Consider the following 144,179-nt stretch of genomic DNA (forward strand, 5'->3'; position numbering starts at 1 on the left):
TACTTAACAGGCATTACAAGATTCTCAAAAGGCTATTTCAGCTCTTAATGCTGAACAAGCACAAATTAGAAAGGTGGTTTTACAAAACAGATTGGCTCTAGATATTCTGACAGCTGCACAAGGAGGAACTTGTGCCATTATTCATACCCAATGCTGTATATACCTGATATGAGCACGAATGTTACTCATTTTACTAACCACATGAACAAGATGATTAGGGCCTTGGACACTCCTGAAGCCTCAATTGCCTCACTTTGGGAAACGTTAACTAGTTCCCCATGGTGGACAACTATCTTAATTACAATAATTCTGGTTGTTTTGTTCTTGCTGTTTGCTCCCTGCATCTGTAATTGTATAACTGGATTTGTTTCTAGCCGCATGAAAGCTTTTAAGTTACAAATGGTTGCTCAAACTCCTGCTACTGCTGTAGCTTCCTCCAGCTACTATTTGGGGCCCCTGGATCAGATATCCTCAATATGAGGATTAGGAGAATATGTTGCCTCACCAATTTAGGGACAACGCCCCTTGTTCAGCTCGGAAGTAGTTATAGAATGAGAACGATGCCCCTTTTCCCTAGGCAACATAATTCTCCTAAAAGAAAAGGGGAGAATGAGAGGGTAACAGGCAGGAAGGCCAGGGGTCTCCAAATGGAGGAAATAGCCTGCAAGTGTCAGACATTTTTATCTCTCTTAAGCGGCAGGAGGAAACAAACTAGCAATATTTTTTCCTTCTCTATACAAATTCAAAGGGAGGTTTCTCTTAAAATACTGTGTTGCCATAATGACACCTGGTTTTGCCTGAAGTTAGCTACTCTTGAGCCTAGAGATAACCAATGCCTTTTTCTTATGGAAATGTTTGTCTTAAGCTATGCTAATGTACTATGCCTTTACCCCAAACTCTGTCTCCAAGTCAGTTCTGCCTCTTGGCCCAGAACCTACTTGACAAACCAGTATGTTATACTCAGATATTGTTCCCCTAATCTATGTAAATGAAACTATTTGTATGGTGGTCTGCCCTTCTTCAAGATTCAAGTTAATCATTTTATGGCCCAGGATAAACCATTTGGTGCCAAGATTATCCCAAAATGCATCTTATGGGTGAGGGGCCTGGTGCCATTCTGAATTTTAAGACATTCCTTTCTTTCATTAACAGACTGCTAGTGACTATATAACATCCAGCTGAAGACTAGCAGGGGGGTACTCTTTCTGCCCCCTTCTGATGCCTATGTCAGAAGCTTTCTCTATCTCCTTTATACTTTAATAAAACTTTATTACACAAAAGCTCTGAGCGATCAAGCCTCGTCTCTGGCCCCAGATTGAATTCTTCTCCTCTGGGGGCCAAGAATCCCAGTGTATTCTCGTAATTCAAAAACAACCTTTCAAGATCTACTGTTAGGCTGCAGCTATGTAGAAGGGAGTCTGTTGCAGAGGACATGGGTAATAAGCTGGTGGGGTTAAGGGGAGAGCAGGGAGAGAATGAGAGCCGAGGGTCTAGGAGAAGGGCAAATAGGACCTGTACCCTGGAAGGGGGAAGGGAGAGGAAAGCCCGATGTGATAGTAAGTCTCGGAAGGTGTGTGGAGAACAGATGGTTAAAGGGGCATGTCTAAAGAGTTTATTTGCTTCAGGTATGAGGGCTGCGACAGCAGCCATGGCCTGTATACAGGGAGGCCACTCCTTGGTCACTATGTCAAGGTGTTTTGATTGATAGGCTTTGGGAGCCCAGGTGTCTCCGGTCCGCTGACACAGAAGTCCCAGGGCCTGTTCTTGGTTGGAATGTGCAAAGAGAAAGAATGGTCTGGTGTGATCTGGCAGGTGGAGAGTTGGCACTCGGAGGGGGCTCTGGGTGAGCTGATGAAGAGGATTGGCCAGTGAGGAGGGGTTAAAGAGGGGCTCATCCAGACATCCTTTAGTTGCCTTATAGAGCGGCTTTGCAATGAGGGAGAAGTTAGGGATCCAGATATGGAAAAAGTTTAGGAGGCCGAGGATTGACAGGAGCTCCCTTTTCATTTTTGGAACTGGACAGTTAATTAAGGCCTGGATTCTATCTGGGGGAATAGTTCTTTGTTGATGGGATATGGCGAGCCCCAGGTAGGTGATGTTTGTCTGGGCTATTTGGGCCTTAGATTGGGATACCCAGGGCCCCAAGGAGTTTGGCAGTATGTTGGAGGCAGAGTTTTTGGGTTGGGCTACAAAGGAGGAGGTCATCTACATATTGAAGGAGATGACTCGGGGCTAGGTTGAGTGTCTGTTGGTCCTTTTGTAAAGCCTGTCCAAAAAAGTGGGGACTGTCTCTGAACCCCTGGGGGAGAACTGTCCATGTTAGTTGTTGGGAAACGTGAGTGTCAGGGTCTTGCCAAGTGAAGACAAAAAGGGGTTGGGAGTGGGGGTGGAGGGGGATGGTGAAAAAGACATCTTTGAGATCTAATACCGTGAAGTGGGTGCAGTCGGGGGTATGGTAGACAGAAGGGTGTAAGGGTTAGGGACTACTGGGAATGTCGATGTGATGGCCTCATTGACTTTTCACAGATCCTGGACCAGTCTCCAAGAGTTTGGTCCCTCCCTTACTGCCAGAATAGGGGTGTTGTGTGGTGAATGGGTAGGAATTAGGCTAGAGGCTTGAAGAAGACCGTCTATGATAGGCTTACGTCCCTTGTGGGCCTCTGGGGTGAGAGAGTACTGTTGTTGGGTGATTATAGTCGAGGGGTCTTTTAGGGTAATGTGGGCTGGGGGTTGATGTTTGGCTATGGATGGGTGATCAGTGTCCCAGAGTTGGGGGTCTAAGGCGGGTAGATCTAAGGGAAGGTCAGGGGTGAGGGATAGGGACCATCTAGGTGTCATCTGCATGCAGAATATATAGACTGTATCAAGGTGGGGTATGGTAATAAAGACCCCTAATTTGGATAACAAATCTCTCCCTAGGAGTGCCATTGGGTACTGAGGCATTATGAGGAATGAGTGTATAAGGGTCGATTTTCCAAATTGACAGAGTAATGGAGGGCTGATTTTTTGCCTTAGGGGAACTCCAGAGACCCCCTTGATTGTGAGTTCTGAGTCTTGAGTTGGGCCAGAGTAGGAAGTTAAGAGAGAGAAAGTGGCTCCAGTGTCTACTATAAAAGAGGTCTTTTCCCTGGCCACTACCCCGTCTACCCTAAGTTCCAAGCTCGTGTTCAGGACACGGGCTTGGGGGGCTGGAACCCAGCCCCTGTCATTGCAACAACTCTCGTAGGGTTGGGCTGGGGTTCTGGGGAGAAGTGGGGATCTCCCCAGGGGCACCAGGGTGTCCCTGTGGACATTCTACTCTCCAGGTCTGGGAGGTGGGACCTCCCCAGGGGTGCCAGGGCATCCCTGGGGACAGTCCATCTTCCAGTGTCCCCATTGGCCACAGGTTGGGCATGCTTTTGCCCAATGCCCTGACTGGTTGCATCGGAAGCAGGGTCGGGGGGGAGGGGGTCTTAAGCCCCGTTCTGGGATGACTTGGGCCAAACTGATCTCATCCCTTAATTGCTGCCACCAAAAAGGCATATTTAGCTTTTCTCTCACGTTCTTTTTCTCTCTTAGCCTCCTCCTCCCTATTATTGAACACCTTGAAGGCTACTTCTAGAAGGTCTCTTTGGAGGGTCTCAGGGCCCTTTTCTAGTTGCCGAAGCTTGTGTCTCATGTCAGGGGCAGACTGGTTGATGAATTGAGCGTGAAGGTAGAGTAAGCCAGCGGGGTGGTGATATCTAGGTTGGTATACCTCTGGACTGCTCCTGTGGGGCGTGCCAAGAATAAGGCTGGATTTTCATCTGCCCCTTGGGTGATTTCTCTGACTCTATCATAATTGACATGGATATGAGTATTTTTCTACATTCCTTCTAGAATGCAGGCAATCATATGATTGAGTCTCCTGATACCTGGGTCACTGGGCTGGTAAGTCCAGTGGGGATCTAATTGAGGCATCACCTCATCAGCCACTGGGCTATCCCAGTCTTGGTTATGGAAATGATCACCGTGGGCTTTTGCCACTTGCCAGATATGGTCTTTTTTGTCAGGGGTGAGAGTGGCATTTAGGATATAATAGACATCACTCCACGTGAGGTTATAGGCCTGGGAGAGTCTCAGGAATTCTCTTCTGTATCTGGTAGGATTTTCAGAAAATGATCCTAACTTTTCCTCTATCTGGCTCATATCTGACAATGAAAATGGAACATGGACTCGGGTGGGGCCCTCTGGTCCTGCCACCTCTCTCAGGGGAAATATGTGTTGGGTACGTGACCATGTGGCAGGGGGGGAAAGGGGGAGGGGGAGTCGGGGAGATGGGGTAGCGGGGTCAAGGGGGAGTCAGGAGAGGTTTCCTGGCCAGTAGGTGAGTTGGATGAAGGGGAAGGAGAGGGTTGGTGGGGTAGCGGGTAGGGAGGGGGCTCGTCCGCCGGGTCGAACTCCGGGGGTGCAGAAGGTCACAGTCTGTGGTTAGTTGAGGAAGAAGAGCCCTTTTGCTTGGGAGGCAAGGTGCATAGAAGGATCTTGTGGGTGGAGCAAGCCTTGCATAGGGAGGGCCTGCTCCAAAGGGCCCAAAAGGCTTGGCATAGGGCACCTCCGACCACTTGCCATTTCATTTAAAGAAGTCTGTGAGATTTTGAAGAATGTTAAAATCAAATGTGCCAGCTTCAGGCCAGCGGTCTTGATTGTCTAATTGGTATTGAGGCCAAATCTGTGTACAGAGTTGTTTTAAACGGTTAGCTTTGAGTTCAGTGAGTGCAAGTGGTTTGAGATTTTTGAGAACACAGGTCAGAGGGGAATCTTTTGGGACAGATTGGCCAGACCCCATAATTGAAAGGCAAGCAGAGGCTCCTATTGAGAGCTTGAGTCATCACCCGTAGTTGCAATAGGAGTTATGAGAAGAGAGCTCTGTGTTGAGGTGGAGCGTCCCCCACCATCGCCTACAGAGTGGCCCTGGGCCAGGGGTCCCTGGGACCCAGAGAGGACTGAGTTCTAGGGTGCCTCTAGAACACCGTCCGGATCTTACCTTAGTCTAGGGGCCGGCTTGAGTGGAGTGTTGCATGTAGAACAGTCGAATGGCAAGAGTTCCCTATTCCGGAGGTCGTCAGAGAGAGAGAGAGAGGGAAAGAGGGTAGAGCCGAGGCCTACCCTGGAGAAGGGAACAGCTACCCACTATAGTATTTTGGCCTGGAGAATTCCATGGACAGAGGAGCCTGGCAGGCTTCAGTCCATGGGGTTGCAAAGAGTCTGACACAACTGAGTGACTTTCACTGTTACTTTTCAGTTCTCTGCTAAAAGTTCAGAGTTGTCTTTTATTTATCCTATCATAGAAAACAAAATTGTTTTTTGGTCTACATCTGATAATTCCGATTTCTTAAGTTATTTCCTGACCCCCTTTTCCTTTTTGTTGTTTCAGATAATTCTTATTCCTTTTTAGTTTCCTGTGCATTCCATTATCTTTATCTGGGCCTTGAATACTACATTTGAAAAGTTAAGAATATTTTTTGGGCCATAGAGTATATACTTAGGAAATTTACATTTGCTTTTGACAGACACTTTGGGAGTATTGCAATCCAGGATGCAGTTTATAACCCAGGTTTACAGTTTGAGAAAAGCAGTTTGACCCAAAGTTGTTATCTGCTTTGGGTTATTCTCACTTAAGGTTGTATCTCTTTGGAATTCCAGCTTCTTATGAGAGGGGCTTAGGCCCTCAGTTTTATTTCTGTATCAGTCACCCTGATAATCAATAAAAACAAAGGTTCTAATTTTTCAAGATCAGCAAGGACCCTTCAGAGGAAATGTGGCTTTAGAATTTGCTTTCCATGCTGAATTTTCATTCCCATTTCACTTAAAGGAAAATTGTGGTAAAATATACATAATGTAAAATATATAACATAAAATTTACCATTTTAACTGTTTTTAAGTGTATAGTTCAGTGGCATTAAGTATAATATATTACCATTGTACAAACATCAGCACTATCCGTCTCCTGAACTTTTTCATCATCTTATACTGAACCCATTACACAATATTCTCTTTATCTCACTCACCTCAGTCCCTGGTAACTGCTGTTCTACTTTGTATGAGTTTGATTATTCTAAGCACCTCATGTTAGTAGAATCATGCAGTAGTTGTATTTTTGTGTCTGGCTTGTTTCACTTAGCATAATGTCATTAAGGTTCATGTTATAACATGTACCAGAATCTCACTCCTTTTTAAAGCTGAATAATATTCCTCTTTCTGTGTGTATGTTTGTGTGTACTCATACCACATTTTGATTATCAACTCATCTACTGATTGGAAACTTTACTTGTTTCTACTTTTTGGCTGTTGTTTATAATGTTGCTATGAACATGGGTGTACAAGTATCTGTTTGAATCCTTGCTCTCATTTCCTTTGGGTATATACCCATGGGTGGAATTGCTGGATCATATAGTAATTCTATTTTTAATTTTTTGAGGAATCAATGCACTATTTTCCACAACAGCTGCGCCATTTTACATTTTCATTAGCAGCACACAAGGGTTCCAGTTTCTCCACATGCTCATCAATACTTGTTGTTTCCTGTTTTTTTTTTTTTTTTTTAAATAACTTTTAATGGGTGTGAAGTGGTATCTTATTGTGATTTTAATTTGCATTTCCCCAGTGATTAGTGATGTTGAGCATCTTCTCTTATGCTTATTGGCTAGTTGTGTGTCTTCTTTGGACAAGTGTCTATTCAAGTCCTTAGCCCGTTACATTTTTTTTGTTTGTTTATTTTTGGCTGTGTGGGGTCTTTTTTGCTGCATGGGCTTTGTCTACTTGTGGTGAGCAGGGATTCTCTCTAGTTGCAGTCCATGGGCTTCTTATTGCAGTGGCTTTTTTTATTGCAGAGCATGGTCTCTAGGGTGCATGGGCTTCAGTAGCAACAGACTCAATTGCTCCATGGCATGTGAAATCTTCCTGGACCAGGGATTGGGCTCATGTCCCCTGCATTGACAGGCAGACTCCCAACCACTGGACCACCAGGGAAGTCCCTTAACCCATTTTTTAATTTGCCCTATTTTAATTTAGTATTAGGAGTTGCTTCCAGATATGAATTCTTTATCAGGTATGTAATTTTCAAATATTTTTTCAGTTGCCTTTTTATTCTATTGATAGTATTCTTTTATCCACAAAAGTTTAAAATTTTGATTTAGTCCAGTTTATCTATTTTTTTTCCTTTTGTTGCCTATGTTTTTAGTGTCATATCTAAGAAATCATTGTCAAATTCAGTATCATGGAACTTTCTCTCTATGTTGTCTATGAAGAGTTTTATACTTTTAGCTCTTACATTTAGGTCTTTGATCCATTTTGAGTTAGTTTTTGTAAGGTATCTTTATCTTTTTTTCTTCAAATGTAAATATTTAGTATTTCCAGCACTATTTTTTGAAATCCCCTCTTACTTTTCTGACTTGATGATTTTTTTACTGTCTTATTATTTTTCAGTGCTTTCAAAAAAATGTTTTTAAGTACTTTTACAGGTCATTAAGTTATTTGTAACAGGAAGATTGATGTGCAAAACCTAGTTCACCATTGTACTTAAAATAGGAAAATTCATTAAGATTTTAAATCAGTTTGAATGAGAGTACAGGTGATAACCTAAATCCTGTAAAACATGTGGAGGGGTGTAGATAAAGCTCCTATCCTTAGCTTTCAATACTATTTGGTTGCAGTTTTTCAGTTTTCATGGGAAAAAGGTACAGCTTATCACCATATGTGTTTTTTAAATAACCAAATAATTCTTTAGTCTAAATCTTATTTTCCTAGGTTATAAGTCTTACTTAGGATTGAATTACTAATGAAAGAAACAAAGACACAGATGTATAGAACAGCCTTTTGGACTCTGTGGGACAGCAGGGCGGGGGGGGGATGATTTGGGAGAATGGCATTAAAACATGTATAATATCATAGAAGAGAAAAAAAAGAAACAGACATAATTTACTACCAAGAATTTGATAATCATGAAAGTATTCTCATCGCTTTTTAGTAGTTTTAAGTTTTCCCCACAATAGTGAATGAATAAGGATTAGATCCAAAATTTTAATCTGTCATTTAAATAATGATGTTTAATTAGGTAGATGGAGGAGCAACCTCTCTGTTTTAAAAAATTCAGCAACAAAGTAAATATTAGTCATACTGTCTTCAAATGATACACTGCTAATGTTTTTTTTTTGTTTTGTTTTTTATTGAAGGATAATTGCTTTACAGAATTTTGTTGTTTTCTGTCAAACCTCAACATGAATTAGCCACAGGTATACATATATCCCCTCCCTTTGAACCTCCCTCCCATCTCCCTCCCCATCCCACCCCTCTAGGTTGATACAGAGCCCCTGTTTGAGTTTCCTGAGCCATACAGCAAATTCTCCTTGGCTATCTATTTTACACATGGTGATGTAAGCTTCCATGTTACTCTTTCCATACTTATCACCCTCTCTTCCCCTCTCCCCATGTCCATAAGTCTATTCTCTGTGTCTGTTTCTCCACTGCTGCCCTGTAAATAAGTTCTTCAGTACCATTCTTCTAGATTCTGTATATATGTGTTAGAATATGATATTTATCTTTCTCTTTCTGACTCACTTCACTCTGTATAATAGGTTCTAGGTTCATCCACCTCATCAGAACTGACTCAAATGCATTGCTTTTTATGGCTGAGTAATATTCCATTCTGTATATGTACCACAACTTCTTTATCCACTCATCTGCGATGGACATCTAGGTTGCTTCCATGTTCTAGCTATTGTAAATAGTGCTGCAGTGAACAATGGGATACATGTGTCTTTTTCAATTTTGGTTTCCTCAGGGTATAATATGCCTAGGAGTGGGATTGCTGGGTCCTATGGTGGTTTTATTCCTAGTTTTTTAAGGACTCTGAATACTGTCTTTCATAGTGGCTGTATCAATTTACCTTCCTACCAACAGTGCAAGAGTGTTCCCTTTGCTGCTAATGTTTTATTTCTTTTAGAAATTTCTTCTTTGTACATGAATAGGCAAGTATAGGATTCTCAGAAGTGAGAGCTAGAATCAGTCAGTATTCGTAGGTAGTAATTTTCAGAGATCTGTTGAGTGGTGCATTAATGATTTTATTCAGATGTTTATAGCATTTGACTTTGTTCAAACTCATCATAGGATTCCTTGATAACATTTTTTTTCCTGTGAATCCTCTTGAACTGTGTACCAGTAGCACTTTTCACCCCCAAAGTGTACCCCTTCTGTGTGACATTGCATGTGTGTGTGCTTAGTTGCTCAGTCGTGTCTGACTCTTTGTGACTCCTTGGACTGTAGCCCGCCAGGCTCCTCTGTCCATGGGGATTCTCCAGGGAAGAATACAGAAGTGGGTTGTCATACCTTCCTCCATGGGATCTTCCCAACCCAGGAATCCAACTGAGGTCTTCTGCATTGCAGGCGGATTCTTTACCAGCTGGACTACCAGGGAATCCCATTATCCTCTTTAATTCACAATAGTAGTTGGTTGTCATGTATTTAGCAGGGAATTTGTTACATCTAAGAATTGAATTAAAATTTGTAATTACTTTCACAATACAAATTAGGGTGGATTTACACATAATCTTATTGTTTCTTGCTTCCTTGAGAGGAGAGAAAGAGATGGTGTTAAAATATAGTGAATGTACTTATTTATTCTATAGCCTGGTAGGGTATTTGCACTTGTAAATGTCATATATTATGTGTGTTGGAGAAGAAAAAAACATGAAGGGCTATTTTAATATAGAGGGTATCTGTGAAAAAATATCTGTGTAATATTTGTTGGGAAAAAAATTGACTAATGACCTTTAACTTTTAAAATTGCTTTCAACCAAGACATTTTATCAGTTTGTCAACAGTTTTAACGTACCTGATACTTGTGCCATGGTTCAGCTATGGAGAGAGCACAGTGTGGGCTGAAGAGCAGAGCGTTAGAGTGGTCACGGGAAGTCTGCCCTTATAAGTCTTGAAGATAAGCCCTGATACTGGGTTGTGTATATTTACTCCCTCAATGACTAATTCAATAAAGCCTATTCATTAAGGAAAACTTGTCCTTGACTCAGGTCCATGTGTCACAAATCACACTTTCCAATTTTAGGATTACGTCAGGCTGAAATCATGGACAAAGCATGTTGCTATGTTCATTCTTTCTTTTATAACACAAGGAGCGGCTTATTATCAAATTGCCCACAGCAATTTGATCATCAGCAATTTTTATATATTTAGGGTGATTACTCCAACATTTCCTTAAAGCTATCGAGCTTTATAAAGCCCTTTCACTTTTTGGAACAAGAAAGAAAGAATTTTGGTTATATATTAAATGCTTACCACTTGCCACACATTGTATTATATTGAATCCAAGACAAGTAACACAGTTTCTCCTTGCAGGTTAACAGTTTTCTAGGAAAGTACAACACACAAAGCAGAAGAAAGGTTCACTCAGCTGAATTTTAAGAATAGTTTTGGTTTTTATCAAAGATCATCTTAATCACTGAAGATTTATAATCTATAAAACAGAAGTGTCAGAACTATTATTGGATGGAGGAAGAGGAAGACATTTAAACATTCTATTTAAGAAGCCATTATTGATCCTTTTTTTTTTATTTTAAAAACTCTGATGGCTACTGGGATTACAAAGACCTGATTATGCCCCCAAGATATGTAAAATGTAGGAGGATAAGAGTTAACTCAAAGCTGTCTTGCCCTTTATAGAGTGCACATTGCTTTTATGGTGTAAGTTCCATTATTCTTCATAACAGTATTGTTTGGGTTTACAACTGGGGTAATAAAGGCCCACAAAGACCAAATGAAGAATGGAGTGGGTATTTAGCCCTGATTCTGTGTTTCTGCAATGTCTTTTTGAGATACTGCTGCTGCTGCTGCTAAGTCGCTTCAGTCGTGTCTGACTCTGTTTGACCCACAGACAGCAGCCCACCAGGCTCGCCCGTCCCTGGGATTCTCCATCTTCAGGCAAGAACACTGGAGTGGGTTGCCATTTCCTTCTCCAATGCATGAAAGTGAAAAGTTTTGAGATACTGAGTGAGGATTAAATAAGCTTTGTAGAGTAGCACGTGGAACTGTGTGGGACCTTTAGACTATATCTTGTGTTGGTGTTTCGTCACATTGCTAGAATAAAATGGCAAAGCAAAACCATTTAGTATTTGGATAATACTGAATACATGAGATTTTTAAATTTATTTTTGTGACAGATTAATTGCATAATGTGTGTCAGACATTCTATTCATTGACTGTTCTATTTGGTTCTGCTGTCACTCTTAGTAATTTAAGCATCCTTAATGCAGAAGATCTGTAAATGCTATTAAGCATAAAGATCCAGAAAGACGTTATTTATTTACTCTGCCTCTCATTTTCTAGACGGAGTCATTGTGAGCATTTTGATTTATTTCAAGTTATTCTTTATCCATAAAAATAAGTCCTGTTTTATTGAGACCATGCGGCATATAATGATTGAATTCTATTATACTTTTATTTAAATACTTTACCCTCACAATAAAAATAATTAATATTTCTTGGGCATTTACTATATTTTTGGCATAGAGCTAATATATAATTATTTTATACTAAAATTTTTTGTATTTTAAAAATATGTATCACTCAAAACATGGCAAAGAATCTACATATATAAGTTATGGATTTTTGTGAGCTGATCACCCAGAGTAAGAACAATGTGAGAACCAATACTATTGAAGGAATGACAAAATATACCACTTTGGCATAAGGATTATTTTGAGCTAAATGCACTTAAAAAAATGGCAGGTGCAAGAAGAATGCTCTGACCACAGCCCCCTCCCCCTGCCCCGCTCCACCCCATTCTTCCTGAAAGCAGAAGATAAAACTCTTTTCAAGTGAAAATGCCTTCCATACCATACTAAGAGGAAACACAAATGATGAAAACTATAGAGACTAAGTTCTCCCATATTCTGCAGAGTGAAACGGAATCTGTCCACTCAGAGTGACCGCCTCTGCTGTAGTCCTGTGCTTCTTTGCCAGGTGCTTCTCATATCCTTGAGCCTTTGCTAACTTCCCCGGTGGCACAGACAGTAAAGTGTCTGCCTACAATAGAAGAGACCTGGGTTCAATCCCTGGGTCAAGAAGATCCTCTGGAGAAAGACATGGTGACCCACTCCAGTACTCTTGCCTGGAAAATCCCATGGACAGACGAGCGTGGTAGGCTACAGTCCATGGGGTCATAAAGAGTTGGACATGACTGAGCAACGTAACTTCACTTTAGTGACTGAACAACAACAGCAATAGTTTCTTTCCAATAGTATGTTAGTTTCTATTGTACAGCAAAGTAAGTCAGCTATTGATAGATAGCAGCTGTGTTAAGGGTACAGTCCTGTGTGTTTGGGGGAAGTCAGTGCAAGGCATTATGTCCTCTTTTGGACAGAATGGGCTAGGGCATGGAGAAGATGATTTTAAGATGACCAAGCAAGGAGAGTTGGCATAGATCACGTGTGACCTTCAGACCATATTGGAAGAACATGGGAATGTGCTTGGGGAAAGCCTACAATTAAGAGGTGAAGAGGACCCATTGGAAGAGGAGAAAAGGGACAGGGATGTCTCTATTTTATCCACAGATTTAAAAGAATTTCTGCAGCAGGAAAGCCACAAAGGTCTCAGAAACCTCGGTTACACATAATTTCTACCAACATAATGGATGAATCCAAGGAGAATGTAGACTTTGACTGACAGAGGCGTTGAGAATGTGGCTCAAATCTTCCGGGGTTGGGGGGAAAGGGGAGGGGAGATGTCTGGAGGGTGGACCAAGTCTACACCAAAATCATCTTGAACTTTTACCAAAAAAAACTGAAATTCACCCCTGTTCTTAGAAGGAATAGTGGTGCTTTTCAAGGAAAAAAAATTTTTCCAATTTGCACAAGTATGAGAGAACAGAAGCATTTTATTAAAATAACAGTAAGCAAACAATTCATCTGCATGGGGCAGCTGTTAGTTTCACAGGAAAAGGAGAGAACTGGTTATTCAGCAAACTGTTTGTTGGTCAAAGACTTCCTACAGATACATCTGAACACACCAAGCATTATTCCCTTATCTGTTGAATATGTTTTGTGCCATTTGGCATTTCAGGTAGTTAAGTTCTGAAAGATCTATTTGCCAGAGAACCTTTGTTAGTAATGGTCAGCTGATAAGGAACAATTTGAGGCCTTCAGTAAAATTATAAGTGAACAAATTTCCATTCATCTAGAAAGATTTCTATCAGTATCTCCTTCTGTAAGTTTAACTAATGGAAAGAATTGATCTTTCTAATAAACTATAAGGGTAAGATGATCAATGCCGTCTAAAGACAAAATAAGTGAGAAAAAGCTGTAAGGGAAGATCACCCACCAATCTAGAAAGAATCTAGCGGAGAAATCTTTCCCAGGGATAAAGAGAGAAAGCTTGGGGTCATCTTCTTTGGTCTCCTGCATTCCCTGTCTTGGTGTCTCTGAGGAAGAATTCACAAATAAGGAGCATCAATACTTTCTGCTTTGGAGTTTCACAAGTTGAGAATTTATCCCTTTCCTGTTAAATCAATCAAACATATACCAATTATCAATACTGAACTTACTCTCCTTAGCCCTGAGAGTCTCAGAGAAAAAGGAGACTGCTCTGAGTTACGTGGGGCAGGACCACCCCAAAATATGCAGGAAATATAGAAAGATTTTCATGAAGTTTAATCCCTAAACAGAGGGAAGACAAAGGAAGCAACCTGTAACAAGGCATAGATGATTTCAAATATCTTATTCTGACGCAAAACATCATCTCTGGCTGTTTGCTGCCTTGAAACCCAGTGAGCCTCCATTTCTGCCAATTGCCTTTCCATTTCCACCTTCCGCTTTTGCTGTTCTAGTTCATCCTTCAGCTTCCTGATTTCCTCTTCAAGCTCCTGTTTTATCTGAGCTTTCACTCTCTCGAGCTCTGCTCTGTAATATTCTTGTAACACTTGGATTTGTTTCTGAATCTCCTCCTCGGTCTTCTGATACAGGCTATTCGTGTAGTATCGACCATTGCACTTGTCCACCACATCCTGGACCAGGGCCAGCAGCTGCTCCCTCTGGTTTTCCTGCTCAGCTCCTGTGGCCTTGTTGTTGAAAACACAGTAGCGATCTCTGAACTTGCGAATCAGCTCTTGGATGGCTGTAGGAGCTTGCTTTAAGTAATCATGGAAATCCATGCCTTCTAAGTCATCTTTCCGGGTGAATAAGAGAATCATGTGTTCCCTAGCTCTCTCTCCAAACATTGTCAGGATCTTCTCTGTGGCTTTCTGGTCTTCCAGCGTGTAACGGCCCACTGGGATGACCAGGAGCAGAGCGTGAGGCCCCGGGGAAGTCAGCACCATGCAGCGGGTAATCTCCTTGAGAGTCTCAGAGTCTGGGACCTCCGTGTCAAAGAGGCCAGGTGTGTCCACGATGACAACTTCTCTCCCCTTCCAGGTGCTGCTTCCTTTCTCACAGTGCTTGGTGATGGATACAGCCGAAAAGCTAGACAGAAACACTTCCTCTCTGAGGATGCTGTTTCCTGTTGCGCTTTTTCCTGCCCCAGTCTTACCCACTAAGACAAGTCTCAGCTGGGAATCTCTGGGGTTTGCAAGCCCTGGAACATCAGGAAACAGAAGACCCAGTGTTAGAATGAACTTCAAATGTCTCCGCTGCAAGGCTCCCGCCCACTGAATAAATATTCAACCCTGAATGTTCATTGGAAGGACTGATGCTGTAGCCGAAGCTCCAATACTTTGGCCACCTGATGCAAAGAGCAGACTCACTGGAGAAGATTCTGATGCTGGGAAAGTTTGAAGGCAAAAGGAGAAGCGGGTGGCAGAGGATAAAATGGCTAGACAGCATCACCAAATCAATGGACATGAATTTGAGCAAACTCCAGGAGAGAGTAGAAGACAGAGGAACCTGGCAAGCTGCAATCCATGGGCATGACTTAGCAAGTGAACAACAGTAACAACAGGTATTTTTCAGGATCCCTTTCAGCTTCTTACTCTGACCTTGTGGAAGCAAAAGCTCATAGAGGAGGAAACAATGTGATTAAGAAGAGGACTCTGAGTTGCTACCAGTAGCTGTTCTTCATAAGATAGGGGATAACACAAAATTGACTATGCATATTCGACTTCCTAGGAAAGTTGAAAGTTAATATCAGAGCAGTAGAGCACAGCAATTGAAACCTGAATTTAAACACCGAATCATCTACCAGCTCTTTCTGTGTTTGTATTTAGCAAGTCTCTGCATGTCTCTGCAATGTGTCTATAAAGTCAAAGTCCCCTGGATTTGTCAGGCATAGACCCAGGACCAGAGGGAAGGCAATTGACAGTCACATGTGAAAGCCTGTTTTTCCGAGAAGGCAGACCTTGCCAGGCGGCCCTTGAACTTAAGGGTCTGATTCCTGCATGAGGAATCCTATGTTATATTTACCCATTTCTGCTTTGAGACAATGCCTACATTATCCCACATACAACATCATAGACACTGTTACCAACTCCAGGTTATTTTCAGAGGCATCACCATTCACCCAGGCCCTCAGACTAGAAACCTAGGAGTCACCCTTGACTCCCCTCTTTCCCCTACCTTCCAGACCCAACCCATCAGCATGTTCTCTTGGCTCCAAATCTGTTCACCTGTCTCTGCTTTGAAGATCATCATTCCAGTCCAGATTCCATCACCACCCCTGCCTCAGCAGTCTCCTAACAGGTGTCTCCACTTCTACATTGTCCCTTTCAGTCTATTCTGTGAGGTGGGCTAATCTTTAAAAAATATCAATCATGCTTGGGGCTGGTGCACTGGGACGACCCAGAGGGATGGTATGGGGAGGGAGGAGGGAGGAGGGTTCAGGATGGGGAACACATGTATACCTGTGGCAGATTCATTTCGATATTTGGCAAAACTAATACAATATTGTAAAGTTTAAAAATAAAATAAAATTAAAAAAAATATATCAATCAAACAGAACCAGGAACTTGAGGAAACCCCTCCTGTGATGTCCACAAAATCTGTAGTTAATCTCCATCTCCCACACACTTTCTGATGAAGTGTTTGCTGCTGCTCCCTGAATCCCTAAGACAGAGTTTTACCCATTTCAGAACCAGAATCCTGGGATAAAAGAAGTAACCCAATGCTGCAAACACTGGATATGGGATGGCTAAGATTTATCTTAAAAAAAATGTACATAAGAATTCAGAGTATTCTTAATAGTTAGCCTCACAATAGAAGCTCCAACCTAAGGAGATCCCAGGGCATTGGTTGGCCTTAGAGAGAGGGTATAGGAAATTCATGGCCTGGCAGTGAAAAGGCACCAAGGACAGTGCCAACACCACAACCATTGCCCAATGCTGATATGTGGCCAATGGATGGCAAACTCTGAAGATGGCAGCCATAGCCACGAAGGAGTCCATCTCTGCACTCGTGCCTTTTGGGAAGGTGGATTCTCAGCTCCTCTCATCAGGATGCTGAGTCTGTTTCTCCAACCCTTCAGTCTGACTGGGCCATGTGACTTGCTTTGGATCATAGGATCATGAAAACATGGTTAAGCAGAGAATCCAAAAGCACTGACACACTGTGCTTTGCCTTCTCTTTCTGATTTTTGGAACCCTACACCTGCCCTGGACTAGCCTACTTGGTGAGGGCACAAGGCCCTGTTATCCCTGTCTGCCTGGCCGACCCAGAGCTTGCTGACCACCAGACATGTCTGTGAGGCTATCCAAGATATTGTGTTGCATCCTGAACCACCAGCTGAGCACCCACACATGAGTCAATCTGGCTGAGATTAGCCAGGTTGGTCCAGACCCAAGCACAGCCCAGTTCAGTTCAGTTCAGTCGCTCAGTCGTGTTCGATTCTTTGCAACCCCATGAATCGCAGCACGCCAGGCCTCCCTGTCCATCACCAAGTCTTGGAGTTCACTCACACTCACGTCCATCGAGTCGGTGATGCCATCCAGCCATCTCATCCTCTGTCGGCCCCTTCTCCTCCTGCCCCCAATCCCTCCCAGCATCAGAGTCTTTTCCAATGAGTCAACTCTTCGCAGGAGGTGGAAGTGACCCTCAAAATTAAGAGCCAACTAAATGGTTGCTGTTTTAGGTTCCTAAATTACAGGGTGATTTGCTGAACCAGCAAAAGCTCAAATGATAGAATCTATTCCTAGGATAAAGGGGTAGAGGGAGGGTTATATGAGAAATGGAGTGATCAGTCTGTTGAGTGTGTTTCTTAGAGTGAGGCCACTGGGAGCAGGGAAATTAGGGGCCTGAATGAGGCATTGATCACCCCCACGCTCCTCCTTCCCAGTCCTCTCGGGCTGAAGAGAGGGGCAGAGAAACCACCTGGAGGGCCACAGCCCCTGATCCACGTGCCCACATGGCAGGAAGTAGCAAGTAGGAAACCTCATCAAGCCCGGGAGCAGGCAGGACATTGGAACTCTCCTCCTGCTCGCTGTTAAGCTACATCACAAGGAGGATGGATAGAGGGTGGAGAGAATGAGAAAGCAGAGCAAATGAGGGGAAAATGAGAAATGTGGTTGAAGATGTTTCACTCTTGTACAGGTTGGCTGGATGACAGGGCAAGAGAGTCCCAGCCCTCCCCACCAAGCCTGGCTGCCCTCCCCAAGCAGCCTCTCACCATGGCTGGTCCTGCGTTCGCTGAGGTACTGGGCTGCCATTGTGGTTTGGATTCCTGGGAATAGAGAGACAGAACTATGTTATGTCAGGGAAATGCAGAACAAACCAGAAACATTGACCTCCTGTAAACAACACTTTCTTCATAAACTTGCTGCTCGATCTCTCCTCTATTTCTCAATACTTCTTAATTCTGCTTTCAGTCTCATTTTCAGACTGTCAAGTTTCTTTACACAGATGTTAGTGCTTCAAGTGCTTCCTTGGCACTGGTTCTGGGTGCCCCTCCCGCCTCTATTCAATTATTGCTCTGAATGCCATTTATATGTAGTCTGCAGCCTGGACCCTTCCCAGTGTTACAAACTTTTCTATCCCAGTCAAATTCTCCATTTGGCAATTTTGTGGGCATCTCCAACCGATTTGGATAAAATGAAACCCTGACTTCCATCCCTAGCCTAACTCAAATTTCAGTAAGTGGCATCACAAAATGGCTCATGAAGAACCTCGGGGTCATCTCTGAAACACTTCTTTCCTCACTTGCTCACAGTCCATCACCAAATCCTATAGATTTTAGTTCCCCAAATGAAAAAGTATCCATTTCTCCCCATCTCCATGTGAATCCAATCCTATCATTTGATTGCAATGTAGTAGGCTCCCAAATGATACTGTATCTTCAATCCCTCCTCTACTCAATAGTCAGAGGCCTTTTTAAAATTTATAATCAAAGGATAATTGCTTTACAGCATTGTGTTGGTTTCTACCAAACATCAACATGAATCAGTCATAGGTTTACCATGTTCGCTCCCACTTGAACATCCCTCCCACCTCCCTCCACATCCTGCCCCTCTAGGTTGTTACTGAGCCCCGGTTTGAGGTCCCTGAGTCATACAGCAAATTCCAATTGGCTATCTATTTTACATATGGTAATGTATATTTCCATGTTACTCTCTATATACATAGTCAGATGTCTTTTTGATATTTGGTTTTTTCTCATTTAGATTTTCTAATGGATTGCTTTTGTTTTTTATTTTTCAAATAGTTGAAAGCCCTTGGAATGATCCCAAAGGCCTTGCACGATCAATTTCTCTCTCTCTCTCTCAAAAAGCTTTAATCATACTGGCCTCCTCAGTGTCCCCTATATCCCCTAAGCTCCCCCCAGCTCCTAGATCTTTGAGGAGCACCTCCCCCTCCCTGGAGTACTCCCACCCCCACCCAATGGCCAACTGGTTTCTGCTCAGCCCTGAGGCCTCAGTGTTTTGTTATTTCTCCATAGGGGGCCTCTCCACCCACATCATCAACCAACAAGACAGGTTTGGTCTGAAGTTTGTTCTAACTACACCCTAGAGTTTCTATAGAATACATACCACAATAGGAAGTGGTTTGATTTTTTTAACTGTCTCCTTGTAGACTGCTAGCTTTGTGATGGTGAACTGTCTGTGTCTTGCATACCCCATTATTCCCAAGGAAAAAAGCACAGTATTGGACAAAGCATGGATCTCAAAAACTATTTGTTTAATGAATTACTTGATTAAAAAATACCCCACTGTTTCTTGCCTCCTCTGTGATTGAGCTTTATATCTCGCTTGCATCTGGCTGTGAAAAAACTTATCTTTTACTTATTAAAACCACATTGCTCTTGAAACATTGCATTACATTTTAGATGCTTTCTTTTATCACTACCTACTAAGGTTGGGCAATGGAGAAAGCCATTTGAAGAATTCTTAGCAGAGCAGATTTTAACTAGAACAGGCTGAAAACGCTATTTGCTAAAGATAGAGTCATCTGGTAGGAATGCATCAAATACAAAGTTGAAGCACTTTCTTTTGAAAGTCGATTAGGAATAAGAGTAGGAAATAGCTTCTTATAAACTGGGAACTGATATCACTGAATTTTAAAGAATAAGCTTTGTTCATAAAGTTCATGTTGGTTGTGGGCGTTAGGAGGAGTAAGATACCAGAAATAGGAACATACAAGGTTTGGGTTATTTCTTAAAGTCTGCTGTCCAGTCTGTGGACTCTGCCTCAGCATTCTTTAATGCTGTTCTGTTTATCCTAGTTCAGATATTAAACCAGAGGACTGACCTTGTCTACACACTGACACTGGATGGCTGAATTCTCCTCCTACTGTTTAAGGAACAAGCATCAGTGGGTCCCCTGCTTCTCCTGAATGGTAGATAGTAACATGGGTTGGCATCTCCCTCCTCCTGTCTTCTAAAAGCTTCTTTTCCCCAACTCGGGGTGAGGCCCAGGAAGAGACTGTCCCTGAGGAGGCAGGTCCAAAGGGGCAGCTCTGAGCAGAGAGTTAACTGGGTAACAGACTCACTGGTCCTGCTCTGCGTGCTGGTTTTGCAACAGGGGAAGTGCTGAGCTGTGCCTCTTACATCTCCTCGAGCTCTTCTCAACACCAGCTTCCCACAGAATGAATTCTGTCTGCTTGGTCAATGCTAACCCTGAAAACTTCAAGTTTTCTTATAAATTCTATGAATGGTGAGAGGAATCATTTGTTTGTACAAGTATCCTCTGAGCCATCACCATGGAAAGAGGCATCAATTTGTAGGGCTCAGCCTTCAAAACAGATTGCAGCCTAAAATCATCAAAAACAGCAAACAGAAACCCAATGAGAAATATATTCTGAGAGCAAGTTTGCAAGGAGATTTAAGATACAGATCCAGGGGAGGAGTCCCCGTCCATCAAATCACACATTTCCCTCCCTCCCTCTCACCCCCACAAACACACCTCTTTCCTTACCTAGAAAATCTGGGGTCTGCTCCCTTCTCTTACTTTGAAGACAAGGCTGAACCAGGAGGTGATGCAAAGCTATTAAAAGGAGGAGACAGGAAGTGAGGGAGGAGCCACCCAAACTCACCCAAAAGACCTGCTGCCCCTGTGATCATCCAGGAGAGTTAGAACTCTTTGCAAAGATGAAACTGTTTTGTGTGGTTCCATATGGTTGCCCTGAGCCACATGGGTTATTAAGCTCATGAAATATAAGAAGTGTAATTGAAGAACTGATTTTTAAATTTTATTCCAAATTGTCTAATTGAAAGTTACAGTTGAATGGCCACACCTGCCTAGTCACTACCATACTAGGCCTTGCAGAGATTACAAAAGGGAGGGAAACAAGATGGGTCACGCTGTGAAAGTCGAGAAAAAACTACTGGGTCAAAACCAGAGTGCTGACGCTCAGAGTGTGGCCAAGATGGCAGGGTAGGAAGACCCTGAGCGTAACTCCTCCTATGGGCATGCCAGAATTATAAGCATCTAGAAAATAACTATGATCTAAGAACTAGTAGAAAAGATTTTCCACATCTAAAGGTAAAAAAAAGGAACCACAACAAGACAGATAGGAGGGAGTAAGGTCAAGATCTGCATCCCTAGGTAGGTGACTCACAAATGGGAAGATAATCACAACAACAGAGGTTTTCCCCAAGGAGCAAGGGATTGGGCCCCACTTCAGGCTCCCTGGAGGGGGGGTGTCCTGCACTAGAAAGATGAGCCCCCAAAATATCTGACTTTGTTGTGTCATTGCTAAGTTGTGTCTGGCTCTTTGTGACCCCATGGATGGTAGCCCGCCAGGCTCCTCTGTCCATGGGATTCTCCAGGCAAGAATCTTGGAGTGCGTAACCATTCCCTTCTCCAGGGGATCTTCCTGACCCAGGGATTGAATACACGTGTTCTGCATTGCAGGCAGATTCTTTATGACTGAGCCACCTGAGAAGCCCCAAAACATGTGACTTTGAAGGCTACAGGACTTATGCATGGGAGAGCGAGAAGGCATGGAAGCAGAGACCCCACTCTCAAAGGGCATGGACAAAATCTCTCATGCTCTGAGACCCAGTGCAGAAGCAGTGATATGACAGAAGCTTGAGGGAGACCCACTTGCTGATCTTGGAGAGCTGCCCAGAGAGGCAGGAGGCAATTGTATATATATATATATTTTTTTCAGGGATTGGAAGAATCAATATTGTGGAAATGTCTGTAATGATACTGTTCTACACTATCCAATGTAATCTACAGACTCAATGCAATTTCTATCAAATAACCAGTGGCACTTCTCACAGAATTAAAACACAAAATTTTACTATTTGTATGGGAACACAAATGACCCTGGATAGCTAAAACAATCTTGCCAATAAAATGAACATGGAAGAAGAGGACAAATTCTTAGAAATGTACAATCTCCCAACAGTGAACCAGGAAAAAATCAAATATATGAATAGACCAATAACCAGTTCTATAGTCTCCCTATTGGGAAATCTAACCGGGTCTCCCACTTGACAGGTGGGGATACTGGTAAAGAATCCACCCACAATGCAGGAGACCAGGGTTGAGAAGATCCCCTGGAGAAGGAAATGGCTACCCACTACAGTATTCTGGCCTGGAGAATTCCTTGGACTGTATAGTCCATGGGTTCACAAGGACTCGGACACAACTGAGTGACTTTCACTTTCACAATAACTAATCATGAAACTGAATGTGTTATTCAGACCAAGAAACAAAGTCCAGGACCAGATGGCTTCACAAGTGAATTCTATCAAACATTTATGAAAATGTTAGCAGCTATCCTCCTCAAATGATTTTTAAAAATTGCCGAGGAAGAAATACTTCCGAACTCATTGTATGAGGCCAGCATCACTCTGATATCAAAATCAGAAAAGATAACACACAAAAAGAAAAGTATAGGCCAATATCACTGATGAACATATATGCAAATGTCCTCAACAAAATATCAACAAACCATGCTGGGCTTTCACTCTAGAGTCACCTTCTGCACCTCCTAGATGGTGCTTGCATGCCACTCCCCTGCCCTGCCTGGCTGGGCCCTCCTCTTCCAGGGACCAGGCAATGGGTGGGCAAGGGGTCGATGGGTTAAAGGGACGCTGGCCTGGAGGTGGGCTGCCTCTGCCCACACCACCTTATCCCCTCAGTCCTGCCATGGTGGAAGATGCTCCTTGAAGGCAGGTTGTGTGTGGGTGGCCCAGAATCAAGCAGTTTGGAAAAGTCTCTTGACCCAGAAATCACAGAGAGCTATTCCAAAGTAGAAGGAATGCACTCAAACTAGCTTGGCCTGAAGGTAGAAAGTGAGAAGAGAGTCCTGCACCAGTTGCATTGAGAGATGAAGAGCTCCTATGTGAATTCGCCGATCTGATTTCTTGCTCAGCGAGGCTGGAACATCTATCTCCAGAAATGTCTTTGAAAAATAAAAAGCAAGATAACCTTTCATCTGAGGACTCCGTTAAAGGAAATAACCAATACAGGTCTCATGTAGGATCCCCCCTGGAGCATGAAGAGGAATCACGTAACAACTTTCAGCAATTTGAGACCAATGATCATTGCAGACCTTATCCTAGGGTCCGCTTGGAGCCTTAAGAGAAACCAGATACTAACTTCAGGCAATTTGCCACAAAAACCTACAATTTCCAGTGCAATCCAACCAAACCCCAAAATATCATTTTTGGTTTCCTTCCTGTTTTGCAGTGGCTCCCAAAATGTAATCTGGAGGAAAACATTTTAGGAGATGTGATGTCTGGCTTGATTGGGGGCATCTTGTTGGTGCCCCAGCCCACTGCTTATTCTCTCTTGGCTGGCCAGGAAAATACCGATGGTCTACACACATCTTTTTTTGTCGTCTCACTTTACTTCCCATTGGGTCCTCCATCACATCTCTGTGGGCATCTTTGGAGTGTTGTGCCTTATGACCAGTCAGCTGTAGTTGACTGAGAATTGTACAGAGCTGGCAGTGACACTGCCCATGTTGCTCCTTCTTTGGGAATGGTTTCAGGTGGGAACACACTATTAAGCCAGACATCAGGCAAGATATGTAACACAAGTAGCTATGACATTATAGTTGACAGTATGGTCACCTTTAAGGTTGGAGTTTTTCAGGCAGCAATGCGCTCTATCAAGTGGGCTTTGTTTCAGTCTCTCTCTCAGATGCCTTGCTGAGTGGATTTGTCACCTGTGCCTCCTTCACAGCTGTTACATCTCAGGCCAAGTATCTCCCTGGACTCAGACTCCATTGGAGTAATGGTGGGGATTATTCATTAGTGAAAGTGAAAGTGTTAGAAGCTCAGTCATATCTGACTCTTTGTGACCCCATGGACTGTAGCCCACCAGGCTCCTCTGTCCATGGGACTTCTCCAGACAACAATACCGGAGTGGGTTCCCATGCCCTCCTCCAGGGGATCTTCCTGACTCAGAGATACACTCTGCATCTCTTAAGTCTCCTGCATTGGCAGGTGCATTCTTTATCACTAGTGCCACCTTGAAAGCCAAATCCCTGGAGAGCCCTAAGTAAATTTAAGAATCTGCCCAAGATGTGGTGCTTTCCTGGAAGCTCAGCTGGTAAAGGATCCGCCTGTGATGCAGGAGACTCCTGTTCAGTCCCTGGGTTGGGAAGATCCCCTGGAGAAGGGGACGGCTACCCACTCTAGTATCTAGAGAATTCCATGGATGATGTGGAGGATTAACTGAATGGATACAGTTATCTCATTTGGTACTGTGCTGTCCTCTGAACTAAGTACTGAAATAGGCCTGCTTATTGGAGTTGGTTTTTCTTGTTTTCGCTCATCCTCTACACTCAGAAGTCAAAGACTTCATTGCTTGGCCCAACAAAAAAGCCTGAAATCTTTGAATCCATGTCTGCCTACACGACCTGTCAGGCTAAGTCAACCATCAAGGTTGTCCACTAGAAATCCACTCTCTATTACATGAACAGAGAATATTTTAAATCTTTTTTATAAACCACCACCCCCCAATCCAGTCTTAGTAACCAGTTAAGTTCAGTCACTCAGTTGTGTCCGACTCTTCGTGACCCCATGGACTGCAGCCCGCCAGGCCTCCCTGTCCATCACCAAATCCCAGAGCTTGCTGAAACTCGTGTCCATTGAACCTGTGATGCCATCCAATCATTTTGTAGGCAGCTCAGAAGAAGGTAGCAAAGAAAAAGATCAAAAGGGAAATAGCCGCTCTCAGTGGAATCCAGGATGAAGTTTCAGTGCGACTTTCCCATTCCTTAGAGTTCCACACCATCGTGACTGACTGCAGTGCAATACAGCTTTTAGATCCAGCAGGGATCCACATGATGAAAGAAGTTCTCAGGGTTTATGAAACCATTCGCATCCAGGTTCTGCTGGCTAAGTGCAATCCCTCTGTGAGGGACTCCCTGGCCCAGGGAGAGTACTGGAGAAAAGAAGAGGAAAATCTCTTTTACAGTGTATGTGAAGAATGACTTTTGCAGAAGACTCTCAAAACTCGAAAGATGTTTCCACTGGTCTGAGCTTTTTCAGTGATTGAGAAAGTAGATGGAAGGAAGGAATACTGTGTAGCCAGTTGTTTAAAAGTTCAAGTGTGCAGCATGTTGTACCGTGGACCTGGAAATTGTCCCCTCCTGGAGATTTTGGCCTTTTGGCTGGACAGAACTCTTCCTTTGAAGCTGATGGCCGTCGTCAATACATAAATGCAGCAGAGCTTTTAGTTAGGCAGAATCAAAAAGAAGAAACTACCGAGGTTTTCAGCTTTCTTGCACATATGGAATTATATGAGTATCTGTTGAATTGAACTGTAATTCAGTTCAGTGGCTCAGTCATGTCCGACTCTTTGTGACCCCATGAATTGCAGCACACCCGGCCTCCCTGTCCATCACCAACTCCCACAGTTCACTCAAACTCATGTCCATCGAGTCGGTGATGCCATCCAGCCATCTCATTCTCTGTCGTCCCCTTCTCCTCCTGCTCCCAATCCCTCCCAGCACCAGAGTCTTTTCCAATGAGTCAACTCTTCACATGAGGTGGCCAAAGTACTGGAGTTTCAGCTTTAGCATCATTCTTTCCAAAGAACACCCAGGACTGATCTCCTTTAGAATGGACTGGTTGGATCTCCTTGCAGTCCAAGGGACTCTCAAGAGTCTTCTCCAACTGTAGAGTAGCCCCCAGATTTAATGACCATCTTGTTTTAGGAGATAAGCATCTGGACTCTTCCTTTCTTAGGAGGTGAAGGGGTAAAGATGGCATTTACATGAGAAGTCCTGGAGCCTGTTTGGCAGGGTTCCCTAGAGAGGGAGTAGAACGGATGTAGGGAAAGAGTACTGTGTCTGGTCCTGCAAGAGCAGGTCGAGAGGCTTCCCGAGTGCAGGTTAGTAATTAGACAAGCTTGTGTTCACTTTGGGCTTCCCTAGTCCTTGTCTTCCCTGACCACCCCGCCCTGCCACCCCCAGATGGCACTCAGGTCTCTGACAATTCATCTCAGGCAAAGTCTTACCAAGAGTCTAATGGCTAAGCAGGTTTGCAAAATCCTACCAGCCAGCCGAACTTTATACAGAATACTCTTGACGATACACTTGATGCTTTTAGTCAGCCTTTTTGTTAGGGTAAGTAGGTAAGAAAAGAACTCCTCAAAATCAGCCAACCCAATGAGAATCCTCCCTGTCTCTTCTGTGATCCCTACCTGTCCCTGTTTCTGAGGACTTCTTCCCATTAAGCGCTGTGTGCTTCCCATGGAATCTGTCCTAAACTGCTGTATCTGATGAGCAGTGAGTAACGAGTTGGCCAGGCAAAAGGTAAAATGCTGGCTGGGTAATTTTGTGTAGCCTTTACTTTTTTTTATTTGGCTGCACTCGGTCTTTGCTGCTGCACCTGGGCTTTTCTCTAGTTGCAGAGAGTAGAGCTAATCTCCAGTTGCAGGGAGTGTGGGTTTGTCTTGCTGGGAAGCATGGGCTCTAGGGCACGTGGGCTTCATTAGTTGTGGCACAGGAGCTCTAGAGCACAAGTTCAGTACTTGTGGCACACAGGCTTAGTTGCTCTGCAGTATGTGAGATCCTCCCAGACTAGGGATGGAACCTGTGTCTCTTGTATTGGCAGGAGGATTCTTTACCACTGAGCCACCAGGGAAGCCCATATGTAGCCTTTTAAATGAGCCTGAAGCAAATTGTTCAGGATAGATTGCAAAAAGGCATGATTGACAGCTTCCCTTAAGAATTTATTTATTTAGCAGTGAGTTGTTTTTTCCTTCCCATGATATTTTAGCAAGGGTCAACTGGGAATTGACAGTCTTTTGCATATTGAGAAGCTGCTGGTCGTCTTTATTTACTCAGCAAGAAAAATTTATTGTAACCAATGGAAAAGAATGAACATAAGTGTAGTCTGCTTCATAAAGAACATCAATAATTAATCTGCAGATGTTTTTAGTGAAAACAGAGTGAAAGCTTACTGCCATGCACCCTATTGATATACAAAGAATACTGATGACAGTGACAGCTTTCAACTCTATGAAACAAGGTGAAAGTGAAAGTCACTCAATCATGTCCAACCTTTTGCGACCCCATGGACTGTAGCCTGCCAGGCTCCTCTGTCCATGGAATTCTCCAGGCAAGAATACTGGAGTGGGTTGCCATGCCCTTCTCTAGGATGTCTTCCCAACCCAGGGATTGAACTCAGGCCTCCTGCATTGCAGGCTCTTTGAATCCTCTAAAACTATTATGTAAGAGGATTTAGAAGCATCACATTCATACAACCCAGATTCTGTGGGTGAATTATTTATGATAGCTGATCACAGGTTGTGGCATAGCAAGATTTCCTTTTCAAAAGCAAGTATGCCCAACATTGAAAGCTTAAAGTTCTGTATCTGGGCTTTTATGGGTGAAGAAAATAAACAGATTTTCCGAAGCTAGGACTAGGAGACTAGTTTATGTGAAAATAAATAGCACACTATTTTAAACAAATGAGATAAAAATAGCAAAAATGCAACATCAATTTTAACCCACTCCTACATTCTAAAATGACTACTGGTTTTTCCAGTAGTCATGTATGGATGTGAGAGTTGGACCATAAAAATGGCTGAGTGCCAAAGAACTGATGTTTTTTAACTGTGGTGTTAGAGAAGACTCTTGAGAGTTCCTTGGACTGCAAGGAGATCAAACAAGTCAATCCTAAAGGAAATCAATTCTAAATAGTTATGAGAGGGATTGATACTGAGGCTGAAGTTCCAATACTTTGGCCACCTGATGCAAAGAGCTAACTCATTGAGAAAGACCCTGATGCTGGGAAAGATTGAAAGCAAGAGGAGAAGGGGAAGAGGATGAGATGGTTGGATGGCATCACCAACTCGTTGGACATGAGTTTGAGCAAGCTCCAGGAGTTGGTGATGGACAGGGAAGCCTGGCATGCTGCAGTCCATAGGGTTGGAAAGGGTCAGACACCACTTAGTGACTGAACAACAACAACATTCTAAAATGTTAAAGTATTCATGAAAAGCAAAACTTATGAGTAGAGCACCTATTAGAGGGGGAGACTTAAAAAAATTTTTTTTTATATTTTGTATTGGAGTATAGCTGATTAAGGAGTGGGACACTTTTAAAATATCTTTTTTGTTGGCTCCATAAATTGCAAGTGTTGCTTCTCTTTGGGGAGAGCTCTGCCCATCATGAAAAATGCCTTTCTGTTATTAAAGCAAAGCAGTTTCTCATGAGCTAGATTTCTGTTTTGAGGTGATTGACATCATGATTCCATGTCATAGTGTCCTGAGTGTTGACATCCTTTTAGAACTTAAGTCTAGAAATTCAGAAATGTTAGCTGCTCTTTGTATTTGTCTTTTGTTCACTGTTTGTAGCCAATATTTGCTCTTTCTCTTCAGTCTTATGAATAGTAAAATTAAAAAAATTAGCAAACCAAATCAAATAATACATTAAAAGGGTCATATACCGGGATCAGGTGGATTCATCCTACGGATATGAGGATTTTTCGATTTCTGCAAACCAGTGTGATATGCCATGTTAACAAATTGAAGAATAAAAAAAAATTCAATTATCTCAATAGATGTAGAAAAACTTTTTGATAAAATTCAGCATCCATTTATAATAAAAAATCTCCAGGAAGTGGACATAAAGGGAACATCAGTTCAGTTCAGTTCAGTTCAGTCACTCAGTTGTGTCCAACTCTTTGCAACCCTATGAACCGCAGCACACCAGCTCTCCCTGCCCAGCACCAACTCCTGGAGTCCACCCAAAACTGTGTCCATTGAGTCGGTGATGCCATCCAACCATCTCATCCTCTGTCATCCCCTTCTCCTCCCACCTTCAATCTTTCCCAGCATCGGGGTCTTTTCAAATGAGTCAGCTCTTTGCATCAGGTGGCCAACGTATTGGAGTTTCAGCTTCAACATCAGTCCTTCCAATGAATATTCAGGACTTATTTCCTTTAGGATGGACTAGTTGGATCTCCTTGCAGTCCAAGGGACTCTCAAGAGTCTTCTCCAACACCACAGTGCAAAAGCATCAATTCTTTGGGGCTCAGCGTTCTTTATAGTCCAACTCTCACATCCATACATGACCACTGAAAAAACCATAGCCTTGACTAGATGGACCTTTGTTGACAAAGTAATGTCTACCTCAACACAATAAAGGCCATATATGACAAACCCATGGCTTTCCTGGTGGCTCAGTGGGAAAGAAGCCACCTGCCAGTGCAAGAGATGTGGGTCCAATCTCTGGGTGGGGAAGATCCCTTGGAGAAGGGAATAGCTACCCACTCCAGGTGTTCTTGCCTGGGAAGTCCCACAGACAGAAGAGCCTGGCAGCTACAGTCCACCGGGTCCCAGAAGAGTTGGATATGACTTAGTGACTAAATAACAATGACAAACCCATAGCAAACATCATAGTCAACAGTCAAAAGCTGAAAGCACTCAGTCTAGGATCAGGAGCAAGTTGATAATGCCCACTCTTGCCACTTTGGCTGAACATAGTTTTGGAAGTCCTAGCCACAGTAATCAGAAAAGAAAAAGAAATAAAAGGAATCTACATCAGAAAGGGAGAAGTAAACCTGTCACTGTTTGCAAATGACATGATACTATATATAGGAAATCCTAAAGAAAACTACTAGAGCTCATCAGGGAGGTCAGTGAAGTGCAGGATACAAAATTAATACAGAGAAATCTGTTGCATTTCTATACACTAACAAAGAACTATCAAAAAGAGAAATTAAGGAAACAATCCCATTTATCTTTTCATAAAAAAGAAATAAATACCTAGGGGTAAGACTTCACTTTGACTTTTCACTTTCATGCATTGGAGAAGGAAATGGCAACCCACTCCAGTGTTCTTGCCTGGAGAATCCCAGGGACAGGGAAGCCTAGTGGGCTGCCGTCTATGGGGTCGCACAGAGTCGGACACGACTGAAAAGACTTAGCAGCAGCAGCAAGTCTACCTAAAGGAGATGAAAGACCTGGACTCCGAAAACTATACCACATTGATGAAAGAAATTGAAGACAACACAAAGAGATAGAAAGACATATCATGTTCTTGAATTGGAAGAATTAACATTGATAAAATGACCATACTACCCAAGGTGATTTACAGATTCAATGCAATCCCTATCAAATTACCAATGGCATTTTTAAAGAACTAGAAGAAATAATTTAAAAATTTTGTATGGAAACACAAAAGATTTTGAGAAGTCAAAACAATTTTGAGAAAGAACAAAGTGGGAGGAATTATGCTGTCTGTAATCAAAACAATATCAACAGTAATCAAGACAGTATGGTATGGGAGCAAAAACAGACACATAGATTAATGAAATGACCCAAATCAGCCAAAATATTGCACAAGGCCTCAAATTCCTTGGAGGTTTCACATTCCTTATCACCCTAGTCCTCCACTAAGGCTGAGAGAGCCAAGCAAGTCCTAAATGAAACTCTGACCAAATTAACAATTGAACTTCATCATGATTGGACTAAACTCCTCCCTTTAGCCCTCTTAAAGGTCCGGGCCTTACCAAAAAACCCTCTAAATATCAGTCCATTCGAGGCCACTTATCAGAGGCCGATAGTACCTTTAGGACCCTCCCCTCCCAGGACGGTCCCAAACTGCCATCCCACCTTCCTTTTCCCTTACTTGCCCAGATATGAGATGCCCTTTGGCAACATATGGATTACCTTGACCACTCTCCAATTTTCCATACCCATCCCTCCAAATAGGAGACAAAGTCTTTATGACAGTTCAGTCCCGCTCAGATCTAACCCCTAAATGGCAAGAACCCTACACGGTAATTCTGCTGACCCCTACCGCTGCAAAATTAAAAGAAATCACCCCTTGGGAGCACATCACTCAGCTAAAAAAGGTTATGCAGCCCAATGATGAGAATGCTTACAGACTAATACTTATCAAGTTTCTCACACAGACTCTACAACTCTAAAGTTCTCATGGCTTCCACCGACAGATGAGCCTGTCGGTTTCACGGTTACAATTATTTCTGGAACAACTCCCGGCAGGTATCTGGGTCTCGAGTCTTCAAGGATCCACATTTGAACACGTTGATGATTACATCTTCACCCTGTGGCTGCAGGGAACCATTTGTAATTTTATCCTTTTGAAATCCAATTTTTCTCCATAGTCAGTCCAGCTCAGTTAAACATTTTTACTCTCCTAGTTCACTTTCATCAAGAGGCTCTTTAGTTCTTCTTCATTTTCTGCCATAAGGGTGGTGTCATCTGCATATCTGAGGATATTGATATTTCTCCTGGCAATCTTGATTCCAGCTTGTGCTTCTTCCAGCCCAGCATTTCTCATGATGTACTCTGCATAGAAGTTAAATAAGCTGGGTGACAATATAAAGCCTTGACATACTCCTTTTCCTATTTAGAACCAGCCTGTTGTTCCATGTCCAGTTCTAACTGCTGCTTCCTGACCTGCATGCAGGTTTCTCAAGAGGCAGGTCAGGTGGTCTGGTATTCCCATCTCTTTCAGAATTTTCTACAGTTGATTGTGATCCACACAGTCAAAGGCTTTGGCATAGTCAATAAAGCAGAAATAGATGTTTTTCTGGAACTCTCTTGCTTTTTCCATGATCCAGTGGATGTTAGCAATTTGATTTCTGCTTCCTCTGCCTTTTGTAAAACCACCTTGAACATCTGGAAGTTCAAGTATTGCTGAAGCCTGGCTTGGAGAATTTTGAGCAATACTTTGCTAGGGTGTGAGATGAGTGCAATTGTGCATACTAGTCTATCTTATATTCACTTACCCAAATGTTGGTTAGCATCTTCTTATCTTTTTTCTTTCCTCTGACCCAAGAATTCTTTCAAAACCCTAATCGCAATTATCTACTCCGGACCCTTAATTTAAACCATACTCTCAATGCTTCTAACTCACGATTGGCTAAAGACTGCTGGATATATCTATGCATAATTCCTCTGGGAGATTCAGCCCTCCCCATATCCATCCTCGACTGGACCACTAGTAACATATCCTTACATGACTCATATTGTGGGGAGCCTTTATTCATCTCATATCTTAAACATCTTCACACGAGTGATCAAATCTGGAATTCGGACAAATTCTTAGAATATTTACTCACTGACCTTCCCTCCTACAACAGAAAACCTCCAATATGAGGCCCTATCACCTAGAAAGTAAGACTATTACAACCAGCTCCTTTTTGCATATTTAGAAATTCCCAAAACAGTTCATATGACCAATCCTTGGGCATAATCCCTAAACCCATGTGTAACCATACCTTCACTTTACTCTTTGCCACTGGAAAAGCTATATATAATATTTCTGGTCCTACAGGACAATCTTTATGTGTTATAGGACGATTTCCCTCAGCATAGTCCTCCACTTCTCCCATCGTTGGGACCACTTTAGCAGGGTCCCTGACCATTCTTCAACGAATGATCCAACCCCCTTCCCCTTGACTCCTCTTCGCCATCTACTTCAGCTGTTGTATTGAGACACCTGGCCTGTTGTTCTTGTGTGCGGCATCTACATACCTCTGTTTACCTACTAATTGGACTGGAACCTGCACCCTGATATACTCCAGTCTTAACATTTTTATAGGCCCCAGTGATCAACCCCTACCTATTCCTTTCATTCCCAAGCAAATGAAATGAGCCATTCATTTCATTTCCCTCTTAGTCAGTCAGTCAGTTCAGTCACTCAGTCGTGTCTGACCCTTTGCGACCCCATGAATCGCAGCATGCCAGGCCTCCCTGTCTATCACCAACTCCCGGAGTTCACTTAGACTCACGTCCATCGAGTCAGTGATGCCATCCAGCCATCTCATCCTCTGTCACCCCCTTCTCCTCCTGCCTCCAATCCCTCCCAGCATCAGAGTCTTCTCCAATGAGTCAACTCTTCGCATGAGGTGGCCAAAGTACTGGAGTTTCAGCTTTAGCATCATTCCTTCCAAAGAAATCCCAGGGCTGATCTCCTTCAGAATGGACTGGTTGGATCTCCTTGCAGTCCAAGGGACTCTCAAGAGTCTTCTCCAACACCACAGTTCAAAAGCATCAATTCTTCGGCACTCAGCTTTCTTCACAGTCCAACTCTCACATCCATACATGACCACTGGAAAAACCATAGCCTTGACTAGACGGCCCTCTGTTGGCAAAGTAATCCCTCTGCTTTTCAATATGCTATCTAGGTTGATCATAACTTTCCTTCCAAGGAGTAAACGTCTTTTAGTTTCATGGCTGAAGTCACCATCTGCAGTGATTTTGGAGCCCCCAAAAAATAAAGTCTGACACTGTTTCCCCATCTATTTCCCATGAAGTGATGGACCAGATGCCATGATCTTCATTTTCTGAATGTTGAGCTTTAAGCCAACTCTTTCACTCTCCTCTTTCACTTTCATCAAGAGGCTTTTTAGTTCCTCTTCACTTTCTGCCATGAGGGTGGTGTCATCTGCATATCTGAGGTTATTGATATTTCTCCCGGCAATCTTGATTCCAGCTTGTGCTTCTTCCAGCCTAGCGTTTCTCATGATGTACTCTGCATAGAAGTTAAATATGCAGGGTGACAATATACAGCCTTGACGTACTCCTTTTCCTATTTGGAACCAGTTTGTTGTTCCATGTCCAGTTCTAACTGTTGCTTCCTGACCTGCATACAAATTTCTCAAGAGGCAGGTTAGGTAGTCTGGTATTCCCATCTCTTTCAGAATTGTGTACAGTTTGTTGTGATCCACACAGTCAGGAATAGCGGCTGGAATTGGAACCGGAACTGCCAGCCTAACCACCTCCATCCAAAACTATCAGGCACTATCTAAAGACCTATCAGACAGCCTCCAGGAAATGCCCCAATGTCTAATAACTGTTCAAAATCAACTTGATTCCTTGGCGGCTCTAGTGTTACAAAATAGAAGGGGATGAGATCTACTCACTGTAGAAACGGGAGGTTTCTGCCTTTCTCTGGATGAATGCTGCTGCTTCTATGCCAACCAGTCAGGTGTTGTCCAGGAAGCTGCAAAAAACCCCTACAGATCGAGCCTATCAAATTGGCCAGAGATTAAGCCACCTCTGGCAGTCATGGTTGGCGGATTGGAACTGGATGCCTTGGGTTTTGCCCCTTCTTGGACCATTCATGTTCATTATCCTCCTATTTACGTTTGGACCTTGTTTCTTTAATCTTTCCAGGGATTCCTCCAGGACTGAATTTGAGCCATTTCTCGAGATCAAGTCAAGACTGTTCTTCTGTTTGAGACCCTGGCAGCTAGGATAGAAAATCAACATTATGGGCCTTAGACTTCCTTCCTCCCAGACCACAAGCCCCGGCCCCTCATTTAGCACAAAGAAGCCCTGAACATTGACAACGCCCATCTCTCTTTCTCTTTCTATATATTCCTTAGGGTCCGGAATGAAGGAAAGCTACCTGGCTCAAAATAACCTAGAGTTAAAACTCCCCTCTAGGTCCTCCCCACCATTTTATACAGAATAAAGAACTTTCTACCTGAAGAAAGGAATGAACATGAAGATTGGTTATGTTCAGCTCCCAGCCGATCCCAGTCTGTGGCCCGTCTCAGGAGTTCCTTGCCCCAGTGGTTGAAAGTGAACTAATCAAAAGCAATCTTGAGGAAAAACAGACCCCCTCAAAACAATATATCTCTGCATACATATGTTTTCCATATATACCGCTCTCTTCTTGACTTAGTGCAGCAGTTCCCCTGGTCTGACTGTTGCACCTTCTCGCCTTATTAAAGGTGATCTGTTTCTGTAGAGTATCAGTCTCATTCTTTCTCCGAACCTTGCCTTCTCTAGTTCCTTTACCTTACAATGACTACATCAAAAAGCCAAGAAACAACAAATGTTGTGAGGAAGTGGAGAAAAGGGAACCTCATGCACTATTGATAGTATTAGGTAGTTAGAATAGGAAACAGGAGTCCAAAATGGAGGTGGCTAAAAGACAAGGAAGGGGAAAGCCCATGAAAATAGAACAAAGCAAGGTCAAAGGAACGTCCAAGGACCTGAGTGAGGACCTCAGGTAGAACAAACAACATTCCTGTCTAGCCCAGTTTATATAGGGCATGCCCACGGGGAGGAAAAAAACAAATGAAAAGAGGAGCCAAAGGGCTCTCTCTCACTCTCGCTCTCTCTATCTCTTTCTCCCACCTGTTGGCTCGCATCTTTGGGTTGACATGCCCTCACGCCTGGATGATGGATTTTCCTGCTATTTTCTAAATACAATAGAGGTGTAACACGGAGCTGTAACACTGATTTGTCTAAGAGCTACAACACGGTCTGTTAGATACCTGAGAGCTATAACACAGTCTGCCCAAGACCCGAGAGCTGTGACGAGCTGAAGACTTTAATGTCTGTCACTTCAAATCTTTGTTGTGATGAGACAGAACCGAGGAGCATACACTCACCTGATATCTATGGTGCCATGACTCGGATTTACCCTGGCTGAAAGAACCTCCGTGTGGCCCCAGGAAGGTGGAGGCCAAGCACAGCAGGAGCCCAACTCAGCAAAAGCTCCCACAGTAGAAGCAGAACAGTAAGAAACCTAAGTTCAAGGGAACTGACAAGAGGCCCATCGTGCTGGAAACTGGGACAGAGAAAAACGAACTCAGCAGAAAGCTCACGCAGCTCAGTCTCAGATTCCAGAAGACCTCCGGTTAAGGTAGGAGGTCCTCGCTCCTATGGCTGTAGGGACATATGCCTAATGAAATCTCATTTCCTTTACAATCTCTAGTTTCTTGTTTCCTCAAACCCCCCGTGAACAGATGGGCAGCAGTGGGCACAATTGAGGGACTCTCGAGAGGCTACTCTTTGGTACGTCCCAAAGGCACTATATGCTGGGCCCCAGTAGCTGTTACCCAAGCCAGTGGGGGTTCTTCTGTCCTTACTCTTCTTTGTGCCAAGGATCAGGCCAATGAAAACTGTGAGCACCAGTAAGATTTGAGATATTTAGCAGAATTTTCAGCAGGCTATGAAGGGGATTCCTTGGCATGGTTTTCCCACTGCTTTTTCCTCCTGTCCTTCAGATCTCTCCTGAGACTTGAGCCTGGCCAAAACCCAGAATGCCTGGCTTCAGGACCTAAGGAAGCTCGGGCTCTGATGTCTCATTGCAAAAATTCAGTGAGAGACAAAGCGATAAGTAAGAGGTGGATTTGTTAGGATTCAGAGAGAAGCGCAGTCTTCAGGGTGTGGGCCATTGCTGAGGACAAGGGCTCTGGCCATGGAATGCTGCCTGGCTAGGTTTTGCTAGCCAAAGTGAATTCATATGCTGATGAGGGGGAGGATCATCCCAACCATTGGGGAATCACCCCCTCCTCCACCTTTTGACAGTGCCTTGGAGCTCTGGGTGTGTCTTTTGGCTTACAGATTGGGGATTAAGGTTTACTTGAATTTGACTTGTCATCTTGGACCCAGTTGATTTTAATTGATTTACATTATGTCCCTGTGCTATGTGCTTCTTTCAAAGGTCGTGCCCTGCCCCCTTCCCTCCTGTTTCATGCTCTTTTCCTAAGCCCCATCCAGGCCCACAATGTCACCTCTACAATCTTCTGGAGGGACAACCAGAAAATAGCTGGCCCTTGGAAGGGAAATACTGTATAATATCCAATCCATCTAGATATTCAAGCCTTCATCTTCCATGTTTCCTACAAAGTGTGCAACATCAGCATCTCTCAGTGAACCCCCTAGGGTGGGGGACAGGCACACAATGCCTGCTATAAGTCCATCAGTTGGCATCCCTTCAAAGGCAATTGGACTTCCAGGGATAATGTTTGCCACTTTGGGAGTTAGCCCTGCAGGCCGTTTGGGCTCAAACCCTTACCACCATTCTCCTAAATTTACAATAATACCCCTGGATCAAATCTCCACTCCACTTTTACGGAACATTTAGTCTGTTGCCTCTTGACAAATTTGTTCTTAAGCCAATGACTAACTCCTACAATCAGGACCCTGCCCCCTTGTAGGCAATGTTGCTCCACCCAGCCTATTATTAAAATACCTTCATGTCCCTAACAGGGCCAGATAACCCACTCATTTGTCACTACTTCCGTTATTACCTAACGTGGGTCTATGACAACGAAATATTTACCTGTGGAGACACCCTAACCTGCTCTTAAGGAGGACTAGGGGAAGAAATCGATGACTTAAATCCCTTAGAACAGTAAGAGGACAAGGCTTGTGACTGTTTCACAGTTTCCCAGTCTCAGGGCACAGGCTTGGATTGCTTTACATCATGATATCTATTCCCATCTGTCGTGAACAAACTGGCAATGAGTTAAAATCACAACCTCTTAATCCTACCCAGCACTGGTCATGCTGGAGACCTTGGAGATGCCCAACTCCAGTCTGGGGGTCCCAGGAGGTCAACCTGCCTTGACCTGCCTAGGGGTCTGGTCCTCGAAAGGTTGTCACACCTAAACCTGCTCAGGGATCTGCCAGTCCAGGGGTCCCAGGAGGTCGTCACACCTCGACCTGCCCAGGAACCCAATTCTCGGGAGGACCTCGAGCCTTGACCTGTCCGGGGATTTGATCTCCAGGAGGCTGTCATGCCTCAGCCTGCCTGGGGATCTTCACCCTGACCTGGGGATGCCTGGCTCTCAGGTTGCAACAGTACTGGGTAGGATAAGCTTCAGAATGACTCACCCCTAAGAAAGTCCACCCATGGAAATAAAAGGAAGCCTATTACTTGTGGGACTATGCCCAGTCTCAGCAATAACTCGAGAGCCCAATGAGAACCCCATTGCCTTTCTGGAAAGGCTAAAAGAAGCCCTCCAAAAGTTTACCAATCTGGACTTAGACTCTTACGAGGGACAGGTGATTTTAAAGGACAAATTCCTGTCCTAGTGTGCATCAGATTAGCAGCAGGACCCTGCTTCTCCTTTAGATCAGATGGTCCAGACAGATGAGATGGTCCACCAATACCTTTTATAACAGAGAACAGGAGAAGGAGGCCAAGGCCCAGGAGAGGGAGAGAAGGAAAGAGACAAGGCATGCCCAGATGCTGGCCACCCTACACGGAAGCCCTATTTCAAACCCTGAGTCCTTAAAGGACAAGGCACGAAGCAAATGCCTAGTCTGTAGGCAGATGGGGCATTAGGCCAAAGAGTGTCCAAGCCGTGACAAGTCTCCTCAAACGGCTTGCTACAAATGCCATCAACTGGAACATTGGGTGGCACTTTGCCCTGAGGACCCAAGAGCCTCAAGGTCAAGCACCAAGCCTTCCCTCACGATGGTTCAACAGGACTGAAGCAGTCCACCTCAGCCAGCCCACCTGTCACAGATAACCACCATGAGGATGGAGCCAAGGGCACAATTGGATGAGGCAGATAGGTCCGAGAATTTCTTGGTTGACACAGGGACTGCTACTCTGTCCTGACTTCCTACTCGGGAGCCTTCTCCTCCCATATCTGTACTAGTTTGGGTGCTCCAGGAAAAACAATTACCAAAAGATTCACTTGAGGACTTCTCTGTTGCTGGGATGGACAAATATTTTCCCGCCAGTTTCTGGTGGTCCCTGAGTGTCCTACTCCCTTAATGGAAAGAGATACACTCACTAAACAGGAGACCACCCTTGTGATGGGAAGCTTTTCAGCCCCTAGAGCCCTACAGCTCCTGGTTACTACTGAAAATCCCATTACACCTTCTCCAATAGAGAGGGACCAAAAACTATGGGAGGACAAAATTAGCCCCCAGATGTGGGACCAGGGGATTCCTGGACGAGCCCACCAAGCTGAACCAGTCATCATTGTCCTCCGAGATCCCATTCGGTTTCCTAACCGGAAACAATATCCCCTCAAAAGAGAGGCTTGGGAGGGACTACAGCCTTTAATAAATAAAATCTTTGTTGTGGGCTATGGGTCCCCACCAATTCACCATGTAATACCCCAATCCTCTCAGTAAAGAAAAAGGATGGAACCTGGTAAATGGTTCAAAATCTCTGGATCATAAATGCAGCTGTAGTCCCCCTCCAACCCACAGTACCCAATCCCTATGTAATCTTGGGAGAAATCCCACCCAGTGCCAAGTGGTTTACAGTCTTGGATCTCAAAGATGCTTTTTTTTTTTTTGTATACCACTGGATAAAAAATCCCAATATCTTTTTGCCTTTGAGTGGGAGGCCCCAGGAGAAAAACACCAACAGATGACTTGGACAATATTACCTCAGGTGTTCAGAGATAGCTCCCACTTGTTTGGACAGGCCCTTAGCCGGGATCTCCTAGATCTGGGACCTGGAACATAATGGGAAAATATCACAATACGTAGATGACCTACTAATCTGCTCTCCAGATGAGAAAAATGCCCAACAACATGCAATTCACGTTCTAAACATTTTGGCAAAAAGGAGATATAAAGTCTCCCGTGCTAAGGCACAGATGGTTGAGACAAAGGTCACTTACCAGGGAGTTCAGATTACATCGGGTCCAGGAGGCTGTCTTCTGATCAGGTACAGTTGCCCTCCCCCACGACTCGAAAACAACTGCGAGCTTTACTGGGGCTAACTGGGTATTGTAGAATCTGGATACCCAACTATGGTCTAATTGCCCAGCCCTTATATGAAAGCTTAAAGGGACGAGATGATTCAATCCCATTGATGTGGGGAACTCCTCAAAAGAAGGCAGAGGCTACACTAAAACAAGCCTTAACTCAAGCACCTGCCTTAAGGTTGCCAGACCCAGAAAAAGCATTCCAACTTTATGTCCACGAAAGAGAGGGAATAGCCTTGGGAGTGTTAATTCAAAGGTTGGGATCTGAGCCCCAGCCTGTAGCTTACTTATGCAAGAGGCTCGATCCAACCACCTGAGGCTGGCAACTGCCTTCGAAATCTTGCAACTATTGCAGTCATGATAGAATATGCTTTAAAACTCTCCTTGGGGGGCAAACTAACTATTTTTACCAGCCACCAAGTAAAACAACTCCTACATGTGAGAGGCCATTTATGGATGTCTGATCAAAGAATCCTCAGATATCAAGTAATGCTGATGGAAAATCCAGGCCTCACTATATCCCCTTGTGAGGTTCTTAACCCAGCCACCCTCCTGTCTACCCCTGAGGGCTCTCTCCCCTTCCACTCTTGTCTAGAAACCTTGGACTACTGGACAAAACCCCAAGAGGGATTGTCAGAAGATCCTCTGACCAATCCTGAGGAAATCTGGTACTCTGATGGAAACAGCTTTATCTTAGATGGAAAAAGAAGAGCTGGATATGCAGTAGTCTCCAATTTTGAGATCATAGAGGCTAAGCCTCTGCCACCACGTACTTCAACCCAATTAGCTCAGCTCATAGCCCTGACTCAAGCTTTAGAACTGGAAAAAGGAAAAAGAATAGCCATTTACACTGACTCCAAATATGCCTTTCTGGTGCTACATGCACCTGCTGCTGTTTGGAAAGAAAGGGGCCACTTGACCACCCGAAGGTCCCCAATCAAATATGGGGAGCAAATTCTTAGACTCTTGGAGGCAGTCCATCTGCCCACTGAGGTTTCAGTCTCCCACTGTAAGGACACCAAAAAGGGAGTACGGAAGTGGCACGAAGGAACCAAGCAGCTGATCAGGCAGCTAAGAGAGCAACATTACAGAACAATGACCTAATAGAGGTTGCCACCCTAGTTCCACAGACTAATCTGCCAGAAACTCCTTCATATCCTGAAGGCGAGACTCTTATAGCTAAGAGTGAGGGCTTTCAAGAAGATCATATGGGGTGGTTCCAAAAGGAGGGACTCCTTTTTCTGCCTGGGAACCTCCAATGGAAGTTGGTTAACTCCTTACATGCCACCACTCATTTAGGAGAAAAGGCCCTCCAAAAATTACTAGAAAGGTCCTTCAGAGGAACAGGCCTCCAAACAACCATAAGGCAAGTGGTCTCCACTTTTCCCACTTTCCAATTAATCAACCCCCAAGGAGCTCGAAGATCCCAGCTGGCTCAGCCCATCCAACGACAGGGGACCTACCCAGGAGAGAAATGAAAGATGGATCTAGTAAGTCTAGTAAGATGGGTCCCCAAAGGCTCAACTCCAGCCCACATGGAAGGGCCCCTACCCTGTAATACTTTCCACCCCTACAGCAGTCAAGGTACCAGGACATGACTTCTGGATTCACTACTCATGAGTTAAGCCATGAAAGAAAACAGAAGAGGACACTCAATACACCTGTGAGCCCCTGGGAGATCTCAGATACCTATTCAGAACTACCAATGAGTGCCATTCTAATAAACACCCCAAAATCTAGTTTCTGGAAATAAGATTTCTCAGGACAGCTCCAAAGAGACAACACAGCTTGGTAGAGACTGTACTCCAAAACAGGCAGGAGACATATCTTCTGATCCCTGAACAAGGAGGGACTTGAGCCATCCTGGCAATGGGAATATGAAATTGGCTAATGCCCCTACTAGTCCTTGTTATGCCATATTGATGTTGGTTGTGATTGTTCCATGTATTATCTATTGTCTAACCTGGTTGTCTCTGACCAGGTCAACAAGCTACAACATGCAGTGCCAGTTCAACAAAGATATAAAACTAGAGCCGGCCAAAGGAAAATATCACTCACCCTTAGATGGACACCTCTATAAGGACTCTGAGGCCTTAGACTAGCAAGAGGCAGAGGCCCAATGCCCTCGCCATCCCAGTTCAGCAGGAAGTAGCCAGAAAGACCTCGGCGTCCCTATTCCCAAAGAGTTGGGCCTTCCCTCTCTTGAGGGGGGAATGTTAGGTAGTTAGAATAGGAAACAGGAGTCCAAAATGGCGGTGGCTAAAAGACAAGGAAGGGAAAAGTCCATGAAAATAGAACAAAGGCAGATCAAAGGAGGGTCCGGAGACCTGAGTGAGGACCTCAGGTAGAACAAACAGCACTCCTGGCTAGCCCAATTTACATAGGGCAGACACAGGGGAGGAAAAAATATATAAAAAGAGGAGCCAAAGGAGGAGCCAAAGGGCTCTCTCTCAATCTCTCTTTCTCCTGCGCACTGGTTTGCATCTTTGGGTCATGATCACTCACCTAGAGCCAGATACCCTGGAATGTGAAGTCAAGTGGGCCTTAGAAAGCATCACTATGAACAAAGCTAGTGGAGTGATGGAATTCCAGTTGAGCTATTTCAAATCCTGAAAGATGATGCTGTAAAAGTGCTGCACTCAATATGCCAGCAAATTTGGAAAACTCAGCAGAGGCCACAGAACTGGAAAAGGTCAGTTTTCATTCCAATCCCAAAGAAAGGCAATGCCAAAGAATGCTCAAACTACTGCACAATTGCACTCATCTCACATGCTAGTAAAGTAATGCTCAAAATTCTCCAAGCCAGGCTTCAGCAATATGTGAACCGTGAACTTCCAGATGTTCAGGCTGGTTTTAGAAAAGGCAGAGGAACCAGAGATCGAATTGCCAACATCTGCTGGATCATCGAAAAAGCAAGAGAGTTCCAGAAAAACATCTATTTGTGCTTTATTGACTATGCCAAAGCCTTTGACTGTGTGGATCACAATAAACTGTAGAAAATTCTAAAAGAGATGGGAATACCAGACCCCCTGCCCTGCCTCTTGAGAAACCTGTATGCAGATCAGGAAGCAACAGTTAGAACTGGACATGGAACAACAGACTGGTTCCAATAGGAAAAGGAGTATGTCAAGGCTGTATATTGTCACCTTACTTATTTAACTTCTATGCAGAGTACCTCATGAGAAACACTGGGCTGGAAGAAGCACAAGCTGGAATCAAGATTGCCAGGAAAAATATCAATAACCTCAGATATGCAGATGATACCACCCTTATGGCAGAAAGTGAAGAGGAACTAAAAAGCCTCTTGATGAAAGTGAAAGTGGAGAGTGAAAAAGTTGGCTTAAAACTCAACATTCAGAAAACGAAGATCATGGCATATGGTCCCATCACTTCATGGGAAATAGATGGGGAAACAGTGGAAACAGTGTCAGACTGACTAGAAGGACGTGAGTATGGGTGAACTCTGGGAGCTGGTGATGGACAGGGAGTCCTGGCTTGCTGCGATTCATGGGGCCGCAAACAGTCGGACACGACTGAGTGACTGAACTGAACTGAAATGAACTGCCCTCACCCTTGGAGGATGGATTCTCCTGCTATTTTCTAAATAAAATAAACGTGTAACACAGAGGTGTAACACTGATTTGTCTAAGAGCTAGAACACAGTCCTTTCGAGACCTGAGAGCTATAACGCGCTCTGTCCAAGACCCGAGAGCTGTTGCCGAGGGCTTTAATGTCCGTCACTTCAAATCTTCGTTGTGCTGAGACAGAACCGAGGAACATACACTCGCCTGACAATAGGAATACAAAAAAGTGCAGCCACTGCAAAAAACATTATGGAGGCTCCTCAAAAGTCTAAAATAGAACTCCATATGATCCAGAAATCTCAGCTCTGGGTATTTATCTAAAGAAGATGAAAACACTAACAAGTAAAGATGTTTGTGCCCCCACGTTCATTGCAGCATTATTTACAATAGTCAAGATATGGAGACAACTTCCGTGTCAGTCATGGATGAATGGATAAAAAATTTAGTGTACACACACACATACACACACGAATAGTATTCAGCCATAAGAGAGAAGGAAATCTTGCCCCTTTGACAACATGGATAGACGGGAGGGCATTATGGTAAGTGAAATAAGTCTAACAGAAAAAGTCTGTGCAAACAAATTTATATGTGGAATGTAAACAAAACAAACGCCAAACTCATAGATGTAGAGAACATATTGGTGGTTGCCAGCGGTCGGGATTGATAGTGGAAGTGGGGGAAATGGGTGAATGGGATCAAAAGGCAAAAATAATAAAATAAAATAAAACGCATACTCAATGCAACATGTATACACATATATAAGCTAATGGGAAATACCAAGACTTAGAAATATTTTTGATTGATTATTGAATCTCCTGGAAAATGCATGAATTTTTATTTCATGCAAATTGAAATTCAATAAAGTTGAAAAGTCAAATGTAAGAGATTGATTGTAAAATTCGTCTAAGTTGTCAAACTACCTTGTCTCCAGGCCCTTTTAAGATGTTAATTTGGATCTCTTCTAATGCAGAGTTAGGACCTATTTTTGCACTTCTTGAAGCTCAAAGCTTCAAAGGCTTTGCAGTTTTACTTTCAATAGTTTCTGCTCTTTTAAGCATTTGCTGGTTTTGTATTTTTCATTTCCTGTTGTTTTTCAGCCCACAGACTATCTTCTCATGCATGTAAAAATATCTGTACCTATTTGCTAGAAATTCTGTGATAAAGAGACCAGAGGATGATTTTCACGCACATTACAGCACAGTCCCCAAGAAGTTTGTGGTTGACCCATTTCTCAGAATCTTCTCACAATAACAAGAGTGGCTGTTATACATTCACATGTACACACACCCATTTCCTTCCTGCCTCACCTCCTTCACCTTTGGCCTGACCAAGGTCCCCTTCCCTCCTCTTCGTGGGGTGATGCTCACAGTGGACTCAGACTTGCTGAGGAGGCCTGACTGAGGCAGTCGCAGCTCTGTCGTGAGCTGAGTGAAAGAACCAGTGCGATCAGTGGATGCAGGTTCTTCTGCCTTCCTGAGGATGGAGTTTTAAAAGCCTGAACATAATAGAAAACTTAAGAAGCCAATTTTATTTCTCTTTGCCTATTTTGAAGTAATAAAAATTTGAAATTAGTATTAGAAAGTCTTTACCTCCAAGTTGTAGATGACCACAAATAATTCTGTGTATAAGTATTGATTGAGAGGGTAACAGGCAGGAAAGCCAGGGGTCTCCAAATGGAGGAAATAGCCCGCAAGTGTCAGACATTTTTTATCTCTCTTAAGCGGCAGGAGAAAACAAACTAACAATATTTTTTCCTTCTCTATACAAATTTAAAGGGAGGTTTCTCTTAAAATACTGTGTTGCCATAATGACACCTGGTTTCCCCTAGAGATAACCAATGCCTTTTTCTTATGGAAATGTTTTATGCCTTTACCCCAAACTCTGTCTCCAAGTCAGTTCTGCCTCTTGGCCCAGAACCTACTTGACAAACCAGTATGTTATACTCAGATATTGTTCTCCTAATCTATGTAAATGAAACTATTTGTATGGTGGTCTGCCCTTCTTCAAGATTCAAGTTAATCATTTTATGGCCCAGGATAAACCATTTGGTGCCAAGATTATCCCAAAATGCATCTTATGGGTGAGGGGCCTGGTGCCATTCTGAATTTTAAGACATTCCTTTCTTTCATTAACAGACTGCTAGTGACTATATAACATCCAGCTGAAGACTAGCAGGGGGGTACTCTTTCTGCCCCCTTCTGATGCCTATGTCAGAAGCTTTCTCTATCTCCTTTATACTTTAATAAAACTTTATTACACAAAAGCTCTGAGCGATCAAGCCTCGTCTCTGGCCCCGGATTGAATTCTTCTCCTCCGGGGGCCAAGAATCCCGGTGTATTCGCGTGATTCAACAACAACCTTTCAGTATGTAAGAGTAGTTTGCACATTCTCTCTTACTGCACTTTATTTCTATGTAACAGGAGATCAGAGATTTCAGCATCAATTTAGCAAACTAGTCATATGCCAACCATTGTGGAAAATGGATTGAGATCAATTATAGACCACAGACATTTTCTTTTTGAAATCCCTAATAAAACTGGGATGTCACAGCGAACTTAGGAGCATACATATCAGATACAAGAGCATGCAACAATTTCTGGAAAGAGCACTGGGGCCAAACATTCACAGTCAGCATGGGCCCAGAGAGGCTATCACTGAGGTATCCATGGAGGAGACAGAAGCACCGTGGGGAGGTGGGCTTCAGACATTTCAGCTGTGAAGGGGTGGGGCTGAGGATTCGTTGAGGATGTGACCATGAGACTGCTGGCCCAACTGTCTCCTCACGTCCCCCTCTTCAGAGGCTCACACTTCAAGGTCTGTCTTCCCGAGTGCATAACTGAAGGATTCGGCCCTATGATTAGAGCATCTCCAGAGAAAATCCTCCACATTTGGGCATTTTGGGTTCCCTCTCCATAACAGCCTGTCCCGCAGTTACCTCAGATGAGACCTGCACTCAGAACCCTCACTCACAGGTGAAACTTCCAGGTTTTCTAATGATTTATTCCAAAATTTGAAAAGGTAAACAGGGAGAACTGCCATTTGAGGACAAACTGTAATATGATGGAGAGATGCAAGAGACAAAGATAAACAGAAAAATTAACCCTAAGGGGGCCATTAACTCAGCAAACAAAAACATGAAAAAACTAACCAAGGGAAAATAAATTTCTCTTTCAGATATCTAGATTAATCATCCTCCCACTGAAATCAACTAAAAATGCCGAAAACATTAGATACCTTTTCTTAAAAGCATATGTGAGTAGGCAAGTAATAAGCATTCTCAGACCAGAACTAAGTGGGTGACAAGTAGAGTGCAACAGCAGGCTGTCCCTCTGAGGATACTTTACCAGCTCTGGAGAATTGAAACTTTACTTCTGGAAGCCACATTGACATGGAAATCATAGTCAAGGCAAAGGGGGATTCAAGGTGGGAGGGGGCGGGTAGCTAGTAGAGGAACCTGTATCACTAAGTCCAAAGGGACACGCCCTCAGTGAAGGGTGACATAGGGGTCAGTAACTTCTAGTCAGTGAAATGGATGAGAGATTTGAAAAAGAAAAGATCGGAATGAAGTTTAAGGAGCAAAAGATGCTTATAGAAAAAGAGAGAGAGAGAATAGGCTAGAGGAAGACTGTAAAGTAATAATGGTTGGAATTTTTTTTTTCCTGAGCTGATGAAATTCAGCAATTAACACACTCAAGAAATCTAATACCAAAGAATTTCATTAGGAAAGAATTCACTCCTTAATGTATAGCAGTGAAACTGTGGGGAAAGAAATGCACCAGAATGAACAGACAGATGACCTTTGAAAAAAGAAAGGAACTGGGCTGATTTCTTAGTAATGACAAAGGAAGCCACAAAACAGTAGAAGCAGGCTTTCAGTGTGGTCAAAGAAAATAACAGTCAACTTAAAATTCTATACCCAGGGAAAACAGGAATCAGAAATAAGGCAAAAGAAACACATTTCAGACAATACAGACTGCGAGTCTTACCACCAGCAAAACTTATCTAGAATTTGTTAAGAGTGTACTTGAGCAAGAGAAAAGTAATCCCAGATGGTAAATCATATGTGGAAAAGAAGCAGAAAGAAAGAAAAAAAGAAGAGATACTATTAATAACTTCTAGGGCTTTCCTGGTGGCTCAGTTGGTAAAGAATCGACTGTAATGCAGGAGTCCCAGGTTCAATCCTTGGGTCGAGTAGATCCCCCGGAGAAGGAAATGACAATCCATTCCAATATTCTTGCCTGGGAAACCTTATGGGCAGAGGATCCTGGTGGGCTATAGTTCATGGGATCATAAGAGCTGGATTCGACTTACAGACTAAATCACCAGGGCTTAAAAAGGAAAAAAATAAGAAAATTAAAATACACAACAACAATAATGTAGAGATAGGGGTGGCGGGTGGGAATAAAGACTAAAATATTCTAAAGTATTTGTTGTATAACAGAGAGATGAAAACATGAGATGAAAACATAGAATTACTTTTAAACTTTGACAAATTAAGAATATATGTTATATAGGGAATAAAGCCAATATTTTGTTATAACTGTAAGAGATTTGTAACCTTTAAAAATTGAAGGAACATTAAAAATTTCCATACAAGTAAAGGAAAAATTTAGAAGTGAAAAAAATAGCCAGATAATCCAAATTAAGATACAAAGAAGAAAGAAACACAAATTATGAAAGAGGTTGGACATGTAGACAGCAGAAAATAAAATTATGAATGTATCCAAATAGATTACAGATTATAATTATGATAAACACAGCACAGACTTCAGTTACAAAAATAAATGTTTTTTTAAGTGGATTGCAGAAGTAATCTGAATCTAAAACATGAAACTAGAGGTAGTTTGAAAGCAGAAGTAAAGGCAAAATGCAGCAATACAATTCTAAACAAACACAAACAATATATCAAATGAAATAGGCCTTTCAGTGTCTAGTGAGAGCCTATTTCATGCCAAGTGCTGTTCTAGCCAACTGGATATATTAGCACATGATAGCAGATAAAGATCCCTGCTTCTCCAGACCTATCAGTGCTCCTTGAAGGGGAAAACAACAAACAGAAAAGGAATAATTGATAAAATAAAGAATCATTACAGAAGACATTCCCCTATGTAAGAATAAGAACTCAGGGAGCATGGTAGAGAGGACCCAGAGCGGGAAGGCAGGTGAAACTTCAACAGTGTGGAAAGCAAACACCTACCAAGTCCTATTCTGCAACGTGGCAACTTGTTCATTCCATATCCCAGAGAATGCAGCCCAGGTTCAGAAGGGATTTAGATAATAAGAATGCTGTTACACAAGCAAAAAATATTTGAGAATGATTTCCCTAGATATTCCAACAAACATTGTTTATAAATATAGATAAGACTGATTTTTTAAAATGTACGTTGATTTGCAGCTTCATTGGGATCTATCCAGGTTTCATCTGAAACCTGATGATGAAACATACCACTCCAGGCTGCAAGCTGGCAGGTTTAATACACAGGGGACGGACTCAAGATGTTTGTCTTGGGCAGCCCCAAGAAAACCAGTTCTTCACACCTGTCTGCCAGAATCTGAAACGCGTATAGAGAGGCCTTAAGTGGGTTCAATCACTTATATGATCCAGACAGTATCAGTTTCTCCTGAGGCTGCATCCTTAGAGGGGCTTCTGGAAGTGGGGAAGGCAAGCAGAAGGCACATTTCTAGGACAAGGGAGCGGCTGGGGAGTCCTCGATTGCATGGGTGCAGTTTGCTGGACCACCTCTCAACCCCGTGACCAGCTCTCGCGATCTCACAGGCTCCCCTCTCCCTGGCCTTTCACCAGCATGGAGACGGCTGCTCTGGTGGCTCCCTGGCTGCAATGCAGGCAGATGCCACAGCAACAATAGAGTCACATGTGAGAGAACACGGGTGAAGTCAGTGATTCCCAACAGAATGACAACTTTTTCTGCCGAAAATCCTATGACCTGAATCTTGGATTTACAACGTCCCACACATAGGGGCTGGGATCCCTCAGGGTGTTCACTGTGCCCTCGTGTGACTTAATAAAGAGGACACCTTAACAGTTTCATCAGTAGGAACACACTATATTCTGTTTGGATAATGGTGCCAATGCTTCCTAGGGAGGAAGTGACCATGTCCAAGGCCACTTTTTCAGTTCAGTTCAGTTACTCAGTCATCTCTGACTCTGCGACCCCATGAACTGCAGCACGCCAGGCTTCCCTGTCCTTCACTATCTCCTGGAGCTTGCTCAAACTCATGTCCATCAAGTCGGTGATGCCTTCCAACCATCTCATCCTCTGTTGTCCCCTTCTCGTCCTGCCCTCAATCTTTCCCAGCATCACAGTCTTTTCTAGTCAGTCAGTTCTTCTCATCAGGTGGTAATATTTGAGCTTCAACTTCAGCATCAGTTCTTCAAATGAATATGCAGGATTGATTGCCTTTAGGATTGACTGGTTTGATCTCCTTGCAATCCAAGGGACTCTCAAGAGTCTTCTCCAACACCACAGTTCAAAAGCATACATTCTTTGGTGCTCAGCCTTCTTTATGGTCCAACTCTCACATCCATACAGGACTACTAGAAAAACCATAGCTTTGACTAGACAGATTTTGTAGGCAAAATGATGTCTCTCTGATTTTCAATATTTTGTCTAGGTTCGTCATAGCTTTTCCTCCAAGGAGCAAGCGTCTTTTACTTTCATGGCTGCTGTCACTATCTGCATTGACTTTGGAGTCCAAGAAAAGAAAGTCTGTCACTATCTCCATTGTTTCCACATCTATTTGCCATGAAGTGATGGGACTGGATGCCATGAGCTTCATTTTTTGAATGTTGAGGTTTGACCCAGCTTTCTCACTCTCCTCTTTCACTTTCATCAAGAGACTCCATAGTTCTTCTTTACTTTCTGGCATTCAGATAGTGTTTTCTGCATACCTGAAGTTATTGATATTTCTCCCTGCCATCTTGACTCCAGCTTGTAATTCGTCCAACCTGGCATTTTGCATGATGTATTTTGCATAGAAGTTAAATAAGCAGCGTGACAACATACAGCCTTGACATGCTCCTTTCCCAATTTGGAAACAGTCCGTTGTTCCATGCCAGTTCTACCTGTTACTTCTTGATCTGCATACAGATTCCTCAGGAGGCAAGTAAGGTGGTCTGGTATTCCCATCTCTTGAAGAATTTGCCATGGTTAGTTGTGATCCACACAGTCAAAGTCTTTAGCATAGTCAATGAAGCAGATGTTCCTCAGGAATTCTCTTGCTTTTCCTATGATCCAGTGGAAGTTGGCAATTTGATCTCTGGTTCCTCTGGCTTCGCTAAATCCACTTGAACATCTAGAAGCTCTCAGTTGATGAATTGTTGAAGCCTAGCTTGGAGAATCTTGAGCATTACTTTGCTAGCATGTGAGGTGAGTGCCATTGTGTGGTAGTTTGAACATCTTTGGCATTGCCTTTCTTTGGGATTGGAATGAAAACCGACCTTTTCCAGTCCTATGGCACTGCTGAGTTTTCCAAATTTGTTGGCATACTGAGTGCAGCACTTTGATAGAATCAATTTAAAATAACTCAGCTGGAATTTCATCACCTGCATGAGATTTGTTCTTAGCGATGCTTCCTAAGGCCCACTTGACTTCACATTCCACAATGTCTGGCTTTAGGTGATTGATTACTCCATCATGGTTATTTGGGTCATGAAGATTTTTTTTTTTTTTTTTTGTATAGTTCTTCTATGTATTCTTGCCACCTCTTCTTAAAATCTTCTGCTTCTGTTAGATCCATATCATTTCTGTCTTTTATTGTGCCCTTCTTTGCATGAAATATTTGCTTGGTATCTCTAGTTTTCTTGAAGAGATTTCTAGACTTTCCTATTCTATTAGCTTCCTCTCTTTCTTTGCATTGACCACTTAGAAAGGCTTTCTTGTCACTCCTTGCTATTCCTTGGAACTCTGCATTCAGATGGATATATCTTTCCTTTTCCCCTTTGCCTTTAGTTTCTCTTCTTTTCTTAGCTATTTGTAAGGCTTCCTCAGACAACCATTTTGCCTTTTTGCTTTTCTTTTTCTTGGGGATGGTCTTGATCACAGCCTCCTGTACAAATGTTATGAACCCCCATCCATAGTTCTTCAGGCACTCTCTCTGTCAGATCTAATCCCTTGAATCTATTTGTCACTTCCACTGTATAATCATAAGGGATTTGATTTAGGTCATACCTGAATGGTCTAGTGGTTTTCCCTACTTTCTTCAATTTAAATCTGAATTTGGCAATAAAGAGTTCATGATCTGGGCCACAGTCACCTCCAAGTCTTGTTTTTGCTGATTGTATAGAGTTTCTCCATCTTTGGCTGCCAAAAAATATAACAACCTGATTTTGGTGTTGACCTTCTGGTGATGTCCATGTGAAGAGTCCTCTCTTGTGTTTTTGGAAGATGGTGGTTGCTATGACCAGTGCATTCTCTTGGCAAAACTCTGCTAGGCTTTGCCCTAATTCATTTTGTACTCTAAGGACAAACTTGCCTGTTACTCCAGGTATCTCTTGACTTCCTCCTTTTTCATTCCAGTCCCCTACAATGAAAAGGACATCTTTTTTTGCTGTTAGTTCTAGAAAGTCTTCTAGGTCTTCATAGAACCATTTAACTTCAGCTTCTTCAGCATTAGTGGTTTTGGCATACACTTGGATTGCTGTGATAATGAATGGTTTGCCTTGGAAACAAACAGAGATCATTGTGTCATTTTTGAGACTGCTCCCACGTACTGCATCTCAGGCTCTTTTGTTGACTATGAGGATTAGTCCATTTCTTCCCCACAGTAGTAGGTGCAAAGGCTATCTGAATTAAACCTGCCCATTCCAGTCCATATTAGTTCACCAATTCCTAAAATGCTGATGTTCACTCTTGCCATCTCCTGTTTGACCACTTCTAATTTACCTTGACTCATGGACCTAACATTACAGGTTCCTATGCAATATTGTACTTCACAGCATCGAACTTTACTTCCATCACCAGTCACATCCACACCTGGATGCTGTTTTTGCTTTGGCTCAGCTTCTTCATTCTTTTCTGAGGTATTTCTCCACTCTTCTCCAGTAGCATATTGGGTTTCTACCGACCTTAGGAGTTCATTGTTCAGTGTCATATCATTTTTACTTTTCATACTGTTCATAGGATTCTCAAGGCAATACTGAAATGTTTGCCATTCATTTCTCCAGTGAACTAGCTGATTCACAAGGGAAGCCCAAGAATACCAGAGTGGGTATTCTCCAGTGGATCTTCCCGAGTCAAGAATAGAACATGGGTCACCTGCATTGCAGGCAGATTCTCTACCAACTGAGCTATCAGGAAAGCCCCTCCAGTGGACCACACTTTGTCAGAATTCTCCACCATGACCCATTCATCTTGGGTGGCCCTACACGGCATGGCTCATAGTTTCATTGCATTAGACAAGGCTTGGATCCATGTGATCAGTTTGATTACTGTTTTGTGATTGTGGTTTTCATTCTGTCTGAACTAACAGACGTGGTAATTTTGAGGCCAGCTTTTCTCAATGGAGACATGTCAATGTTCAGTAAGGACAGGCTTTGTTGGCTACCATTCAAGACTTGCTGGGTGAAGTCATCAGGGTCGTCTGTATGTGCTATCTTCCAGGAATATGTAATTTTGAGTCTACATTCAACAGATTATGATTGTGACAAACGTTTGGTTGTTCATTGGTTCTGTACACAGCATTTTACAAATGACTGCTACATTTCAGACATGCTTCCTTAACCTTGAGGGCTCATTACTCAACATCTCTGGAACACCTCTGGTGGAGTCATCTTTGAACTTAAACGCCACAGTGGACAGAAAACAAGTCTGTGATTTGTAGCTTCTTTTTATTTTCAACCAAAACATGTATTCAAGCTTGGTCATTGACTTTATTCACCAGACTGAGACTCTGTCAAAAACTAAAGTCATTCTCATGAGGTCAAGTCATGATCTCTAAGGACAGTGAAAGCGTTTGCCAGAGTTATCCCCTACACTTGTTGTGAGAGTCTCCACTCACCTGTTTTCTATTCAGTCACAAGGACGTGAAGACTCCACCGCATGGATGCTTAGCTGGTCAAGGCTGGTCTTTGATCTTGAGTACATAAGGATCAGGGCTCTGAGGGACACTTCTACCATTTCACACATGCAGGCTCTACTCCACCTCTATGACTGTTCTGACTGTGGGATTTACATATAATTACCAGTCTGTGAGAGGGACGTGGCCACCTCAAACTTCTTCCTATAATCTTAAGGAGCACAGTGCTTCTCTGGACTCCTGCTACACCACTCAGAGCACCCAATGCCGCTATTTCAGGAATAGAAGGGGAAGATCTTGGGTTCTTCTGTAGTGTGCTCTCCTCCACAGCAAACGAGGTGATCTATATCTAAGCCCTGCATTAAGTAAGAAAGACATCACAAAGAAGGAAGACATTTATTCTTTTCTCCTACAGACCCATCATGTTGGCTCCATTAGTGTCTCATGAAGGAAATCTTGGATAGCTGCTATCCTAAGCAGAAACTCTCTCCAACCACTGCTCATCCATTTGTGTACTTAAAGCATCCAACCCAATAATCAAGCTGAATTTCTTTGAAGGGTAAAGCCTCTCCTTCCCATGGCTTTTGCCAGCTTCTGCTGAAGGCCGAGCAGTGTGGACAGGGCTGCTTCCATCTGCACCCCTGCCCTCACCTCCTCCTCCTCCAGCCACTGGCCTTGCTTCTGACTCCTCCTTGGTTGGAGGACAGAAAAGAAACCACTGAAGACAAGTCCGGTGCAATCTGGTCTTTGGGGAATGGAGACACACTTAGTGGCTCTTTTCCTCATGGAGCTCCATTAATGACTCGGCAGATAGCCTCCCCTGGAAATCTACCATTACATGTCCAACTGCTGACTGCTATCTGCCCTCCAGCTGGTCATTTCAACTCCAGTTCCTGGCAGAGTTGGGATCCCTGGTAGACTTCCAGTCAAGTCCCCTTTAAGCCAGCTTTGGCTGGCTCCATCCTGTGTGGCCTACAGCTGACTTGTGGGAAGAACACACTTGGGTCCCACAGTCAGTGAAAGCTATGGTTGCTTCAAATCAGCCTCCTCAATCATTATCCTCTGGCACATGGCAACATCTTTTATATTTCACCCAAGAGCATCTGGCTCTAAAGTTTCACTCCAGAGGACACTGGTCTTGTCCCCCCAGGAATCTTACCCTGCAGTACTCATGTCCTCAGGCAGCACCAAGACACAGGGGGCCACCTTATGGGTGTGAGGTAAGAGAGAACTCTTGTCCTATTAGGTAGAGCACAAGAGGATTCCCCGTGAAGCCTCCCTTATGAAATGCCATGGTTACAGAGAGATCACCCTCTTGACTAGGGGAGCCACTACTCTAGGCATAAACCCCCCAAATTTGCCAACCCTGAAGGTTGTTGTCCTTCCAATCAAACTGTCCTCTTTTACAAAGCCCTTTCTTCATAGCTCAATTGGTAAAGAATCTTCCTGCTATGCAAGGACACCCCTGTTCAATTCCTGGGTCAGGAAGATCCCCTGGAGAAGGGAAAGGCTACCCACTCCAGTATTCTGGCCTGGAGAATTCCATGGACTACAGTCCATGAGGTCGCAAAGACTTGGACACAACTGAGCAATTTTCACTTTCACTTTCCTCTTGAACTCTTCGAATATCTACTGAATTATTTGAACAACTACACCTCACAGAACTGATCACCACCTGCTTCCACTCAGTCGTGTCCGACTCTTTGCGACCCCATGAATCCCAGCACGCCAAGCCTCCCTGTCCATCACCAAGTCTCAGAGTTCACTCAGACTCACGTCCATCGAGTCAGTGATGCCATCCAGCCATCTCATCCTCTGTCGTCCCCTTCTCCTCCTGCCCCCATCCCTCCCAGCATCAGAGTCCAAAGTACTGGAGTTTCAGTTTTAGCATCATTCCTTCCAAATAAATCCCAGGGCTGATCTCCTTCAGAATGGACTGGTTGGATCTCCTTGCAGTCCAAGGGACTCTCAAGAGTCTTCTCCAACACCACAGTTCAAAAGCATCAATTCTTTGGCACTCAGGCTTCTTCACAGTCCAACTCTCACATCCATACATGACCACAGGAAAAATCATAGCCTTGACTAGACAAACCTTTGTTGGCAAAGTAATATCTCTGCTTTTGAATATGCTTTCTAGGTTGGTCATAACTTTCCTTCAAAGGAGTAAGCGTCTTTTAATTTCATGGCTGCAGTCACCTTCTGTAGAGATTTTGGAACCCAGAAAAATAAAGTCTGACACTGTTTCCACTGTTTCCCCATCCATTTCCCATGAAGTGATGGGACTGGATGCCATGATCTTTGTTTTCTGAATGTTGAGCTTTAAGCCAACTTTCTCACTCTCCACTTTCACTTTCATCAAAAGACTTTTTAGTTCCTCTTCACTTTCTGCCATAAGGGTGGTGTCATCTGCATATCTGAGGTTATTGATATCTCTCCCAGCAATCTTGATTCCAGCTTGTGCTTCTTCCAGTCCAGCGTTTCTCATGATGTACTCTGCATATAAGTTAAATAAGCAGGGTGACAATATACACAAATCTTTTAGTATGTAAGACTGGAATGTGGGGATATTGTCAGTACTGAGTCAGTCAAAATGAATATTTATTGTTATTATCCTGCCACATTCACCCTAGGCCTCTCACATAACCTTCAGTTCAAAATTTTAATGTCAGACCCTCCCTTTGACTCTGATACTCACCTTGTCACAAACCTAATTGAAGGCTGTCACTTCTGAGTCTACCCTGATGGTCTCACCTCCAGACCCTAACTTTCCTCTTTCTTCAAAGAAAGGGGCTTATCATCCCATCATCCACATGCACACATCCTATACATCCTTCAGAGTAGACCTCAAACCTGGAATTCTTCCTCAAGTCTTCTCCTATGAATCCTACTTTCCCCAACTACAGATCATGGCTGTGGCATATTTCAACCATAGGAATAGTACACACAGTGACTGCGGGAACTTCCTGAGACCTCAGGGTTCAGAACCACCTTCAGAGAAAACTGGGATATGATGAAAGTGAAGATAATCTAATGGTCAAGAATTCATGCATCAAGGAAAAGATGATACCTATATGATTCACTTCAATTACTCATTTTTCTTCTGAGTATGTTTTACCGTCAATAATAGAACATAGGTTTGAGAGAAAAGAAATCAACTCCTTTAAGTTGCATCTTCATCAGGTCCTAACACAAGCCTAGAAACACACAAGCTAACTGACTTCATAATGCTTCTGCAAATCCCTGAGAGAAAATTTCATCCAAATGGTTCATAAAGGAAATACGTCTGGGCAGTGCATGATTGTTCACTCTCTAGAGATAATGTAGCACTGATGAATCACTCACAAGGAACTAACTATAAACATAAGATTCTTTTATAGCAAATAGCAGTTGGGGCCCACAGTGTTATTTCACATATACTATGAATGTTTCTCACAACAGACTTTTCTTCCATGTTGTCTTACTCCATTCATAGTATTTGTGATGAACCTTAGAATGAGCAGGTATTTGAGATGTTATTTTCTCGAGATTTAATCTCCAATCCCTGTGTCCTTAAGTTTCATGGATGCAGTAAACACTCTGTCACTTTCACAGACAAAACAAAGGACAGCTGTAAAAATTCCAGATATTTGAGTTTGAGTTATCTGCCATATTTATTTTAATATAAACTCATCTCTCTATCACTGAAATTTTGTAATGATTTTAGCAAGAGAGAACCTTTAATGTGCTCACTGCCAATGTCATAGTCTACGTGGGTAAAATTTTCCCAGAGATTTCAACAGTCACGTGAGACTTTCCTGCTGTCAGGGTATTGAAAACAAAAACAATAAAAATCAGGGAATGCTTTCAAATAGAAAAAGAAGTAGGTATCATAAGAGGTATCCACCAGGATTCTAGCAGAAAATAAGATGGTCTATAGTGATATACTTGAAGCTGAGTCTAGTGAAGAGGCTTCCTATGAGAGATGGATACAAGGTTTGGAAACGACAAGGGAGAGGTCCAGTAATAGTGAGGAAATTGTATCAGTAACTTAAGTGGTGAACAAAAGGCGGAATCCAGAAGGAGAGTTGGGTGGAGAGATCTCAAGAAGAGGAGCTATAACCTTCAAAGTAGGGTAGCAACTACTCAGAGATGACCCTGCAGGGAGAGAGGCAGGAGAACAGATATACTGATCTTGCTTTTCTACCTTCAAGAGATCTCCTGCTTGGATTTCCTTTGGCAGAAACCAAGCAGAGGACCGATAGCAAGAGATCCCACTTATGTAGTCCATGCAGATCAGTCTCCCAGGCAACGAGTTAGACTGAAGGGGAGAGGGGGGGTGAAGTGTGGATGTGCAGGGGCAAACGAAAACTATTTGATAGAAAAGAGGTTTTTATTTTACAGTTAGGAGCACTTGAAGTTTGGACAGTACTTTAAAAGAGGGAGAGAGCCCACTGGTGGGGTTGGACCAGTGTCTTGTGAAAGTTTCCTAGTTTGAAGGACTTGTGCCTCTGCTCTGGTGGATGGAACTGGACTTTGTCTCTCTGAAAGGCAGTGCTGTGTCTAGCAGTGTGTGTTCGGGTGTCTATGGGCTTGATATGGTGTTGGGGGCCAGCGAGAGGTGCTCTGCCCGTGGCAAAGGTCATGAGGAAGGAGGCTCAACATACACAAAGGCGGGATCGAGCCTCAGGAGTCCCCCTGGAAATTCTCGAGCATCTACCCCCATAACCAGAGTCTGCCTACTTTACTACTTTGTGCTCTCACCTACACCTCTGACTTGACGAGGGGCTGTCCCCCACCAACTCTTTCGGAAAAAGAGTTAACTTACAGCTCCAGTTAATAGTAATTCCTGGGCGTGATAGGAGTGTTTCAACCTACAAACTCCTCTGAAGGTTCTCTAGCCTGCCTGACAGGCTTGTCCGGCCACATGTGATTGCTCACAGCCTCCCAACCGTGAGAGGCATGAGATGCTTTAAACCTTCTAAAAACAGGTTCTTTAGAGAAGTTAGAAAACTCTTAGTATAAGTATAGTGGGCTGATTAGAAATTGTATTGGTGAAGGGTTTTTCATTTGTTGAGCCAATGTTTGCTGCTAAGTCTCCACATCCCCTGCCCTTATACACATTAATGAATATACAGAAGAAAAAAGTATTAACCTTTGATATTAATCACGTTGGACCTTAAGCTAAGTAAATTCTTTTCTTAATTAAAACCCACTACACCCTCACCCTATAGGAATGTAACTTTATCTGGTACCTTCGGAAGGTGGCATCTGTTTTAAGAATAATCACCCCTGGAGAAATAAGTGTTCTGGTTGACTGACCGCTGTCACAAGGAGAGGATCATAAATTGTCAGCAGGCCCCCTGGCCAGAAGATGATGTAACACCCCTAGGACCTCTGTATACATTTGTATGAAGCACCTGACTTTAATAAAAGTCAGGACTGCTGACCCTGCGTGACTTTTGTATAACATCTAAGTGTATAAAAACAGACCCTGGAAAAATAAAAAATGGGATCAGTTCCTCGAAAGGCTGGTCTCCCCATGTCATTCTCTCTCTCAAACTCTGGTTGAGTTTCCATCTGGAGCGCAGAGCCCGCCAAGCTTACTAATTATGCCTGGGCTTCTAAGATCTGACCGGGGAGGCCTCAGTGTCTCCTCTCCTTTGGGAGAACAGAAGGACGCCTGCGGCCTACGTAAGTGGTGCAAGCTTCTTGTCTTGAAGTCTTACTGGTTTCCCGTGTAAACCAAGCTACTCAGCCTCTTTTCTCCCTGAATTTTCCTGCTGAGCTATCCTCATTCTATTACTCTTTATATCTCTAATTAATATTTAATTAAAGCCAGTGTATTCACCAATGCCGTCTCTCCTTCGAATTTCCCTGGATCCACCTGGGCTGGACCCCAACAATATGGCTTTGGGCAGTCCTTCTGCTCCTGGTCAGGGTTGTGTTTCTGTTTTGCAAATGGTTTGGCATGAAGTGTCCAGGACTGGAGGTTTCGGGTCTTTGGGTGGGCCTGGGTCTTAGTGTTTATATGGAGGCCTTTGGGAGAGCTCCTGTCAATTAACTTTCCATTAGCAAATGTGCTGTTTGATGCAGAGATCTCAAATCCCTAGGTTGTGCTCTGTGACAACCAACAGGGGTGGAAAGGGGGTTCAAGAGGGAGGGGACATATGTGTACCTATCACTGATTCATGTTGAAATATGGAAGGAACCAACATAATACTGGAGAGCAATTTCTTCCAATTAAAAAAATTAAGATGTCTAAAAAGATCGAACTAGTGCCTTTGAAAGAGCTTTAACTTTAAAAGCCAGCAGATATGAATCAAAATTCAGCTCTATTGATCTCTAGGCAAGAATTCAGATGGCTATAGTCAAATTAGTTATAATCCTGAGACTCACTGTCATCTTTTCTATAAGGTTGTTATAATAATTAATTTAAATAAAATGACATATAAAATATTTATGTATAGAATAACAGTCATGTTAATCTGTACTATACTTAGATGGCATTGATAGCAAAAAAAGAGATACATTTAATAGCAAAAAGAGGAGAGAATAAAAGAAGAGAATTTGCCAACTTCCACATCTCCATGAACCATAGAATAATGGTGCCAGAGAAGCCCATGCTTCACAAACAAAGTTCTCATAGGTGTGGATTCAAATAATACATCAATTATTACATCAGTGGAGCCTACACTTAACATAGGCAAGGTTTCTCATTGGAATTTTCCCAAATTGAATCTTTGAACTCTACAAAATGGATCATTACCTGGTTATGTCAATTTCATAAACTCTTAAATTTATTGGCATTGTGTGGAAGGACAGGTGGGAACCAGGAGTGCTGGGGAATGAGCTGGAAAGTTATTTAATTCTGGTTAACTCTTACTGCATGGGTTTCCCAGATGATGTTAGTGGTAAAGAATCCCCCTATCAATGTGTGAGATGTAAGTGATGTGGGTTTGACCCCTGGTTCAGGAAGATCCCCTGGAAGGTGGCATGGCAACCCACTCCAATATTCTTGCCTGGAGAATCCCACGGACAGAGGAGCCTGGTGGGCTACAGTCCATAGGGTTGAAAAGAGTAGGACAGGATTGAAACAACTTAGCCTGCTTGCATGCAGCCCTCACTGCATAACAAATCATCCCAAAACATAGTGGTTTAAAAGAATAGCAATCATTTATTTTTCTCATGAATCTGCAATTTGGGTAGGACCCCGTGGGGATGGCTCATCCTTGCTTTTTGCAGTTTCATCAGTTGGCAGCTGAAGAATCCACTCTATGTTGCCTCACTTGCAAGGCCAGCAAGCTGATTCTAGATGGCAGATGAAATATCAGCCAGGGGAGTGCAGCAGTGACTTCAGGTTCTCTTCATGGGGGCGACTTGGGCTTCTACTCAGGCTTCCTTACAACAGGGTGGGCAAATTCCAAGGGTAATCAATGTGGAAGAGCAAGGAGGCATTTTCCCTATCTAATCTTAGAAGTCATATGGTGTTCCTTCAACCACCTACTATTTCTCAAAGCAGTCACAAAATCCCTCCAATTTCAAGGTTAGGGACATAGACGCATAGTGCAAGGGAGAGAGATCATAAGAGGAAGTCAGATTGTAAGAAGTCAGAAAATATTGTTTTAACCATCCTTGGAAACTATAAACTACCGTATTAACAAGTTATAGTAAAATGAGGAGTAAAAATAAACTTTGTACTACCAGAACATGTGCCATATGTGTGAAAGTGTATTTCTAATCATGTTGAATGCAACTTGAAATATATTCATCTCAGCTTCTCCCCTTATATTTTTCATTCGTTCCTCATGCTTCTGCATTAGCAACTTTATTTGTTTCTCCTTTTCTGCTGGTTGTTTATGGGCATATTCCTTTTCTACTAGTTTAATTTTGTTTTGTAATTCATCAACATAGACTTTCTTCAAGTGTTCCTCCTGCTGTCTCAGCTTTTGGTCTATGTCCTTGTAAATGGGGTCAGAAAAGTAAGCCCCTTGGTTGTTCTGCACCATCTTGTCTATCAGCTCCATCAGCTCCTGCACCTGAGCTTCCTTCTCAGCCTGCTCTGTGTTCATGCTGTTACTGATGGCACAGCAGCGGTCTCCACATTCCTGGAGGAGGCTTCGTAGGTTTACATCTGCATACTTCAAAAAGTCGCTCAGGCTCTGGTCCCCCAGTTCATCTCTGCGAGTGAATAAGATGATCATATACTTCATGGCTGCTTTCCCAAACAGATTCTTGACCAACGCCACGGTTTGCTGCTCTTCCGGTGTATAACGGCCCAGCCTCAGGACCAAGACGATGGCGTGAGGCCCGGGACAGGAGGCGAGGACACATCGGCTGATTTCCCTGCAGGTGGTGTTCAGGGTCTCCTTGGTGTCAAAGAGCCCTGGGGTGTCAACAACAAGAAGCTCTCTCCCCTTCCATTCCCGGACCGCTTTCTGACAAGTTTTGGTAACAGCTTCCGCAGCAATCTTAGACTCGAATACTTTTTCCCCGAGGATGGTGTTTCCAGTTGCACTTTTCCCACTTCCGGTCTTCCCTACCAGCACGATCCTCAGAGTGTTGTTTGGCATGGCAGCCATGTTTATATCAAGAGACTCTGGCGCGCAGGCACCCACACCACCTAAGAAAAGGAGGGAGGGGGGAAAGGGTCAATTTAGGTAAGTAGGAACCTTTTCCATCTCTTTCTTCTTCTTCTTCTTCTTCTTCTTCTTCTTCTTCTTCTTTTCCTCACTGATAGTTTCTAATATTTGCTTATGCATATTGACCCCGGTAGCGACAGAAAATTTAAACAGTTCAATTGTTATTGAAGAAATAGCCAAGTAGTTAAGAGTATCTCCACAAAAATGTCAGGTCCTGATAGTTTCATAGGGAACTCACTGAAACCTTTAAAGACCTGATAATCTCAGTGCTACTCAAACTATTCCTGATCACATAGCAATGAAGGAAAATGTTCAGTTTTTTTTTATGAAGCAAGTGTAATGTTGATTTCAAAGCTAACAAAGATTTCACAATAAATAAAGCTATAGACATGTCTCATGTGTAAATATTGATACAAAAGTCCTAAATACATTATTAGATGTGAAAAGCAGCATCACATGAGTAAGTATGATTGTCAAATATACTAGGGTGATTCAACATGAGGATTTTCATTGTACAATACATCCCATCAAGAGATTAAGAAGAAAAGTAGGTGCAGAAGAGTCATTTGGCCAAATTCAATCCTGATTCATGTTTAAAGAAGTTCATCAAATTTAAATTAATTGATTCTTCTTTAACACGATTGTATGTATATATAAAATTAAAAATTTTGTTATCACTTTTTTTTCCATGCAACTAAAATTGTTGTTTGGGCACTAAGTTGTGTCGAACTCTTTTGTGACCCCATTTTTTATAGCCTGCCTGGCTCCTCTGTCCGTGGCATTACCCAGGCAAGAATACTAGAGTGGTTTGTCATTTTCTTCTCCAGAGGATCTTACAGATCCAGGGATCAAACCCGAGCCTCCTGCATTGGCAGGTGGATTCTTTGCCATTGAGCCACCTAGGGAACTCAGCAACTAAAACAGTTGATTATAAAATGTATTTGGATGAAGGAAAAATAATTAGCCTGGGCAAACAAGCCAAAAAAAAAAAAAAATGAGGTAAGACTAGCTTTGCCAGATAGTAGAATATAACAGTTTCTATAATTAAAGCAGTATGATATTGATGCATGGATAGACAGAACAGTGAAACAAAAACAGAAAATTCAAATATAGGCCAAGTTGATCACACAATATTCAATTATATTCAAATCATTTACATTATGCTACATTTATATTCAGTAAGGTAGCATCTCACATCAACGCAAAGAAAGATGGACTAATAAGGAACATTGAGACAACCATATAGAAAAAATAAAACTGTGTCCATTTCTTCTTGCTGTTCAACTTCCAAATAGATTAGAAATTTAAATGTAGAAAAATTTAATCCATATAAATAATAGAAGAAACATGAGTAAATCTTTGTAACCTAGGTATAGGTAAAATATTTATAAGATTTGGAATAGAGTAAGGTTGTGTGAAAATCACTTAGTCATGTACCACACTTTGTGATCCCATGGACTATACCACCCATGGAATTTTCCACACCAGAATACTGGAGTGGGTAGCCTTTCCCTTCTCCAGGTTATCTTCCCAACCCAGGGATTGAACCCAATCCCACGTTGGAGGTGGATTCTTTACGAGCTGAGCCACAGGGAAGTCTAGAGTAAGGAAAGAGACTCCTAAATTTAATTACATAAAAATCAAACAGATATTGTGGGAATATACAAATTAAAACACAAATGTCAAACCAGAGGAAAAAATTTTCCTACCTTTATAAAAGAAGGGTCATTTCCCTTTTATACAAATAATATATGTACAAGTGGTCAATAAGCACATTAAAAGATGCTCAGCATTAGTAACTACTCAGGAAATGCAGTCAAAAATACCTTGGTGTATCACCTCACAGCAGTCAGAATTGCCACCATCAGAAAGTCTACAAATAATGCTGAAGAGAGTGTGAAGAAAAGGGAATCCTCCTCCACTGTTGGTGGATACATAAATTGGTATAGCCTCTATGAAGAACAGTATGGAAGATCCTCAAGAAATTAGAAATAGAGTTGCCATATGATCCAGCAATCCAACTCCTGGGCATATTATCCAGATAAAGCTCTAATTTGAAAAGATACATGCAGCACTATTTACAGTAGCCCAGACGTGCAAACAAACTAATTGTTCGTCTACAGATGAATGTGTAAAGAACTCTGGTTTGTATGTACAATCGGATATTACTCAGCCATAAAAGAGAATGAAATAATGCCATTTGCAGCAACATGGATAAAACGAGATGTTTTCACATTAAGTGAAGTAAGTCAGTCAGAAAAAAACAAATATTATATGGTACAATTTATACGTGGAATCTAAAAAAATAAATTACCTTATTTACAAAACAGGAACAGACTCACTAACACAGAAAACAAACTTATGATTACCAAATAGGAAAGTCAGCTGCTGCTGCTAAGTCGCTTCAGTCGTGTCTGACTCTGTGCGACCGCATAAACAACAGTCCACCAGGCTCCCCCATCCCTGGGATCCTCCTGGCAAGAACACTGGAGTGGGTTGCCATGTCCTTCTCTAAAGCATGAAAGTGAAAAGTGAAAGTGAAGCTGCTCAGTCGTGTCTGACTCTCAATGATCCCATGGACTAAAGCCTATCAGGCTCCTCTGTCCATTGGGATTCTCCAGGCAAGGGTACTGGGAAAAGGGATAAATTAAGAGTATCAAATTTATGGATACATACCACTATATATTCCTTGTGGCTCAGCGGATAAGAATCCGCCTGCAATGTGGGAGACCTGGGATCTATCCGTGGGTTAGGAAGATCCCCTAGAGAAGGGAAAGGCTACCCACTCTAGTATTCTGGCCTGGAAAATTCCATGGATTACAGAAGAATTGCACAAAAAAGTTCTTCATGACCCAGATAATCACGATGGTGTGATCACTCACCTGGAGCCAGATATCCTGGAATATGAAGTCAAGTGGGCCTTAGAAAGCATCACTACAAAGCTAGTGGAGGTGATGGAATTCCAGTTGAGCTATTTCAGATCCTGAAAGATGACACTGTGAAAGTGATGCACTCAATATGCAAGCAAATTTGGAAACCTCAACAGTGGGCACAGGACTGGAAAAAGTCAGTTTTCATTCCAATCCCAAAGAAAGGCAATGCCAAAGAATGCTCAAACTACCGCACAATTGCACTCATCTCACACGCTAGTAAAGTAATGCTCAAAATTCTCCAAGCCAGGCTTCAGCAATACACGAACTGTGAACTTCCAGATGTTCAAGCTGGTTTTAGAAAAAGCAGAGGAACCAGAGATCAAATTGCCAACATCCACTGGTTCATGGAAGAAGCAAGAGAGTTCCAGAAAAACATCTATTTCTGCTTTATTGACTATGCCAAAGCCTTTGACTGTGTGGATCACAATCAACTGTGGAAAATTCTGAAAGAGATGGGAATACCAGACCACCTGACCTGCCTTTTGAGAAATCGGTATGCAGGTCAGGAAGCAACATTAGAACTGGATGTGGAACAACAGACTGGTTCCAAATAAGAAAAGGAGTATGTCAAGGCTGTGTATTGTCACCCTGCTTATTTAACTTATATGCAGAGTACATCGTGAGAAATGCTGGGCTAGAAGAAGCACAAGCTGGAATCAAGATTGCCAGGAGAAATATCAATAACCTCAGATATGCAGATGATACCACCCTTATGGCAGAAAGTGAAGAAGAACTAAAGAGCCTCTTGATGAAAGTGAAAGAGGAGAGTGAAAAAGTTGGCTTAAAGCTCAACATTCAGAAAACTAAGATCATGGCATCTGGTCCCATCACTTCATGAGAAATAGATGGGGAAACAGTGGAGACCACGGCTGACTTTATTTCTGGGCTCCAAAATCACTGCAGATGGTGATTGCAGCCATGAAATTAAAAGACGCTTACTCCTTGGAAGGAAAGTTATGACCAACCTAGACAGCATATTAAAAAGCAGAGACATTACTTTGCCGACAAAGGTCTGTCTAGTCAAGGCTACGGTTTTTCCAGTGGTCATGTATGGATGTAAGAGTTGGACTATAAAGAAAGCTGAGCACTGAAGAATTGATGCTTTTGAACTGTGGTGTTGGAGAAGACTATTGAGAGTCCCTTGGACTGCAAAGAGATCCAACCAGTCCATCCTAAAGGAGATCAGTCTTAGGTGTTCATCTGAAGGACTGATGTTGAAGCTGAAACTCCAATACTTTGGCCACCTGATGCAAAGAGCTAACTCATTTGAAAAGACCCTGATGCTGGGAAAGATTGAGAGCGGGAGGAGAAGGGGATGACAGAGGATAAGATGGCTGGATGGCATCACTGACTGGATGGACATAGGTTTGGGTAGACTCCGGAAGTTGGTGATGGACAGGGAAGCCTGGCGTGCTGCAGTTCATGGGGTCACAATGAGTCAGACACGACTGAGTGACTTTCACTCACCACTATATATAAAATACATAAGTAACAAGGATTTACTGTATAGTAAAAAGGAACTATCCAACCAGTCCATTCTAAAGGAGATCAGTCCTGGGTGTCTGTGGAAGGACTGATGCTAAAGCTGAAACTCCAATACTTTGGCCACCTCATGTGAAGAGTTCACTCATTGGGAAAGACCCTGATGCTGGGAGGGACTGGGGGCAGGAGGAGAAGGGGACGACAGAGGATGAGATGGCTGGATGGCATCACTGACTCCATGGACATGAGTTTGAGTGAACTGCGGGAGTTGGTGATGGACAGGGAGGCCTGGCGTGCTGCAATTCATGGGGTCACAAAGAGTCAGACACAACTGAGTGACTGAACTGAACTGAAAAGGGAACTATATTAAAAATCTTGTAATAACTATAATGGAAAAGAACCAGAAATGTATACATATATATAAAACTAAATCACTTTGCTGCAATTATAGTAAATTGACTATACTTCAATAAAAATATTTTAGAAAACAAACAATATCTAAAAGTAGAGAAACAAAAGACCAATAACTCAATAGAAAATGGGATAAGAGATATGAATGAACAAGTTCATGAAAAAATGTAAAAATCCTTTGAATATATGAAAAGATATTAACATTCACTCAAAGAAAAACATATCAAAACATAAAAAACCATTAAATTAATTAATTAATTAAAGTAATACTATGACACTATTTCTCACATACAGGTTAGGCAAAATTCAACTTTGTTGGCATAATCTATAGGTAAACGGTATAGGGGAGGGACTCCCTGATGGTCCAGTGGTTAAGAATCCGCCTTGAAATGCTGAGGATGAAGGTTCTACCCCTGGTTGGGGAACTAAGATCCCACATGCCATGGAGCAGCTAATCACACCACAACCAGAGAGTCCGTGTGTCCCAAGGAAAGATCCCACAAGAGGCAACAAAGATCCCGCATGCTGCAACTAAGACCCAATGCAGGCAAATAGATAGATAACTATTTAAAAACAAAAAGATTAAGGAAGACAGGTCCTCTCCTGCATGACTATTGGGAAGAGAAAAACAGTCTAAAAGAACCAGAGGAGAAGTTAGCAAGAAATTGCAACGGTACCTAAGCATTTACTCTTTGATTATCAATCACAGTTTTAGGACTTATCCCAAAGGTACACCGATAAAAAAAAAAGAAGAAGAAGAAGAAGAAAATTATGCAGAAGGCTGTTAACTGCACCACTGTTTGAAACCTCAAAAGACCAAAAACTTATCAAATGACCATCATTAGGGACCTGATTGAATTAACTAAAGTATATTCACACAGTGAAGTACTAGCCAACTGTAAGAAGGAATGAAGTATATCTCTATATCCCAGTATGGAGACATCTGTAGAATACATGATTAAGCAAAAAAAAAGCAAAGTGAAGAAAATAATGTACAGTTTACGAGCATTTCTCTAACAAGGAGGAATGTGACCTACATGTATAAATGTAATATATGTGTTTTTCATTCATCTGTACAAGCAATGGCAGAATAATCTGAAAACTAAACAAATAATAAGTTACTTAGATGGGGATGGGAAAAAGAGGAAGGAGGGCACGGGGATAGATGCTGGGAACTAGACTTGTTGGGATATACTTACATTTGATCTTAAAGCCATATAAATAGTTTAAACAATTATACAGAAAAGTTATGTTTCAAAATACTAGTGAAAATCAAAAGCAAATGAAGCAAACGAGCCTAATTGTATTTTGTGTTGTGAATGAGCCACACAAAAAATCGTTCCAAGAGACCTGACAAAGCAGTCATTTCTTTGTCCATCCCCAGTGGGATGTATTTAATTTCTCCCACTACTCTCCCCGCAGAAAGACCTGCAAAAAATTATTTTCAGGAATCCTATTCTTGGTTGTGTATGTTTGTATAGTTTTGAACTTCATTGAAAAGGCATAAAAACAATGAGCCAAGTAGCAACAAGCACTCTTAGTGCCAGATTTCAGTCTTCAAATACCATTTACCCCCAAAAAAGTAGTTGATTTACAATCAACTATACTGCAATATAAAATAGAAACTAAATTTTAAAAAAGAGAGATTAGGACTAAGTGGCCTCTATTTGCCTTCCAGCTCTAAAGACCCGCCTTGGGAACGCATTTCCTCTTAAGAGAAATGTCTGGGTTATCAAGTGTACTCAATGTCTATCCCAACAACAACTGGATGGAAGGTGTAGTATTCAGCAAGTTTGTCATGTTAAAATGAGATGCATGGATATTATGCTAACAAACACCATTACTCCCCTCCCTACCCTCCACCACTCCCGCTCTGGCAGCATCCTCTCGGTGGAGTTGCTTGCACAGCACGTGGCCCCTTCTCAGGCCAGAATCCACGCCCTCTCCAACTCCAGATATCCTACTGCCCCTACAGCTCTGTGCTCTGGAACCTCTTCTCAGCCAGACTCACCTGCTTTTGAAGGATTTGATGAGCTGTCCGGTTTCTTCCAGAGAGCTGTTTGAGCCCCTGTTTTTGCTTTAACTGCTGCATCTGAGACCTCAGAGCCAGGAAGCAAATTGGGTGTGGTTAGTGAAGACACTTTTTTTTTTTTTTTAAAGAGACAGAAATATTGCCCATAATGTTTAGGTTTTCCAGGTTGGAAGCTTTTCCTCCATGTGCCTGCAGTCACAGCAAAATTTCCCAAAATTACACTTGTTGTTTGGGGTTATAGTAAATGACTTAAATCTTGCCCGGAAAGCCAGACACAGTGTCTGATCATCTCTCCTGGGAGCTGTGAGAGATCACAGGGCGCTTCAGGAAAGAAGTAAGTCAGACACATGGCTCGCTGTTTCCTTGGGATACTGCCTGTTTTACTGTTGGGTGGAAAGTAGAACTTGTAACTGATGAACCTGACCATTTAGCTGAAGTGATTTCCAAGCAAAGTGTGGAAGGTGCAGCCTGGTTCCTCCTTCTGCTTATAGTGAAATGCAAGAGGAAAGAGGTTGCAGTGATGCGTCTAGAAGCTGAGGATTGCCGGCAGCCCCAGAAGCCTGGAAGAGGCCAGAAAGCAGCCTCCCTAAGACTCTTCAGAGAGCACGGCTCTGCCAGCATCTTGAGTTTGAACTCCCAGAACTAGGAGGTAATAAATGTCTTTATTTTAAGCTCCATAGTGAAAGTGAAAGTTGTTCAGTCATATCCCACTCTTTGGGACGACATGTACTATACAGTCCATGGAATTCTCCAGGCAAGAATACTGGAGTGGGTAGCCTTTCCCTTCTCCAGGGGATCTTCCCAACCCCAGGATCGAACCCAGGTCTCCCACATTGCCAGCGGATTCTTTACTAGCTGAGCCACCAGGGAAACCCAAGAATACTGGGGTAGGTAGCCTATCCCTTCTCCAGTGGAACTTCCCAACCTAGGAATCGAACCAGAGTCTCCTGCATTCCAGGTGGATTCTACCAACTGTGCTATCAGGGAAGCCCTTTCAAGCTCCATTCAGTTCAATTCAGTTCAGTCGTTCAGTCGCATCTGACTCTTTGTGACCCCATGGACTGCAGCACGCCAGGCTTCTCTGTCCATCAGCAACTCACAGAGCTTACTCAAACTCATGTCCATGAGTTGGTGATGCCATCCAACCATCTCATCCTCTGTCATCCACTTCTCCTCCCATCTTCAATCTTTTCCAGCATCAGGATCTGTTCCAATGAGTCAGTTCTTCACATCAGGTGGCCAAAGGATTAGAGTTTCAGCTTCAGCATCAGTCCTTCCAATGAATATTCAGGACTGATTTCCTTTAGGACTGACTGGTTTGATCACCTTGCAGTCCAAGGGACTCTCAAGAGTCTTGTCCAACACAACAGTTCAAAAGCATCAATTCTTCAGCTCTCGGTTTTCTGTACAGTCCAACTCTCACATCCATACATGACTACTAGAAAAACCATAGCTTTCACTAGATGGACCTTTTTCGGCAAAGTAATGGCTCTGCTTTTTAATATGCTATCTAGGTTGCTCATAGCTTTTCTTTCAAGGAGCAAGCATCTTTTAATTTCATGGCTTCAGTCACCATCTGCAGTGACTTTGGAGTCCAAGAAAAGAAAGTATGTCACTGTTTCCATTGTTTCCCCATCTATTTGCCATGAAGTAATGGGACTGGATGCCATGATCTTTGTTTTTTGAATGGTGAGGTTTAACCCAGCTTTCTCACTCTCCTCTTTCACTTTCATCAAGAGGCTCTTTAGTTCCTCTTCGCTTTCTACCATGAGGATTGTGTCATTTGCATATCTAGGGTTACTGATATTTCTCCCAGAAATCTTGATTCCAGCTTGTGCTTCTTCCAGCCCAACATTTCTTGTGATAAACTCACCATATAAGTTAAATAAGCAGAATGAAAATACACAGCCTTGATGTACTCCTTTCCCAATTTGGAACCAGTCTGTTGTTCCATGTCCAGTTCTAACTATTGCTTCTTGACCAGCATACAGAGTTCTCAGGAGGCAGGTAAGGTGATCTGGGACTCCCATCTCTTGAAGAATTTTCCATGGTTTGTTCGGATCTATACAGTCAAAGGATTTAGCATAGTCAATGAAGCAGAAGTAGATGCTTTTCTAGAATTCTCTGGCTTTTTCTATGACCCAGCAGATATAGGCAATTTGATCTCTGGTTCCTCTGCCTTTTCTAAAACGAGCCTGAACATCTGGAAGTTCACAGTTCATGTACTGTTGAAGCCTGGCTTGGAGAATCTTGAGCATTACTTTGCTAGCGTGTGAGATGAGTGCAATTGTGTGGTAGTTTGAGCATTTTTTGGCATTGCCTTTCTTTGGGGTTGGAATGAAAACTGCCCTTTTCCAGTCCTGTGGCCACCGCTGAGTTTTCCAAATTTGCTGGCATATTGAGTGCAGCAGTTTCACAGCATCATCTTTTAGAATTTCAAATAGCTCAATGGGAATTCCATCACCTCCACTAGCTTGGTTCATAGTGATGCTTTCTAAGGCCCACTTGACTTCTCATTCCAGGATGTCTGGCTCTAGGTGAGTGATCACATCATCATGGCTATCTAGGTCATGCAGATCTTTTTTATATAGTTCTGTGTATTCTTGCCAAGTCTTCTTAATATCTTTTGTTTCTGTTAGGTCCATAACATTTCTGTTCTTTATTGAGCTCATCTTTGCATGAAATATTCCCTTGGTATCTCTAATTTTCTTGAAGAGATTTCTAGTCTTTCCCATTCTACTCTTTTCCTCTATTTCTTTGCACTGATCACCGAGGAAGGCTTTCTTATCTCTCCTTGCTATTCTTTGGAACTCTGCATTCAAATAGGTATATCTTTCCTTTTCTCATTTGCCTTTCACTTCTCTTCTTTTCTCAGCTATTTGTAAAGCCTCCTCAGACAACCATTCTGCCTTTTTGCATTTCTTTTTCTTGGGGATGGTCTTGATCACTGTCTCCTGTACAATGTCACCAACCTTCATCCATACTTCTATTAAATCTAATCCCTTGAATCTATTTGTCACTTCCACTGTATAATCGTAAGGAATTTAATTTAGGTCATACGTGAATGGTCTAGTGGTTTTCTCCACTTTCTTCAACTTAAGTCAAAATTTTTCAATAAGGAGTTCATTATCTGAGCCACAGTCAGCTCCCAGTCTTGTTTTTGCTGTCTGTATAGAGATTCTTCATATTTGGCTGCAAAAAATATAATCCAGCTGATTTTGATATTGACCATCTGGTGATGTCCATGTGTAGAGTCTTCTCTTGTGTTGTTGGAAGATGGTGTTTGCTATGATCCATGCATTCTCTTGTCAAAATTCTGTTAGCCTTTGCCCTGCTTCGTTCTGTACTCCAAGACTAAATTTGCCTGTTACTCCAGGTGTTTCTTGACTTCCTACTTTTGCATTTCAGTCCCCTCAATGAAAAGGACATCTTTTTTGTGTGTTAGTTCTAGAAGGTCTTGTAGGTCTTCATAGAACCGTTCAACTTCAGCTTCTTCAGCATTAGTGGTTGGGGCATAGACTTAGATTACTGTGATACTGAATGGTTTGCCTTGGAAAGTCAGAGATCGTTCCGTCATTTTTGAGAATGCACCCAAGTATCACATTTTGGACTCTTTTGTCTACTATGAGGGCTACTCCATTTTTTCTAAGGGATTCTTGGCCACAGTAGTAGATATAATGGTCATCTGAGTTAAATTCACCTATTCCAGTCCATTTTAGTTCACTCACTCCTAAAATGTTGCTGTTCACTCTTGCCATCTCCTATTTGACCACTTCTAATTTACCTTGATTCATACACCTAATATTCCAGGTTCCTATGCAGTATTGCTCTTTATGGTATTGGACTTTACTTCCACCATCATTCACACCCACAACTGGGCATTGTTTTCACTTTGGCCCCATCTCTTCATTCTTTCTGGAGTTATTTCTCCACTCTTCTCCAGTAGCATATTGGGTGCCTATTGACCTGGGGAATTCATTTTTCAGTGTCATATCTTTTTGCTTTTTCATACTGTTTATAGGGTTCTCAAGTCATGAATATGGAAGTGGTTTGCCATTCCCTTCTCCAGTGGACCACATTTTTTCAGATGTCTCCACCATGACCCATCAATCTTGGGTGGCCCTACATGGCATGGTTCATAGTTTCATTGGGTTAGACAAGGCTGTGGTCCATGTGATCAGTTTATTTAGTTTTCTGTGGTTGTGGATTTCATTCTCTCTGCCCTCTGAGGGATAAGGATAAGAGGTTTATGGAAGCTTCCTGATGGGAGAGACTGACTGTGGGGGTGGAAACTAGGTCTTGTTCTGATGGGCAGGCCATGCTCAGTAAATCTTTAATCCAGTTTTCTGTTGATGGGTGGGGATGTGTTCCCTCCCTGTATTTGACTTGAGAGCAAACTATGGTGGAGGTAGTGAAGATAATGGTGACCTACTTCAAAAGGTCTCATGCACACACTGCCACACTCATTGCCCCCGACCCTGCAGCAGGCCACCACAGACCCATGCCTCTGCCAGAGATTCCTGGACACTCACAGGCAAGTTTGGGTTAGTCTCTTGTGGAGTCACTGCTCCTTTCTCCTGGATCCTGGTGCACACAAGGTTTTGTTTGTGCCCTCCAAGAGTCTATTTCCCCAGTCCTGTGTAAGTTCTGTAATCAAATCCCACTGGCCTCCAAAGTCAACTTCTCTGTGAGTTCTCAGTCCCTTTGCCAGATACCCAGGTTGAGAAATCTGTTGTGGGCCCTAGAAGTTTCTTAATAGCATGAGAATTTCTTTGGTATAATTGTTCTGCAGTTTTCAGGTCATCTGCTCCATGGCTCTATGGCAGGGTTAATGGTGATCTCCTCCAAGAGGGCTTATGCCACAGGCTCAGGTAGCTGCACTCAGAACCCCTGTCCCTGTGACAGGCCATTGCTGTCCTGTACTTCCACAAGAGACTCAAACAGAGATCTGGCCCAGTATCTGTGGGGTCCATGGGTCCTGGTGAGCATGAGGTTTTGTTTGAGCCCTCCAAGCATCTCTGGCGGGTATGAGATTTGAGTCTAAACACAATTTCGCCCCTCCTACCATCTTGCCAGGGCTTTTCCTTTGCCCTTGGGTGTGGGGTATCTTTTTTTTTTGGTGGGATCCAGTATTCCCCTGTCAATGGATGATTGTTCAGCCATGGGTTCGATTCTTGGGTCTAGAGGATCCCCTGGAGGAGGGCATGGCAACCCATTCCAGTACTCTTGCCTGGAGAATCCCACACACAGAGGAGCCTGGCAGGCTACAGTCTATAGGTGGCAAAGAGTTGGACATGACTGAAGTGACTTAGCATGTACACCCACACAACAGTAACTAACACAATATTGTAAAGAAACTATGCTCCAGTAAAAATTAATTTTAAAAAACTTCCAGTGTGAAGTAGTTTTATAATATTCTCTGAAGGTAGGATGTGATAAGTTAAAGGTGCGTATTGCAATTATGAAACAACCACTAAAATAATAAAATGAGGTACAGATAATAAAGCAATAGTAGAAATAAAAATTTTAAAATTACCCAGAAAAAAAGTAGAGAAAAGGGGGGAAAAAAGAACAAATTAGATGGGACAAACAGAAACAAATAGCAAGATGATGAATTTAAACACAACTGTTGTTGTTGTTGTTGTTGTTTAGCCACTAAGTTGTGTCCAACTTTTCTGTGACCCCATGGACTGTAGCCCACTAGGCTCCTCTATCCAAGAGATTCTCCAGGCAAGAACACTGCAGTGTGTTGCCATTTCCTTCTCCAGGGGATCTTCCCAGCCCAGGAATCAAATCCATGTCTCCTGCATTGGCAGGCAGATTCTTTACCCGCTGAAACATCAGGGAAGCCCCAAACACAGCCATAGAAGTAATCATAGTAGATGTAAATTATCTACATTTTTCAAGTATAAGACAGATGGAACAAAAAAGTAAGGCCTACCTTCATGCTGTCTAAAGGAAATCCCATGCTGAATATAAAGATACAGAGAGGCTAATGTTCAGTTTAGTTTCGTTCAATCACTCAGTCGTGTCTGACTCTTTGGGACCCCATGGACTGCAGCATGCCAGACCTCCCTGTCCATCACCAACTCCCGGAGTTTGCTCAAACTCATGTCCACTGAGTCGGTGATGCCATCCAACCATCTCATCCTCTATCGTCCCCTTCTCCTCCTGCCTTCAATCTTTCCCAGCATCATGGTCTTTTCAAATGAGTCAGCTCTTTGCATCATGTGGCCAAAGTATTGGAGTTTCACCTTCAACATCAGTCCTTTCAATGAACATTCAGGACTGATTTCCTTTAGGATGGACTGGTTGGATATCCTTGCAGTCCAAGGGACTCTCAAGAGTCTTCTCCAAAACCACAGTTCAAAAGAATCAATTCTTTGGTGCTCAGCTTTCTTCACAGTCCAACTCTCACATCCATACATGACTACTGGAAAAACCATAGCCTTGACTAGACGGACCTTTGTTGGCAAAGTAATCAGCCTTACAGAATGTCTCTGCTTTTTTTATGCTGTCTAGGTTGGTCATAACTTTTCTTCCAAGGAGTAAGGGTCTTTTAATTTCATGACTGCAATCACCATCTGCAGTGATTTTGGAGCCAAAAAAGAATAAAGTCTTCCACTGTTTCCACTTTTTCTCCATCTATTTGCCATGAAGTGACCGGACTGGAAACTACTATCCAATCTGATCACATGGACCACAGCCTTGTCTTAACTCAGTGAAACTAAGCCATGCCATGTGGGGCCACCCAAGATGAACCGGTCATGGTGGTGAGGTCTGACGGATGTGGTCCACTGGAGAAGGGAATGGCAAACTACTTCAGTATTCTTTCCTTGAGAACCCCATGAACAGTATGAAAAGGCAAAACAATAGGATACTGGAAGAGGAACTCCCTGGGTCAGTAGGTGCCAAATATGTTATTGGAGATCAGTGGAGAAATAACTCCAGAAAGAATGTAGTGATGGGGCCAAAGCAAAAACAATACCCAGTTGTGGATGCGACTGGTGATAGAAGCAAGGTCTGATGCTGTAAAGAGCAATATTGCATAGGAACCTGGAATGTCAGGTCCATGAATCAAGGCAAATTGGAAGTGGTCAAACAGGAGATGGCAAGAGTGAACATCGACATTCTAGGAATCAGCAAACTGAAATGGACTGGAATGGATGAATTTAACTCAGATGACCATTATATCTATGACTGTGGGCAGGAATTCCTTAGAAGAAATGGAGTAGCCATCATGGTCAACAAAAGAGTCCAAAATGCAGTATTTGGATGCAATCTCAAAAATGACAGAATGATCTCTGTTCATTTCCAAGGCAAACCATTCAATATCATGGTAATCCAAGTCTATGCTCCAACCAGTAATGCTGAAAAAGCTAAAGTTGAATGGTTCTATGAAGACCTATAAGACCTTTTAGAACTAACATCCAAAAAATATGCCCTTTTCATTATAGGAGACTGAAATGCAAAAGTAGGAAGTCAAGAAACCCCTGGTGTAACAGGCAAATTTGGCCTTGGAGTATGGAATGAAGCAGGGCAAAGGCTAACAGAGTTTGGCCAAGAGAAACACTGGTCATAGCAAACACCCTCTTCCAACAACACAAGAGAAGCCTCTACACATGGACATCACCAGATGGTCAACACCAAAATCAGATTGATTATATTCTTTGCAGCCAAAGATGGAGAAGCTCTAGACAGTCAGCAAAAACAAGACCAGGAGCTGACTGTGGCTCAGACCATGAACTCCTTATTGCCAAATTCAGGCTGAAATTGAAGAAAGTAGGGAAAACCACTAGACCATTCGGGTATGACCTAAATCAAATCCCTTATGATTATACAGTGGAAGCGAGAAATAGATTTAAGGGACTAGATCTGATAGACAGAGTGCCTGATGAACTATGGACGGAAGTTCGTGACATTGTACAGGAGACAGGGATCAAGACCATCCCCATGGAAAATAAATGCAAAAAAGCAAAATGGCTGTCTGGGGAGGCCTTACAAAGAGCTGTGAAAAGAAGAGAAGCAAAAAGCAAAGGAGAAAAGGAAAGATATAAGCATCTGAATGCAGAGTTCCAAAGAATAGCAAGAAGAGATAAGAAAGCCTTCCTCAGCAATCAATGCAAAGAAATAGAGGAAAACAACATAATGGGACTAGAGATCTCTTCAAGAAAATTAGAAATACCAAGGGAACATTTCATGCAAAGATGGGCTCGATAAAGGACAGAAATGGTATGGACCTAACAGAAGCAGAAGATATTAAGAAGAGGTGGCAAGAATACACAGAAGAACTATACAAAAAAGAGTTACACGACCAAGATAGAGCCAGACATCCTGGAATGTGAAGTCAAGCGGGCCTTAGAAAGCATCACTATGATACTTTACCATTCGTGTAGAATGTTTGGACTGAACATGTGTTGTCAGTCCTCTTGGATATATACCCAGGAAGTGAAATTACTGCATCATATGGTAATCTATGTTTAACTTTTTGAGGCAATGCCAAACGGTTTTCTACAGCAGTTGTGTCATTTTACATTCCCACCAGCAGTGGACAAGGGTTAAATTTATCCACATACTCATCAGTATTTGTTATTTTTTCTCTTTTAAAAAAACCCAGGGAGTATGAAGTGGTATCTTGTTTTGATTTGCATTTCCCCAATGACAAATGATGTTCATTATTTTTTTTTCATGTTTTTATTGGCCATTTGTGTATCTTATTTGAAAAAACTCCTAATCAAATCTTTCACTCATTTAAAAATTGGATTATTTGTCTTCTTGTTGCAGAGTTGTAAGAGTTCATTATATATTCTGGATATGAGATCTTTATCAGGTTGGCAAATATTTTCTCCCATTCTTTAGGCTGTGTTTTCACTTTCTAGATAGTGTTACTTAATGAGAAAAGGTTTTTAATTTTGATTAAATATAACACCTGTTTTTCTTTGGTGCTTTTGATGTCATATATTAGAAACTGTTGTCTGATACATGGTCATGAAGATTTGCACTTGTTTTCTTCTAAGAGTTTTATAGTTTTAACTCATATTTAGGTCTTGGATCCATTTTGAGTTAATGGTTTTATATCATGCAAGATAAGCATCCAAATTTACTACTTTGCTTGTGAATATCCAGTGGTCCCAACACTATATGTTGTTTCTATCCATTAATTTGTTACAGACATTCTTCATGGCATTCTTTATCCTCTTGTGTATATCCCACATATATACAGACAGCTCTCTAGTGTTGAACTAGGCAATTACCTACCCTCTGGGATCCCTGGCATGTTCCTCCCCACATGCCCATCAGCTCAACCAGGGTCACTTAGGAACTTCCTAGCCTTCATTCCTTCCCAAAGCAGAAGCAAGAATCAGATGTTTCTCATTATTTGAGTCATAGATTAAAACTATCCATTGTTCACATGGGGCACTTTGTCATTCTATTTTCATCCTTTTTTCACATTTATTTTCACCAATCACCATCCCTTTTCTCAGAGGAGTGACAATGGCAGAATATTTCTCTGTTTACTCTAAGAGTGTATCGAAAAGTGAACAAGAAAAAAAGCAAGATCCCCTATTAGGACCTCTACTGAGATCCGCACACAACTCCTTAAACCAAAATGACCTTTGCAGCTGAGGAAATTTCAAGCCTCAGCATTGGGCATTGGTGTTCCTATTAGTGTTTGCAATGGCATCCATGCAGAGTTTGTGGGCCTCACAAACCCTCACAGGATTTGAGGGCCTCTTAGGATTTGTGGGCCCAGTTGTTGCAGATCATTTTTCCTTTTTACACATCTCTTTAGTGATCTCAGGGCTTCCCTGGTGGTTCAGCTGGTAAAGAATCTGCCGGTAATGTGGGAGACCTGGGTTTGACCCCTGGTTGGGAGGATGCCCTGGAGAAGAGAAAGGCTACCCACTCCAGTATTGTGGCCTGGAGAATTGCATGGGCTTTATAATCCATGGGGTCACAAAGAATCGGACACAACTGAGCGACTTTCACTTAGTGATCTGAGGTCATCAGTAGCCTGAGAATCTCTGGCTGGTAGGCAATAGGTAGAGGATACTGTAGGGAGAGACCTGGAAGTGCAAAGCTGTATTAGAGATGGGCTTCTGTTGGTGTGTGAAGACGGTGGTGTTGGGGATAAAGCAAATGTGAATAAAGAGATAGGGAGGCACACCTAGGACTGATGACACAGGCTAACCTGGCTCACTTACCTGTGCCAGACACCTGATTCTCCCAGGCATGCCTGGCACAGGGGTGACTCTCTACTCCATGATCATATCACCAGTTCTCAGCCCACAAAGACCTATTTGCCTTTTGAGATTCACACAAAATAAAATCTCCAATCCGCTTAAACCTTTAAATTTATCCCTGAATTGAAAAGCCATACCCTTGCTTACCCTGTGAGTTGGTCAGCTAGTGAGAAAACTCCTCCTTGGGAGGAGACTTTCTGAAGGACCTCCATGGGCCCTAGGGAACCAAGGCTCCAATGACAGTCTCTTTGGACGTGCAGAAACATCTGCATTCAAGCTGCTGGGGGGCGACAATCCCCTGCCAGTACAGAGGGCCAGGTCTGCACTAATGTCTTCCCTCCTTGCCATCACACACCTGAGTGAGTGTGTGGGTGCATGGTTGTTTGCCAGTGGGGTCAGGAATGAGACAGCAGCATCTGTGTTCAATGAGTATATGAAGTGGATGAAGAAACAGCTGCAAATACTGATTTCTTTCAACACAATGTGACTGTCCAGTACATTTATTTCTTCCATTCAGTTCAATTCAAACAAATGAATATGTACTCAGACTCTGCCCTGGGGCAGTTCTGCCCTTGGTTCACCGGGGAGTCCAGGGGTGAGAGGGAAAATGGTCCTCATCTGCTTTCAGGAGTAAAAGCAGTTCAGTGACAGGATGGAGTCAAAGGCAGTCTGAGGTCAGGTGGAAAACACCTAAAATTAACAGTGGCTGTTGGGCTCTGAGGAAAGGGGAGTTCAGGGACCACCAGGTAACAGAGGAAGGTTTCAGGTGGGAGATTTGCCTGGCACGCCTCTGAGGTTGGTAGATTAGGCGAGGTGAGGGAGAAAAGAAGGGAATGCGTGCCCTGAAGCAGCAGCGCACCTGAGATGACCGTGATTATCACTGCAAGGGACGAAGTGTTATTTACAATGTGTCAGGGCTGACCCACCAAAGGCATCAGGCAGCTACCTGCAGAGCAGGTACAGCAGGAACAGGGCGCCCAGCAGGGCCACCAGGCCCAGCTTACACCAGGTCTCCGGCGCTGCTTTGGGCCACCGCCACAGCCCGGCCAGCGGCCAGCGCTCCGACCACGACGGCGCTCGGGCGGCCAGTCGCTCCGCCACCCTGCGCAGCCTCTCCTCGGGACTCAGCCCGCCCAGGGTCTGCGCCAGGCGGTACACGTCGTTGGTGTAGGGGGCGCCGCCGTGGTCCCTCACCAGCTCCTCCACCAGCCCCATCAGCTCCCTGACCTGCGCCTCCCGCTCCCCGTCAGCCGCTCGGTTGTCGAAGGCGCAGCAGCGGCCCCCGCACTCGGCCACCAGCTCCCGGAGCGCGCGGTTGTCGGTGTCGCGCACGTACTGCTGCAGCGAGCCCCCGTCCAGGTCCTCCCTGCGGGTGAAGACCACGACGGCGTGCGCCGCGATGCCCGCCCCGAAGAGCGCCTTCACCCCGCGCCAGGCCTGCAGGTCCTGGGCGGTGAAGCGGCCGAGCTGGGTCACCAGGAGCACGGCGTGGGGCCCCGGGGCCGACAGCAGGTAGCAGCGGCCTCTCTCCTTGAAACCCGGGTCTGCCTGGGCGACCTCGGGGCTGAAGAGGTCCGGGGTGTCGAGGACTTCCACGTCCCACGAGGCCCAGCAGCAGCTCCCCGTGGCGCAGGCCCTGGTCACCGCTGTGGTCGCGAGCCTGGAGAGGAAGTGCTTCCGCTGGAGGATGCTGTTGCCCGTGGCGCTCTTCCCGGTCCCCGACCTCCCGGCCAGGAGGAGGCGCAGCCGGCGCTCCTGCAGGGCGGACCTGAACTCCTGGAAACCTGTGGGCAACGGTGGTCTGTAAGCTTCGGAACCTGAGAGCAACGTGTCCCGGTTCCTGGGTCTCCTGGACGCCTTGTGAGCAAAGGAGAACAGAGCGCTTCCACGGTTGTCTTTGGGACCAACCCTTTACTGGTTTCCCTTGTGGCTCAGCTGGTAAAGAATCTACCTGCAGTGCTGGAGACCTGGGTTGGATCCCTGGTTTGGAAAAATCCCCTGGAGAAGGGAAAGGCTACCCACTCCAGTATTCTGGCCTGTAGAATTCCATGGACTGTATCATCCATGGGGTCACAAAGAGTCAGACATGACAGCGACTTTCACTTTCCCTCTACTGAGTGACCTGGTGTGAGATTTGGGCACTCCAAGGGGGTCTCTATCCGTCTGTTTCTCCTCTCTTTGGCGTCACACATGCGCCTATAGGTGCTCCAGCAGCTGCTGAACCTCTTTCTAGAGGATGCGCCTTTGTAATACAGGCCATTACTTCGTCTGATATGATCTGTCATCCAGGCTATGCGAAGCTGGTCCTTCTTTTCCCTGCTGCCCTCCCACTGGGGAAAGGGGTGGGGCAGTGGGCCCAGCCGAGAGGGCTATCTGGAGTCCCATAGCCGGGGTTTGAATCATAGACCTGTCCTCTACCAGCCTTGTAACCCTGGGGAGCTGCTTAATCTAAGTGTTAAACCTCTTCTACACAAACGCAATCAATACTGTAGCACTGTCCTCATAGGACACTGTCAGAAAATAAGATGAGATCAACTCTCTTCCTTACCTTCCTGCCTCCCTCCTCCTCCTCTCTTGACTCTTAAACCTGCTGCCTAATAAGACACTTGTGTAGCCCTCCATCCTTGTTCCCTAACATCTTCTACCTGGTGAACCATGTTCCCTCTAATACACGACTTGATGCCCTCTACATCCACTTCTGTTTATTCATTTTATTTTGGAAATGGAGATACAGGTTAGTCAAAGAACTTGATATCTCACAGCAGGGTGGGGGTAAAGATCCAGATGAAGTGCCATCCCCAGGGCTCTTGCTGCTTCACCCCAGCATCAAGTCACCTCTTGGCTTCTCTTGTTCAGTCTTGAATTAGCCCATCCCCCTACCATCCAGGGTTCACACCTGGGGGCAAATATGCATTGAGACGTGTTCTTACCATAGGCATTTTCTTCATCTCTTGCCACCTTCCGTCCTCCCATGATTACCTGAAAGAGTCCCAGATACAATTTGTTCATTCACTCATTTATCAAATAAATGTAACTGCTTACAGTCTGTCAGGCCAGGTCTAAAATGCTGGTGACCCTACAGTGAGAAGGTCGTAGTTCCTGCCTTCCCTGGGGCATTGGAAAGAGATTGGAGGAAATGTTCAGCAAAGACATTTGGAGGAGCCTAGTCTGGGGTTGGGATGATGCTGTGAGAGCACCTGGTAAGCTTGACTTTGTCTTCTCAGGGCCCCCAAATGCAAAGAGCAGAGGGGAGATGATAACATTTACTCTGTGTCAAGACGAGCCCCTTAGCTGGTCTGGAAATCAGTAGGGCTTATTGTGGGGGCTGTAAGATACTGAGACCCTGGTCTTGAAGAGCATGTACAGCTTGCTTGCCCCCAGTCCCAGTGCAGAGGCAGTAGACTGAACACTGCCTGGTGTTCTGGCCAGCCTGCCAGGACTGCCCCCAGAGCACCTCCCAGCGCCCGATATCTTATTCCATCCCTTACTGCTCCCCTCAAAGGCAGAGGCCACCACTGCCAATGGGTAGGTGAGCACCAGGGAAGGAGCAGAGAAAGCTCTGTGGTCTGGCTCCAACTCTTTGGTTCCCCATCCTGCCTCAGTGTGTACCCCTTGGTACACACTGAGGAAAAAATGAAACCAGCTCAGAAGTGAGGCCCCAAGCCCTCAGGCCCTGACTATGACCCCAGCCAAGGTGAAGACAGTCATCAATCTGGGGGAAGATTAAGCTCCCTTAAGACTCCCGCTCCTGCCACTTGGCTTTTGACTCCTCCCACAATAGGGTGGCAACTGGTATGGAGCCTAGGAGAAGCCCTGGCTGGCACCTGGCTCTGGCTGTCGCCCCTCCGACTCCAGCCCTGCCTCCCACCGCTGCGTTGGCTGCCAGCACACCCTGGGAGAAGACACAGTCACCGCTCACTTCTGGTCCAGCTCTCCCACCAAAGCCACCAGGCACATGCACACTGCAAAGGGACACTTCCACGCAAGGACATGCCTTCAAGACCAGGATAGGTGACTGTTTCACCTAACTTCATAGCAGCAGACTGAGAAAGTTAAAGAAAATGAGAAACAGAGGCCTATATTTTAAATGAAAGAACAAGATAACAGAGACAAATAATTTGCCTGCCAAAGAGTCCAAAGCAACAGTAATGAAAATGCTAACTGAACTTGAGAAAACAATAGCTAAACACAGTGGAAACTTCAGCAAAGAACTAGAGAATATAAAAACCAGTCAGAGCTGACGATTATGATAACTGAAATGAAAAACGTGCTAGAAGGAATTCAGGCCAGCTGAGGTGACACAGAAGAACACATAAGACAGAAGAGTGGAAATCACCTAACCAGAACAGCAACAAGAAAACACGTTTAAAAAATGGATGATAGTTTATGGGTCCTCCAGGACAACATCAAGTGTACTAACATTCACGTTATAGGTAGAGACGAGAGAGAAGTGGGTCAAAAATGTGTTTGGTGAAATTATAATTGAAAAGTTTCCTAACTTGAGGAAGAAAACAGATATTTGGGTACAAGAGGCATGGGGCACCGCTGTCAGAATGGCTGTCATCAGAAAACAAGAAATAACACATGTTGGCAAGGATATAGAGAAAAGGGATCCCTAGTGCACTGATAGTGGGAATGTCAGTTGCTACAGTAATGGTAGAAAACAGTGTGGTGGTTCCTTGAAAAATTAAAAATAGAACTTCATATGATCTAGCAGTTTTACCTCTGGGTATATATCCAAAGGAAACGAAAACACTACTTCAGAAAGATGTATGCACTCCAATATTCATAGCAGCATTATTGATAATAACCAAGATAGGAAAGCAACCTAAATGTCCATCAATAGATGATTGGGTAAAGAAGGTGTTTTATATATACATGTGTATTGGCTTCCCTGGTGTTCAGACAGTAAAGAATTTGCCTGCAGTGCAGGAGACCTGGGTTTAATCCCTGGGTTGAGGATCCCCCTGGAGAAGGGAAAGGCTACCCACACCAGTGTCCTTGCCTGGAGAATTCCATGGACAGAGAAGCCTGGTGGGCTACAGTCCATGGGATCCTAAAGAGTTGGACACGACTGAGTGATTAACACTTTCATTTTTGATTCTCTCTTTTTTTGATATATATATATATATAATGGAATAATCCTCAGCCATAAAAAAGGATGAAATCTTTCCATTTGCAACAACATGCATGGACCTAGAGGGTATTACATTTACTGAAATAGGTCATACTTATTGCAATAAGTCATATTATGCTTATTGAAATAAGTCATATGAAAGAAAAAATGCTGTATGTTTTCACAATCTGAAAAAAAAAAAAAAAAAGTTGAATATAACAAAAGAGAAACAGACTCACCAGTACAAAGAATGAATTAGTGGTTACCACTGAGGACAGGGCTGAAGGGGGAGGCAAGATCGGAGAAAAGGATTAAGAGGTAAAAACTATTAGGTATAAAATTAAGATAAGGAATTCCCTGGCAGTCCAGTAGTTGGAGATTTCACTGCCAAGGGCAAGGATTTGAACCCTGTTTGGGGAACTAAATCCCAGAAGTCACAGGGTGTGGCCAAGAAATAAAAGATACAAAAATGTAATGTACAAAAAATATAGTTAATATTTTATATTAACTTTACATGAAGCATAACCTATAAAAAATGTCAAATCACTATGTTGTACACTTGAAAGTACTATAATATTTTAAGTCAACTGTATGTCAATTAAAAATAAGTAAACAAATAAGTCTAAGTACGATCTGTGTGCTAGAGAGACTGGGATGCTCCCCTCCCCCTCTTTATCCTCTTGCCCTCATATCTGAGGCTTCTCAAAACTCAAATTTGAGGTTTCTCAAAGTAAAGTGATTATACTCATTCAAACATTATTTAATACAATTAAACATTCTGTGATCAAGTTTGCCTGATCCCGTGAGCACCTGAACAAGAGAGCACAGTCTCTCCTCAGCCTACTTCTCCAGCCTCATTTCCAGTGAATCCCCGCCCACCCCCACCCCACCAGTCAGCCACTCCAGACACAGATTTCAGCACCTTTCCCAACCCACCTCGTGCTTTCCCTCCTAGGACCCTTCATCCCACCCCACATTTCTGCCTGAGTCCTGTCTGCTTTACCGTCCATTTCAAACTCTACCTCTTACAGATAGCTGTGTTCTTACAGATAGCTGTGTTCTCCCCCATTGGCTCCAACAACAAAGGAAAAGCAAAGAGAGGCTGGCTCAGTAACCCGTCTCAAAGAACTCAGAGGGCAGTTTTGTCTAAACTCAAGCCAAAGCTGTTTGCATTTCTACAGTATCTCTCCTGCACCCCCCACCCTCCAAAGCTTTCAGTAAAGTTTGTCCCAGGGGCAAATCCCTTGATGTGATTAGTTATTTTGTATCTAGAAATCAACAGGCTCCCTTAATTGACACCAGAGGTGAAATGAAGAAAGAGCTACAAGATTCACAACCAAGAAGAAGACTTTACCTGAAGCAAGGTGTCCCCTTCAAAGGTGGAAATGAGAATGTGTGCTACAGGAAATCCACAAAACTCTTGGGTATGCTGTTTGGAACTTCCTGCAAAGTTTGAAATGGAATTTGGAAAGTTCTTCTGAGGTTCTTAACAGCTAAAATCTGGGGTTACAAAGGTATACAGTTATTGGAAAAAGTAAAACTTGTACAATCCTTTCTTTTAAAATTTCAAGGAGTCAAGTTTTATTTAGTTAGTCCAGTACTCATTGAACCTGACATCTTTTGGAATTATTTAGGAGATTGTTAAAAATGTATGTATTTTTATCTTTTGCAATACTTTTTATTTTCTATAGTTCCTTTGATCTTATTGTCCATGTGCAATGTGCATTTTTATGTAGCTGCAACGCAATCACATACACTATTCACAATCTGTGTTTTTTCTTAATGTTATACACACTTGCCATATTGCTCCAATCTTTATTTTATGGCTGCAGAAATGCCATTGTGGTGATTCACAGTATATAAAAATGTGTATTTCTTAGATTTATATTCCTACATCTGTACTTAAAAATATTAAGTTCCCCTCCATGCCAAATTATTTTTAATCATTCAGCCCATGACTTGAGTTTTTCAATCAGTTATCCTAGTCCCATCCCTCAGTACACAGTTGCGATGAGGAAATTAACATGGTACAGCAGCCCGCAAAGTACCCAGTTTGACTTGGGGAGAAGATATTCAAGAGTCCCTGCAGGGCAAGGGGTGAAGGCCAAGTTCATAACCTTAGTTGTTTCCTGCACTATTGTGGATAGTGTTAAGGAGAGTGGAGGTTTTAGGAGAATTGCAGAATTTTCACTTTGTAACTTGTTCTGAGGTTAGCTTTCCTTATAACTCCCCAGCAGTACCTTTTGCCTGCGCTGAATATGCTTTTGGGGTGTGTTTGTTGACTTTGAAAATGTGTTTTGGTGTCTGCAGTAGTTCTAGCAATCGCCCTTCTTATTTACTAGGGGACTAGGGAAGGATAGGGGCTTCCCAGGTGGCTCAGTGGTAAAGAATCTTGCTGCCAATGCAGGAGTCACAAGAGACGTGGGCTTGATTCCTGGGTCAGGAGGATCCCCTGAAGTAGGAAATGGCAACCCATTCCAGTATTCTTGCCTGGAAAATTCCATGGACAGAGCCTGGTGTGCTACAGTCCAGGGGGTCATAAAGAGTCGAACAAAAGTGACTGAGCATGCACACATACAGAGAAAGAGAGAGAATTTAGTCCCACATAAGAGTATGTGCCTAGAGAAGGAAATGGCAACCCACTCCAGTACTCCTTCCTGGAAAATTTCATGGATGGAGGAGCCTGGTGGGATACAGTCCATGGGGTCCCAAAGAGTCGGACATGACTGTGTGACTTCACTTTCACTTTCAAGAGTATATGCATCATGTAGCATCACTGATTCAAGGAACATGAATTTTGAGCAAACTCTGGGAGATAGTAGAGGACAGAGGAGACTGGTTGGCTACAGTCCAGGGGTTGCAAAGAGTTAGACATGACTGAATGACTAAACAACAATAGGAGCATGTGCAACAAGAGCTGGAGAGTGATGCTTACCACTTCTGAACTTACTCTATTTGACACTCAAAACATCCTTACTAACCTATGCATGTGAAGTTACTGTTTCTAGGTCTTGCTTCCCTTTCTCATACTTACTAGAATGCACATGCTCGCTAGTCAGTTTCACATGGGCTCTTCCTGTTCCCCACAGGTCCTACTCCCGGACTGACTCCCTTTCCCTTACACTCACCTTTCCTGCAGAATTGGTGACAGGCTCTAACGTTAGATCCAAGAAGCTCCTGATCTGCTGCCTGCCCTTGGCTATGGGTGCAGTGACTGGTTTCCTCCCCACCAATGAGGAAGTCTCTGTGCCACTCAGAGCTCAAGAAGCTCAGAGAGGGGAGGGCCCAGTGGTGATGACTTAAAGAGACAGCAACATTAACCAGTGAACCGGTGGGTATGCAGTATTGTCCCTGCATATCCTATCCGATGCTGATTCCCTGGTAGCTCAGCTGGTAAAGAATCTGCCTGCAATGCAGGAGACCCTGGGTCAGGAAGATACCCTGGAGAAGAGATAAGCTACCCACTCCAGTCTTCTTGGGCTTCCCTGGTTAGCTCAGTCAGTAAAGAATCTGCCTGCAATGCAGGAAACCTGGGTTCAATCCTTGGTATGGGGAGGTTCCTGGAAGAGGGCATGGCAACCTACTCCAGTATTCTTACCTGGAGAATCCTCACAGACACAGCAACCTGGAGGGCTGCAGTTCGTGGGGTCACAAAGAGTCGGACATGACTGAGCAACTAAGAACATCCTATCCCATAGCTTTGGGCTATGGTAATGTTTTCCAAAGGTTTCTGTGACACCAGCATCTTGTCCCCAACAGGGGCTATAACATCAGTGAGGAAGAGCATTTTAGGTTTCTGAGATCTCTTTTTATTTCCAACTTTTGACCAATAATCTTATCTCCAGTTGTCTCTTGCTTTTTAGGTATTTTTAAATAAAATGGCCCCTTGAGTGTCTCCTAACCCAGGACAGGAATTTTTGAGTGAATAATGCCACAAAAGTGGTTCTACCTGCCAGGAACATCACCTTCTAGGTTTATTGAGACATAATTGAATGTAATATCATCTACATTTAAAAGCCATGATGTATTGATTTGATATGCTTATATATTGCAAAATGATTACCATCACAACATTAGCTAATATTTGCATCACTTCACATAATTACCATTTCTTTTTGGTGGTGAGATGTACTATCTTGGCAATGTTCAAGTTCAGTTCAGTTCAGTTCAGTCGCTCAGTCGTGTCTGACTCTTTGCGGCCCCATGAATCCCAGCACGCCAGGCCTCCCTGTCCATCACCAACTTCCGGAGTTCACCCAGACTCACGTCCATCTAGTCAGTGATGCCATCCAGCTATCTCATCCTCTGTCATCCCCTTCTCCTCCTGCCCCCAATCCCTCCCAGCATCAGAGTCTTTTCCAATGAGTCAACTCTTTGCATGAGGTGGCCAAAGTACTGGAGTTTCAGCTTTAGCATCATTCCTTCCAAAGAAATCCCAGGGCTGATCTCCTTCAGAATGGACTGGTTGGATCTCTTTGCAGTCCAAGGGACTCTCAAGAGTCTTCTCCAACACCACAGTTCAAAAGCATCAATTCTTCGGCACTCAGCCTTCTTCACAGTCCAACTCTCACATCCATATATGACCACAGGAAAAACCATAGCTTTGACTAGATGAAACTTTTATGGCAAAGTAATGTCTCTGCTTTTCAATATGCTATCTAGGTTGGTCATAACTTTCTTTCCAAGGAGTAAGTGTCTTTTAATTTCATGGCTGCAGTCACCATCTGCAGTGATTTTGGAGCCCCAAAAAATAAAGTCTGACACTGTGTCCACTGTTTCCCCATCCATTTCCTGTGAAGTGATGGGACCAGATGCCATGATCTTCCTTTTCTGAATGTTGAGCTTTAAGCCAACTTTTTCACTCTCCTCTTTCACTTTCATCAAGGGGCTTTTTAGTTCCTCTTCACTTTCTGCCATAAGGGTGGTGTCATCTGCATATATGGGGTTATTGATATTTCTCCCAGCAATCTTGATTCCAGCTTGTGTTTCTTCCAGTCCAGCGTTTCTCATGATGTACTCTGCATAGAAGTTAAATAACCACAGTGACAATATACAGCCTTGACGTACTCCTTTTCCTATTTGGAACCAGTCTGTTGTTCCATGTCCAGTTCTAACTGTTGCTTCCTGACCTGCATACAAATTTCTCAAGAGGCAGATCAGGTGGTCTGGTATTCCCATCTCTTTCAGAATTTTCCACAGTTGATTGTGATCCACACAGTCAAAGGCTTTGGCATAGTCAGTAAAGCAGAAATAGATGTTTTTCTGGAACTTTCTTGCTTTTTCCATGATCCAGTGGATGTTGGCAATTTGATCTCTGGTTCCTCTGCCTTTTCTAAAACCAGCTTGAACATCTGAAAGTTCACAGTTCATGTATTGCTGAAGCCTGGCTTGGAGAATTTTGAGCATTACTTTACTAACGTGTGAGATGAGTGCAATTGTGCAGTAGTTTGAGCTTTCTTTGGCATTGCCTTTCTTTGGGATTGGAATGAAAACTGACATTTTCCAGTCCTGTAGCCATTGCTGAGTTTTCCAAATTTGCTGGCATATTGAGTGCAGCACTTTCATAGCATCATCTTTCAGGATTTGAAATAGCTCAACTGGAATTCCATCACCTCCACTAGCTTTGTTCGTAATGATGCTTTCTAAGGCCTATTTGAATTCATATTCCAGGATGTCTGGCTCTAGGTGAGTGATCACACCATCGTGATTATCTGGGTTGTGAAGATCTTTTTTGTACAGTTCTTCTGTATATTCTTGCCATCTCTTCTTAATATCTTCTGCTTCTGTTAGGTCCATACCATTTCTGTCCTTTATCGAGCCCATCTTTGCATGAAATATTCCCTTGGTATCTCTAATTTTTTAAAAGAGATCTCTAGTCTTTCCCATTGTGTTGTTTTCCTCTATTTCTTTGCATTGATTGCTGAGGAAGGCTTTCTTATCTCTTCTTGGTATTCTTTGGAACTCTGCATTCAGATGCATATGTCTTTCCTTTTCTCCTTTGCTTTTCGCTTCTCTTCTTTTCACAACTCTTTGTAAGGCCTCCTCAGACAGCCATTTTGCTTTTTTGCATTTCTTTTCCATGGGGATGGTCTTGATCCCTGTCTCCTGTACAATGTCACGAACCTCATTCCATAGTTCATCAGGCACTCTGTCTATCAGATCTAGTCCCTTAAATCTATTTCTCGCTTCCACTGTATAATCATAAGGGATTTGATTTAGGTCATACCTGAATGGTCTCGTGGTTTTCCCTACTTTCTTCAATTTAAGTCTGAATTTGGCAATAAGGAGTTCATGGTCTGAGCCACAGTCAGCTCCTGGTCTTGTTTTTGCTGACTGTCTAGAGCTTCTCCCTCTTTGGCTGCAAAGAATATAATCAATCTGATTTTGGTGTTGACCATCTGGTGATGTCCATGTGTAGAGTCTTCTCTTGTGTTGTTGGAAGAGGGTGTTTGTTATGACCAGACGGCTGCGACCAGCACACTAAGCGCAGGCGGCTGCGACTGGCTCACTAAGTGCGGCAGAGAGGAGCTACCCCATGTCTGAGGTCAGGGGCAGAAGCCGAGAGGACCCCATGCCCGAAGGTCGGGGGCCAAGAGGAGTTACCCCAAATCCGAGGTCAGGGGCAGCAGCCAAGAGTGCCAGGCTGTGATGGCGCAGGAACGGCCGAGAGGAGCTACCCTGCATCCGAGGTCAGGGGGGGCAGCCAAGAGGACCTACCCCGAGTCTGAGATCAGGAGCGGTGGCTGGGAGGACCAACCCCACGTCCAGAGAGCCATGGCTGTGCGGGTGCAGGAGGGCCTAGAGGAGCTATCCCACATTGAAGGTCAGGAAGGCCCATGGTGAGGAGACACCCCTCGTCCAAGGTAAGGAGCGATGGCTGCACTTTGCTGGAGCAGCCGTGGAGAGATAACCCATGCCCAAGGCAAGAGAAACCCAAGTAAGGTGGTAGGTGTTGCAAGAGGGCATCAGAGGGCAGACACACTGAAACCATACTCACAGAAAACTAGTCAATCTAATCGCAGTAGGACCACAGCCTTGTCTAACTCAATGAAACTAAACCATGTCTGTGGGGCAACCCAAGATGGGCGGGTCATGGTGGAGAGATAGGACAGAATATGGTCCACTGGAGAAAGGAATGGCAAACCACTTCAGTATTCTTGCCTTGAGAACCCCATGAACAGTATGAAAAGGCAAAATGACAGGATACTGAAAGAGGAACTCCCCAGGTCAGTAGGTGCCCAATATGCTACTGGAGATCAGTGGAGAAATAACTCCAGAAAGAATGAAGGGATGGAGCCAAAGCAAAAAGAATACCCAGCTATGGATGTGACTGGTGATAGAAGCAAGGTCCAATGCTGTAAAGAGCAATATTGCATAGGAACCTGGAATGTCAGGTCCATGAATCAGGGCAAATTGGAAGTGGTCAAACGAGATGGCAAGAGTGAATGTCGACATTCTAGGAATCAGCAAGCTCAAATGGACTGGAATGGGTGAATTTAACTCAGATGACCATTATATCTACTACTGCAGGCAAGAATCCCTCAGAAGAAATGGAGTAGCCATCATGGTCAACAAAAGAGTCTGTAATGCAGTACTTGGATGCAATCTCAAAAACGACAGAATGATCTCTGTTCATTTCCAAGCCAAACCATTCAATATCACAGTAATCCAAGTCTATGCCCCAACCAGTAACGCTGAAGAAGCTGAAGTTGAACGGTTCTCTGAAGACCTAAAAGACCTTTTAGAACTAACACCCAAAAAAAGATGTCCTTTTCATTATAGGGGACTGGAATGCAAAAGTAGGAAGTCAAGAAACACCTGGAGTAACAGGCAAATTTGGCCTTGGAATACGGAATAAGCAGCACAAAGACTAATAGAGTTTTGCCAAGAAAATGTTCAAGTAGGTAATACCAAATTGCACTAGAATCACTGTGTGTGTACCTACTCATCTTCTCCCTGGAGGTTTGTACTCTTTGACCAACATCTTCAAATTTCTCCCACCTCCCCCCTCTACCAGCCCTTAGTAACCACCATTCTACTCTCCATTTCAAGGAATTTGACCTTTTTAAATTGCACATTAAAAAGTGATACCATATAGTATTTTTGGTTCTCTGTCTGACTTATTTCACTTAGTAAATGCTCTCAACTGCACACATTTGCACTCATCGCACATGCTAGCAAAGTAATGCTGAAAATTCTCCAAGCGAGGCTTCAACAGTGCATGAACCATGAACTTCCACATGTTGAAGCTGGATTTAGAAAAAGCAGAGGAACTAGAGATCAAATTTCCAACACCCATTGGATCATAGAAAAAACAACAGAATTCCAGAAAAACATGTACTTCTGCTTCATTGATGACACTAAAACCTTTGACTGTGTGGATCACAAACAACTGTGGAAAATTTTGAAAGAGATGAGACTACCAGACCACCATACATGCCTCCTGAGAAAGCAAGGAGCAACAGTTAGAACTGGATGTGGAACAACGGACTGGTTTCAAATTGGGAAAGGAGTATGTCAAGGCTGTATATTGTCACCCTGCTTATTTGACTTATATGCAGAGTACATCATGCGAAATGCCAGGCTGGATGAATCACAAGCTGGAATCAAGATCACTGGGAGAAATATCAATAACCTCAAATATACAGATGATACCACTCTTATGGCAGACAGTGAAGAGGAACTAAAGAACCCCTTGGTGAGGGTGAAAGAGGAAATTGAAAAAGCTGGCTTAAAACTCAACATTCAAAAAATGAAGATCATGGCACCTGGTCCCATCACTTCATGGCAAATAGATGGGGAAACAATGGAAACAGTGACAGACTTCATTTTCTTGAGCTCCAAAATCACTGCAGATGGTGACTGCAGCCATGAAATTAAAAGAAGCTTGCTCCTTGGAAGAAAAGCTATGACCAACCCAGGCAGTGTATTAAAAAACAGAGACATTACTCTGCCAACAAAGGTCCATCTAGTCAAAGCTATGGTTTTTTCAGTAGTTATATATGGATGGGAGAGTTGGACCATAAAGAAAGCTGAGCACTGCAGAATTGATGCTTTTGAACTGTGGTGTTGGAGAAGACTCTTGAGAGTCCCTTGGACTGCAAAGAGATCCAACCAGTCCATCCTATAGGAAATCAGTCCTGAATATTCATTGGAAGGACCAATGCTGAAGCTGAAACTCCAATACTTTGGCCACCTGATGTGAAGAACTAACTCATTGGAAAAGACCCTGATGCTGGGAAATACTGAAGGCAGGAGGAGAAGGGGATGACAGAGGATGAGATGTTTGGATGGCATCACTGACTCAATGGACATGAGTTTGAACAAGCTCCAGGAGTTTGTGATGGGCAGGGAAGCCTGGCATGCTGCAGTCCATGGGATCACAAAGAGTCAGACATAACTGAGTTACTGAACCAAACTGAACTGAAATACTCTCAAGTTCCATCCATGTTGTTGTAAACAGCAAGATGTCTTTCTCTCTTGTGGCTGAATAATATTCTGTGTGTGTGTGTGTGTGTTTATATATATACATATATATATATATACATATATATATATATATATATACACACACATACATATATATACACAGCTTCCCCGATGGCTCAGTGGTAAAGAATCTGCCTGCAATGCAGGAGCTGCAAGAGACATGGGTTCAATCCCTGGGTCAGAAAGACTCCCTTGAGGAGGAAATGAGAACCCACTCCAGTATTCCTGTCTGGAAAATTCCATGGACAGAAGATCCTGGTGGGCTGCAGTTCATGGGGTCACAAAGAGTCAGACCCCACTGAGCACACACATATATATATGCACACACTCTACATCACCTTTATCTATTCATCCATAGACAGAACCTTAGGTTGTTTATGTATCTTGGCTACGTGAATAATATTGCAGTGAAGATGGGAGTGCAAATACCACATCAAGATTCTGTTTTCCTGTCCTTTGGATAGATATCCAGAAGTAGGATTGTTCAACATATAGTAGTTATGTTTTTAATTTTTGGAGGAATCTCCGTACTGTTTCCCATAGTGACTGCACTAATTTGCTTTCTTACTAACAGTGCACAAAGGTTCCCTTTTCTCCATATCCTCGTCAACACTTGCTATTGCTTGTCTTTTTTAAAATTTATTTTTAATTGCAAGATAATTGCTGTATATTGTCACCCTGCTTATTTATCTTATATGCAGAGTACATCATGAGAAATGCTGGGTTGGTGAAGCACAAGCTGGAATCAAGATAGCCGGGAGAAATATCAATCCCTTCTGATATGCAGATGACACCACCCTTATGGAAGAAAGCAAAGAAGAACTAAAGAGCCTCTTGATGAAGTTGAAAGAGGAGAGTGAAAAAGCTGGCTTAAAACTCAACATTCAGAAAACTAAGATCATGGTATCTGGTCCCATCTGCTGCTGCTGCTAAGTCGCTTCAGTCGTGTCCGACTCTGTGCGACCCCATAGATGGCAGCCCACCAGGCAAGAACACTGGAGTGGGTTGCCATTGCCTTCTTCAATGCATTAAAGTGAAAAGTGAAAGTGAAGCCGCTCAGTCGTGTCCGACTCTTAGCGACCCCATGGACTGGAGCCTACCAGGCTCCTCCACCCATGGGATTTTCCAGGCAAGAGTACTGGAGTGGGTTGCTATTGCCTTCTCCGGTCTAGTCCCATCACTTCATGGCAAATAGGTGGAGAAACAGTGGAAATAGTGACAGACTTTGTTTTGGGGGGCTCCAAAATCACTGCAGATGGTGACTGCAGCCATGAAATTAAAAGACATTTGCTCCTTGGAAGAAAAGTTATGACCAACCTAGACAGCATAATAAAAAGCAGAGACATTACTTTGCCAACAAAGGTCCATCTAGTCAAAGCTATGGTTTTTCCAGTAGTAATGTATGGAGACTTGAACCGTAAAGAAAGCTGAGCATTGAAAATTGATGCTTTTGAACTGTGGTCTTGAAGAAGACTCTTGACAGTCACTTGGACTGTGAGATCCAACCTAAAGGAAAGCAGTCTTGAATATTCATTGGAAGGACTGATGCTGAAGCTAAAACTCCAATACTTTGGCCACCTGATACAAAGAACTGACTCATTTGAGAAGACCCTGATGCTGGGAAAGATTGAAGGTGGGAGGAGAAGGGGATGACAGAGGATGAGATGGTTGGATGGCATCACCAACTCAATGGACATGAGTTTGAGTAAACTCCCAGGAGTTGGTGATGGACAGAGAGGCCCCCGTGCTGCAGTTCATGGGGTCGCCAAGGGTCGGGCACGACTGAGTGACTGAACTGAACTGACTCACTTGCTTTACAGTATTGTGTTGGTTTCTGCCAAACATCAACATGAATCAGCCATAGGTTTACCTAATTATTGATTGTCTTGTTGATGATGGCCATTCTAACAGGTATGAAGTGATATCTCATTGTGGTTTTGATTTGCATTTCCTGAATGATTAGCAGTGTTGAGAATTTTTTCGATTATCTGTTGGCCATGTGCATGTCTTCTTTGGGGAAATGTCTATTAAGTTTGTCTGCTCATTTTTAAATTGAATTGCTTATTTCTCTTGTTAGAGAGCTGTAGGAATTCCTGGTATACTTTTTTACTTTTACCCCTTATCAGATATTTGATTTAACAACTATTTTCTCCTGTTTCATAAGTTGCCTTCACATTTTGTTAATTGTTTCTTTTGTTGTGCAGAAATTTTTTACATTGATATAATCTCACTTACTGACTTTTGCTTTTTTTTTTTTAAGATTTTTTCCCCAGTATTTATTTATTTGACTGCACCGAGTCTAAGATTTTTGCTTTTGTCACTTGCGCTTTTGATGTCAAATCCAAAATATCATTGCCAACCTGATGTCAAGGATCTCACCCACTATGTTTTCTTCTAGGAGTTTTGTGGTTTTAAGTCATACGTTCAAATATCAGTGCATTTTGAATTGATTTTTGTTTTTGGTGTATGATATGGCAACCCACTCCAGTGTTCTTGCCTGGAGAATCCCAGGGATGGGGGATCCTGGTGGGCTGCTGTCTATGGGGTCGCACAGAGTCAGACATGACTGAAGCGACTTAGCAGCAGCAGCAGCATAGGCATCCAATTTCATTCTTTTGCATGTGGCTGTCTAGTTTTTCCAAAACCATTTATTGAAAAGATACTTATTTCCCCACTGTATACTCTTGGCTCATTTGTAGTAAACTGATGGACCATGTATACATGGGTTTATTTCTGAGGTCTGTGTTCTGTTCAATGTGTGTGTTTTTGTGCCAATACTATACCATTTTGATTAGTATAGCTTTGTAATATGGTTTGAAATCAGAAAGTGTGATGCCTCTAGTTTTGTTCTTCTTTCTTAAAACTGCTTTGCCTATTTGAGATCTTTTGTGCTTCCTACAGGTTTTAGCATTGTTTTTTTTTTTTTCTATTTCTGTGAAAAGCACCATTGGAATTCTGATAGGAATTGCATTGAATCTGTAGATCTCTCTGGGTAGAATGGACATTTTTACAATATTAATTCTTTCAATTCATGAACATAGAATACCTTTTCATTTATTTGTGGCTTTTAATTTCTTTCATCAATGTCTTGTTTTCAGTGTACAGGTCTTTCACCTCTTTGGTTAAATTTATTCCCAGGTGAGTTATTCCTTCTGATGCTATTGTAAATGAGATTGTTTTCTCTTTCTGATAAATCATTATCAGTGTACAGAAATGCAACTGATTTCTGTATATGATTTTTATCTGCAATTTTACTTAATGTGTTTATTATGTATCACATTTTTGGTGGGGTCTTAAAATTTCCTGTATATAAGATCATGTCATTTGAAAATAGAGACAGTTTCACTTCCTTCTGACTTAGATGTCCTTTATTTCTCTCTCTTACTTAATTGCCCTGCCTAGGACTCCCAGTACTATATTGAATAAAAGTGGCAAGAGTGAGCATCCTTGTAATTTTCCTGAGTTTAAAGGAAAAGCTTTTCACTGTTGAGTATGACAGCTGTAGTCTTGTTGTATATGGCCTTTGCTATGACAGGTATGTTCCCTTTGTATCCAGGTTGTTCAGAGTCTGTATCATGAAAGGACATTGAATTTTGTCAAATACTTTTTCTGTGTCTATTGAGATGATCACATGGTTTTTATTCTTCACTGTGTTAGTGTAGTGAATCACATTGTGGATGTTGAACCATCTTTGTAGCCCTCATTTCCTTGTTTTTGAATAGTGTATTTTCTTACCTAATTGCTCTAGTTAGAACCTCTGGTAAAAAGTTGAAGTGATGAGAGCAGATATCCTTGTCTTATACCTAATCTTAGCAGGAAATTTTTCAGTCTCTCATCATTAAGTATGGTACTAGTTAGAATTTTCACAGATGACTTTTTACCAGGTTGGAAATTTCTTTCTCTTTCTAGTTTGAGTGTTTTTATTATACTATGAAATGGCATTCATTTTTCTCAAATAATTTTCTAAATCTATTGAAATAATCTTTCTTTATACTATTGATATGGCTTGCTATATTAATTATTATATCAACTGATATTGAGCCAATATTTCTTCCTAAGATAAATTTCACTTGTTCTTGGTGTATACTTTTCATATAATTGCTGGGTTCACTTTGCTTTTATTTTGTGGGTGATTTTTGCATCTATATTCATAATATATATTGGCACGTAATTTTATTATATTGTTGTGTCTTTTTCTGACTTGGTATCAGAATAATACTGGCATCATGGAATGAATTTAAAAGTGTATTTTTCTGTTTTTTGAAGAGTTTGTGAAGAATTGATATTAATTCTTAGATATCTGGCATGATTTATCAGTGAAATCATTTGGGTCTGCATGTTCTTTTGCTTTGGGGTTTTTTTGGTAGAAATACTTTTTTATTGGTACTTGAATTTCTTTATGAATTATAGATCTATTCAGACTTTCTATTTCTTCCTGATTCAATTTTGATAGCTTATTAATTTGTTCATTTTATCTAAGTTATCTAATCTTGGGAGCATAAAACTGTTCATGATATTTCCATGTAATTGTTTCATTTCTGAAAGCTCAGTAATAAAGTTTCCTCTTTCACATATGATTTTACTTATTTAATTATCTTCCATATATTTTTGGACAAGCTATCTAGAGATTTATCAGTTTGTTCATATTTTTTAAAAAAACAAGTTTTTGTTTTGTTAATTTTCTATTTTCTAGATCAATAATTTCCATTCTAATCTTTACTATATCCCTCTTCTGGTTGCTTTAGATTTAGTTTGCTTTTATTACTATTTCAGTGTGAAATATCATGTTACTGGTTTGAAATCTTTGTTTAATATAGGTAGTCCCAACTATGAAATCTCCTCCAAGCATTGTTTCAGCTGCACTCTCTAAGTTCTGCCATGTTGGTTTTTCATTTTCATTCATCTCAAAGTATTTATAATTTCCTGTTTGATCTCTTTTTTGACTCACTGGTTATTTAAGATTGTGTAGTTTAATATCCATATATTACTGAATTCTTCATTTTTTCTGTTATTTTACTCTATTTTGTCTGGAAAACTTACTATGTATGATTTCAAGCCTCTTGGGCTTCCCTGGTGACTCAGTGGTAAAGACTCTACCTGCTAATGCAGGAGACATAGGTTTGATCCCTGGGTTGGGAAGATCCCCTGGAGAGGGAAGTGGCAACCCATTCCAGTATTCTTGCCTGGGAAATTCCATGGAAAGAGGAGCCTAGTGGGCTACAGTCCATGGGATCACAAAAGAGTCAGACACGACTTAGCAACTAAACAACAGTGACAACAACACAAACTTATTGAAGTTTGTTTCATGTCCTTATCAGTCAGTTCAGTTCAGTCACTCAGTCGTGTCCTACTATTTGCAACCCCATGAATCGCAGCATGCCAGTCCTCCCTGTCCATCACCAACTCCCAGAGTTCACTCAGACTCACGTCCATCAAGTCAGTGATGCCATCCAGCCATCTCATCCTCTGTCGTCCCCTTCTCCTCCTGCCCCCAATCCCTCCCAGCATCAGAGAGACTTTTCCAATGAGTCAACTCTTCTCATGAGGTGGAAATGATCTAATTAGGAGAATATTCCTTGTGTACTTGAAAAAAATGTGTAATCTGCTGCAGGTGGTGGAGTATTCTTGTATTAGACCTAGTTGATTTATAGTGTTTGTCACATCTTTTATTTCTTTGTTGACCTGATTAACTGATGTATGCATTATTCATAGTGGAGTATTGGAGTTTACAGCTATTATTGTGGAATAGTCTATCTCCCCTTGATTTTGGTTATTTTCTGCTTCATGTGTTTCAGGGCTCAGTTGTTAAGTTCATATGTTTGTAATTGTTATATTTTCAAATTCATTGAATCATTCCTCTGTTGGTTCATATCTGTCATTAAGCCCCTAGAAGTAAAATTTTAAATTTCAGTTCTACTTTCAAATATCAGAATGTTTATTTTTTTCTTCTTAAAATATAATTTCTATCTCTTTATTGACATTCTCTACTTGATGAGATATTGTCATCATAACTTCCTTATTTCTTTAGGTGTGATTCTTTCTGTTCTTTAAATATGTTTATATTTGCTGCTTTGATGCCTTGTCTTCAAATCCAGTATCTGGTCCCTCTAACAGGCAGTTTCTGTTGTCTGATTTTTTCCAGTATATGGATCATAGTTTTCTGTGTCTTGTAGTTTTTGTTTAAAACTTGACATTTTAGGTAATATAGTGTAGCAACTCTGGATACTGATTCACCTTCTCTTCTTCTGGGGCTTGATTTGCTGCTCTTCCCTATTTGCTAGATGACTTCGCTAGGCTCTAGTCCACATGTCTCTGTAGCTCAGTTGGTAAAGAATCTTAAGAGCCTCTTGATGAAAGTGAAAGAGGAGAGTGGAAAAGTTGGCTTAAAACTCAACATTCAGTAAACTAAAATCATGGCATCTGGTTCCATCACTTCATGGCAAAAAGATGGGGAAACAGTGACAGACTTTGATTTTATGGGCTCCAAAATCACTGCAAGATGGTGACTGCAGCCATGAAATTAAAAGATGCTATCTCCTTGGAAGGAAAGTTATGACCAACCCAGACAACATATTAAAAAGCAGAGACATTTTTTTAATTGGGTCATTTATTTTTGTGGAGTTGAGCTGTACATTTGAATCAGTTCTAATGAGGTGGATGAAACTGGAGCCTATTATACAGAGTGAAGTAAGCCAGAAAGAAAAACACCAATACAGAATACTAACGCATATATATGGAATTTAGAAAGATGGTAACAATAATCCTGTGTACTAGACAGCAAAAGAGACACTGATGTATAGAACAGTCTTATGGACTCTGTGGGAGAGGGAGAGGGTGGGAAGATTTGGGAGAATGGCATTGAAACATGTAAAATATCATGTATGAAACGAGATGCCAGTCCAGGTTCAATGCACGATACTGGATGCTTGGGGCTAGTGCACTGGGACGACCCAGAGGGATGGTATGGGGAGGGAGGAGGGAGGAGGGTTCAGGATGGGGAACACATGTATACCTGTGGTGGATTCATTTTGATATTTGGCAAAACTAATACAATTATGTAAAGTTTAAAAATAAAAAAAAAATTAAAAAAAAAAATGGCAGAGACATTACTTTGCCAATAAAGGTCCATCTAGTCAAAGTGATGGTTTTTCCAGTAGTCATGTGTAGATGTGAGAGTTGGACTACAAAGAAAGATAAGCGCTGAAGAATTGATTCTTTTGAACTGTGGTGTTGGAGAAGACTCTTAAGAGTCCCTTGGACTGCAAGGAGATCCAACCAGTCCATCCTATAGGAAATCAGTCCTGAATATTCATTGGAAGGACTGATGTTGAAGCTGAAACTCCAATACTTTCACCACCTGATACAAAGAACTGACTCATTTGAAAAGACCCTCATGCTGGGAAAGGTTGAAGGTGGGAGGAGAAGGGAACAACAGAGGATGAGATGGTTGGATGGCATCACCGACTCAATGGACATGAGCATGAGTAAACTCCAGGAGTTGGTGATGGACAGGGAGGCCTGGCATGCTTCAGTCCATGGGTTCACAAAGAGTCGGGCACGACTGAGTGACTGAACTGAACTGAACTGAACTGCCTGCAGTGCAGGAGTCCCTGGGTTGATCCCTGGGTCAGGAGCATCCCCTGGAGAGAGAAATGGCAGCCCACTCTAGTATTCTTGCCTGTAAAATCCCATGGACAGAGGAACCTAGTGGGATCACACCATGAGATCACAAGAATTGGACTAGTTGCTAAATTAAACCACCACCAGGCTCTTTTGGTGAAATACGTTTCTCCCACCCATTCCTGTCCATTTTGCTGTTGGGAGAAATACCAACAAACTGAGATATGCAGATGATACCACTCTAATGGTAAAACGTGAAGAGGAACTAAAGAACCTCTTGATGAGGGAGAAAGAGGAGAGTGGAAAAGTTGGCTTAAAACTCAATTCTCAACAAATCTAAGATCATGGCATCTGGTCTCATCACTTCATGGCAAACAGGAGAAAAATTGAAAACTGTGCCAGATTCTATTTTCTTAGAATCCAAAATCACTATGGACAATGATTGCAGCCATGAAATTAAAAGACACTTGTTCCTTGGAGGTAAAGCTATGACAAACTTGGACAGCATATTAAAAAACAGAGACAGCACTTTGCCAACAAAGGTCCAAACAGTCAAAGCTATAGTTTTTTCACTAGTCATATATGGATGGATATGAGAGTTGGACCATAAAGAAGACTGAGCACCAAAGAATTGATGCTTTACAATTGTGGTGCTGAAGAAGATTCTTAAGAATCCCTTGGACTGCAAGAAGATCAAACCAGTCAATCCTGAAGAAAATCAACCCTGAATATTCATTGAAAGGACTGATCCCAAAGCTCCAATACTTTGGCCACCTGATGCAAAGAGCTGACTCATTGGCAAAGATCTTGATGCTGGGAAAGATTTAACGCAAGAGGAGAAGGGGGTCACAGAGGATGAAATGATTAGATAGTATCACCGGCTCAAAGGGCATGAAGTAAGCAAACTCTTGGAGATAGTAGAGGACAGGGGAGCCTGGCATGCTACAGTCCATGGGGTTGCAAAGAGTTGGGCATGACTTGCTAAGCTGCTAAGTCGCTTCAGTCGTGTCCGACTCTGTGCGACCCCATAGACGGCAGCCCACCAGGCTCCCCCATCCCTGGGATTCTCCAGGCAAGAACACTGGAGTGGGTTGCCATTTCCTTCTCCAATGCATAGAAGTGAAAAGTGAAAGTGAAGTCGCTCAGTCTCGTCCGACCCTCAACGACCCCATGGACTGCAGCCTCCCAGGCTCCTCCATCCATGGGATTTTCCAGGCAAGAGTACTGGTGTGGGGTGCCACTGCCTTCTCCGTGGGCATGACTTAGCAACTGAATAACAACAATAACAATAACAAAAATTTCCCCTGCAGTATGAAATCTCTGATGTTGCTCCTCAGAAGGTGCAGTCACTGGCATTCACACAATTACCTGGGATGACAATAGTTTTAGCAGTGCTCTCTCTGAAAGTTTCTTTCCTTAATCTCTCTGCTTACCTCTGTGTCTCTATTGGTATTATACCCAGCTGTTAGGCTTACTAGTTGCCAGTTGATTGCACTCTAATTTTTAACAATGCCCATGGACATAAATTGGTCCACAGTCTTATCTAATTAAATTTGGTTTACTTTGCAGGGATAGTTTTCATGGCCAGCTTTTCAGGTTTCTCTGATCCTAGACGGACTCTTCTCACCTGTTTTTCTAGTTCTTGCTGGTAAACTTGCTGGCCTATGGTTTCTCTTATGGCTCTCAAAGGATTCCCCTTTAAATTGCTTAGCATTAAAATCTGTATCACTTGCAAGAGAACACTTTGACCTGAGCTTACTACCCTATGTTTCAAATTTCCTTTGGGGAGGGCTAGAGCATGACTACGAACAACGCTAGTGGAGGTGATGGAATTCCAGTTGAGCTACTTCAAATCCTGAAAGATGATGCTATGAAAGTGCTGCACTCAATATGCCAGCAAATTTGGAAAACTCAGCAGTGGCCACAGGACTGGAAAAGGGCAGTTTCATTCCAATCCCAAAGAAAGGTAATGCCAAAGAATGCTCAAACTACCGCACAATTGCACTCATCTCACACGCTATTAAAGTAATGCTCAAAATTCTCCAAGTCAGGCTTCAGCAATATGTGAACCGTGAACTTCCTGATGTTCAAGCTGGTTTTAGAAAAGGCAGAGGAACCAGAGATCAAATTGCCAACATCCGCTGGATCATGGAAAAAGCAAGAGAGTTCCAGAAAAACATCTATTTGTGCTTTATTGACTATGCCAAAGCCTTTGACTGTGTGGATCACAATCAACTGTGGAAAATTCTGAAAGAGATGGGAATACCAGACCACCTGATCTGCCTCTTGAGAAATTTGTATGCAGGTCAGGAAGCAACAGTTAGAACTGGACATGGAACAACAGACTGGTTCCAAATAGGAAAAGGAGTACATCAAGGCTGTATATTGTTACCGTGGTTATTTAACTTCTATGCAGAGTACATCATGAGAAACGCTGGACTGGAAGAAACACAAGCTGGAATCAAGATTTCCAGGAGAAATATCAATAACCTCAGATATGCAGATGACACCACCCTTGTGGCAGAAAGTGAAGAGGAACTAAAAAGCCTCTTAATGAAAGTGAAAGTGGAGAGTGAAAAAGTTGGCTTAAAGCTCAACATTCAGAAAACGAAGATCATGGCATCTGGTCCCATCACTTCACAGGAAATGGATGGGGAAACAGTGGACACAGTGTCAGACTTTATTTTTTGGGGCTCCAAAATCACTGCAGATGGTGACTGCAGCCATGAAATTAAAAGACACTTACTCCTTGGAAGGAAAGTTATGACCAACCTAGACAGCATATTAAAAAGCAGAGACATTACTTTGCCATAAAATTTCGTCTAGTCAAAGCTATGGTTTTTCCTGTGGTCATGTATGGATGTGAGAGTTGGACTGTGAAGAAGGCTGAGCACTGAAGAATTGATGCTTTTGAACTGTGGTGTTGGAGAAGACTCTTGAGAGTCCCTTGGACTGCAAAGAGATCCAACCAGTCCATTCTGAGGGAGATCAGCCCTGGGATTTCTTTGGAAGGAATGATGCTAAAGCTGAAACTCCAGTACTTTGGCCACCTCATGCGAAGAGTTGACTCATTGGAAAAGACTCTGATGCTGGGAGGGATTGGGGGCAGGAGGAGAAGGGGATGACAGAGGATGGGATGGCTGGATGGCATCACTGACTCGATGGACGTGAGTTTGAGTGAACTCCAGGAGTTAGTGATGGACAGGGAGGCCTGGCATGCTGCATTTCATGGGGTTGCAAAGAGTCAGACACGACTGAGCGACTGAACTGAACTGAACTTGGAGTTTTCAGTTATTATGAACTTTTTTTCTTCCTGAACAAAATCTTTGAGTCCAGCTCTAGGCCAAGAGCAGGGGATTGTAGCCTTTCGTCTTTTAAACTTGCCTCTCCTAGCATAAAATGTCCATCCTATGAAGGAGCTGGACCTGTCATGCCTGGAGTAGAACCTCTGCTCTACCAATAGAGAAGCTGCAGGGTACTGCTAGCTGCACACCATGAATTTAGTCTCTGGAACTCAGAGTCGGAGGGAATGCTGTTCCTATTGGTAAGATACTATACTCTTGATGAGTAGCTATTGGAGAGGGAGCCTCATCTTTTTAGCCACCCTTACCCAGAATTCCTTCAAGCTTAGCTGATGGTGATTTGGGGAAGGAGGAATTTGGTCATGGCTCAAATATAATGCAGACTCTCACTGTTCTAAGATTCAGTAGACTTTTTTTTGAATAAATGTTTCTTCTTCATTATATAATCATAAGACAATGTTTAGAGATTTCATTATTTTTTTAAATAATGTTCACCAGTAATAAGTTTACAGGGCTTCTCATGATGCATTGTGGAGCTGGAAACTCTGTCAGTAGTTTTAAATTAAATTTTGGTCACTTTGCTAGCTCCCCTCTTCTTCCTTCCTGCCATGTGCATGGGTTTTACATAATTTACTTTCCCCTTCGTGTTGTTCTTTATTGTAGTTGACTAAAATATAGCTAACAGGGACCTATGTGATGGCTGCCATTGTCTTCCAGGTTGCTATTTTATTTGAACTCTTGATTCTCCACTAAATGCAAATATGTTACACTCATAGAGGATCAGATAAATTCTAGTGTCTCCTTACATTTCCAAATAGTCATGTGTGACCTCCCAAAGTTTAGAAATGAGTCATTTAAGTACCACTTTCAAGTTACCTATTTTCATGATAAACAATAATCAAAAGCAATAAGGCTGTTCAGCTATTTACTAGCTATCTACGCTTTGAGAACTTCATTGTTAGGATTTTGAAAGAAGTTTGTGGTGTGATATACTGAGGTGTCCATTGCAGTTGTTCCTGCACCCCTTGTTAAAACTTTATTTATAGCATCCATCTTCAGTAAGAAAGCACTGAAGAACAGTTCTCTTTAGGGAAGGATTGAAGTGAAGCAACAAAAGCTGTGAAATTGAAACCAAAAGAAGAAATAAAAATAATGACAGAAATTGTGCAAACTAATGACAAATCCCAGAAAGAGGGCAAGTTATCGAATGCTGTCAGATGATTTATTGCAGCCTCTGAATTCTTTTCCCAATTCCTGTTCTCCTAATCAGCCTCTTCTTCCATTATTAGGATCATGGAATGGCTAAGAATCCAGGGGATATCAAAGTAAACATTGTGAATTTTGGAGGCGTGGGACTAAGAAACCTAGGTAGATAAATAAGGAAGGGAACTGTGGATTTCCTGAGAGTAACAGAAAAATGTGAAAGAAAAACCTATTTCCTTGCTTCTTGCTTTTTTGGCTGTTGGAGCCAAGCAGTAAACACAGCTGATATCTGTAACTGTCTATAACCATCCAAAGCTCTGATGACCCTTGGACTAAGGAACACTGGGAGAAGAGGGCCAGGACTAACAGTGGTTCCTCATCCCAGGCCCATAAATCCAAGAACCCAAGAAATTGTCTGCACATGGTGGTTGCCCTTTTAGGACCTCTGTTCTCTGTACCTCTACCGGAGGTTTAGAACTATAAACAACCAACATATGAGAAGCAATGTTGGTAAGCAGGCCAAGGTGCATGATTCCTACCAGTGGAGACTCTGGGAGTTCATTCTCATTGGCTGAGGCCAAAATATTAGAGTAAATTCCATTCCATAAGTGTTAGTCGCTCAGTTGATCCCATGGACTATAGCCTGCCAGCCTCCTCTGTCCATGAGATTCTCTAGGCAAGAATACTGGACTGGGTTGCCATTCATTTCTCCAAGGGAACTCCCAGACCAAGGGATAGAACCTGGGTTTCATGCATTACAGGCAGATACTTTACCATCTGAGCCACCGGGGAAGCCCATTAACACTCCATCAGTTCAGTTCACTTCAGTCGCTCAGTCATGTTCAACTCTTTGTGACCCCATGGATTGCAACAAACAGGCCTCCCTGTCCATCACCAACTCCCAGAGTTTACGCAAACTCATGTCCATTGAATCAGTGATGCGATCCAACCATCTCATCCTCTGTCGTCCCCTTCTCCTCCTGTCCCTAATCCCTCCCAGCATCAGGGTCTTTTCAAATGAGTCAGCTCTTCACATCAGGTGGCCAAAGTATTGGAGTTTCAGCTTCAGCATCAGTCCCTCCAATGAACATTCAGGACTGATCTCCTTTAGGATGGACTGGTTGGATCTCCTTGCAGTCCAAGGGACTCTCAAGAGTCTTCTCCAACACCACAGTTCAAAAAGCATCAATTCTTCAGTGCTCAGCTTTCTTTATAGTCCAACTCTCACATCCATACATGAGTACTGGAAAAACCATAGCCTTGGTGAGACGGACCTTTGTTGGCAAAGCAATGTCTCTGCTTTTTAATATGCTCTCTAGGTTGGTCATGACTTTCCTTCCAAGGAGCAAACGTCTTTCAATTTCATAGCTGCAGTCACCATCTGCAGTGATTTTGGAACCCTAAATAATAAAGTCTGCCACTGTTTCCACTGTTTCCCCATCCATTTGCCATGAAGTGATGGGACCAGATGCCATGATCTTCGTTTTCTGAATGTTGAGCTTTAAGCCAACTTTTTCACTCTCCTCTTTCACCTTCATCAAGAGGCTCTTTAGTTCCTCTTCACTTTCTGCCATAAAGGTGGTGTCATTTGCATATCTGAGGTTATTGATATTTCTCCTGGCAATCTTGATTCCAGCTTGTGCTTCATCCAGCCCAGCATTTTTCATGATGTACTCTGCATATAAGTTAAATAATCACAGTGACAATATACAGCCTTGACGTACTCCTTTTCCTATTTGGAACCAGTCTGTTGTTCCATGTCCAGTTCTAACTGTTGCTTCCTGACTGGCATACAGGTTTCTCAAGAGGCAGATCAGGTGGTCTGGTATTCCCATCTCTTTCAGAATTTTCCACAGTTGATTGTGATCCACACAGTCAAAGGCTTTGGCATAGTCAATAAAGCACAAATAGATGTTTTTCTGGAACTCTCTTGCTTTTTCCATGATCCAGCGGATGTTGGCAATTTGATCTCTGGTTCCTCTGCCTTTTCTAAAACCAGCTTGAACGTCTGGAAGTTCATGGTTCACATATTGCTGAAGCCTGGCTTGGAGAATTTTGAGCTTTACTTTACTACAATGTTAAATGAGGGCAATCGTGCAGTAGTTTGAGCATTCCTTGGCATTGCCTTTCTTTGGGATTGGAATGAAAACTGACCTTTTCCAGTCCTGGGGCACTACTGATTTTTCCAAATTTGCTGGCATATTGAATCCACTACATAGAAAAGCACTAAATTCATTAAGTTGAGGTGTCTGGTTTTCTTTAATTAACAGTAATCTTTTGATGTTCCTGACCACCTGGTTTTTGTTGCAAAATCCTACACATCCTGGCTCTTCCTTTGAGTCTTGGGAGCAGTCCCTCAGAGCTACCTGAGAGGCTTCCTCCTGGACCGAAGCCCTCAGGAAGTCCATCAAATAAAATATTATTCTCAACTTTTAGGTTGTGCACTTTTCCCAGTAGATTTGTTGTAAGAACTGTTGACAAAAGCTAAATTCTCCTGAGAATTTGAAAGCTAAACTCTCCTGAGAAAACCACAACTTCTCGAATCACTAAGCCTTCCATGGCCCATCCTGGCCAGATGTGTGGGTAAGGAATGGGGAAGGACACATTATAGTAATCTTACACCAGTCAGACCCTGTAAAGCAGGAGGAGAATATGTGGGTCAGTAAGAGAAACAAAAAGCAGGCAGGAGAAAAGGTAGAGGAAAAGAGAGTGGTGATCGATTAGATTCCTAGAACTTCTCTATCAGATTACTACAAACTAAAAGCAGGGACATTTATTTGGTAATAGTTTGAGAGTTCAAACTCGAAATGTTGACAGAGCCGTGCTCTCTGAAGGCTCTCAGGTCCTTCCTGGTCTCTTCCGGGCTTCTGGGGTTGCTGGCAACCCTCAGCTTCTAGACATATCACTGCAACCGCTTTCCTCTTGCATTTCACTATAAGCAGAAGGAGGAACCAGGCTGCACCTTCCACACTTTGCTTAGAAATCTCTTCAGCTAAATCATCTACTTTCCACCCAATAGTAGAACAGGCAGTATCCCCAGGATACAGCAAGCCACGTGTCTGACTTCCTTCTTCCCTGAAGGGCCCTGTGGTCTCTTCCAGCTCCCAGGAGAGATGATCAGACACTGAGTCTGACTTTCTGGACAAGATTTAGGTCATTTAACAAGGGTCTTTTGGATCTAACATGATAACTCCAAACAATGAATATAACTTAAGAAATTTTGGTGCTATATCAAGCACATGAAGAAAAAGCTTTCCACTTCACAAAACTGAAGCACCCACCATATTATAGGGCAACATTTCTGTCTCTTTAAAACAGTTTCTTCACTGTCCCCACCCAATCTGCTTCCTGACTCCGAGGTCTCAGAGGTGCAGCAGTTAGAGCAAAATCAGGGGCTCAAAAAGTTTCTCTGGAGGAAACCAGACAGCCCATCAAGTCCTTAAATGAGGTGAGCCTGGCTGAGAACAGATCCCAGGGAGACAGAGCTGCAGGGACAGTAGGGTAGGGGAGTCTGGGGAGGGTGTGGATTCTGGCCTGAGAAGGGACCAGGTGCTGTGCAAACAAGTCAGGAGATGATGCCAGAGTGGGGGAGATGGCAGTAGGGAGGGGAGTAAGGATGTCTGTTAACACATTCTCCATGCGTCTCATTTTAACAAGACAACCTTTTGCTTAATATTGCAACTTTCCTCCAGGAATCCCCAGAGGCTCAGCGGTAAAGAATCCACCTGCAATGCAGGAGATGCAGGAGTCCCTGGGTTGGGAAGATCCCCTGGATGAGGAAATGGCAACCCACTCCAGTTATTCTTGCCTGGGAAATCCCATGAGCAGTGGAGCCTGGGAGGCTGTAGTCCACGGGATCACCAAGAGTCAAACACCACTCAAAATACATGCAGGCATCTTCTATCCAGTTGCTGTTGGGACAGACATTTAGTACCACTTGATAACCCAGAGTTTTCTCTTAGTGTCTTCAAGGCAGGTCTTTAGAACTACAAGGCAATTTAGGCCATTCAGTCTAAATCCCTTGTTAAATTTAATTTTATATTGCAGTACCATTTATTTTTAATGTATTAGTTTCTTGTGTACAGGTAAGCGACTTAGTTATACATATACATATACCCATTCTTTTTCAGATTCTTCGCCATATAGGTTATTACAGAGTATTGAGTGGAGAAGGAAATGGCAATCGTCTCCAGTATTCTTGCCTGGAGAAACCCAGGGTTGGGGAGCCTGGTGGGCTGCCATCTATGGGGTCGCACAGAGTCAGACACGACTGAAGAGATGTAGCAGCAGTAGAGTATTGAGTAGAGTTCAATATGCAACATGCTTTACAGTAAGTCCTTGTTGATTTTATGGAAATAGAATCCCTGAGAGCCTGGTGACTCCATGAGACCTTGGTGAATTCATGAGACAATGGATTACCCAGGTTATTTATGGCAGAGGAAACCTAGAACTCAGTTTGAATTCTTTTCAATACTTAACAGAGAGAAGTTGTGTCCCTAGGAAGATGACAGATAAGTTGAGGAGCAGGTGCTTTGTGGACAGGGTTAGCTATTCTAAAGAAACAATATTTGTGAAACCCTCCCCTTGCCTTCTCTAATTCTACCTGTTAGAATTCTGCTACCTGTTCACCATTTGGCAAAGAGAGTGAACTATTTTCCCCGATCTACCTCTGATCTGATGTAATCTATAAAATGATGAAACAGAGAAGGAACCTAGAAGAGGCTGGAGTATGCAGTGGTTAAGTGTAACCATGGTAGTCAGACAGACTTTGAATTGGATCTCTCTCTGCTCAATACCAATTGGCACCATGACTGTGGGCGAGTGTCTCAGAATTCTTAAGCCACATCAGTTTCTTCATTTAAACAATTCTGATAATAAAATTAGCTTCCCTGCAGGTCTTTTGGGGGAGTGAGACACAATTATCTCTTGAATAACACAGGTTTGAATTGTGTGTACTTTATATATTGTGCATTATTTTTGCATCACATTATCTTCTTGATTTTTATGTAATCAAATTGATATTCTCTTTCCTTACTCTTTTTCAAATCTTGGACATATTTTCCCCCCTCCTCACATTACAAAGATTTACCTATGCTTCTTCTGTTATTTATATGGATTATTTTTTTTTACGTTTAAATTTCTAATTTATTTGGAATTTGAATGGCATCAGGAAATGGATGCAGTTTTATCTTTTTCTATATCATTATTTCAATATTGCTTTTTCAGTTCAGTTCATTTCAGTCGTGTCTGACTCTTGGCAACCCCATGAATCACAGTATGCCAGGCCTCCCTGTCCATCACCAACTCCCACAGTTCACTCAAACTCATGTCCATCGAGCCAGTGGTGCCATCCAGCCGTCCCATCCTCTGTCGTCCCCTTCTTCTCCTGCCCCCAATCCCTCCCAGCATCAGGGTCTTTTCCAATGAGTCAACTCTTCGCATGAGGTGGCCAAAGTATTGGAGTTTCGGCTTTAGCACCAGTCCTTCCAATGACCACCCAGGACTGATCTCCTTTAGAATGGACTGGTTGGATCTCCTTGAAGTCCAAGGGACTCTCAAGAGTCTTCTCCAACACCACAGTTCAAAGCATCAATTCTTCAGTGCTCAGTTTTCTTCACAGTCCAACTCTCACATCCATATGTGACCACAGGAAAAACCATAGCCTTGACTAGATGGACCTTTGTTGGCAAAGTAATATCTCTGCTTTTCAATATGCTATCTAGGTTGGTCATAACTTTCCTTCCAAGGGGTGTCTTTTAATTTCATGGCTGCAGTCACCATCTGCAGTGATTTTTGAGCCCCCCAAAATAAAGTCTGACACTGTTTCCACTGTTTCCCCATCTATTTCCCATGAAGTGTTGGGACCAGATGCCATGATCTTAGTTTTCTGAATGTTGAGCTCTAAGCCAACTTTTTCACTCTCCTCTTTCACTTTCATCAAGAGGCTGTTGAGTTCCTCTTCACTTTCTGCCATAAGGGTGGTGTCATCTGCATAGCTGAGGTTATTGATATTTCTCTCGGCAATCTTGATTCCAGCTTGTGTTTCTTCCAGTCCAGTGTTTCTCATGATGTACTCTGCAGATAAGTTAAATCAACAGGGTGACAATATACAGACTTGATGTACTCCTTTTCCTATTTGGAACCAGTCTGTTTTTCCATGTCCAGTTCTAACTGTTGCTTCCTGACCTGCATATAGGTTTCTCAAGAGGCAGATCAGGTGGTCTGATAGTCCCATCTCTTTCAGAATTTTCCACAATTTTCTTATTAGTCCACCTTTTTTCCTGCTCATGTAAGATGCTGCTTTAGTGAATACAAATATAGCATAATATAACTAAACTGAATATAAATGAGTATAGTGTGATCAATTTAGTCTATTTCTGAATTTTGTTTGTGTTTCACTGTTCTATCTATTCATGCACCAGACTGTTTTAATTATAGAAATGATAATGTTCTACTATCTGGTAAAGCTTCTGGTCTTTCTGGTCTTCCTTCATTGATGACTTTTCTTGACTGTCAAGGCTACATTTTCTATTTTCTTCATTCAAATGAACTTTATAATTAACTGTATTAGTTGCATGAAAAAAAAAGTGATGACAAAAATGTTTTAAATTTATATTTATGTAAAGACATGTTAAAGAAGTATCTAATGTAAATTTTGTAAACTGCCTTAAACATGAATCAGTGTTGAATTTGGCCAAATGACTCTTCTGCACCTAGTTAGTTTTCTTCTTAATCTATAACTAGAATGGTTGTAAGAATCAATTTCTTCATGTTGGGGCACCCTAGTTTTTCTGAAATGATCATACTACCATGGTGCATTCCTTTTTAGTGTCTAATAATGGCCTCTTCTTCCACCATCAGGATCATGGAATGGCTAAGAATTGAGGGGTTATCAAAGTAAATATGGGTTTTGGAGGTATGGGACTAAGAAACCTTTCTAGGCAAATAGGGAAGGGAATTGTGTCTTTTCTGAGAGTAATAGAAAAATGTGGGAGAAAAACACATTTCCTTGTTTCTTATTTTCTTACTGTTGGAAACAAGTGGTAAATAAAGCTGATATCTATAACTGTCTGTAACCATCCATTGCTCTCATGACTGCTGAGACTCAGGAACACTGGGATGAGAAGGCCTGGACTAGAAGTGGTCTCTTACCCCAAGGCCCCTGAAGCCAAGGGCACCAAGAACAGTCCCCTTCATGTAGCCTCCCTTTTACGACCACTGTTCTCTTCACCACTGCTGGAGGTTTATAACTATAACCACCAATCCTGAGAAGCAGTGTGGGTAAGCAGACCAGGGTTCCCAATTCCTGCCAGTGGAAGTGTGGGTATATGTTCTCGTTGTTGCTGTTGTCTTTCTTGTTCAGTCACTCAATCGTGTCCAACTCTTTGTGACACCATGGACTGCATCACAGCAGGCTTCCCTGTCCTCACCATCTCTCAGAGTTTGCTCAAACTCCCATGTCCATTGAATCGATGATGCCACCCAACTATCCCATCCTCTGTCGTCCCCTCTCCTGCCTTCAATCTTTCCCAGCATCAGGGTCTTTTCCAATGAGTCACCACTTCACATCAGGTGGCCAAAATATTGGAGTGTCTGCTTCAGCATCAGTCCTTTCAATGAATATTCAGGATTGATTTCCTTGAGGATTGCCTGATTGAATCTCCTTGATGTCCAAGGGGCTCTCAAGAGTCATCTCCAGCTCCACAGTTCAAAAGCTTCAATTCTTCGGCACTCAGCCTTCTTTATAGTCCAACTCTCACATCCATACATGACTACTGGAAAAACCATATCTTTGACTATACAGACCTTTGTCCTCAAAGTCTCTGCTTTTTAATACACTGTCTAGGTTTGTCATAGCTTTTCTTCCCAGGAGCAAGTTTTTCTCCCAAGGAGGGGCCTCTGAATGGAAACAAATCTGCTGCCTGCTGTGGTGCCCTCAGCCACTGCAGTCAACCCCATGGAGCACCCTGAGGGCACTCGATGTGAAAGCACCAGATACTGGCCCCAGATAGCTCAGTGTACATCAAAGGAATCAAAGAGCCCCATTCTTGCACGTTTCCTACATAGAAAACTACTAAATTCACTAACTGGAAATATCTGATTATCTGTAATTTACCATAGTCTTTTGATATTTCTGACCACCTGATGTTTGTTGCAAAATCCTATACATAGTGACTCTTCCCTTGTCTCTTGGGAGTGGACTCTCAGAGCTATCCGAGAGGTTGCCTGCGGGGAGCGAGCTCCGCCCGTGGCAAAGGTCATGAGGAAGGAGGCTTGGCATACTCAAAGGTGGGATCAAGCCTCAGGAGTCTCCCTGGAAATTCTCGAGCATCTACCCCCAAAACCAGAGTCTGCCTACTTCCTGCTTTGTGCTTTCACCTACACCTCAGACTTTATGGGGGCCTGTCTCCCACTACCTCTCTCTGAAAAAAGAGTTAGCTTACAGCTCCAGTTAATAATTCCTGGGTGTGACAGTGTTTCAACCTACAAACTCCTTTGGAAATCCTCTAGGCTGCCTGAATAGGTTTTTCCGGCCACATGTGATTGCTCAGAGCCTCCCAACTGTGAGAGGCATGAGATGTTCTAAACTGTCTAAATACAGATTCCTTTGAGCAGTTAAAAGATTGATTAGAAATTGTATTGGTGAAGGGTTTTTCACTTGTTGGGCCAATGTTTGCTGCTAAGTCTCCATATCCCTTAACTGCTGTGTCCCTGGCAGTGTATTGATTAATATAATTGGTGTAAATAGTAGCTTTAATGTTTGTAACCTGGGACCCTTGAGTTAATTCTTTTTCTTGTTATAGCCCACCACACCTTTGCTCTGTAGGAATGCAACTTTATCTAATGCTTTTGGAGGGTGGCGCTTGACTAATCACCTTTAGAGAAAAATAAGTTTTCTGAAGAAAGGGTCTTAAAATGTTAACAGGTCTCCGGGCCAGAAGATGATGCAAATCACCTAAACTTTTGCATATGATAAGTTTGCAGGAAGAAAGCCTGGCTTACTGCATAACTCTACCCCTTCCCCCATTATCTTCTATGCATAACTTAAGGTATAAAAACTACTTTGGAAAATAAAGTGCGGGCCTTGTTCACCAAAACTTGGTCTCCCCATGTCGTTCTTTCTCTCACCTTCTGGCTGAATTATTCAGCCTCTTTTCTCCACTGAATTTCCTCACTGAGCTATCCTTATTCTATTACTCTTTATATCCTTAATTAAAGTTTAATTAAGCAGTTGTTTCCTGATCCTCGCCGACGCCGTCCCCGCTTCGAATTCCCTAGATCCACTGGGGTTGGACCCTGGCAGTTGCCTCCTGGGCCAAATTCTCAAATAAAATTAATTCTCAGCTTTTAGGTTATACACTTTTTTCAGTCAATTTCTTGTTTAAACTGTTGAACAAGACAGATTCTCCTGAGAATTTGGAAGCTAAACTCTCCTGAGAAAGCCACAACTCTCTCGTCACTGAGACTTCCATGGATGGCCCATCCTGGCCAGAGGTGTAGGTAGGGAATGAAGAAGGACACAATCTAGTAACTGTGCACCGTCGGACCCTGTAAAGCGGGAGGGGAATGTGTGGGTCAGTAAGAGGAACAAAACACAGGCAGAGCAAAGAGAAAGGTGATAGATTAGATTCCTAGAGCTGCTCCAACAGATCACTACAAACTATGGAGCTTGAAAGCAAGACATTTACTGCCTCACAGTTCTAGTTCAAACTCAAGATGGCGGCAGAACCGTGCTCTCTGAAGGCTCTTAGATCCTTTCTGGCCTCTTCAGGCTTCTGGGGCTGCTGGCAATCCTCAGCTTCTAGACGCATCACTGCAATCTCTTTCCTCTTGCATTTCACTATAAGCAGAAGAAGGAACCAGGCTGCACCTTCCACACTTGGCTTGGAAATCTCTTCAGCTAAATGGTCAGGTTCGTCACTTACAAGTTCTACTTTCCACCCAACGGAACAGGGAGTATCCCCAGGAGACGGCAAGCTTCTTCCCTTGAAGCACCCTGTGGCCTCTCACAGCTCCCAGGAGAGATGATCAGACACTGTCTGGTTTTCTGGGCAAGATTTAGGTCATTTACTATAACCCCAAACAATAAGTATAATTTTGGAAATTTTGATGTGACTGCAGGCACATGGAGAAAAAGCTTCCAACTTGGCAAACCTAAGCGCCACTTGTGGGCAATATTTCTGTCTCTTTTTTTAAAAATGGTCTTCACTAGCCCCACCCAATTTGCTTCCTGGCTCTGAGGTCTCAGAGGTGCAGCAGTTTAAGCAAAAGCGGGTGCTCAAACAGCTGCTCTGAAGGAAACTTGACAGCTCATTAAGTCCTTAAAGCAGGTGAGCCTGGCTGAGAAGAGGCTCCAGAGCACAGAGCTGTAGGGGCCGTAGGATACCTGGAGTTGGAGAGGGCGTGGATTCTGGCCTGAGAAGGGACCACGTGCTGTGCAAGCAACTCCACCGAGAGGATGCTGCCAGAGTGGGAGTGGTGGAGGGTAGAGAGGGGAGTAATGGTGTTTGTTAGCATAATATCCACGCATCTCATTTTAACATGACAAACTTGCTGAATACTACACCTTCCATCCAGTTGTTGTTGGGATAGACATTGAGAACACTTGATAACCCAGACATTTCTCTTAAGAAGAAATGTGTTCCCAAGGCAGGTTTTTAGAGCTGGAAGGCAAATAGAGGCCACCTAGTCCTAATCTCTCTTTTTTAAAATTTAGTTTCTATTTTATATTGCAGTATAGTTGATTGTAAATCAACTACTTTTTTGGGGGTAAATGGTATTTGAAGACTTAAATCTGGCATTAAGGGTGTTCATTGCTACTGGGCTCGTTTTTATGCTTTTTCAATGAAGTTCAAAACTATACAAACACACACAACCAAGAATAGGATTCCTGAAAATAATTTTTTTGCAGGTTTTTCTGGAGGGAGAATACTGGGGGAAGTTAAATATATCCCACTGGGGATGGACAAAGAAATGACTGCATTGTCAAGTCTCTTGGAACAGTCTTTTGTGTGGTTCATTCATAACACAAAATACAATTAGGCTCATTTGTTTCCTTTGATTTTTTACTAGTATTCTGAAATACAACTTTTGCTGTATAGTTGTGTAAACTATTTATATGGCTTTAAGATCGGCTCAGCTGGTAAAGAATCTGCCTGCAATGTGGGAGACCTGGTTTTGATTCCTGGGTTGGGAAGATCCCCTAGAGAAGGGAAAGGCTACCCACTCCAGTATTCTGGCCTGGAGAATTCCATGGACAAAGTCCATGGGGTCTCAAAGAGTCAGACATGACTGAGAGCCTTTCACTTTTTATTTTCAAGATCAAATCTGTGAAATGTAAGTATATCCCAACAAGTCTAGTTCCCAGCATCTATCCCTGTCCCTGCCTTCCTCTTTTTCCCATCCCCATATAAGTAACTTATTGTTTGTTTAGTTTTCAGATTATTCTTCCATTGCTTTTACAGATGAATGAAAAACATATATACTACATTTTCTATATGTAGGTCTTATTCCTCCTCGTTAGAGAAATGCTAGTAAATTGTACATTATTTTCTTCACTTTGCTTTTTTTTCTTAATGATATATTCTGGAGATGTGTCCATACTGGGATATAGAGATATACTTCATTCCTTTTTACAATTGACTAGTACTGCACTGTGTGACTATACTTTAGTTAATTCCATCAGGTCCCTAATAATGGGCAGTTGATACGTTTTTGGTCTTTTGAGTTTTCAAACAGTGGTGCAATGTCAGGGAATGTTTAACAGGAGGATTCTTACATGCTGTTTCTCATAAATCCTCTGTTCCTTATTAGTTTCTGCTGCCAGAAAGGAGTAGAGCTGCACGCAGTTCTCAGGACTGAGGTCATAGGATGAGACAGGCTTGAGTCTCCTTCAGTAAACATTCTCCTTACAACAAAACTGCTTAGTCTCGATCCTCTTTCTTGAGATATGGTTTGTCTTCTGACCTTGTGACCATTATTAATCCCTTGTTCCCTTGGTAATGGTTGCTGTACATTTGGTTTTCTCATCTTTATCATTGTTGAAAGAAATTTCTTGTATAACAGCCTATATATACTCAGAGAAAGATCATTAAAGCACATTTGCTCCATCAGAGCTTGGGTCCCCGTGTCTTTCTCTCTCTCTCTCTCTCTTTCTCTCTCTCTCTCTCTCCACCCCCTCCTCCAGCTCTCCCTTTCACTTTCTTATCATTGACTCCAGACCACCAGGTTCCGGTCTGCCCCAACAAGTGGCAACCAGAACAGGGACTCTGGTATACGTGGCATTTCAGACGGAGTGACTCAGGGCCTATTGAGGTCAGGACATATTGAGGTCAATAAGTACTAAGACATGGGTCAAACGGCTGGAAAGCCCCATCATTTCTGTACTTTATCTCACCATTTATTTAAGCTCAGGGACTTTTGGTTTCATGCCAATGAATAGAGGCTTGCTTTCAAACAGTGGTTAAATGTAATCCTTGATTCCCTGATAAAGGCAGTTTTGATTTAGAAATCTGGCATCGGGTCAAAGACAATGTTGAATGAGCCGCCGGGCAAGGAGAAAATATTCCAATTGATTTCTGGCCCCTATGGTCTCTCATCTGGAGAAGGCGATGGCACCCCACTCCAGTACTCGTGCCTGGAAAATCACATGGACGGAGGAGCCTGGCAGGCTGCAGTCCATGGGATCGTGAAGAGTCGGACACGACTGAGCAGCTTCACTTTCACTTTTCACTTTCTTGCATTGGAGAAGGAAATGGCAACCCACTCTAGTGTTCTTGCCTGGAGAATCCCAGGGACGGGGGGAGCCTGGTGGGCTGCCATCTATGGGGTCGCACAGAGTCGGACATGACTGAAGCGACTTCGCAGCAGTAGCAGCAGCATGGTCTCTCATTAAAGCTGTAGTTCTGCCACTTCAAAGTAAATTCTAGCCCTCCCAATATTCAACAACTACAGAACACTTATTACATGAATATAAATTAAATAATAAAACTTTACAAAAGGCCCAATTAAAACAACATAAAATATTTCAAAAATTTCCTACTAATCCTACCCCGGCTACTCCAAATGCTCCTCCTCTCCCAATAGACGCAACTCCAAAAGTCTCTCCTTTGCTAGAACCTAATGATTCTAACAATGACTCTCCTGAGATACTTTTTGACATCAAAACTGGCAATACTTTTTTAGATAATAATGATAAGTCCTTAGCACAGACTCATATTTGCAAAAAATCGGCACTTACTCGCTCTCCTCCACAATAGAGGCTCTCTGAATTACTGGCTTTGCAATCACAAGTCTCTGAAGCCAGTGGTTTCTTTGCCTTTCCAGTTTTAAGAAATCCTAATGCTCAAGAGCACATAATACCTCAATATGAAGGTATTAATTTTTTTTTCATGCAACAGATGAAAAAGGCTGTAACTATGTATGGCCCACATTCACCTTTTATTAAAGAGCTTCTAAATGCTGTGGCATTTTCTATTGGAAACTTTATTCCCTATGATTGGTGAATTCTAATAAAAGCTCTCCTTAAACCAGGAGAATATCTTCAATGGACAATGTGGTTTCATGATATAGCCAGAGATCATGCTAACAAGAATGCTCGAGCTGGCACTCCCCAAAACCAAATTACCTTTGAAATGTTAACTGGTGCCAAACAATTTGATACCATAGAAGCTCAAATACAATGCCCTCCCTTGTTACATGAAGAATTAAAAACAGTGGCCCTTGAAGCTTGGGATCAAATTACTCAAGAAGAGTCTACAGGTAGCTACACTAAAATATTACAAGGACCTAATGAAAATTATGCTGATTTTTCCATACTGTAATCAGAGAAGAAACCAAAAAACAGCTAGAGAAATTACTTGCTTATACAAATCAGAAATGTCAAAAAGGTATCTTTCCAATTCATGAGACTGGGACTATTATTGATTATTTGAAGGCTTGTCACAATCTAGGATCAGAAACTCAAAAGATGCAAAGCTAGCTGAAACAATGGCTGCTACCTTTAAAAAGGGAAATAAAGGATATTTTACATATGGGGATAAAAACCATTTAAAAAGAGACTGCCCTAAAAAGGCTAATAAAAAAACATCCAAGAATCTGCCTTCGATGCCATAGAGAAATGCATTGGGCCAAAGATTGTAAATCTAAATTTAATATTGAAGGGAAACCTATTCCAAGAAACTCCAAGCAGGGGACCACCCGCCCCCCCCCCCCCCCCCCCCCCCCCCCCGCCCCAGGTCCCCTTCAACAAAAACCAGGGGCAAATTCCATCTTTTCCCTCAAACCCTCACCATCCAGCAGTGCTGCCATTGATATACCAGCCCTAAATACTTTTCTCCTTTACCCTCAAGCAGTCCCTTCTAGAATACCTACCAGACTTTTTGGGCCCTGCCCCCACAAACCATTGGTCTTTTACTCGGCCAATCTAATTTGACTTCTTCTTTTTTTTTTTTTTTAACTTTACAATATTGTATTAGTTTTGCCAAATATCAAAATGAATCCGCCACAGGTATATCTGTGTTCCCCATCCTGAATCCTCCTCCCTCCTCCCTCCCCATACCCTCACTCTGGGTCGTCCCAGTGCACCAGCCCCAAGCATCCAGTATCGTGCATCGAACCTGGACTGGCGACTCGTTTCATACATGATATTATACATATTTCAATGCCATTCTCCCAAATCTCCCCACCCTCTCCCTCTCCCACAGAGTCCATAAAACTGATCTATACATCAGTGTCTCTTTCGCTGTCTCGTACACAGGATTATTGTTACCATCTTTCTAAATTCCATATATATGCGTTAGTATACTGTATTGGTGTTTTTCTTTCTGGCTTACTTCACTCTGTATAATAGGCTCCAGTTTCATCCATCTCATTAGAACTGATTCAAATGTATTCTTTTTAATGGCTGAGTAATACTCCATTGTGTATATGTACCACTGCTTTCTTATCCATTTATCTGCTGATGGGCATCTAAGTTGCTTCCATGTCCTGGCTATTATAAACAGTGCTGCGATGAACATTGGGGTATACATGTCTCTTTCCCTTCTGGTTTCCTCAGTGTGTATGCCCAGCAGTGGGATTGCGGGATCATAAGGCAGTTCTATTTCCAGTTTTTTAAGGAATCTCCACACTGTTCTCCATAGTGGCTGTACTAGTTTGCATTCCCACCAACAGTGTGAGAGGGTTCCCTTTTCTCCACACCCTCTCCAGCATTTATTGCTTGTAGACTTTTGCAACGCAGCCATTCTGATTGGTGTGAAATGGTACCTCATAGTGGCTTTGATTTGCATTTCTCTGATAATGAGTGATGTTGAGCATCTTTTCATGTGTTTGTTAGCCATCTGTATGTCTTCTTTGGAGAAATGTCTATTTAGTTCTTTGGCCCATTTTTTGATTGGGTCATTTATTTTTCTGGAGTTGAGCTGTAGGAGTTGCTTGTATATTTTTGAGATTAGTTGTTTGTCAGTTGCTTCATTTGCTATTATTTTCTCCCATTCTGAAGGCTGCCTTTTCACCTTGCTAATAGTTTCCTTTGTTGTGCAGAAGCTTTTAGGTTTAATTAGGTCCCATTTGTTTATTTTTGCTTTTATTTCCAATATTCTTGGAGGTGGGTCATAGAGGATCCTGCTGTGATGTATGTCAGAGAGTGTTTTGCCTATGTTCTCCTCTAGGGGTTTTATAGTTTCTGGTCTTACGTTGAGATCTTTAATCCATTTTGAGTTTATTTTTGTGTATGGTGTTAGAAAGTGTTCTAGTTTCATTCTTTTACAAGTGGTTGACCAGATTTCCCAGCACCACTTGTTAAAGAGACTGTCTTTTCTCCATTGTATATTCTTGCCTCCTTTGTCAAAGATAAGGTGTCCATATGTGCGTGGATTTATCTCTGGGCTTTCTATTTTGTTCCATTGATCAATATTTCTGTCTTTGTGCCAGTACCATACTGTCTTGATAACTGTGGCTTTGTAGTAGAGCCTGAAGTCAGGTAGGTTGATTCCTCCAGTTCCATTCTTCTTTCTCAAGATAGCTTTGGCTATTCGAGGTTTTTTGCATTTCCATACAAATTGTGAAATTATTTGTTCTAGCTCTGTGAAGAATACCCTTGGTAGCTTGATAGGGATTGCATTGAATCTATAAATTGCTTTGGGCAGTATACTCATTTTCACTATATTGATTCTTCCAATCCATGAACATGGTATATTTCTCCATCTATTGGTGTCCTCTTTGATTTCTTTCACCAGTGTTTTATAGTTTTCTATATATAGGTCTTTAGTTTCTTTAGGTAGATATATTCCTAAGTATTTTATTCTTTCCGTTGCAATGGTGAATGGAATTGTTTCCTTAATTTCTCTTTCTGTTTTCTCATTATTAGTGTATAGGAATGCAAGGGATTTCTGTGTGTTGATTTTATATCCTGCAACTTTACTATAGTCATTGATTAGTTCTAGTAATTTTCTGGTGGAGTCTTTAGGGTTTTCTATGTAGAGGATCATGTCATCTGCAAATAGTGAGAGTTTTACTTCTTCTTTTCCAATTTGGATTCCTTTTATTTCTTTTTCTGCTCTGATTGCTGTGGCCAAAACTTCCAAAACTATGTTGAATAGTAATGGTGAAAGTGGGCACCCTTGTCTTGTTCCTGACTTTAGAGGAAATGCTTTCAATTTTTCACCATTGAGGATAATGTTTGCTGTGGGTTTGTCATATATAGCTTTTATTATGTTGAGGTATGTTCCTTCTATTCCTGCTTTCTGGAGAGTTTTTATCATAAATGGATGTTGAATTTTGTCAAAGGCTTTCTCTGCATCTATTGAGATAATCATATGGTTTTTATTTTTCAATTTGTTAATGTGGTGTATTACATTGAGTGATTTGCGGATATTGAAGAATCCTTGCATTCCTGGGATAAAGGCTACTTGGTCATGGTGTATGATCTTTTTAATGTGTTGTTGGATTCTGATTGCTAGAAATTTGTTAAGGATTTTTGCATCTATGTTCATCAGTGATATTGGCCTGTAGTTTTCTTTTTTTGTGGGATCTTTGTCAGGTTTTGGTATTAGGGTGATGGTGGCCTCATAGAATGAGTTTGGAAGTTTACCTTCCTCTGCAATTTTCTGGAAGAGTTTGAGCAGGATAGGTATTAGCTCTTCTCTAAATTTTTGGTAGAATTCAGCTGTGAAGCCGTCTGGACCTGGGCTTTTTTTTTGCTGGAAGATTTTTGATTACAGTTTCAATTTCCGTGCTTGTGATGGGTCTGTTAAGATTTACTATTTCTTCCTGGTCGAGTTTTGGAAAGCTCTACTTTTCTAAGAATTTGTCCATTTCTTCCACGTTGTCCATTTTATTGGCATATAATTGTCTCTTATGATCCTTTGTATTTTTGTGTTGTCTGTTGTGATCTCTCCATTTTCATTTCTAATTTTATTGATTTGATTTTTCTCCCTTTGTTTCTTGATGAGTCTAGCTACTGGTTTGTCAATTTTATTTATCCTTTCAAAGAACCAGCTTTTGGCTTTGTTGATTTTTGCTATGGTCTCTTTTGTTTCTTTTGCATTTATTTCTGCCCTAATTTTTAAGATTTCTTTCCTTCTACTAACCCTGGGGTTCTTCATTTCTTCCTTTTCTAGTTGCTTTAGGTGTAGAGTTAGGTTATTTATTTGACTTTTTTCTTGTTTCTTGAGGTTTTGGGTTGTTGTGTTTTCATTTTCATTCGTTTCTATGCAAATTTTGATTTCTTTTTGTATTTCTTCTGTGATTTGTTGGTTATTCAGCAGCGTGTTGTTCAGCCTCCATATGTGGGAATTTTTAATAGTTTTTCTCCTGTAATTGAGATCTAATCTTACTGCATTGTGGTCAGAAAAGATGCTTGGAATGATTTCTATTTTTTTGAATTTACCAAGGCTAGATTTATGGCCCAGGATGTGATCTATCCTGGAGAAGGTTCCATGTGTGCTTGAGGAAAAGGTGAAATTCATTGTTTTAGGATGAAATGTCCTATAGATATCAATTAGGTCTAACTGGTCTATTGTATCATTTAAAGTTTGTGTTTCCTTGTTAATTTTCTGTTTAGTTGATCTATCCATAGGTGTGAGTGGGCTATTAAAGTCTCCCACTATTATTGTGTTATTGTTAATGTCTCCTTTCATACTTGTTAGCATTTGTCTTACATATTGCAGTGGTCCCGTGTTGGGTGCATATATATTTATAATTGTTATATCTTCTTCTTGGGTTGATCCTTTGATCATTATGTAGTGACCATCTTTGTCTCTTTTCACAGCCTTTGTTTTAAAGTCTATTTTATCTGATATAAGTATTGCTACTCCTGCTTTCTTTTGGTCCCTATTTGCACGGAAAATCTTTTTCCAGCCCTTCACTTTCAGTCTGTATGTGTCCCCTGTTTTGAGGTGGGTCTCTTGTAGACAACATATGTAGGGGTCTTGTTTTTGTATCCATTCAGCCAGTCTTTGTCTTTTGGTTGGGGCATTCAACCCATTTACGTTTAAGGTAATTACTGATAAGTATGACCCCGTTGCCATTTATTTTATGGTTTTGGGTTCGATTTTATACACCGTTTTTGTGTTTCCTGTCTAGAGAATATCCTTTAATGTTTGTTGGAGAGCTGGTTTGGTGGTGCTGAATTCTCTCAGCTTTTGCTTGTCTGTAAAGCTTTTGATTTCTCCTTCATATTTGAATGAGATCCTTGCTGGATACAGTAATCTGGGCTGTAGGTTATTTTCTTTCATCACTTTAAGTATGTCTTGCCATTCCCTCCTGGCTTGAAGAGTTTCTATTGAAAGATCAGCTGTTATCCTTATGGGAATTCCCTTGTGTGTTATTTGTTGTTTTTCCCTTGCTGCTTTTAATATTTGTTCTTTGTGTTTGATCTTTGTTAATTTGATTAATATGTGTCTTGGGGTGTTTCACCTTGGGTTTATCCTGTTTGGGACTCTCTGGGTTTCTTGAACTTGGGTGATTATTTCCTTCCCCATTTTAGGGAAGTTTTCAACTATTATCTCCTCAAGTATATCCTCATGGTCTTTCTTTTTGTCTTCTTCTTCTGGGACCCCTATGATTCGAATGTTGTAGCGTTTTAATACTGTCCTGGAGGTCTCTGAGATTGTCCTCATTTCTTTTTATTCATTTTTCTTTTATCCTCTCTGATTCATTTATTTCTACCATTCTATCTTCTAATTCACTAATCCTGTCTTCTGCCTCTGTTATTCTGCTATTTGTTGCCTCCAGAGTGTTTTTAATTTCATTTATTGCATTATTCATTATATATTGACTCTTTTTTATTTCTTCTAGGTCCTTGTTAAACCTTTCTTGCATCTTCTCAATCCTTGTCTCCAGGCTATTTATCTGTGATTCTATTTTGATTTCAAGATTTTGGATCAATTTCACTATAATTATTTGGAATTCTTTATCAGGTAGATTCCCTATCTCTTCCTCTTTTGTTTGGTTTGGTGGGCATTTATCCTGTTCCTTTATCTGCTGGGTATTCCTCTGTCTCTTCATCTTGTTTAAATTGTTGAGTTTGGGGTGTCCTTTCTGTATTCTGGCAGTTTGTGGAGTTCTCTTTATTGTGGTGTTTCCTCGCTCTGTGTGGGTTTGTACAGGTGGCTTGTCAAGGTTTCTTGGTTAGGGAAGCTTGTGTCAGTGTTCTGGTGGGTGGAGCTGTATTTCTTCTATCTGGAGTGCAATGAAATGTCCAGTAATGAGTTATGGGATGTCTATGGTTTTGGGGTGACTTTGGGCTGCCTGTATCTTGGAGCTCAGGGCTGTGTTCCTTGTTGGTGGAGAATTTGCTTGGTATGTCTTGCCCTGAAACTTGTTGGCCCTTGTGTGGTGCTTGGTTTCAGTGCAGGTATGGAGGCATTTGATGAGCTCCTGTCAATTAATGTTCCTTGGAGTCAGGAGCTCCCTGGAGTCAGGATTTAGACTTAAGCCTCCTGCTTCCAGTTATCGGTCTTATTTTTACAGTAGTTTCAAAGCTTCTCCTTCTATACAGCACCATTGATAAAACATCTACGTTAAAGATGAAAAGTTTCTCTACCATGAGGGTCACCCAGAGAGGTTCACAGCATTACATGGAGAAGAAAAGAGGGAGGAGAGATTTAGAGGTGACCCAAATGAGATGAGGTGGAATCAATACAGGAGAGAGTGGGCTAGCCAGTAATCTCTTCCTTATGTGCACTCCACAACTGGACCGCTCAGAGTTGTTCATGGAGTTATACAGAGAAGAGAAGAAGGAGGAAGGTGACAGAGGTGGCCAGGAGGATAAAAGGGGGAAATGAAAAGGAGGGAGACAGATCCAGCCAGTAATCAGTTCCCTAAGTGTTCTCCACCGTCTGGAACACACAGAAATTTACAGAGTTGGGTAGAGTAGAGAGGGGTTAGGGAGGAGACACAGGCGACCTGGTGGAGAAAAAGGAGAGTCCAAAGGGAGAGAGAGCAGTCAAGCCAGTAATCTCGCTCCCTAGTGAAAAATGGGTACTGAAGATTGGGTTCTTAAAGGTACAAAATGGGTAACAAATACATAAAAGCAAAAATTAAAAATCTAGAGTAGAGTTTGGAATTTCAAAAATATGATGTTAAAGAAAAGAAGAAGGAAAAGAAAGAAAAAAACGAACAAATAAAAACAAACAAGGTCGCAAAAATTATAAAGAAAATATAGGTACAAAATTGATAACTAATACCAAAAAGCAAAAGTTAAAAATCTAGAGTAGAGTTTGGAATTTCATAAATACAATGTTAAAAAAAGAAGAAAAAGAGAGAGAGAGAGAAAAAAAAAAAACAAACAAGAACAAACAAAGTCACATAAATTATAAAGAAAATACAGGTACAAAATTGATAACAAATCCCAAAAAGCATAAATTAAAAATCTAGAGTAGAGTTTGGAATTTCAGATATACAATGTTATTTAAAAGAAGAGAAAGAAACAGAGAAAAAGAAGAAGAAAAAATAAAAAAGGGCCACAGAAATTATAAAAAAAAACTATAGGTACAAAATTGATAACAAATACCAAAAAGCTAAAATTAAAAATCTAGACTAGAGTTTGGAATTTCAAAAATACAATGTTAAAGAAAAGAAGGAGAAAAAAAAAAAAAAAAACCAAGGTCAAAAAAAAATTATAAAATATATATATATGAAGTTTGCTTTAAAAAAAAATAGGGTCTTCTTTTTTTTTTTTTTTTTGCAAAGTAATCGGTTATAAAAGTGGAAATTAAAGGAATAATAGAGGACTTAAAAATTTTTTTTAATTTAAAAAAAATTTAAAAAAAGAAAGAAAGAATGATCGTAAAAATAGTAAAAATATATCTAGGACTTTCTCTGGTTTTGTTGTGAGTATTGGGGGTTCAGTTCATTTTTGGCTAGTTCCTTGGTCTGACTTATATTTCTCAAGATCTATAGGCCCCTTCCTATGTAGTTGGTTCTAACCACAGGGTTTTAATCTATTGCCTGTAGTTTCCAAGGCGGATCCCTCTGTTATAGCTTCTTCTGTTTGCTGGTCTCTTCAGTGTCTGGTTTCCGCCCTGACACAAAGGGGACGGTGGAGGACACTTTTTTTTTTTTTTTTTTAGGCTCACTTGTTCATTCGCGCTGTGGGGAGGGAGGGAGGGATACTGCAAACAAATAACACTGGTGTGTGCTCGCAGTGCCTCAGCCACACTGGGTCTGCCCCCCGTTCATGGCGCGTGTAGCCTCCCTGCCCACGCTGCTCAGGCTCTAGGTTGCTCTGCTGGGAACCATCCGTGGCCGGCCCTGGGCTGCCTGTGCTTCCCAGGTCCAAGCCACTCAGGTTCAGGCACTCGGGTAGTCCTCAGACGTGCAGACTCTCGGTTGGGCCTGCGTTTTGTGCCCTTCCCGGATCCGAGCAGCTCAGGTGATGAGGTGTTTGGCGCGCGTTGCTGCGACTTATCGCCTCCCCACCGCTCGGTTATCTAGGTGTGCAACCAGTGCACCTTCTCAGGCAGATGTTGACCATCCAGACCCCCAAGAAGTTTTAGTTAGCAAAGAAGCCTGCTTACAGTTTTATAGATAATGTCTCTCTGGGGCTGCGATTGTCCCCTTCCGGCTCTGGCTGCCTATCACCGGAGGGGGATGGTCTGCCACCGGCTATCTCTGTTCAGTCCTTTGTTCCGTGTGCGGGCCTGGCGGTGTCTTAGGTTAGGTCTGGCTTTTTGCGTGGTAGATACCCCACAGTCTGGTTTGCTAGCCCAAATTATTTCACTCAGATAGTGCTCGGGGTATTCAGGCCAGATCCTTGCGATGCAGCCCGCGCCACGCCTCCCTGCCCAGCCCCCGCTTGCTAATGGCAGATGCAGGTGTCTGTGCTGCTTCTCCGCTGGGGGAGTTACCGTAGGGCTCGCAATGTGCGGGTTTTAATTGTTTATTTATTTTTCCTCCCAGTTATGTTGCCCTCTGTGCTTCCAAGGCTCGGCACAGATTCGGCAGTGAGAAGGTTTCCTGGTGTTTGGAAACTTCTCTCTTTTTAAGACTGCCTTCCCAGGACGGAACTCCATCCCTCCCTCTTTTGTCTCTGTTTTTGTCTTTTATATTTTTTCCTACCTCCTTTCGAAGACGGGTTGCTTTTCTGGGTGCCTGATGTCCTCTGCCAGCATTCAGAAGTTGTTTTGTGGAATTTACTTGGTGTTTAAATGTTCTTTTGATGAATTTGTGGGGGAGAAAGTGTTCTCCCCGTCCTACTCCTCTGCCATCTTAGCTCCTCCCTCTAATTTGACTTCTAAAGAAATTGCTGTTCACCCTGAAGTAATTAATTCAGATTATAAAGGAAAAATTCAAATCATGATGTCATCTCAGATTCTATGGCAATTTAGAAAAGGGGACAAAATTGCTCAATTACTTCTTTTGCCTTACATTTCTATTAACTGCTCTAATGATGTACAGACAGGCAGATTCAACAGTAAAGATCAAAAACAATCCTTATAGACATCATTGGTATCTGAATATGCCTGACTAAATATAAATATCAAAATTAATGGTAAAAGATTTTCTGGTCTCCTCAACACTGGATCTGATATTACTATTATTTCCAAAACACTCATGGCCCAAATCCTGGCCTATACAAAAAAAATCTTTTGCCAAATTGCAGGAATTTCTCAAACCAAAGTACAAGAAATTTATCAAAATGTTCAAATCTACCCATATGAAGAACCAAAAGGCAAGCCTACAACATTAAGACCTTATGTGATAGATTCACCCCTTAATCTAATAAGAAGGGACTTACTTATGCAATGGAAAATTCATATATACATTCCACATTTTTTCTAGGGGCCACTGCTCATTTAACAAACAAAGCAATTATTAAAATAATAGCTTATAGACACACAATTAGAATTGAAACATATTGAAGAATCTTGCTCTCCTTGGAATGCTCCTATTTTTGTTATAAAAAGGAAATCTAACAAATAGCATCTCTTAACAGACCGTTAAAAAGTTAATGCATCTGTGAAACCTATGGGTGCATTACCACCAGGGATCCCATCACCTACTACTATTCCTTAAAATTGGCACATTATTATTACTGATTTACAAGATTGCTTTTTAAATATACCTTTACACTCTTTAGACCAAGAGAGATTCACTTTCTTTCTCCCTTTTCCTAATCACATCAGGCCTCATAAAAGATTTCAATAGACTATGTTACCTCAAGGTATGCTTAACAGTCCTACTATTTGTCCAAATTTTGTAGCCAAGGCTTTACATCCAATGTGATAGCAATTCCCACATTCATATAGCATTAATAATATACTGTAACTTCAAAAAGGAGAAATGATATTTTTGACACTGAATGTCCATGATATTCTTTAGACTCCAGAGAAAACTGATTAAAATAAAATCTTTTTTGAAATTGCAAAACTGGTTCTTCTTACACGTGCAGTCAAGAAAAGGTTAACTTGTTAATATATTTTTTGGAGTTCCAATTCTGCCTGGGAAACAAAAAGAGGCTTAAGAAAAAACTTAAAGTTAACTCTTATCATGTCCTTGGGATACACAGCCCACTCTATCCAGGACTCGAACCATAAACAAATTGGTGGAACTCAAAAAAAAAAAAAATATATATATATATATATGTATATATATATATATATCTCAAAAAGATATTTTAAATTTCAAGCAGAAAACTATGTCTATCTATCTAAATTTATCTATGTCTCAATGTCTATCTTTGTTTTTAAATAATATGAAATTAATTTATAAATGAGCTTTGTTTAAATTCAGGTTCACATGAACTGAAAAATATTCAATATTAAATATAATGTTTATTTAAATATAAATATAATTTAAATTGTTTACTAACGTAATTAAGACATGTCTTAAATCATCAACATTATGTAATACTTTTATTATGCCTAGGTTTAAGGTAAACTAAATTTGTCAACAAAAAGGTAACTCTTTATATATACATATATATATATATAAATGAGATGAAAACTTTTAAACTCTATTTAAAATAATTATATTTATTTTATATATATATAAATAAAATTATATATTATTTTCCACAGTTTGTTGTGATCCACACAGTCAAAGGTTTTGGCATAGTCAATAAAGCAGAAGTAGATGCTAAAAAAAAATAAAAATAAAAATAAAATAAAATAAAATAATTATATTTAATAGAGTAATCTATTATTATAATCTAAAATAATCTATTATTATAATCTAAAATAATCTCTTAATATTGGGGTAACTTAAATTTCCAGAGTTGTACTAAACTAAATAATAAAAGTTTATTAAATAGCTAGGTCATTTCCAAATAAAGTAAGATTTTAAAACATTAACTACTGAACACTAACTTCCTCTTACAAAAAGTTTTTCTTACCGAAAAACTAAAGAGATTTTAGACTATTAATAAATATATATATAAATAAATATATAATAATACATAATATAATAAATATATTCACCAATCTATAAAATGCTAACATACAAGACATTTCATAGTTGCTAAAGAAAAGTAAGACATACACTTTTAATAAAAAGATATAAGAAATGGCAAATAAAATGATTAATACAAAAATATAAAAAAGGTCTATGACAAATGAAAGAGAATTTTATGACAAATGGATATAACTCATTCCCCTGAACTTTCTTCCTCTTCCTTCTTACATGTCTCAATCGATACAAATTCTTCTTTTACGTGGGCCACACGTCTCCAAGGTGAAACTACACAACATGTTATAACCCCCCTGTTAGCTTACTTTGCAATAATGAGAACACCTGATTCTATAAAAACAGACAATGGCCCTGCCTATATGTCTAAGCAGTTCAAACAATTTTTACATTCATTCTCTATTAAACAGATTATAAACATTCCTTATAATCCACAAACACAAGACATAATTAAACAAACACATTACATACTGAAACTACAAATAAAAAATTAAATAAGGGGGAATACACAGGAACACTTTTATCTTCCTTATCCACAGCAAACTTTACTAGATTCTAATGCAATATATTCTTTAAGCCTATAACTATTGTTAATATAGCTTTATTTCTGTTTCCAGTCTGTAAGATTCTTAAAACAAAATAACATCAGCTTCAGTGCCTGTTTCACAATACAAAACAAAAACAACATAAAAAAGACACCATTTGCTGAATAAGTTATTTGTTCCTAAGAGTACCAAAAGTGCAAAATATTCACCTTCTTTTCAGGTCTGTCTTGAAAGTATAATCATCTTCTTTGACACACTGAACAGAGAGATTCAACAGCTGCTAGGCTGAGTTTCTTTTCCCAGGACAAGGTCAGGTACTTGGATGTGAGCAGCGTTTCATTCGTCAAGTTGTTCTGCATCAGCTTTTCAGTAATTTCACTTAGGATAAAATGTTTGAGTGTTTGCTCCTAATCCTTTGCCCCAAATAACACAAACCACTTAAAACACAGTCAGATCCCATTTCTTTTTATATCAGGAAAAATGTATGTACTGAATGAAGAAAAAATCAACCCATTATTTCAAAACCACATCCAAATTTTCATGGTTAGTCAGTGATGGCAGCAAGACTGTGGTGCCTCATGGGAGTTAGGGCAGGCTTGCTTACTGACACGTTGCTTGGTTGGAGCTGATGAACTCTACATTAGACAGACTGTGCCACCGACACCTGGGCCTAATGAAAAAATATTTTTTAAGTGGGTGTATATGTCTACAAAGGCTTGTTTTAGGCCAGTGACTGTCCCATCTATTAAACATGAGACATAAACTGTATCAACCAGACAAACCTACCTCTAACACCATCAGTGTTGTCAGTTCCAAGATACCCAAAGACCAAGAAGTTAACTTAGAGCCAAAATTGGGTCTATTTGATTTACATATGTGAAAAAGAGAAACAATAGCATTGGCTGAGCAAGATGGTGGCTCATACATTTGACATGGAAGTAAACAAATTCATGGAAACAACATTCGGGAGGAAAGGCTTAGGTAGTCAAGAGTCAAGGTCAATTTAAAATGAAAGCTTCTCAGTGTCCTCTTGGAGGACATTATCTACCAGTCCCCAAACAGATCTCTAGATGATTTTTTTTTGGACTGAAATATTTCCTAGGAATGTTTTCATCATTATCACTTTCCTTTCTTTCTATAACTATTGTTAATATAGCTTTATTTGTTTTAAATTTACTGCAAGGAGATATTTTGACAAAAGAAGAAAAGCATTTCGAGACATTGAAGGACACCTCCCTTCCTTTGCCCATGTGGTATCAGGACGGGTTGACTAATCAATGGGAATCTAGGAAACTAATCTTTCAGGGAAAGGGGTATGCTTCTATTTCTCCAGATGGATCCAGCGAACTCACATGGCTTCCTCTTTGGAAGATTTGACCTAAGGGGGCCCCCAACATTCAAACTAGAGATGAAACAACAAAAACCCCAAGAGGAAGAAATTCCAATACAAGCCATGACAACTTTAAAAATTTCCAAAAAATACTGCACTCAATGTCATCGACCTTAGGATCTCCTTACTTGGGGGACAGATAAAAACCCTTACTAATCAAGCTGAAAATCTGATTTCTCAACAGGGAATGCCTCGGAATCCTGAAACTATTTTTGTCGCTATGCTTGCTTTGCTTGCTTTTGCTTCCCCTGCTCAGGCTGACTTGATTGATCACACTTATTGGGCTTATATACCTAACGCCCCCCCCCCCCCACCTTTTTATTGTAGGTTGTAGAATGGACAGATATAGGACCAATCGTATCCACTAATGCCACTAGTCAACATATATGCTCCTTCCTTGGAGCTTGGAAGGGCCCTTTCATCCTGAGGAAGAAGGAAGACTAATTAACATTTCTCTAGGCTATGAAATCCTTTCTTTATGCATGGGCCCAACAAAATTACGTATTTAATGTTAGTCAACAAACATGGGCTTTCATTCTGCCTCCAAAAAGGAACTTCCACACATTGCTTGGACTGTTTACTGCCCTGTTCTTTCATAAAAATCATATCAATACTATCAAAACTCTAGGAAAAGGACAAAAGTTAGAATGTAAGGGGTTTATTTATAAAGACTTTAAATATACTCCTGTTTATTGAGATAAATGTCAAGCTAAATCAGGGAAATTTATGTTTTTGGCCAATTACACCATTGTTGATTGGGGACCCCATGGTATATGGCTACCTAACTGCTCAGATGATATTAACAGTACTATATGTGATTATGTCACTTAAGTAACATAAAAGATTACCAACAGTTCAATGAAACACTTCCATGAAAAGGACTCCTTGGCTGGCTTGATGGCGAAATGACAATTTCTCACCCTCAAATCATCCTCAATAAACAGATTGGGCTTAAACAATGGGACATCTGGAAACTTGCTGCAAGCACCGAAGAACTTGGGACTTAGACTGGACATTTCACAGAGACCACTCATAGTCATATTAATTATTTCTTTCGCTATAATCAATCATATTTCATACAAGCCTGTGTTCCACTTCCTTTTGTTGTAGCTATAGGAAATTTACAATTCAATACGACTTTATGTTCTGTAACTTGTATAAACTGCAAATTATATACTTGTCTTAACTCCTCTATTTCCTTAAGAAATGATTCCCTTTTTTATTCTTCTATCTCGACGTAATCCGTGGTTACCAATAAATCTCCAGCAGCCCTGGGAAGCAGGTCCCATAGCTGAACTTGCTTCCCAGTTACTTACTAAGTTGCTCTGGTGATCTAAACGATTCATTGGATGGCTGATTTTTGGCATTTTGGGATTAATAGCTATTTGCACCACTGCTGCTGTCACTGGCATTGCTTTACAAACCTCAATTCAAACACATAATTTTATCCAAAATTGGACTAAAGATGCTCATTCTATGTGGGCCACTCAGGCTCAGATAGATGAGGATATTCAAGATGAAATACAGGAACTAAAAACAGCCATCAGATGGGTTGTACAAAATAGATAGATGTACAAAATAGATAGATGTACAAAAACAGGTGATGCTAAAATGTGATTAGAATTCTACTCAATTTTGTGTTACTCCTGTGTAACTGGGAACAAATCAAATTTCATTCACAAAACATACATGATAATTCCTCTCTGAATGTACAATTATTACAAAAAGAAATCTTTGAAACCTTTTCTAAAAATCTGTCCTCTTCCACTAATTTGCAAACTTTAGCTGAACAACTAGCTGATCAATTATCTGGGCTAGACCCACGCGGATGGTTTCAAACCTTTACTCACAGCATCGGGTCTAGAACTGTAATTTTGGTGATTGTCTTGACAATTATATTTGTCATCTACAGTTCCCTTCATGCAAAAGTTGTTAAAACTAAACAAACTCAAATGGTCAGAACCCTTTTTACAAACATTATAAATAAATAAGGGGGAATTGTCAGGGAATGTTTAACAGAAGGATTCTTACATGCTGTTTCTCATAAATCCTCTGTTCCTTATCAGTTTCTGCTGCCAGAAAGGAGTGGAGCTGCATGCAATTCTCAGGACTGAGGCCATAGGATGAGACAAGTTTGAGACTCCTTCAGTAAACATTCTCTTTACGACAAAACTGCTTAGTCTCGATCCTCTTTCTTGAGATGTGGTTTGTCTTCTGACCTTGTGACCATTATTAATCCCTTGTTCCCTTGGTAACGGTTGCTGTACATTTGGTTTTCTGATCTTTATCATTGTTGAAAGAAATTTCTTGTATAACAGCCTATATATACTCAGAGAAAGATCATTAAAGCACCTTTGCTCCATCAGAGCTTGGGTCCCCGCGTCTTTCTTTCTTTCTTTTCTCTTTCTCTCTCCCTCCAGCTCTCTCTTTCACTGTCTTATTATCGACTCTGGACCACCAGGTTCCAGTCCATTAAAGGATCCCAACAGTGAAGTTAACAGCCTTTTGCATAATTTTCTTCTGTTTTGTTTGTTTGTTTGTTTGTTTGTTTTGTTTGTTTGTTTGTTTTGTCGGGGTGCCTTTGGGATAAATCCTAAAATTGTAATTGATAATCAAAGGGTAAATGCATATGTACTGTTGCAAGTACTTGCTAACTTCTCTGTTTCTCTTAGACTGTTTTTCTCTTCCCAATAGTCATGCAGGAGAGAAACTATTTTCCCTAAACCTTTTATTTTTAAATATTTATCTATTTGCCTGTGTTGGGTCTTAGTTGCAGCATGCAAGATCTTTGTTGCCATGTGGGATGTTTCCTTGGGACACACGGGCTCTCTGGTTGTGGTGAGATTAGTTGCTCCATGGCATGTGGGCTCTTAGTTCCCCAACCAAGGGTAGAACCTGCATCCCCCACATTGCAAGGTGTATTCTTAACCACTGGGTCACCAGGGAGTCCCTCCCCTATACCGTTTACCAATAGATTGTATCATAAAACTTTCAAGTTTTTGCCAAACCTGTACATGAGAAATAACATCAAAGTATAACATTAATTAATTAATTTTAGGGTTTTTTCTGTTTAGATATATTTTTGTCTATTATGAGTGAATGTTAATATCTTTTTATATATTCAAGCGATATTTACTTTTTTTCTTGAACTTGTTCATTCAAATCTCTTACCCAATTTTCTATTGAGTTATTGGTCTTTTGTTTCTCTACTTTTAGATATTGTTTGCTTTCTAAAATATTTTTATTGAAGTATAGTCTATTAACTATAATTGCAGCAGAGTGATTCAGTTATATATATACAGATAGATAGAGAGATAGATAGATATTCTGATTCTTTTCCATTATAGGTTATTATAATTTTTTGAATATAGTCCCTTTTTATTATAGAGTAAATCATTGTTGCTTATGTATTTTATATATAGTGGTTCAGTTCAGTTCAGTCACTCGGTCGTGTCCGACTCTTTGCCACCCCATGAATTGCAGCATGCCAGGCCTCCCTGTCCATCACCAACTCCCAGAGTTCACTCAAATACACATCCATCGAGTCAGTGATGCCATCCAGCCATCTCATCCTCTGTCGTCCCCTTCTCCTGTCCCCAATCCCTCCCAGTATCAGGGTCTTTTCCAATGAGTCAACTCTTCACATGAGGTGGCCAAAGTATTGGAGTTTCAGCTTCAGCATCAGTCCTTCCAAAGAAAACCCAGGACTGATCTCCTTTAGAATGGACTGGCTGGATCTCCTTGCAGTCCAAGGGACTCTAAAGAGTCTTCTCCAACATCACAGTTCAAAAGCATCAATTCTTCAGACCTCAGCTTTCTTCACAGTCCAACTCTCACATCCATATATGACCACTGGAAAAACCATAGCCTTGACTAGACAGAGCTTTGTTGGCAAAGTAATGTCTCTGCTTTTCAATATGCTATCTAGATTGGTCATAACTTTCCTTCCAAGGAGTAAGCATCTTTTAATTTCATGGCTGCAATCACCATCTGCAGTGATTTTGGAGCCCAAAAAATAAAGTCTGACACTGTTCCCACTGTTTCCCCATCTGTTTCCCATGAAGTGTTGGGACCAGATGCCATGATCTTAGTTTTCTGAATGTTGAGCTTTAGGCCAACTTTTTCACTCTCCTCTTTCACTTTCATCAAGAGGCTTTTTAGTTCCTCTTCACTTTCTGCCATGAGGGTTGTGTAATCTGCATATCTGAGGTTATTGATATTTCTCCTGGCAATCTTGATTCCAGCTTGTGCTTCATCCAGCCCAGCATTTCTCATGATGTACTCTGCATATAAGTTAAATAAACAGGGTGACAATATACAGCCTTGACGTACTCCTTTTTCCTATTTGGAACCAGTCTGTTGTTCCATGTCCAGTTCTAACTGTTGCTTCCTGACCTGCATATAGGTTTCTCAAGAGGCAAGTCAGGTGGACTGGTATTCCCCTCTCTTTCAGAATTTTTCACAGTTTATTGTGATCCACACAGTCAAAGGCTTTGGCATAGTCAATAAAGCAGAAATAGATATTTTTCTGGAACTCTCTTGCTTTTTCCATGATCCAGCAGATGTTGGCAATTTGATCTCTGTTTCCTCTGCATTTTTCTATATAGTGGTATGTACCCATAAATCCTATATTCCCAATTTATCCCTTTTCCCTAACTCTCCTATTTGGTAATCGTAAGTTTGTTTTCTGTGTCAGTGAGTCTGTTCCTGTTTTGTAAATAAAGTCATTTATTTTTTTAGATTCCACATATAAATTGTACCATATTTTTTTTTTCTGTATGACTTACTTCACTCAATATGAAAGCATCTCATTTCATCCATGTTGCTGCAAATGGCAATATTTCATTCTCTTTTATGGCTGAGTAATATCCCACTGTATATACAAACCACAGCTCCTTTACACATTCATTGTCGATGGACAATTAGGTTGTTTCCATGTCTTGGCTATTGTAAATGGTGCTACTATGAACATAGGGCTGCATGTATCTTTTCAAATGAGAGTTTTATCTGGATAATATGCCTAGGAGTTGGATTGCTGGATCATATGGCAACTCTATTTTGAGTTTCTTGAGGATCTTTCATACTGTTCTTCATAGAGGTTATACCAATTTATGTTTCCACCAACAGTGGAGGAGGGTCCCCTTTTCTCCACATCTCTCCAGCATTTATTATTTGTAAAATTTTTGATGATGGCAATTCTGATTGCTGTGAGGTGATACATCAATGTAGTTTTGATTGCATTTCTTGAGTAGTTAGTGATGTTGAGCATCTTTTCATGTGCTTATCAATCATCTGTATAGATATTATTTGTATAAAAAGGTAAATTACCCCTCTTTTATATAAGCAGGAATAATTTTTCCCCTAGTTTGACATTTATGTATTGTGTATGGTGGGTTTTATCCCCACAATATCTGTTTGATTTTTATGTAATCAAATTTAGGAGTCTCTTTTCTTACTCTATTTCAAATTTTGTAAATATTTTACCTATAACCAGGTTACAAAGATTTACCCATGTTTCTTCTATTATTTATATGGATTAACTTTTTTTATATTTAAATTTCTAATCCATTTGGAATTTGGAAGGCATGAAGAAAATGGATGCAGTTTTATTTTTTCTATGTGGTTATCTCAATATTGCTTACTAGTCCATCTTTCTTCACATTGATGTGAGATGCTACCTTACTGAATATAAATGTAGCATAATGTAAATGATTTGAATATAAATGAATATAGTGTGATCAATTTAGCCTATATTTGAATTTTCTGTTTTTGTTTCACTGTTCTGTCTATCCATGCACCAACATCATACTGCTTTAACTATAGAAACTGTTGTATTTTACTACCTGGTCAGGAAACAACAGTTAGAACTGGACATGGAACAACAGACTGGTTCCAAATAGGAAAAGGGGTACCTCAAGGCTGTATATTGTCACCCTGCTTATTTAACTTATATGCAGAGTACATCATGAGAAACACTGGGCTGCAAGAATCAAAAGCTGGAATAAAGATTGCCAGGAGAAATATTAATAACTGCAGATATGCAGATGACACAACCCTTATGGTAGAAAGTGAAGAGGAACTCAAAAACCTCTTGATGAAAGTGAAAGAGGAGAGTAAAAAGTTTGCTTAAAGATCAACATTCAGAAAACTAAGATCATGGCATCTGGTCCCATCACTTCATGGGAAATAGATGGGGATACAGTGGGAACAGTGTCAGACTTTATTTTGGGGGGCTTCAAAATCACTGCAGATGGTGATTGCAGCCATGAAATTAAAATACACTTACTTCTTGGAAGGAAAGTTATGACCAACCTAGATAGCATATTCAAAAGCAGAGATATTACTTTGCCAACAAAGGTCTGTCTAGTCAAGGCTATGGTTTTTCCAGTGGTTATGTACAGATGTTAGAGTTGGACTGTGAAGAAAGCTGAGCACTGAAGAATTGATGCTTTGAAGTGTGGTGTTGGAGAAGACTCTTGAGAGTCCCTTGGACTGCAAGGAGATCCAACCAGTCCATTCTAAAGGAGGTCAGTCCTGGGTGTTCTTTGGAAGGACTGATGCTAAAGCTGAAGCTCCAATACTTTGACCACCTCATGTGAAGAGTTGACTCATTGGAAAAGACCCTGATGCTGGGAGGGACTGCGGGCAGGAGGAGAAGGGGACGACAGAGGATGAGATGTCTGGATAGCATCACCGACTCGATGGACATGAGTTTGAGTGAACTCCAGGACTTGGTGATGGACAGGGAGGCCTGGGGTGCTGCAATTCATGGGGTCCCAAAGAGTCGGACATGACTGAGTGACTGAACTGAACTGAAAGCTAATCTTCCCTCTTTTTTTTTTTGGCTTCATTGCCCAGGCTAATTTTTTTTTCTTCATCCAAATAAATTTTATAGTCAATTGCTTTAGTTGCTGGGTTTCCCAGCTGTGAAAAGTGAAAGTCATTGAATCATGTCCAACTCTTTGCAAACACATGGACTATACAGTCCATGGAATTCTGCAGGCCAGAATACTGGAGTGGGTAGCTTTTCCCTTCTCCAGGGGATCTTCCCAATCTTGGGATCAAACCGGAGTCTCCTGCATTGCAGACAGATTCTTTACCAGTTGAGCTATTAGGTCCCAGCTGGTTCACCAACTGAGTCAGGTGGCTCAATGGCAAAGAATCTGCCTGCCAATGTAGGAGACTTGGGTTGGATCCCTGGGTCAGGAAGATACTCTGGAGAAGGAAATAGCAACCCACTCTAGTATTCTTGCTTGGGAAATGCCATGGACAGAGAAGCCAGGCAGGCTACAAAAGAGTTGGACACAACTTAGTGGCTGAACAACAAACAATTTTAGTTGCATGAAAAAGCAAGTGATGAAAATTTTTAAATATATATATATATATATAATCACATTAAAGAAGAATCAATTAACCTAAATTTGATGAACTGCTTTAAACATGAAGCAGGATTGAATTTGGCCAAATGACTCTTCTGCATCTAGTTACTTTTCTTCTTAACCTCTTAATGGAATGTATTGTAACAGTCAAAATCCTCATGTTGAATCACCCTAGTATTCCTAAAAGAATCATACTTATTCATGTGATACTGCTTTTCACATCTAATAATTTATTTAGAACTTTTTACCAATATTTATACATGAGACATGTCTATAGCTTTACTTATTGTGAAATCTTTGTTAGCTTTTGGAGTTAACATTACACTTGATTCATAGAAAAAACTGAACATTTTCCTTCATAGCTATGTGATCAGGAATAGTTTGAGTAACACTGAGATTATCAGGTCTTTAAAGGTTTCATGAGTTCCCTGTGAAACCATCAGGACCTGACACTTTTGTGGGGACACTCTAACTACTTGGTTATTTCTTAAATAACAATTCAACTGTTTAAATTTTCTGTCTCTACCGGGGTCAATATGCATGAGAACATTAGAAACTTTCAGGGAGGAAAAGAAAGAGGGGGAAAGAGAGTGGGAATGGTTCCTACTTACCTAAATTGACCGTTTTCCTCTCTCCTACCCTTTCTTAAAGTGGTGTGGGTGCCTGTGCGCCAAAATCTCTTAATGTAAACATGGCTGCCACGCCAAACAACGCTCTGAGGATCCTGCTGGTCAGGAAGACCAAAAGTGGGAAAAGTGCGACTGCAAACACCATACTGGGGGGAAAAGTACTCGAGTCTGAGATTGCTGCCCAAGCTGTTACCAAAACTTGTCAGAAGCATCCCTGAAACCGAAGGGGAGAGAGCTTCTCGTTGTTGACACCCCAGGGCTCTTTGACACCAAGGAGACCCTGAACACCACCTGCAGGGAAATCAGCCGATGTGTCCTCGCCTCCTGTCCCGGGCCTCACGCCATCGTCTTGGTCCTGAGACTGGGCCGCCACACACAGGAAGAGCAGCAAACCGTGGCATTGGTCAAGAATCTGTTTGGGAAAGCAGCCATGAAGTATATGATCATCTTATTCACTCGCAGAGATGAACTGGGGGACCAGAGCCTGAGCGACTTTTTGAAGGATGCAGATGTAAACCTACGAAGCCTCCTCCAGGAGTGTGGAGACAGCCACTGTGCCATCAGTAACAGCATGAACACAGAGCAGGCTGAGAAGGAAGCTCAGGTACAGGAGCTGGTGGAGCTGATAGACAAGATGGTGCAGAACAACCAAGGGGCTTACTTTTCTGACCCCATTTACAAGGACATAGACCAAAAGCTGAGACAGCAGGAGGAACACTTGAAGAAAGTCTATGCTGATGAATTACAAAACAAAATTAAACTAGTAGAAAAGGAATATGTCCATAAACAACCAGCAAAAAAGGAGAAACAAATAAAGTTGCTAATGCAGAAGCATGATGAACGAATGAAAAATATAAGGGGAGAAGCTGAGATGAATATATTTCAAGTTGCATTCAACATGATTAGAAATGTGCTTTCAAAAATATGGCACATGTTGTGGTAGTATAAAGTTTATTTTTACTCCTCAGTTTACTAAACCTTGTTAATGCGGTAATGTTTATTTTCCAAAGATGGTTAAAACCCTATCTTCTGACTTCTTACAATCTGAATCCTCTTATGATCTCTCTCCCTTGAGCTATGGGTCTATGTCCCTAACCTTGAAATTGGAGGAATTTTGTGACTGCTTTGAGAAATAGTGGGTGGTTGAAGGAACACCATATGACTTCTAAGATTAGATAGGGAAAATGCCTCCTTGCTCTTCCACATTGGTTACCCTTGGAATTTGCCCACCCTGTTGTGAGGAAGCCTGAGTAGAAGCCCAAGTTGCCCCCATGAAGAGAACCTGAAGTCACTGCTCCACTCCCCTGGCTGACATTTCATCTGCCATCCAGAATCATCTTGCTGGCCTTGCAAGTGAGGCAACACAGAGTGGATTCTTCACCTGCCAACTGATGAAACTGCAAAGAGCAAAGATGAGTCTTCCCCATGGGGTCCTGCCCAAATTGCAGATTCATGAGAAAAATAAATGATTGCTATTCTTTTAAACCACTATGTTTTGGGATGATTTGTTATGCAGTGAGGACTGCATGCAAGCAGGCTAAGTTGTTTCAATCCTGTCCTACTCTTTGCGACCCTATGGACTGTAGCCCACCAGGCTCCTCTGTCCGTGGGATTCTCCAGGCAAGAATATTGGAGTGGGTTGCATGCCACCTTCCAGGGGATCTTCCTGAACCAGGGGTCAAACCCACATTACTTACATCTCATACATTGGTAGGGGGATTCTTTACCACTAGCATCATCTGGGAAACCCATGCAGTAAGAGTTAACCAGAATTAAATAACTTTCCAGCTCATTCCCCAGCACTCCTGGCTCCTACCTGTCCTTCCACACAATGCCAATAAATTTAAGAGTTTATGAAATTGACATAACCAGGTAATGATCCATTTTGTAGAGTTCAAAGATTCAATTTGGGAAAATTCAAATAAGAAACATTGCCTATGTTAAGTGTAGGCCCCACTGATCTAGTAACTAGTATATTATTTGAATCTACACCTATGAGAACTTTGTTTGTGAAGCATGGGCTTCTCTAGCACCATTACTCTATGGTTCATGGAGATGTGGAAGTTGGCAAATTCTCTTGTTTTATTCTCTCCTCTTTTTGCTATTAAATGTATCTCTCTTTTTTTTTTTTTTTTTTTTGCTATCAATGCCATCTAAGTATAGTACAGATTAACATGACTGTTATTCTATACAAAAATATTTTATATGTCATTTTATTTAAATTAATTATTATAACAACCTTATAGAAAAGATGACAGTGAGTCTCAGGACTGTAAGTAATTTGACTAGAGCCATCTGAATTTTTGCCTAGAGATCAATAGAGCTGAATTTTGATTCATATCTGCTGGCTTTTAAAGTTAAAGCTCTTTCAAAGGCACTAGTTCGATCTTTTTAGACATCTTAATTTTTTTAATTGGAAGAAATTGCTCTCCAGTATTATGTTGGTTCCTTCCATATTTCAACATGAATCAGTGATAGGTACACATATGTCCCCTCCCTCTTGAACCCCCTTTCCACCCCTGTTGGTTGTCACAGAGCACAACCTAGGGATTTGAGATCTCTGCATCAAACAGCACATTTGCTAATGGAACGTTAATTGACAGGAGCTCTCCTAAAGGCCTCCATATAAACACTAAGACCCAGCCCCACCCAAAGACCCGAAATCTCCAGTCCTGGACACTTCACGCCAAACCATTTGCAAAACAGAAACACAACCCTGATCATTAGCAGAAGGACTGCCCAAAGCCATATCAAGCCCATAGACACCCGAACACACACTTCTAGGCACAGCACTGCCTTTCAGAGAGACAAGGTCCAGTTCCATCCACCAGAGCAGAGGCACAAGTCCTCCCAACTAGGAAACTTTCACAAGACACTGGTCCAACCCCACCAGTGGGCTCTCTCCCTCTTTTAAGGTACTGTCCTAACTTCAAGTGCTCCTAACTGTAATATAAAAACCTCTTCTCTATCAAATAGTTTTCGTTTGCCTCTGCACATCCACACTTCACCCCCCTTCTCCCTTTCAATCTAACTTGTTGCCTGGGAGGCTGATCTGCGTGGACTACATCAGTGGGATCTCTTGCTGTCAGTCCTCTGCTTGGTTTCTGCCAAAGGAAATCCAAGCAGGAGATCTCTTGAAGGTAGAAAAGCAAGATCAGTATATCTGTTCTCCTGCCTTTCTCCCTGTGGTGTCATCTCTGAGTAGTTGCTACCCCTAAGTTGAAGGTCATAGCTCCTCTCCTTGAGATCTCTCCACCCAACTCTCCTTCTGGATTCCGCCTTTTGTTCACCACTTAGGTTACTGATATAATTTCCTCACTGTTACTGGACCTCTCCCTTGTCATTTCCAAACCTTGTATCCATCACTCATAGGAAGCCTCTTCACTAGACTCAGATTCAATTATGTCACTACAGACCATCTTTTTTCTGCTAGAATCCTGATGGATACATCTTATGATACCTACTTCTTTTTCTATTTGAAAGCATTCCCTGATTTTTATTTTTTTCAATCCCCTGACAGCAGGAAAGTCTCATGTGACTGTTGAAATCTCTGGGAAAATTTTACCCACATAGACTGTGACATTGCCAGTGAACACGTTAAAGGTTCTCTCTTGCTAAAATCATTACAAAACTTCAGTGATACAGAGATGAGTGTATATTAAAACACATATGGTAGACAACTCAAACTCAAATATCTGGAATTTTTACAGCTGTCCTTTGTTTTGTCTGTGAAAGTGACAGTGTTTACTGCATCCATGAAACTTAAGGACACAGGGATTGGAGATTAAATCTCAAGAAAATAACATCTCAAATACCTGCTCATTCTAAGGTTCATCACAAATACTATGAATGGAGTAAGACAACGTGGAAGAAAAGTCTGTTGTGAGAAACATTCATAGTATATGTGAAATAACACTGTGGGCCCCAACTGCTATTTGCTATAAAA

General features: G+C 41.9%; 3 protein-coding genes and 2 pseudogenes across 9 annotated transcripts; 2 read left to right on the forward strand and 3 right to left on the reverse strand.

Moving 5' to 3' along the window:
* Window positions 1-12,886: 12,886 nt before the first annotated feature.
* Window positions 12,887-39,010, reverse strand: LOC139182794 (GTPase IMAP family member 4-like). Of its 3 annotated transcripts, XM_070788377.1 has the most exons (4): window positions 38,986-39,010; window positions 20,354-20,422; window positions 17,614-17,667; window positions 12,887-14,595 (listed from the first exon to the last, which is right to left on the reverse strand). In XM_070788377.1, the coding sequence occupies exons 3-4, from the start codon at window positions 17,651-17,653 to the stop codon at window positions 13,676-13,678; spliced, it is 960 nt and encodes a 319-aa protein (XP_070644478.1). In that variant the 5' UTR covers window positions 17,654-17,667; window positions 20,354-20,422; window positions 38,986-39,010; the 3' UTR covers window positions 12,887-13,675. The 3 variants fall into 3 exon arrangements, with proteins under 3 accessions (XP_070644478.1, XP_070644479.1, XP_070644480.1); XM_070788378.1 differs by lacking the exon at window positions 20,354-20,422 and having other exon boundaries at window positions 38,986-39,002; XM_070788379.1 differs by lacking the exons at window positions 20,354-20,422; window positions 38,986-39,010 and adding an exon at window positions 19,688-19,706.
* Window positions 22,793-24,836, forward strand: LOC109558037 (sulfate transporter pseudogene; annotated as a pseudogene).
* A 13,716-nt stretch (window positions 39,011-52,726) lies between the features above and the next one.
* Window positions 52,727-68,545, reverse strand: LOC139182795 (GTPase IMAP family member 7-like). 3 transcript variants are annotated; one of them, XR_011566369.1, is made up of 2 exons: window positions 68,387-68,545; window positions 52,727-55,424 (listed from the first exon to the last, which is right to left on the reverse strand). XR_011566369.1 is itself a non-coding variant. In XM_070788380.1 (2 exons), exon 2 carries the CDS (start codon window positions 61,487-61,489, stop codon window positions 60,608-60,610), a length of 882 nt encoding a protein of 293 aa, XP_070644481.1. In that variant the 5' UTR covers window positions 61,490-61,530; window positions 68,387-68,540; the 3' UTR covers window positions 60,065-60,607. The 3 variants fall into 3 exon arrangements, 2 of the variants coding, with proteins under 2 accessions (XP_070644481.1, XP_070644482.1); XM_070788380.1 differs by lacking the exon at window positions 52,727-55,424 and adding an exon at window positions 60,065-61,530 and having other exon boundaries at window positions 68,387-68,540; XM_070788381.1 differs by lacking the exons at window positions 52,727-55,424; window positions 68,387-68,545 and adding exons at window positions 60,065-61,530; window positions 64,432-64,453.
* Window positions 68,546-79,135: 10,590 nt separating this feature from the next.
* On the reverse strand, window positions 79,136-87,017 carry LOC109557781 (GTPase IMAP family member 1-like). 3 transcript variants are annotated; one of them, XM_019959300.2, is made up of 4 exons: window positions 86,896-87,017; window positions 85,122-85,210; window positions 81,582-81,630; window positions 79,136-80,435 (listed from the first exon to the last, which is right to left on the reverse strand). In XM_019959300.2, the coding sequence occupies exons 3-4, from the start codon at window positions 81,622-81,624 to the stop codon at window positions 79,594-79,596; spliced, it is 885 nt and encodes a 294-aa protein (XP_019814859.2). In that variant the 5' UTR covers window positions 81,625-81,630; window positions 85,122-85,210; window positions 86,896-87,017; the 3' UTR covers window positions 79,136-79,593. The 3 variants fall into 3 exon arrangements, with proteins under 3 accessions (XP_019814859.2, XP_019814858.2, XP_019814860.2); XM_019959299.2 differs by having other exon boundaries at window positions 85,122-85,267; window positions 86,896-86,990; XM_019959301.2 differs by lacking the exon at window positions 85,122-85,210 and having other exon boundaries at window positions 86,896-86,990.
* A 21,711-nt stretch (window positions 87,018-108,728) lies between these two features.
* Window positions 108,729-141,718, forward strand: LOC139182796 (GTPase IMAP family member 7-like; annotated as a pseudogene).
* The last annotated feature ends 2,461 nt before the right edge of the window (window positions 141,719-144,179 follow it).

The sequence above is a fragment of the Bos indicus genome, chromosome 4, assembly GCF_029378745.1.
Source record: "Bos indicus isolate NIAB-ARS_2022 breed Sahiwal x Tharparkar chromosome 4, NIAB-ARS_B.indTharparkar_mat_pri_1.0, whole genome shotgun sequence".
NCBI lineage: Eukaryota > Metazoa > Chordata > Mammalia > Artiodactyla > Bovidae > Bos > Bos indicus.

Bases quoted from the DNA above. Each gene is read 5' to 3' on its own strand.
- LOC139182794 (XM_070788377.1), bottom strand. From the start codon at position 17,653: ATGGCAGCCCAGTACCTCAGCGAACGCAGGACCAGCCATG. The intron at 14,596-17,613 runs GTGAGAGGCTGC...CTGATGTTCCAG, and splicing joins CGAACGCAGGACCAGCCATG to GGCTTGCAAACCCCAGAGAT.
- LOC109557781 (XM_019959300.2), bottom strand. From the start codon at position 81,624: ATGGGAGGACGGAAGGTGGCAAGAGATGAAGAAAATGCCTATG. The intron at 80,436-81,581 runs GTAAGAACACGT...CGTTGCCCACAG, and splicing joins AGATGAAGAAAATGCCTATG to GTTTCCAGGAGTTCAGGTCC.
- LOC139182795 (XM_070788380.1), bottom strand. From the start codon at position 61,489: ATGGCTGCCATGCCAAACAACACTCTGAGGATCGTGCTGGTAGGGAAG.